Genomic DNA, 144,179 nt, shown 5'->3' on the forward strand with positions numbered 1-144,179 from the left:
CCTGGATAATTAATTAAAAAAAACATATGTTCCACTGAAAATAAAATTTTCTTGGAAGGTTAGGGCTTTGAAAATGAGTACACGTTCAAAGTTCCTGATAGAAATTAGGTGTCAATTTCATCGATTTAGCATTAATGGTGCCCTAATTTTTAAAAACACTTGTCAAAAGTCTTTCTTCTATGAAACTTAATTTAATGACAAAACTTTCCAGAAGAATTTAATGTAGAAACTGAGGAAAAGATTGAAAAAAACATCATGCAATATATGGAGCGACATTGAGACTAAATATATATTGACCAAATTTGATTCTTTGAGAGCGCTAAATTGCATAACAGTCCCAAAAAAGACCTAGTAATTGTTTCATTGCCTACTGTCTCTACTGAAATTACTTTGAAGGACTAAACAAGAGGTGAAGAGGGTCACCTTTTTGCTGTTGTTCAGCCCACAATTTTGCAGTTTTTTTATGTAAAGGTTTTCGTGAGATTTTAGTTCCACGAGTCTTAAATTTTTCGTCAGACACAGTTTTTTGTTCAAATACATTTTCTGCAAATGGGAATTTTACATCTTGCCTGTTTTTAGAGCATAGAATTATATGTGCTGGTGATGCCAACTTTATAGAAGTAGTAGCCGATTTTGTTTATTCCAAGTTTTAACGGCATTTTTTGTCAATTTTCGAGTTTTTTTACATTTAAGGGCAAATCAGAACTGATAGCATTGACGTGATTTATTTTCAGATTTTAACACAATATTGGTTTGGACGCCATTTAGCTTCAAAAAATTTTTCAACATGTAAGTAATTTGTTTTCATTTCTTCAAAATTTTAATCAATTTTATTTGGTCTTTGAAGGCGATACGGTCTCCTATATATCTTCAACCAGGTTTTTGATAGTGTGCGAATTAGTTGTTTTGAGGATTTTGGCACAAAAAAATTAAATTTGGAGACCTACAAACTTCATTGTCATATCAGTTAGGCAACACAGCTTTTTTCAAGTTTTTCGTTGAAAACTTTCATCAGTTTTGTATTTTCAACAACTTTCAGGAAGCCAAATAGTTTTCTTCGGACTTGGAGCTTGGTCCACCGTACAAATAAGTCGTAAAAACTTGATTCTGGCAACCTAATCGCTAGGAGAGTCTAATTTTTTAATACAAATATCAAGTTTCTTTAAGGATTTTTTGTTGAATTCGCCGTCTTCTTCTTCCCGGGTCGAAATCAAATGGTTATCTTGCAAGATTCTGCCAGATTTTGCCAGAATCTTGCAAGATAACCATTTTTTCTGCCAGAATCTTACAAGATAGCCATTTTTTCTGCCAGAATCTTACAAGATAGCCATTTTTTCTGCCAGAATCTTACAAGATAGCCATATTTTGCAAGATTCTGGCAGAATCTTGCAAGATAACCATTTGGTCTCGTCTAGGGTTGTCTCCTATATGTCCAGCCAGATTTCTCTTACATGACAAATCTTTAAATTCCCCTTTTGCCCTTTTGTGCAATTTTGACTGTTAAATTTTTTCTTTACCCTAATACGAAACGAGTCAACAATTTAAATGCCTACAATTGTTTTTTTCTCTTTTTGGCTTTTTTTTTACTTTTTTTTGTTTTTGGCTCGTAATGTTCAATTATTTACACTGTTCACCGTTCGAGGGGTTAAAAATTATATGCGACGGCACACTACCAATTCTCGTTGTCTACATAAGGAGCAAATCAGACTCAAACTCCGCAAAGCTTTGGACAGTTGAAAAACAGCGCTCAACGTATCAAAAGGAGCTGATTTTTAAAATAAATAGCAAACAAAATCTGTTTACATTCACATTTCGTGACCTGCTGTTCCATAAAGACAGATCTGATTATTAAGCTCATGAAAAATTAGTACCTTTAACCAGCGAGTGAATTATGGGCTCTTAAAAACTACTAGAAAATTCAGAGAACATTTTCCCAAAAAGTTATAATTCACTGTCTAGTTAGCAATGTAACTGACCAATTCCGACTCCAAGAATAATGAAAGGTGATAAAGAGACCAACGCGATGAACGGTATGCCCAACAGTATCCCCGTGATGAGCCCATTGCCGATAGCCATGAATGTGCTGAGAATGACAGCTATGGCAAGAGAACTTCGTGAATGGACCATACTATTGAATAATATGACTGCTCTTTTTTATATAGTTGAAGAGTAAATTTTCTCAAAATCGTTGACAAATAACGCATTCAATCATTGTTTATCACCCTCTTAACCTCGCCCAGCAAAGGGGAACCCAAATTTAACACAACACCATTTCCATCCAAACTGCTAACTTTTAAATACTCGGTATATTCAAAGCGCCAAAATGGTTCTTGGTCTTGGGTATCATGGGTACGACAAAAATTATATCACTAGAGTGATCCACCCCCCCCCCCCCCCCCGACGAAGGTGTCATTTTTCACAACGAAATGCCATGCAATGACACGTGCACTGTAACCAGGGATTGTTTAACGTATTGGGGGAATAAACGGAAAAATCCCATTTAAGAACATTTAAAGTTCGTATCTACGAGTTTTTAACATATTGCGTTGCAAAAAGTACATTCAATCAAGTAAATTTACTCTTATTTGTCACGGTTGTCAACGATTGCTCATAATAACGTGTCAAATAGAAATAAGTGACAGGCGGTCTACTTTGAGAACAATTACACAGAATCCCTCGCTTTACTAACTGCGAATAAAGAAGACAATGAGAAAGAGGATGTTGAGAAATATGGTGATTTCTAAATCGTTTCTAAAATATTTAATAAAATATCAGAAAAAAATATTAGTCGAAATGATGTTTCTGTAGCTGTTGTATGCAAAATGATCAATCCAGCCATTTTCTAAATACATAAGTTTGTTCAGCAAGGCCTTAATTGTGTATAAATTTAAACCGAATATTTTACTTTGTTTTGTCAGAGTGTGTCCATTAAAAGTCCCTAGTTTCTATTTAAGATGTCTAACAAAACCCGAATGAAATTTTAGCTTCAAAGTTTAATTGTCACTAGTATACAGGTAACATCTAAAAGAATGATAAAAAGGCTTAAAATATTTTAGCTGATAAATATCTATTTCGCAATAATGCAGTTAAACAGTCCCATTGGAAACTTGGAACTCTCTATTCAGCAGTTATTTTTTAACACTCAAAAAAATATTCTCTCAGTCTTCCACAGAAAATTTTACCATGTGTGCAAATCTGACTACATTATATTTTTTTAGTGTAGTTATACAAAAAATTATACTTACTGCACTCTCACTGATCAAAATTTTTCTAAGATAATTTTTCGTTGAATAAATTTTTTCGTTGTGCACCTCCAAGTTTCAGCGCTGATCTAACAATTTTTAACGCTTTCGTCAACTTCGTCACAAAATTACAGCATAAATTAAAGTAGGAGCTCTAACTGATCAACGCTAGTCGCCGCTTGTCTGACAAGTCTTTGCTTTCCGCCCCGGCTGTTGAAAAGCTACACCTGAATTTTCCGTTGAAATAATTTAAGACGAGTTCGTCTTGAAGCAAAAATTAGGTATCTCTTTTCGTTGTCTAAAAAAAGCTCATTGTGCACAGAAGCTAATTGAACCAAACTATTGATGCTGCACTTAAGCTCGACCCCAAAATTCTAGGTTGGACTCAAAGGTTTTACGTGCTCATTGAAATTCAGCCATTTATTAAGTATATTCAACTAATGCAAGCGAACAACATAATCAATGTTCATGAAATTTTGTAGAACAAAGAAACTTCCTGTCATACATATGAAAAATTTATACATTAATAGAATTTAAAAAACTAAATAACAAAACCTAAACAACTCTTTGCTGATGAAATGACACTGGTTACAAGCATCGTAACTGGTTCCATTCAGCAGAAAAATTCCGAAAATAGCTCACCTGCAACAACAAATTTATCTTATAAGTGTTTATGGCAAGTGTAGAGCTGTTCTCTAAGTTGGACTGTCTGTTGCACTTTTTTTGGGATAAGAGAAAAAATATAACTAAAGTTGATCCCAAAAAACCAATTCCTCGACCTATGAAAAGAACATGATCGGCTAAAATGTGTTTATGATAGGCTTGCACTTGACCCGTGAAACGACCTGCTCTACTTAAAATTGCTATGAAAAAACAATAGCTGTATCCAGGAAAAGACTTTACCTTAACTTTATCTTGGTCCTGGAGCATGTATATAAAGGCACTATTGGTCCCCAACCCCCTCCCACTACTAGATTTTTAAAGTCTTTTCTTAAGTCGAGGTCAAAACCTTGTCACACTCTAACTGATAGGGCAACTTATTAAAAGACAGTAGCCAACCGATTTTGGATATGAAAAGACTTTGTGTTGACCTGAATGATCGGGGTCGACCTTGGATTGACCAACATTGGTCAGGGTCGACAATAAGTGGACTAAATTTGGTCGTGGGTCGACAATGGGTCAAACAATTGGTCAAACCATGGGTCGACCATGGGTCAATCAAACCGGTTTGTGTCAGGGTTCCTCAAACCATTTTTTAGTGAATTTTGTTCAAGCTGCGTATAGGCGAATAAACACAAAAATGGTGAATTTCAATCGCACTAACGAAGTCTTCAAACCAAGCCAAATCTTAGCTTTAGAACACAATGTGTACCAGTTGTTTAAAAGACCAAGATTTTTATCTAGGGTGTTTCTCTCTCGTGTTTGTAAGCAGTGGTGTGTGAGGTTTGATGATGTTTTATTTGTATTTATAAGGCTGGGTTTTGTAATTTATAATTTAGTTAGATTTCTTCGTTTTCACAGCGGGTCTTGAATTTGGAGTGATCATTGATCGACGTAGGTCGACTTATGAAAAGTCTTTAAGTAAACCATAATTAACGTGTGAAAAGAACGTTGGTCGACCATAATAGCGGCATGAAAAGACTTTGTGTTGACTTTTGTAGAGTGCTCGACATGTAAATAAGGTTGGGAAATAACCCAAATCGACTTTATTCGTCTTTTAACAAGTCGAGATATAAACCTGGGGATCTAGGCCATTGCAGCCCCAGATGATAACAAACCTATATTATAGATGTAACAAGCAAACAGCACGTTAAAATCTATCCAAAAAAGAGCAGTCATATTAAAGAGGTCACTCCGTTCCTGTGTTTCCAATTGATGGCGATGCAAAAACCAAGCATGAACACAATAGTACATATGAACAAAGGCGTCTGAGCGGATACACTGTCGTCCACCTCTTTGAAAAAGTGTACGTGACTAAAGATGGGATTAAGCAAATCTGTTTCCTCATATCATCATCGCTTCCATTTTAATCAAATCGTGTCTATTAAATTACCGTCGTAGGTAAGGTTGTTTTTGTTTTTACCAATAGTTATTATTCTAATTTCGGACTGCGATGTTCAACTTATCAGTCAGATATATTCGTTTATGATCGAAAACGCCAAAAGAGCGTTGATTTTGTTTGTTTGCCTGATATGGTTTTTGGTGAGGGAGATGTTGCCCACATATTGGTAGCTGAAGATAATTGAATTATTGCAGTAGCAGATGTGTCAAAAAACACAATAACTGGATGCAACAAAGCAATACAAGTACAAAAGGAGATCTGTATCAACCAGGAAGAAGCCATTTTCATAAAGTGAAAAAACTTGCAATTTTCTCAAAATTGGGTTGAGATGTAGCAGCGCTAATTACCATTCAAAACTCAAACATTTTTTATCTCTATATGATTGAATTCTTTTGTGCTATTACCTTTGTACATGTAGACACAGTGAATCAATCAATCAAGCTATGCCAGCTGGCAAGCAGTATAAACCAGCACTACAAAAAGCAGTAGATTTACATTAGAAATACTTTTAAGAGCTCTGCGAACATACAATCCGCTTGCTGGCAATTCAAGAGGAATAGCTGCGAACATTAGCAAGCTCAGCTAAGCACTGCGGCTAAATGCTTAGCGGTTTGGCTCGAGCAGTAAGAGCTAATACTTAGCTTAGCTCCTCACATTAGCAATACATACAATTATGCGCTATATTAGATAGTGATGACTTAACTAAGTACATATTTCCAATTCAACATCTCTTCATCCATAGCAAATGTTACTCCCAGATCTGGTGCGCCGAGCAGCAAAAATTTCATACCTAAATATTGTGAGGATTTCTTCCCTTCGTTAACTGTTACTACTATTTATTTATTTTTTGTCCCAGGAGGCATCAATTCCTTGAATTGTTTTTTGTTTTTAACAACAGTTATTATTCTGGTTTCGGACTAAGATTTTCAACTTATCAATCAGATGTATTAGTTTATTATCGACAACGCAAAAAGAGCGTAGATTTTATTTGGTTGCCTGAAATGGTTTTTTGTTGAGGCAAATTTTGCCCACATTTTGGTAAGTGAAAATTATTGAAATGATGCCGGAGCAGAAGCGTCGAAAAACACAATAACTGGATGCAGCAAAACGGTACTAGGAGAGAAGGAGATCTGTATCAACCAGAGGAGGAACCATATTCACAAACTGAAAAAACATTCAATTTTCTCACAGTTGGGGTGAGATGTAGCAGTACTATATACAAAACAAAACTCAAATATATTTAATGCTATATGGCTGAATTCCTTTCTGCTATTACCTTAGTATATGTCGAGATAGTGAATCAGTCAATCAGGCTATTCCAACTGGCAAGCAGTATAAGCCAGCACCATTAAAATCAGTGAACTTTCATTAGATTAATTTTTTCCAACTCTGCAAGGATATAATCCGCTTGCTGGCGATTAAAGTCCCTAAGCAGAGGTATAGCCGCAAACAAAAACAAGCTCAGCTGAGCGCGGAGGCTAGATGCTTAGCGATGTATCTCGAGAAGTAAGAGCAAATGCTTAGCTTATTTCCTCACATTAGGAATACATACAAATATGAGCTATATAAGATAGTGGTGACTGTAACTAAGTACGTATTTCCAAATCAACATATCATTATCCACAGTATCTTTACTCTAAAATCGTCAGCGCTACAATTTTATAAAAAATAAACTTATATAGTCGCAAGATTGCCTATGGTTTTCAAGATCTTGCATAATAAAATTTTTTTTGCAAGATCTTACAAGATAAAGTTTTGGCTTTGACGAGGGAAGCCAAGATTTCATTTTCAATACGTCAAATGTGATTTATTTAATTTTACCTTGGGATTAATTTAAAATCTTGCAGAGGCGATCATCAACCCCGCGATAAGATCATAATTACTGTCCGATGCTAGGTAGTTATTGGCGCATTTGAGATACGAGAAAATTAACTCGACTCTGTGAGAGAACTCCGATTTTATAATCCTAATACAGGTGCAATATTGTTTCAAAACCCCCGAACCCTCGTGTCATAGCCTTTCAGAACTGATTCATTAAACTCCAATAGAATATCGCTTAGGCAGTGCTGAAACATAAAATCGTAAGTGTAAAATTATGGCTTATTTATGCCAAATGTTTAAGCAGTATGTACAAACAAAACCCACAGTCATTTTTTTTGAATTTGTACAGGACATACTCATTCCATTGATTTTTTTGGATTCGAGTAAAGTCATAGATAATACAAAAGAATGTTCTGGAAACAAATTTGGTTCTTCAACCGCAATTGTGGTCCTCAGGGAAACGCCTCAGCCGCAAGTAGAGGATAGTGACTAGGGTGAGGTACAGGGTGATATTCCGATTTGAAACATATTCTACATTACTTCGAAATAATATAAGCTTTAACTGTCATGGAACATCATTTCTGGGTTTGAGATTTGTAAGTGTCTCCCCCCCCCCCCCCCCCCCCACCTGTACCTCATTCTAGTCGCTATCATCTACTACTGCCGCAGCTAATCGTACATGAACTTTTTCTCAGCCGTATTCACTCGCTCATGGACTATTTCTCAGCCGTAGGTACTCGCATAAGGACTATTTCTCAACCATAGGTACCCGTAGATGGGTTATTTCTCAGTATGTAAATAGCTTCTTCAGCATGAGTTCCGGCTGACAATAGATCAAGCATAATGTAAAACTGAGCTGTGTAGATTACATTTAGACTAAAATTAGATTAAGTTCAGATTAATTTCAGAGTAAATTTTTTGCATGTAAGTTTTGCTATGACCAGCTTAAAAATCGAAACGAACTTAAGAATGCGCAGAGAAAAGTTGCATTCTTGAAATGTTGTGATTCAGCGCTGAAATTCGTTTCACGGAGCATCTTGGCGAATTTTGGTTACGCTTTTGCCTATGACGCCTTGGATTAAAAGGAAATTTGTAGAAAAGTTAGGACATTTTGTAGCCATTTTACCAGGAAAAGTAAAAAAAAATTTAGAAGGCGCGAGAAGAAAATTAACAACGCGTGTCATTGATTTTTTATATCTTGGGTTAAATTTGTAAATTCATAAGCTCTTGATTGTAATTTTCAATAGGATTTTTTAAAATTTTAAATTCAATTAGAGTTTTCTTATAGAGCTTCAGTTGGCTAACTAAAATGCGAAACTTTATTCGTTGTTCCCCACAGTAGACGCTATCTGGCCTATTTTTATGTCTGCGTGGTGATCTATCAAAACAACATAATCAGTACTTATTGCATATCTTCCTTCTAATATTTTGCCAATTTTGTGACGAAAATTATTTTATTGAATCTTGTTGTATTCCAAGTATTTTACATCTTTTGTAATAAATTAAATATTATTTGCATAACGCGGTATTATCTCTTACGCTAACTAAATTAGAGCTTAAGGGCCCAGATTATAACTAAAGTTTTTTTAAGTTTTTGTAGGGTTCTGTTTTGACCCCTTTCTGTTTCCTCTCTTTACATTTTTAAGGTATGAGTGATTTGTTTTGTGGCCACAGTCAGTTCTTATTTTCTCCTCGGAGAACTTCAGTTATGAATATTACATATTTGTTCTTAGAATTTCCTGTGTCAAATAAAACGCAAGTGCACGCCTCACAATTTTTGCGCAAGTTTATGAAAAGAAAATTTTGTTCACACAGGAGTTGTGGAAGGAGAAAAGAGTATATTGGGAAAAAAGCCGAACGGCGTTAGAGGAAACAGGTTCCTGAAGACGCTCATTTTGCAGCATTCTAGAACATTCTGGTGTTTTAGAAGATATTCGTATGTCTTGAAGTCCCAATAAAAACCCACGTCACTGAAACAGAGCAAATTTCACTTCACTGAAACAGTGAGCAAAAAATTAATTCTCTGCTATTGCCTCTTCTAATACTCTATGCCCCCCAGGACAAAATATATCCAATGACATACCAATTCAAAATGTATAAACTGCATTCGTTTGCGGGTTGCAAGCAGTATGCTCCCACTAACCCTCGGAGGTGCGGACAAAAACTGAAAAGATTCTACTATCCAGGAGCAGGGCCCAGACTCATGATAAGTATTGAACAGACCGACATGGATCCCGGATAGAAGGTATGGTGCGACCCAAGTTGATAGACTGGACAATATAATTACTGTATATAACTTCTCTGCGTACTCTGGATAATAGAGCCAGACTAGTAGCATCGATTTCACACTCACGACATTGACACGACCTTTCCTCAAAGCTCCCGAATCCGCAATCACATCTTGTGACGTCACATCCAACCCGGTTGTCTCGGTGACTGTGTCCGTTAGTTTTGTGTTCATTGCAAATTCCTACAGAAAACGGCTTTCTCCAGTAAAACGCTTAGTTGTGGGTGACGCCTCTATGAAACGAGTCTTAGATTATATCTTTGTTTTAGCAACGCAATTTTAAGTTTTGCATGATTCTTATACGAATCAAATCCACCCACCACTTTTTCGTTCTTTGATTTTCGCATTCCCTTCTCTCTTTACTAATTATTAGACGTGATGCAGTCCAATGAGGCGAATTTGATATAGATGTGATATGGTCCAACCCGGGTGCTTACCCCCCTTGCAATCCCAACTCTTGAATCATTTCATTCGCGTTGGCGGCTCTTTGCAAGATGTAAGACGTTGGAGCCGCGTTTTTCTTAAAAGTTATCCTATGGCAGCCCATTTAACACATAATTTTTTTGGGGGCAATTTGACCCGGGTATTGAAAAAAAACACATATATAAAAGGGTGACTTATAAAGAGACAAAGTTAATGAAATGGCACTTGCTTTCATTTCAAGGTCAAAGTTGCTGACAACTGAGTCGTTTCTGTCGCATATCCAGGGCTCAAAGCAACTCCCGTTCTTCTTCGCACAAGTGTAATGGCTCCAAACTATTTAGAAACTGCTTCCTTGCACAATTCCCAAAGCTCAAAAATTGTATCAAACTGCCGTTGCCAGTGATGAGATATTTTGTTCAGTTTTTCCAAGCACAAAATTTAGTGTCAATTTGTCTCTCTTTGTTTGAGGAAAAGTTGGCCTTTGTACTGGCATAAAAGGAACTAAAAACGATATTGCATGTTTATAACATAAACCGGCTAACGTCGGAAAAATTGCTCTTGAATGACAGGCCGCGCAATTTAATTTAGGGGCTCTAGCCCCAATAAATTTTTCTTTATGGGTGCGAAAACATCAGACGACGGTGGAGTTCGAACTCCGACCTTCTGATACTGACTATTTTACCTCGATGGAGGGTTTAAACATTCAGCTATCAGTGACTTGTCTTCAAGTCTCTGACAATTGGTTTTGTTTGAAGAACTAACTTTATTTTGGACTGAGAGCACTTGAAATCACTCAAACATCAAGAAGTGCGTGAAAAAGTCACTTGAGAAGTCAAAGATTGTTCTAGAAGAAACGGTCAAGCAAAAAAAATGCATAAAAAAGACCCACAGGTTTACAATAATTGCTTCTCATTCGAGAGCAATTAAAAAGAGTCGTTATATATGATAGAAGTTTAGACTTAAAACTTAGATATGAGGAAAGTCTCTTACCTGATGCTGGTCAAGTGATTTTGAGTAAAGGTTTCTTTTTTATCAAAAATTATTTGAATCAAATTGGGTAAAAACAGAAATGATCATTGCATTCAAGCCATAAAAGAGTACCACAATTTAGAAAGTCCAATCATTACTTGTGCATATGAACCAACTCACCAATCCTCACTTTAGATATCAATTTCAATTCTCTCAGGTTAAGAGAACCTTGTGTTAGGTGGAAACATTTTATAAAACTCTATGCATATCTGAATATGATCGGTACGTTTTCACAATGATACGGACAAAAAATAATAGTAGAATTTTGTACAAGTCATTTAAAGTAAACAATTTTTGCTATTTGTGCTCGAGAACTCAGCATATTCTATTAACGTTAATGTACAACTCAGAAAATCAAGCATCTAAAATTTTGGAAATTATGAAAAATTTAAGAATGGAAAAAGTGGTTACCTTTTGCTAATACTAAATTTTTTTTGGTTTCTGAACTTTTCTCAATTTATTAACTGAAATGCAATGGATAATTATCACAGCACAAAATAGCGAAAAACGACAGTTTTTATATTATTTTTATTTGCACATATTTTCAGTTGTCTTCAAAAATTGTTTTCCTGATCTTGTTCGAGGAGATGATGCAATTGTAGCATTTAATATTTCAGTCTTAACTTGCCCTTAATTTTTAGAAAATGACCGATTTTTGTAAAAGTTTTAACAGCTGAAAATTACACTCTCTGCACGTCAACGCCGATTTGCAAACGCTGTGCAAATGGTTCAGAAAAAGGTAGACACTTGAAACACATTTTTATTTCTAGAAGCTTTTTGTTTGCCGTTGTGATTAAATTTTGACAAAGAAAAGAAAAGCAAAGTTGACCTCAAAACAAAAGGTAGTACAAAGGTTCAGGCGTGCTAGAAATAAAACCTTTGATAGCAGACACAGATGTGCATTGGAAAGTTATATAATTAAATTCAAATTCAGAAACTTTTACTAATTTTCATAAATAGATTTTATGATAGGGCCATGTATTTACATTGAATGAAATACAATAATTTCCAGCGAATTCAAATTACAGCTTATGTTGTTTAAAATTTGCAAAATTGTATCAAAACTAATTCCCATTTTTTTAAATGTCAGCTGCAATATTCCAAATTTTTCCAAGAAATTCAATTCTATTCAGAAAAAAAAATTCCCTTAATTTTCTTTTTATTCCCTTTTAACTTTTTCCTCAATTTTTTTTCCATTCTCTTGAAAAAAAGCTCTGTGCAAAATTTTGAAAAGGTTTTGAAGTTACTTCAATTAATACATTCTTTCTTAGCTGTGTTCAAATTAGAAGTTTGAGACCTCAGCCTGGGAAGTTAAATCTGGTTTCGTAAGAAATGCGAAACTTTAGGCTCAAGAAGTCGAAGTCTCAACTGCTTTTATTGCTTGTTAAAAGGCCGGCTCTTGTGAAACATTACGCTTGACCTAAATAAATAGGCTATAAAAACCTCCAATGTGCGCTTTAAAATCACTCAGCTCATATATAACAAGGATGTTCGACGTGAAATTTTAATCAATATCGATCTCACTCCACCCACCATACTTTTACATAATTTAACATTCTTAGGTTCGAATTGGCATATTAAAGGATATCGGAACTCACATACCAAAATGGCTTTGAATAACCTCTTAATTACTCTAAATGCCAAAAGTAATGCCTCGATTTTCAGTTACATAATACATACGAGCAACATTGAAAGTTCCCTTATATGGTAAAAATTCTTCAAAAACTGTAAAAATAAAAACCAAGTCAAATCCGTGTTTAAAATGCTTTCTCCCACGTATTAAGATGGCAAAACCGAATACACTAATGATTCGAGTAAATTTATAAGGAACCCAGGATAATGTGCTTGAGCAAAAACAAATATATTCAGGCCGAAATTAACGCACCAGGGGGTGTCATGTATTATTCAGAATTACATAGTCTGGAATGATGGAGGAACGCACGAACGTCTGACCATTCAGACAACTTTGCACACTCGAAGAAGGCACGATAGTCTGAGCGTAAGCATCAATTTCCGTCTTTCGCGGTCTGGATATACCGATTTTTGGTCTTTGGCCTCGGAAGTCTCTTCATAATTTGAAGTCAATACTTGAATAGCATGGAAAGGAAACAGTTTCATCCCTGAAACGATGAAAGGGAATATTGCAATTTCCTGTTTGACTCCATGACGTACTAATTGACAAAGAGTTCTGGCGTCATTCCAGAAGAGCTCGTCTAGTTTTATGAACGACTGGCTGTCATTTTTCGGAGTAAGAAGTACTGACAAACCCTCGTCAACCTAAAAAGGACTGCTTGTTGAATTGATTGATCCCACATAGTAGAGGAACAACTTATACGCTTAGTATTTGTCGCAGGTTTTTAGCTTGCTTATTGCATCACTTTTAATTTAAGCTAGTTGACCTTTTAATGTCCTATGTATCAATTTCAGCCCAAACTAAGAGATAAAGGTAAATCATATAAAGTAACCGAAATCTTTGTAGCTGGTTTTTACCGTTTAATGATACTTGTTCACATGATTATTGTTGATTTTCTCGAAAAATTTTGTTATTTGTTCGCTCTGCGTAAAATTATGTACAACTGCCCATTGCACGAACCTCGTTTTTTTGCACCTCGCATTTTTGCGGCTTCATTTGAGTTCGCTGTAATATACAAAAATTCTTGATGGACCATATTTATTCAACGCACTCAGTTTTCTATCATTCATTAGTTTAACCACTTCCTGTTCCGAATTGTTATTGACATTACAAGGCAATTTAATAACGCATGAATTATGGAAAAAACTCTAATCGATAGAAATTCATTGTGATGGTAAAGAAATTAGCGCAAAATTAACAATTGTACTGTGCCGTAATTTCTATTAAAATCCATCCGGAGCCTAAAAATCAGTAGTCCGCTTAAGTCGCAGTCCATCTTGATAGAACTTTTCTAAGGCAAGTAAATTAATACCATTTTTGCCCAGTTGATCATCTTGCGGCTCGGGGAAGGTATGAAAAAAGTACTTTGCTTCACTTACCAATTGCTGACGCCAGTAATCCTGTTTCCGATCAATCGTAAAGTTATACATCTCACTGTATTTGTGGTTCATCATTGAATATCTCCCATTCTTAAGCGTGAATAAATCACGAGTTTCCTTGCTACTCCCTGACGCGTCATTTGAACTTTTCATAAACAGGTATGAAAGGTTGATGACAACAGACAATAACAAACAAATTATGATAAATTTCCAAGCATGTTTTCCCACGAATTTACTCTGTCTGTAAAAATATGAGTTCAAAATATCAAGTGGATAGCTGTGAATTTTATTACATGCAAAAATGGCTTTTCTTGATAACAAATCAAAGTTCATTTTAGATATGTACCAGAAGAGTTAAACACCGATACGCGTACAAAAAAACTTTAATAATATTGAGTAAAACGCAAGATAAAAAATGATTTACAGCAGACAGATATCTGGTATTTAAAAGTCGAATCACAAACATTCACAAGTTAAAACTGAACAATTCATGTTGCACAGCTAACATTTTTTTTGTGAAAAATCCTGACAAAGATTATTGATTTTGACTCGACAATTCAACTACAAAAAAGTCCACTCAATCAAATAAAAAATAATAAAAGTTGCTTAGTGATTTGACGAACACTTGACCACACAGAAGGAAATTTCAAGGGAGAAGAAAGTTAGTACTCTCCTATCAATAGTAGTTTAGCAATCTTGTATCTGCAGTTTACCTAGAAAAATAACAATTGTTCCGATCCTACTTAGCGGGTGGGATCCTACTTATGCTAAATCAGGTTTTCTTGTTCAGTCAATTTTAGCCGATCAATGTATTCATCGTATAAAGTCCCGACTGGTGTCACTGAAAAGTTCGTGAAGTTTAGAAAATTTTAATTCGAGAGTTTTTCAATTTTATTTCTGTTCGAGGTATTTTTGTCAACATTTCACACTTTTACGCTAATGGTGTTCTTTTTAACAGAAATTTTGTTTAATTTCACTGAAATTTGAAATCCAGTTACCGCTTATTATTGAAAAAAAGTGTCAACATTGCGCCAAAACACGAAATTCTGTTAATTTGTTACCAATCTACCAAAATATAGTAACCAATCTATACTATTTATAACCCTATTTTTGCCATTTGTGACCAATGTTTGTTAATTAGCCGAATAAGTATGTTCACCTATTTTTGTCCTAGTGTGTACAAAAATGCCTGTAAAAATCTCCGCCATAAAAACTTTGCAGAATTTTGAGTCTTTTTGCTTGTTAGTGTGCACAGAATCAGGGCTGGTTGGTTAAAAGACTGACATCATGTTTTAGTCTAGCTAACATAAGTTTAATTTACAATATTTGGCGATTCCATAATCTTTGCATCAAAAACAACCACAAATCTCAAGAAATAGAATTTCGTTACACATCATTTGTTTAATCGTTAAGAGTTGTTGACCTAGAGCTTAAGAAAAAGAAAAAACAATGTGGAAACTTTTTAAAAAAATTCATTTAACTCCAGTTTTTACAATTTTCTTCAACAACAATACGATTTCGTTTGTACAACTCACTCACAAACAGTACAATTTTTCCCCCGATTAATTAATTTTTTATTGTTATTTACGTTCAGCCACGTTACTAAAGTTCATAAAATAGGCATTTGCTTTCAAATAAAAACTGAATTCCAGAAATATTCCAAAGCAATTTGTCATCTCAATTGATATCTCTGATAGAACCTGTCTTTAACCAATTTCCTCCCTTTTCTTTTTGGTTATATCAATAAAACGGTCAACAGTAGTAATTGCTGTTTTCATAAGAACCTCTCAATTGGCGGTTTTTTTAACAAAATCCGCGAAGTTCTTTCTTCACAACTTGTTTGTCTTATTTTTTAATATGCTTAGTTTTCTTAAAATTCATTAGCAACACTTGGGGAAACCTCATTTTTGAAAATTATTGAGGCAGCGCAGAAAGCACCAGTTGCGGGCAAAAGTGATATCCACTGATAACTTTTGGAAAATTGCGTCCAAAAATAAATAAAATATAATAACATATTTAAAGACTTTATGACTTTTAGTTTGCGGCGCTAAATACCATGGCAACAAAAACAAACAACAAAAAATTGTAACTTTTAAGAGGCCATTGGTAATCTCGATAAAAAGTGAAATCAAAATTAAAACATCAAGAGCTAATAAAGTGAATTCAAATTAAAAACACTATTAGCTATTAACTGGAAATAAGAATTAAGATTTTTCGTAAGTCCACAGAACGTCTATCGGGCATTTCATTAACGGAACAAAGTGATTAGACCCCAGCAAGAACAACAAATAGTGACAAATTAATTAAAAATAATAATTAAAAAGTTAAAGAAAAATTTAGTTGTAGTTGTAACAAGGAAACAAACAAAAAATGCTTTTTGAAAAAATAAAAAGATTATGTTTTCAAAAAAACACCTCACAAATCACATCAATCCCTCTTTTTGATTAATCCCATTGAGTCATACAACCAGAAAAAGAAATAAAAATCAAGCAAAACTCACAGGAAAGTGTTTATTCTTCATTGGGTAAAATTGTGTCAAAATCATTGAGTCAGAAACATTTAGCTATAAATTAAAATAAATCATTTGATTTATTAGTGCTTCAACAGATGACATATGCGTCTGTCATTACTTAGACATATTGACCAGGCAACAAAAAAGACGGATTGATTTAGGAATCTTTAGAAACGCAGGCTATTTAAAGGGGCAATCGATTCAAAGTACTAGCCCTTTGATTGGAAGTAAAATTGAGCCATAAATTGTGGCTCGACAAAAAGTACAACAGAACTCATCAGTACACTAAAGCTGTATATCTCTCAAAACCAAAAAAAGACGAAACTTCTTGCACACAAGAATAAGAAAATTGCTCATTTGTTTCGTTTTTCTTAAAAATCTCAAAAAGGATTTATTTTTAAACAAAATAAAAAAATATGCCAACGAAATTCAATGAAAGATTCTTATCTTAGCCCTTTGATTGAGAAAAAAAGACATAACCAAGGACAATTTTTCCGAAGGTCAAATGGTTGCCTTACATTCTTGAATATCAACGGGTGATTTTTTAGACTAAAAACGAAGTGCATAATCGTATCAGAGTCTTGTCTGAAAAAAACTTCCTTCAAAAACTACAAAATTTTTACAATAGTATTTTTGTCACATGGAAAACATTTTTACAAAATTTGCGTAAATTTGCAAAATTTGCAAAATTATGTAAATGGGGCAATTGCGCATACCGTGATACTTATGAAAGGCCATCCCACATCTGAAACGAAAAAAATTGCACGGTGAATTGTAAGTGTAAAAATACGAAAAGTTCAGTGGACTTGAACTTTGATAGGAAACTAACCACACCAAACAATTTTAGTTGCAAAGAACTGAAATTTTCAAAATTTATTCTGCGTGTTCCGATTTTTCACTTCAGATTTTTTTCTCTAATTTTTGGTTCCGTGTATTGATCAGCTCACAAGGTTTAAAACTCTTAAAGCTGGCTAAAAAAACCTTTGCGGATCACTACTATTTCTGATTATTGAAAAGCCAAGAGGGTCGGGAAAACACAAAGAAGAAAAACCAATTTTGATCGTTTTCTAGCCCAATTCCTTTATTTTTTTTAATTTTAACAAAACGTTTATTTAGGATTGATACTCACAAAAATTTATTTAATTTTTTTCCCTCAAAAACTGCCTGCAGATTGCCGGAAAATAGCCACGATAGACAATTGTGGCCATCCATGATTTGAAACAACTAAAAATATAAGATAAACAGATTGACCACCAATAAGAACTTACATTTTTCCGAAAAGAACTTACATTTCCGAAAGCCCTCTTGATTACAAATTCATCCAGTGTGTTCCAGTGGGAAGCATTCCTCATTTCTCTGTAAAACATCTAATAAGCTGCAACGTAGCCTCAGAATGACATTGAACGGAACAAGAAAGATGGTTTTCATAGTGTAAATTTTGACAATTTTTGACGTCAAACTTATTTTGAAGTCAAATAGAAAAATCGTGTGCTCAAATCATTTGTTTTACGATTATTTTAAAAAAGGAGTAAAATGTAATCGAGCAAGGTAAGTCTTTTTCTTAGTTAAATTTTGTATAACTTTCAAATAATTTTGAAACACTCTGAAACTTTATTACAGCTGTCAGTTTTGATTGCTTATCACATTTTTACTAACCGAGAAGTCCACATTTTTACTAACCGAGAATTCAATGCCATGTTCTACTAAAGTCGAAGGAAAAGCAGCTACTGAGCAAATCTACTTTGTCAGTTTATTGCGATACTATGAATCAATTACAATAATTGTCCCTATTGTTTATGATGTACCCTTAATATTATTGATGCCCTCAAATTTTGGTCAATTCCATAATTGCACAAAAATTATATTCGAAAGATAATACTTGTGAATGGAGAAAAACTACTTCGTTCAGTCGCCTCGTCATAAAATTCTCTGCACCTGTGCTGAAAATTAGTCTGTATATGAACTTTGCATTGAACATTTGGAATTATGAAACAATGAAGTGATCACATTTCACTTGCGTGTTGAATAGCATTTTCAAAAGAATTTTTTTGCGGCTCCCAATCTGCTACTCTAATTTCTGGGTACAGCATTTTGATTTTTTTCTGCATTTCTAATATTTCGGATATCCACGACTTTTGATAATAGTAGATAAAGAGATACAGGAGAAACTTTGGGTATTATAGATTACTTTTAGCATCAAATTTATGAATTACGTTTTGTTTCAACACAAGCAATGATGTTTTCAATTCACTGTTTCAAAGCCAAATACGGACCTTTAAATTTCAGATCTGTCAAATTCAGTATTCGCAATTTTTCTGAAAATAGATGAGGTCATATCTAAACGAGTTGAGGCACAGGTCTGATTCTCGCTTGATCAATTGCCACAGCCCAATTTTTAAACCCAATTTTTTAAATCAAATTCTTCGATTTAATTGTTGAAAACAAACACATAAAAAATTATATTCTACTGACTCGATTCTAAGGAGGTTGTCAATAAATTAAATAGATGTGTAACAAAATTACATAGAAAATTAAGCATCTTGTTAGTAATACATATTTTACTTTTGAACTGATTATGTCGCACCAAATATATATTTTTGAAACTTTTCCAACAAGATTTAACAAATCATCGAAAACTGGAAATAAAGAAATGACTCACCAAGCTAACTGATAAGGTGATAACCTTGTCAATTAATTTGGGGAGCAAGTATGTTGAAAAATTACTGCTCGTCAAATAGATCAAATTTAAGACGATCAAATCTCATCATTGTTCGAGTTTCTTTTCGGATACTTTTTGAAGACTGTTTTCAGATTATTATTACGTTGATGTGTGCTTTGAGTCCATATCTAACCAATTAATGAAGAGTTTTTCAGGAAGCAAGATCGTTTCGAGAAGTGATTAATTTAAATATTAATCTCAATTACTTCAGGACATGATTCTTCGATGTTACAAATCTCCTGCTCAACGTGTTAAATAAACATCGAAATCAATTATTCACTCTTCTAATGAATTTCTTCAAACTCGATTTAAATCATATTAAATGAAGACAACAGGTCATCTGAAAATAAAGTTCTTCAATTCAAAAGAATTCTGATCTTCAAAATTCTTTCTCTTCGGCTATAAAAAAATATCAATCTTTGCTTCTCAATACCATTTTCTTCCGTAGTATGAAATCTTCTGACATCTTTAAAGAACTCGTATGAATCTAAAAATATTTAAGATGTTTTGCAGTGTACCTGGATTATTGGACGTCTATCCTGTATTGTATGAACTATTCGAGAATTGATACAAAATTTGAACTGCAACTGTTAACTGTTTATCGCAACGATTCAGAACCAATTAAGCCCTTACGAGAGCTGTTCCGACATCTTTAAAAATTTCAGAGAATTTCGAGTCTTCTTCCAGGATATATCTGAGATATCAGCTCTAGTTCTTTTGTTGTACTTTTCAAAGATGGTCAGTGATGCTATGGTTGAGTGGTCAGAATGAGGCAGTGGCTGCTTGTTGTTGTTGGTTCAGTTTGTTCTGTTCTCTCCACTGAAGAAGGGCGTACACCATGTCAACTTTCAGAGTGTCCTTTATGGCCATAATCCACTCGTCTCGTTCCTCGTCTGAACTGGCGCTCATAATGTACCTAAAATGATAATGAAGTTGTACACAATTTACCATTGAACTTAAGCATGGAGAACATTTTGAACTCAATGGTAATATCGTTTTTGATCTTTTTTAGATATTCACCCTAGGATATGGATGCTAACTACAAAGAAATTTTCCACACGAAAAAATTCCCGAACATGACTGAAGCTAGCTGCTCACAATCAAAGAATTTTTGCTGGATTATTTTTTCAGTAAAAATTAACATCAAGAGCATTGCATCTTGTTCAATAGTGAAAAAAAAATTATTTGCACTTTCAGGCAATGGACGAAATCCCACAACAGTTCAACGCCTATTAACAAACTCAAGACAGACGCAAGACAGTTTATTTCAGGCTATTTAAATCTGCCCCATCACTGATAAAATTGCATTCTTGAGAGAAAAACGTTGAATGTGGAAATAGTTGGAACAGGGTGCTTAAAAAGGTAAGTTCTGAAAAATTATAACCTGGAGTGTTTTCCCTTGACGTGTGTTCCACCATCAGTGGCTTTGGTGGCCTTGATGACCTGTGGCAGTTTGTCACGTGACTCCCTGGACACAAGTTCGAAACAGAACTTCCTACTGGAGTCACTGGTTGGACGCACTTCTAAGTTGGCAAGAACAATAATGCCTGAAATAGTGAGGGGTTTTACTTTCACATAATTCTGATGTACACCGTACACATAATACGCAACTTTTAAATTTTTTACCATAGAAATTTTTTGTACATCCGAAGTCATGATTAAGCTTTTCGTTTCGCATCATCATCTGGGTAGCCTTAAGTTCATAGCACCACGGTTTCGAACAACTATACAGATAAAGCTTTTTCTGACTCTGATCTTTTCAATTTTCTGAAATCGTATTTGCACTGCACAATTTTGCTCGAAATGATTACAGTTAAGTTGTTAAAAAACGTTTGCAGAACAAATTGAAGCTTTCGCGCAATGTAATTTTTTGAAGAGTCCTCTTGGCTTTTTAAGCTCAACACTCGTTTTTGTAGAATCCAACAGTTATTAATAGATTAATTTAATAGTAAAGCTACAAATTTCCACCATCAACCCCTCCTAGAACTTTTTCCAGTTTTCCTGATTTTGAGATTTTCAAGATCATCGTTCACAAACTGCAGTAAAATTTCAAATAAAAAGCAAAAGTAGCCTCTACATGGTACAAAATGATGTTTCTGTTTCTTCTATACAATGTGTTGACAAAGTAAAAATTTGAAGAAATATTGAGTTTGAGGCCGAGATAATTAAACACACAAATTGAAAACTCGAAAAATGGTTCGCGTACTACACCCAAGCTCACAACAAGATTCGTAAGACTAAGTTAAAAGTATAATTCTTTATCCCAAATATTGCCAACAATGTAACATAACTCCAACCTTTGGGCTTTTCGTCATCAGCATGCACATAATAGTACAGGAAATCGGAATGCAGCACAAAGAACCGTTTCTTCCACGTTCTGTACTGACCTCCCTCTTTGTACAAATTGCCTTGTTTAAGCACAGATTTGTTGATGTTGTAATTGGATGTCAGTTGAAGGGGATTACGTTTCAGCTCCCTATAGACACTAATTAGGTAGTCTCTTGGAATGCCGCGTTCATTTGGCGTCATCTCTTTTACTTCGCGGCCTGCAAACGAAACAGCGCTTAACCTGACACATTTTTTTTAATTGATAAAAAATCACGACATGATAAATTGATAAGAAAATCAGGATTACTTAAAATAGAAAATATATATTAAACGATAATCCACCAAATCTTAGCAAACAGGTGAGAACTCAAATAAGGTACAAAATTGGACCAATTCTCAAATTTCTTTGAGGCCAAGGAATTCTACACTCGACTTATGTTAAGTCAAATATCGATATTTGCTATATTAAGAAAAAATTCAAAACCTTACTAACAAAATTAGCCGTAAGAACTTTCAGGCACATTAACAGGAGGCTGTTTATAAATCGAAAATAATGCAATTTGGCAAACTGCAAAATTTACAACGCATTCAAGGCCACGCCTATATAACTGAAAAATCAAGGTGTGCAGGATAAGATGATCATTTTTGAAATATTCATATGTTATTCAAATAAAAAATGTTTTTGAAACGATTTATTATGTAGATAATGGTTTTTGAAACGATTTATTTTAAATTTAGAGGTCATAAATTACGGCAGAGAAAAAAATACATTAACAATTTCCAAACAAAGATGTGTTCAGATCGCCCATATAAGACCGATGCGATGAATTAAATTAGGTTACGGACTTTTTAAAACATAACCGAGTAACGTCGGGCGAATGCGAATTGCTCTCAAACGACTGGCGAGCTTCGGTTTGGGAAGGGGGGTTGACTGGGGGGGGGGGGGGTGGGCGGGAGGAGGGCGGGTGACAAGAGTGGGATCAAACTTTTAAGACTAAGAATCGCCTTCAAACCTTGAAATTGACTCCTCTTATAGACTAGTATGGTGTAAGGCTCTAAGAGAGCTGCCCGGTCACATACTTCCCTCTGACCGCTGCCTACTCATCCCACTTTTGAGGACCAACAGTCAAATGGGTCAGACTAAAAATTGATCGAGCGAAAAATTGCAAAAAGATCACAGGACTAATATATTAACCACAAAATTGGTTTCAGAGCAAATAAACAATATTGCTAACAAAACAAAAGAAAAGGTGAAGAAAAAACAACATAACCGACTCACGTCGGGCAGATTCCTCCTATCAAACAACTGGCGTGCGGCTGGACTCAGTAGTAACCAGCTGGGGCTTAGGGATGTTAGCATCAGAGGGGTGAGGTAGAGCGGAGGGAGGGGGGAGGCTCGAGCGATGGAGAAGAGCTAGGGTTGGGAGGGCTGGACGAGAGGGGGTCCAAATCGTCAGGTTGAGTAGGGTGCACGCAGGGAGTTTTGGAAATTATCTAGCAATTGATTAAGCGCTCAATCCTGAGTTCTTTACTGGTGGAAACCAACAATTGACCAAAATATTTCGAATTCCAAAAATCTCATTTCTCTTGAGTAAAATCTCACTTTTTTCCCAACAAATCTTGATCAAAGACAACCGTGGTTAGGATCTAATTGCTAACAGTTCTGCCTAAGACATAGAGGATCAACATTACTTCGATCAAAAAATGATACTGGATCAATTAAAGCATCGAAAAATTGAATGATCACAAAGTACTAAAACGTTAGGACTCACTCGGGAATCGGAAACTTTGAAGGTCTAAAAAAAGCTTTTAAAGCTTATTTCAGACTACTAATGTGACTTAAATTGAAAAAAGTAATGCATTTGGTCGCACATTATGTCGCGCATTAGGTCGTTATTTTAACTTTAGTAATGTACTACCATAAATTAAACATAGCTGGCAGATTGCCAGAAAATAGCAGCAATAGATTCGTAGATCGACAGTCTAAAAAAACAGTAAAAAAGACAGACCAAAAAAATTTCGTCTTTTCATTGAAGGCTGATCTGTTATATTTTGATTAAAAATTTGTATATGTTATTGCTGCCTCTATTAGCTGATCTCAAATAACCTTCATTTAGAGTGACACACACCCATTTGACCTTATCTCTGTCAATTAAAGTAAATAAAAGTCAATTTCAAATTGAGGAAGTCATTTTTGAGAGTAAGGTAAGTCAAGTGTGCCCAAAAATTTAATCACGCGCATGAACAAATAGCTCGCTCCACTAAGAGCGAAAAATGACGTCACACATGCAATTCAGTTGAAATTGCATGAACGAATGAACAAAAAGTGGCTGTGAAGTCATATGGCCGTAACAAAAATCATGACGACGAAATAAAAAAAAAACCAAGAGAAGGCCAATAATAGCCCCAGCTATCGCTGTGCGGCTATTAAAAAAATTAAATTACTCAAAGATGGTCTGCAACTCGGGCATTTAAAAACATAGCCGGTAGATTGCCAGAAAACAGCCCCAATAGCTTGGTAGACCTGCAGTCTCGAAAATATAGTAAAAGAAACAGAAAAAAGACGTAGATGTCATATTTTGAATAAGAATCTGTTGAGCTCATTGCGGCTTCAATTAGCTTTACTCAAATACCTTCAATTAGAGTGACACGCGCTCACTTGAAAAATAAAGAAAAGTCAAATTCATCGAGGAATGCATTTTTGAGAGTGTGGTAAGTAACGTGCGACCAAAAACAATCACGCGAATGAACAAAAACTCTCTCTACTAAAAAGAAAAAAGACGTCACGCAAACAATTCCATTGAAACTGCACAAACGAATAAATTAAAAACAGATTTGAACTGATTGTGACATCAGGTAGTCGCAACAAAATATTGAGATAAAAAACAAGAGAATGTCAATAAAACCTCAACTATCGCTTTGCGTCAATTAAAAAAAAGAGGATAAACAGTTCAACCTCAAATAAAAAAACTATTACTCATGCTCATTGTTTTTTTTTGAGTTCTCGGATTGCACCAATAGGATTGTCTTGAAATTTTGCATGCGGCCCTAAACTGGCAATCCATGAGCACATGTCAATTTGTGGAGCGATTAAAACATTTCTTCCATGGGTTTTGGGCGAATTTTGGGATAATTTTGCACAAAAAAGCAGTTTATTTTCGGTTTTGCCTGTTTTTCTCGGAAGGCACCCATAGGATTTTTTTTGAAATTTTGCATGCGGCCCCGAACCGGCAATCTATGAGCACATGCCAATTTGTGGAGCGATTTAAGCGTTTCTTCCATAGATTTTGGGTAAATTTTGTGCTAATTTTTTCCCAAAAAAGCACTTTTTCGGTTTTGTTTGTTTTTCTCCGATTGCACCCATAGGATTTTTTTGAAATTTGGCATGTGGGTTTAAACTGGCAATCCATGAGCACATGCCATATTGTGGACCGATTGAAACATTTCTTCCATGGGTTTTGGGCAATTTTTGGGTTAATTTTGCACGAAAATACACTTATTTTCGTTTTTGCTCGCTTTTCTTAGATTGCACTCGATGCATTATTTAGAAATTTTGCATGCGGCCCTCAACCGGCAATCCAAGACCACATGCCAATTTTTGGAGCGATTGAAACATTGTTTCCATGGGTTTTTGGGCTATTTTTGCCCAAAAAATCGGTTTTTTCCGTTCTTCTTGGATTGCACCCAATGGATTGTTTTCAAATTTTGCATGCGGCCCTAAACTGGCAATCCTTGAGCATATGTCAATTTGTGGAGTGATTGAAAAACTTCTTCCATGGGTCACAGTTTTTGCGTATATTTTGCCCAAAAAGACTTTTTTTCCCGTTTTTCTTGTATTACAGCCGAAGGATTGTCTTGAAATTTTGCATGGTGACCTAAACTGGCGATCCATGAGCACATGCAATTTTTTGCACCGATTACAAAATTTCTTTCAAGGGTTTTGGGCATCTTTTGGGTTAACTGCTTTTTTTGTTTCTCTTGGATGGCAGCCGTACGATTGTTTTAAAATTTTGCATGCGACCCTAAACTGCCGATCCACGAGAACATGGTAATTTGTGCAAGGATTGAAACATATCTTCCGTAAGTTTTGGGCTATTTTCGGTCAATCTTGCGCAAAAATACAGTTTTTCCTTTTCCTCTTTTTTCTTGGATTGCAATCAATGGATTGGTTTGAAATTTTGCATGCGGCCCTAAACTAGTCTTACATGAGTACAAGCTAATTTAAGTAACGATTGAAAAATTTCCATGGGTTTTGGGCTAATTCTTCGTTAATTTTGCCCAAAAAACGTTTTTGTTTTCTTTTTTCTTGTTTTGTTAAAACTTTGACGATTTCTGTCATAAGGGTTCGTATGTCTCACTTATTGTTGCAGTTCAGTTGTTGTGAAATTTTTTTATAGCCTTTTAGATCTCATTTTCGAGGAAAGTGAAATTATGTTGCCCATTTGGTCAATTTTGAATGTTTTCTCTAATATCTCAGAAGTGATACATTTATCGAGTTTAGACATCAGGAAACAAAATTGTTTTCAGAATGTTTCTATGGATTACATGTGAGGGCCTTCTGAAGCTCGAGAAACTGCTCTTTGGTCATAGTTTAAAAAAAAAACATAAAAGTTTACCTTTTCATTAAAAAATTGAAAAATTTTGCCGACAAAGCCCAAAATGAGGAGAACATTCAAATCTTTGCTCCACTGATACAGAAACCAAAGCCAGCCGTTCTCCACGAACATTATACGAGAACCAATTTGCACGAATCTGAAAAAACAAACATAAAAGTAAAGCCGGTCGAATTTGCACCCTTCTCAAAAACTTAGTTTTGTGCAACAGTCATCCTTTCAGATAATCATTCCATCTATGAGTGTCAAGGTTTAATGCATCGGTAATCAAAACATTTTCATTGTCGTTTCACAGTTTGGTCCGGGTCGCTTTTGGCTTGACACGTTTGATGTAAATGGGTTCCATGGATTTTTGGTTGTGTTTACTGAATTACCGGAAAAACTTTGTGAAATATACCGGCAAATTTCGTCTGAAATTGTACAATCCTTAATTTTTCATTAAAGGTCCCAAAGTTATCATTGGAGGAGTCGTCGCTCAGCGCGCAGGTTTGTTACAAAAGGTATTAAGCTGTGAATGGGCAAAGTAGATTTTTCGTTAATTAAGTAAACATATCGCGTTCAATACTTTGTATTTGCAGCTCCATTGTTTCAACCCAACAACAATTTGTACAGATATCTAAATGAATTTTTGTTGATAGAGCAATTAATCATCTTTCTTGACAATGGATCAGAAGTTTTGCACTTCGGTGTTCTATGATGAACCTGTGAGAACTGAAACTTTTGCGGACCGATGGCGAAACACACTGTTCATCTGAGTCTGCTCAGTTAGTTTCAATAGGTTAACGGTTCGGCTCTTTCAGATGAGAATGGATCTTATGTTTCGGACTGTGCTTATTCGGGGCGGGGAGTACTCTTCCAAGGTCGAGTTGATGGCGCTAGTTTCAACCATTCTGCGAAGATTATTTCCGCCGGAGTCACGAGAATATGTTGGTGTTCTGGGGCATGCAGTGAAATTGCGAATTTCACAGTACAAAACTCTGAGCCGCAGAGTAAAGGGAGCGCGCGGGACAATTGTCTGCTACCACCACGAGTCTGCAGCTAAAGTTCTCAATGCGCTTCAGAACGCTGATGGCTTTCATGCAGAAACGCGATTCCTGGCCACGGACTTTGTGCAATCTAGACCCAGCAATGTATGCGAGCCACGGTATAAATTGCATGTGAAAAAGAACTAAAGTTTGTGTATATTTGTTGAAGTGATAGTTCAAATAAATCTTCTTCAGTTCTTTTTTTATTCAAATGTGAAGTGAAACTGTTGCACGTTTGACATTCCAATATTAATTCCCATCAATTGTTATTGTTGTTGCCTCAATAATTTTTTGTTCAGATTTGCGGCGTGTTCTAACTTTATACGAGGCAAATTTGAATTGTTTCTTTACACGTGTTTGAGATGGAGATAGGGTTGAAAATTCTAAATATGGACCAAATCTCAATAACAATAAATTTCTGGACATGAACCAGGAAAATGAGGTTCAAGGTTAACAACTATAAAGTCTTTACAGATTAAAGCTTTTCCACATGGTGTTATACGTTTTGCTTAATGATTTTCAATTCTAAATTGCACTGTTTCTCTTTATTCGAACTATGCGTTACACAAGTAGAAATGCTCGATTGATTGTACTATGCAATGCTTGAAATCAGAGCTAAAATGGTCCAGTGGTTGAAGATGAGGCCTCCACGATGGAGGCGTGAGTTCGAATCCCGTCGGAGTTTTACTTGTCCGCTTTATGTCGTTCATTTGACTATAATTGTGATTATTTCAACGTTTACAAACGTTGCATGGCTCACTATCACCTCTTTTCTAGTTTATGTATTATACTACGCAGATAAGATCTCCTGCCGTTTTGGATTACCGTTTGCAGCTGTTTTACATGAATCAAGGTATGAGCAGGCAATTTTCATTTAAAAAATTTCAGACCCTTTCCTAATTTTTTTAATCCGACGGAGAACAGAAGCATGTTTCTAGAAGAGTGATACGGTACGAGCGGTTCCCAGTGCAAATATAATGTGATTGGGCATATTCCATTCAGTTTCCGGTTGTTCCTATTTAACTCCGATGATAGTTCATTAGATTTGCCTACTATGGGAGCAAATGCTCCGGTGTCAACTGGGTTGCACAGCTGATATAGCTCAAGATCTGGACTTAGGTTGTCAGACTTTAGTTCATGTAACAAGTCGCTTCAGATCTACCATTGTAACGCATGATTTCGTGTGAAAATAATGTTGATACAGTTTTTCCAAGTGTGTCTGGTAACTATGGTTAAGAAATTGCATTAGAAGTGTGTCACGTTTGTTACTGATCAAAGTTTATTTTAGTGCAAAAGTTAGTTGTGCTGTTGTTATAGTCATCCGGTTCAACATTTAGAACAAAAAAGGACGGTTTTGAATGGTTTTAAAGAAATGGAAGCATTGGTTGCAATTGGAAAGACTTTGTGCCGATGGTTGTCAGTATTAAGATTGTTAGTTGGAAAGTGTTTTATTGTAAGTTCGCTAAAATACGAAAACTCAAGGCGAGGTAGCGGAGTGGTTTCGGCATCATGGAATTGCATGCCACGCACAAGGTCAAGAGTTCGAATCCGCTAAGTGAAGAAATATTTTTTTTTGCAGTTTACGCCTCATGCTCGTTCTATGTGTTCAAGTAATCGTTTAAATTTATCGCAGTGTGAACAGGTTTACGAATGTAACAAGAAACTGCTTTTCTCACTTTTACTGATCAAAAAACCTTCTTGTTCATGAGGCTTGGAAAATAATATTTGCTGTCAGGTGTTGTGAATCGTTACCGCTAAGCTAAGGAACGTGATTAAAGGCATTTTTTTGAAGGCCGTTGGTCTTTTCAGTTATCCCAAAAAGACTTTTCAAGCATGCCAAATCTTAGACCAAGTTTCGTCTGTTGAAAACCATGCAATTTGTTCTTGCATATGGTTACAAGTTTACATTGAATCTCTCCTAGGGTAGCCGTCTAGAAGAAGTGTCATTATTTTAGTTCTCCATTCTAAAAGGAAGTTTTACCTCGCCACTGCAATCGGGAGCTTGCTAAGCTGCTCAAATTTACAGTAGTCGTCATCAAAAATAATGGCTGCAGAATTTCCACGAAATTAAAGTTTTGTAGGTGCTGTTTTTTTCGGAGAAAACATTTGAGATTTCGAAAGTTTTCTGTTACAATTTAATGTACTATTAAACTCCAGAATTAGCCAAACCATCAAATTTCTATGAATTCAGTACATCTTTAAAATGAAGTAATAAGTCGTAGGCAGACAGAAACCTCTAAATTACAACGGTTATGGATACTGTTTGCTCTTGTCTCAAGGACAGACACATTTTTGAAGACATAGCTCAAATGATTTGGTCTACGTAAACAAATCAAGATTACTTTTATTTCCTCAGTACGCAGATTTAACGGGATGGGCATTAGCACAACTTCGATTTTTCGAGGGCGTTAGAAAGACGAATGATTAAATATTGTCACGGAAAATCATGAGCAAACTGATCTGATAAATCAGTAAAAAGCAAAAAGGATATCATTTTTACGAGCTCATTAGTCTTTCAATAACTCATATTTTCTGTGCTTCTTAACAGAAGAAATGGACAACCTTTCAGTACAAGTTCCCAAATTACAGTTTGTGCAACAAATGCAAAGTTCTTAAACAGTCTTTTTGTTGTTTTTCCCGAGAAGGTGCTACTACTACAAAAGAAGATGAACGTGCCAATTGTCCCAAGCAACTGTTTAATATAATGAGCAATGTCTCTTTACGGTTATCCTGAGGAACCAATGGAGATAAGAAAAATGAGCAGTCACAGAATCAACAAAGAATATTGCATATTTTTATAAAATTAATTGACCGAAACTTCATTTTCGGTGACTGAAAGGAATTTTTCCAGTTCAAGCTTTAAAATTGATTTTTTTCTACCGTGGTTTCATTTATTTCGTATTTCACTTAGATAACAAATGAGAAACAAGCACTTTTGATCTGTACAGTGTCTTAAAATTACGCAGGAAGGGAACTATTCAATAAACTAGAGCATATGGAAAAGCCTAACTCATAGGCAAAACTTAAACGAAATTCTTTTGTCACAAAATATTATAAACTTCCCAATTTTCACAAAACTGAATCCGTGACAGCACTATTTGAAAGCTTTATCAGCTATATCAAAACGCTTCTTCCTTGATGAATTGCATTTTCAGAGAACTGGGACATTCCAGTTAGCGCACTTATCAAATAAAACAGTATAACTGATTTTGTTCAATATGAATCAAGATCTATGGCAATCCAATGCAATTAATTTCATTCTTCTATTTTGAGCGCGAGGAGCGGACAACTTGTTATTCATCGCTGCCATTGTGTTTCAGACTGACGAGCGGCATATCTTCTGTTGTCTCCAATCTGTGGTCTGGCTTCCCCTGAATTGGACGGCACTCTAGCGGGCTTGCTAGTTTTCACTAGCCGAAACGTTTTCGAGTGTTTAAACCATATGAGGTTAGTATCATTAGGTCTAAGCTATCAGATGGGTGCTCAAAAAGTTATACTAATGTTTTGAAAAGCAACCATTATTTGAACTTCTTGGTGCAGTGGTATGATGTCTGTCTATATTAATAGTAGCTTGAGTTCGAATCCCATCGAGTGCGAGTTTCTTTGTTTATTTTATTCAATTTTGATTTTACCTTTAGTTGTTACCAATAAGAATAAATTGTGGAAACAATAGTTGTTTTTAAACTTGAGTGTCGGTAAGCTACGAGAAATATTTAATTGTTGACCTAGTTTAACTGTTCTGAAGCGCTTTTTGGATTAAAGTTTTAAGTGCTTGCGTTCCGACGAACCATCAGTTCGTTTCATTTGTTAGAAGAGAAAGAGATTGTTTTATTGGTCGCTTTTGCCTGAATTGTAGATCGTTTTCTTTGGCTATTATAAGATTTTATATTTAACTGATTTCACGCTCGTTTTTTTGTACCTTTGTGTCCATTGTCCGCAGAAAATTAGTTATTATTTACTGAAGATATGTTGACTTTAAAGAGTTGCTCGTTTTCAGAAGAAATGAGTGGTTTCTTACGAGGGAAATTGGAAGACTGTCGGCGGGAAGTGGAACTTCGGATGGAATTGGTTGAATAGAATCAAGTTTCCAGCAACAATATTCCTAGGAAATCCAGAATGAGAGTTGTATATTTGTATTCTAGTGCGAAGAAGCGCACCATTACGAGATCTTTTGTGTTCTCCAAAGCCACTAGTCTTGCTCGCAGGAACAAGGAGACAAAGGAAAATGCGGCATTTCACGCTTTTGGAATTCCTGGAACGCCACATGTAGTACTAGCGTTCCAGTCCAGCCAAAGAAGCGCAACAGTTCCTGAGATTCTCCAATAGTTTTGCTCCTGGAGATGAACTCTGGTTTCTCTTGCCGAAGCCCGATGGGAATATTGGACAAAATATTGTCCGTAAAAGTAAGGAGGCGGTTGTCCCTGCAAGTCCTAGCCCCTTACCGCATGATGATGTCCAGCCACCAGGAAATGTCACAAATGATTCTTATGTCTTCTTCGACTTCGTTACGCATAGCTTTAAATTAGTAACAGTCAGTGCCCAAGATAATGTGTGTAAGGGGACCATGTGTGACGGTCAATTCGGCGCTGATGCTTGCGGTTGTACCAAGGCTCCAGCGCGGAAACACTGGGCACTCAATTTTGTATTCACTTGTGACGAGCTGGACGATATTGCGAATGACGAAGTGGCCATGCCATCTGTTCAAGTCGTCTGTCGCGAGTTCTTCTCGATGAAGGCGTCCATTCATGGCCAGCAACGGATTCAAGTGTGAACTCATTTGACATTGACGATGATGTAAGCAAACTAATAATTCATTTCCTGTCACTAATCGACATTTATGGCAACTCAACAACCAAAAACTTGCGCTCATTTTTGGCAATTCACTTTTATAACTCGAGAAACTTCTAAAGCTCTTGTTCAGTACAGTTCTGTTTATTTCAGCTGCAAGTGCCGTTTGATGACATTGAGGCCGCTCAGGGATTCCGCGTTAAGGGCTGGTTCAAGCCGGGTATTACGGAACCCGAGACCGTGAACGAGTCTTACGCCATCCATAATTGCTATTTGATGCCAGAACAAAATTTGCGTGACAGACAGCTGTTATTGCGGCACTTTGGGTCAACAGGCTAGTAACCCACTTTTATCTGAATGCTTTTGTCGTAACAAATGACCGATTCTCACTATGTATTCATCAAGCGTAAGCTTGAAAAGCGTTTGCAGTTCCAAATTCAAAGATTTGTTAGTAATAACTGAATGGTTCTTATTGTTTCTCTTTGATAAGGCACCTTAAATTAGTTCACTTGAATATCCCATCAATGGGTTCTTTTGTCTATTCGTAATTAACTTTTTTTTGTCAAATATCAAGCAAGTTGTCCTAACTTGTAGGTCCATCGTCAGCGAAGATCCCGAAGTTGGCAGAAAATCCCAAGGGCACCGAGGCTACAAAAACTTCTCAATCGGGTGCATGTGTAACAGGAAATGCACAAGGAAGTTCAGGTTGTGGCCCGTCGAATGTCATTGATAAAAGAGACGCTGGAGTCATCTCCTCTCCGAATGTCAACCATGAGACCATGAGCTGTGACGTGACTGGCGATCCCTCCAAATTTACCGAAAATGCAGCTTCAATGGCCTTTTTGAATGAACATGAAAGCCGTGAAAGAGCCCCATCCATTTTTTCTCATGCCGCTACCTGCGCTTCTATGTCTGACGCTGATGTGGCAGGGCGGAACTCTCGATGCGAAAAAAATATTGGCGCAACAACATTAATAGGGGACATTTTCGGAGAAACAGACAACAGCCAGGGAGAAGTTGCTGCGTCTGATTCTCAATCCGGGTCCGGACGCTCTTTTAGCATTGTTGGTGAACGTCTCGGTGTATACGATGAGGACTACGATTGGGAGAGCGCACAGCGTCATTGAGTTTCAATTTGAAACTTCTGCGTTGATCGGGTGCCAATTTGAGTGCTTTTCTTGTCTGATTTTATACTTCCGGGCCGATAGTTTCTTGTCTTTGTTCCTATCTGCATTGTTCCTTGTCTATGTTTCTATCTGCATTGTCTATGCTTCTATGATTTCTTGCCGCCATTTCTGTTAGGCGAATAAACTTTTTTGTTCTGTACCATTTGTCAATGACAATAGCCAAGGCAATTACTTAGTAGCAATTAAGGATTACCTTTTGTAGTAGCTATGGCGAACGTTTTTAATAAATTAGTCAGTACATTTTTTTCCAGATGTGTTACATGCTCTTTTTCAACGTTTAGCTGTTATGTGTTTGTATGTTATGAAAGTGTGAATGATGTGGAGCGGCTGTTTGGAAGTTATGTATCGTCAAGACAGTGGTCTCAAATCTGGTGCATCCAATTTTCTTCCTTCAAAATCTAAAATTTTAGCCTAAAAAATTTAAAATTGCAAGTCAAGTAAAACTAAGTAATTAGCCGACGGAAACAAATTTTCTGAATTCAGCAGAGTAAGTGATAATGCTGGCTTTTGCCGAAATAACTTTGTTTAGGTATCTTGATTGGGGTAATCTTTTTCTGTTCAAAACACAATCTATAAAGGATAGCCATTGGTTTATTTGTAATTTTTAGAGGCCGTCCTAAATACCCAGTAATAAAACTTCCCACGGAGAATCCTGAATTAATTTTATTTCTTAAATTGTTTAAAAGTAAAAACGATAAGTTTTTGAGAAAAAAACCTTTCAAAAATTCATTATTGCCGGTATTTCTCGAACCAAAATACTGAGGGGCTTCGAGTGCAAATTCGAAAAATGATATTTGTGGATTAATCGGAAACTTCTCTACAGGAAACATTTATCGCATGTAAAAGTGCAAATATTTATTTTTTTCACTTAATAATTTTAATATAAGAGGTATCTGTTAACGGAATTAGTGACAGCACAATCCAAACATTGATCCACCAAAAAATACGATTGTTTTTCTAATTGAAATGAACACTTTCTTGCTTATATGATGCATTTACAACTATCTGTGTACTTTAATAAAGAAAAATGAACAACAAGGAACTGTTTCATGATAATTTAAAAACTAACCTCCGAACCACAACGAAAATGCACGCACTAGGAAGCATGAACGCATTGGATTTTAAGAAAACTGGGATATCCCAATTAGCGCAGCTTTGAAAAAAACTAGTTTAACCTATTTTTCTGGCTACGATTTAGGATTTACGGTCTTCCAAATAAAGCAATCTCGAGGTTTTATTCTTAAAGTGAGAAGAGAACAGTGCTGGCCCTATGGTTCAGTCTGACGAGCGTTATCTGTGATCAGTGTTGTCTCTAATCAGTGTTCTGGCTTCCATTTCAATTGGACGGGATTGGTGCTGAGAAAGCTATACTGATGCTTCGAATAGAACGCATTGCATGAACTTCTTGGTGCAGTGGTATGGTGTCAGCCTATATTAATAGTAGCTTGAGTTCGAAGCTCATCGAGTGCGAGTCTTTTTCTTTCATTTATATTTCATTTTATCACTAATTGTGACCATTAACAATAAAATGTGGAAACAGTAGTTGTTTCTAAACTTGAGTTTCGGTAGGCCACGTGAAATAGATAACTTTTTTGTTTAGTTTAACCGTTATGAAGCGTTATTTTGTAGGAAGTTTTTAAGTCCTTGCATTCCAACGAACCATCAGTTTGCTTTATTTGTTAGGAGAGAATGAGATTTTCTTATTATTGTTCGGCGTTGCCTTAATTGTAGATCGGTATTTTTAGCTATTACAAGATTTCATATTATACTCATTTTACGCTCATTTTTTGTACCATTGTGTCCCTTGCCTGCAGCAAATCAATTATTATTTCCTGAAGATATATTGACTAAAAGGAGTTGTTTATTTTCAGCGGAAATGAGTGGTTTCTTTGTACCAAGGCTCCAGCGCGGAAACACTGGGCACTCAATTTTGTATTCACTTGTGACGAGCTGGACGATATTGCGAATGACGAAGTGGCCATCTGTTCAAGTCGTCTGTCGCGAGTTGTTCTCGATGAAGGCATCCATTCATGCCCGGCAACGGATTCACGTGTGAACGCATTTGACATTGACGATGATGTAAGCAAACTAATATTTCATTTCCTGTCACTAATCGACTTTTATGGTAACTCAACAACCAAAAACTTGCGCTCATTTTTGCTAAATCAGTTTTATAACTGGAGAAACCTGTAAAGCTCTTGTTCAGTACAGTTCTGTTTATTTCAGCTTCAAGTGCTGTTTGATGATATTGCGGCCGATCAGGGATTCCGCGTTAAGGGCTGGTTCAAGCCGGGTATTACGGAACCCGAGACCGTGAATGAGTCTTACGCCATCCATGTTTGCTATTTGATTCCAGAACAAAAATTGCGTGACGGACAGCTGTTATTGCGGCACTTCGGGTCAACAGGCTAGTAACCCGCTTTTATCTGAATGCTTTTGTCGTAACAAATGAGCGATTCAACAAGCTTTAGCTTGCAAAGCGGTTGCGGTTGCAAACTCGAAGAGTTGTTAGTAATAAGTGAAAGGTTCTTACTCTTTCCCTTTGATAAAGCACCGTGTATCAATTCATTTAAACATCTCATCAGTGGGTTTTTCTGTGTATGATGAACTAACTGTTTTTGTGTTAACTGTCAAGCAAGTTGTCCTAATTTTTAGGTCCATCGTCAGCCAAGGTTCCAAAGATGGCAGCAAATACCAAGGGCACAGAGGCTACTGGCACTTCTAATCGGGTGCATGTGTAACAGGAAATGTACAAGAGAGTTCAGCTTGTGATCCGTCGAAAGTCATTGATAAAGGAGACACTGGAGTCACTTCGTCTCCGGATATCAACCGTGAGGTCATGAGGTCTAACGTGACTGGCGACCACTCCAAATTTACCCACAATGCAGCTTCAATGGCCATTTTGGCTGAAAATGAAAACCGTGAAAGAGCCCTGTCCACTTCGTCTCTTGCAGGTACCTGCCGCTTGATGTCTGATGCTGATGTTGGAACGCGGGATTGTCACACAAACAGAGGAGCCACAACGTCAAATGTGGACATCTTTCGAGAAACAGACACGAGTGACGGAGAAGTTGCTGCGTCTTATTCTCCTGCCAGGTCAGCACGATCTTCTAGAATGCTTGGAGAACATCTCGGTGAATACGATGACGACTACGATTGGGAGAGCGCACAGCGTCATTGAGATCATTTATGAAACGTGTGCGATGGCCGTGTGGCAAATTGAGTTAGCATTGTCTATGCTTCTATGAATTGTTGCTGTCATATAATTGTTATGTAAATAAACTTTTTTGTTCATTAACGATGTCAATGGGCAATAGTCAAGGCAGCTATGTTGTAGCAATTAGGGATTGCTGCTCAGAAACGCCGTTTTTAAATGTGCCTGAGAAGTTTATTTTGTTTCAGATGTGTTATATGCTCCGTTACACCTGCTGGTTGTGCCGTAACTGGATGCTATGATATTGTGAATGCTGTTGAAGCAATTCGTTTCAAGTGGTTTCTCGTCCATACAGTGATTTCAAACCTATTATGGTTTAGTAAGTTCGTTTTTAGTATTGTTAGTCATTTGACCGTGGTTTTAACCCATGCATTAGCAATTTTACTGAGTAAATAAAAGTATTATGGCGTGATAGGTGGTTACTTTGGTCGTAGTTATTCCATCTTTCAAAGAAGATAGCAGTTGCGAGGCAGCAGTAGGCATTTAGGGACTCTAAACTTGAATGTACTGTTTGCAATACGCATACTTCCAAACTGTTTTCTATCGAGTGTTTTTCGGAAATTTGGAGATCGTGTTAACAGTATTTGTGTGATTATTGGAGTTACATCGGTTGTATTTTTCAATTTAGATTATGACGCCCAGCCAAGTGAAAAAAAGTCTGCTTGCATTGCTGATTATTGGAGCCGTGGAGTCTAACCCAGGTCCTGCTTCTCGGAAGAGGAAACATCCCAAAAAATTCCAACACTGTGCTCGTTTTATGACAGCGTCTCAGCAAATCTGTTCTACATACACTAGTTTAGGAACAACCAAAGCGTTTACGCAAGTTCCCGTAAGTCCTCAAATTCTGATCAATTAAAAAATGGTTTGAATGATGCTAAAAATAGTTCCCTCAACATAACTCAGTTTGTTTAGTAACTTTATCGATAGTTCCGCTTTGTTTGCAAATATGTTTAGATTATACGTGCCTCTGAGAAAAATCATGATCGATGTGTTGGCAGCTCAGGTTTGCAAACGCCACTCAAATCTAGAGAAGGAGGTTATCCTAATTGTGGACACACTAACAGAGGAACAGAGGACAGTGCCCCATCATTTGTGTCCTGTCTCCCATTGATAAAGATGAAAAAATCAAACATTTGAAACTTAATTGGGCAAAACGACTCAACTTATTTGAATAATTTCAGGGTTTGACAGCCGAAGTGATTCCCTTTTCTGAGAAACAACTGCATGAGGCGAATGACGGGAGCAAAGTTGGCCGAAACGCTATTGTAAGCTTCTGTTTTAAATGTTACACCATATTGAAATGCATAATATCTTGACTTCAAGTTTTCAAAGGGATAGCTGATCTCATGTTTTCTTTTTGTAAATTAGGCACCACGCGAAGAATCTACTCCAGTAATGTGTGGCGATCTGTATGCTGTGATAACAAGCTCTTTTACCGTCGTGTCTTCTAGTCAGGATCATTTAAGACACTGGTGCGATTTCTGGAGTATCCCATTCTACGGTGGTTTAGTGCAACCAGCTGTGGAGAATATTGTACCTGAATTCACAAGGCCAGTCGGCATTCATCGGGTAAGAGGTGATGGAGATTGCCTATTCACAAGCTTTTCGCGAATTGTTTCTGGTACATGTCCTCTGACAATGTCAGTAGATAAAGGCAAGAAAAAATGCGCGAAGTATTGGTGATGGAGATTGCCTATTCACAAGCTTTTCGCGAATTGTTTCTGGTACATGTCCTGTGACAATGTCAGTAGATAGAAGGCAAGAAAAAATGAGCGAAGTATTGTGTGGTTTTATTGCGGCAATTCCACTTACGGCACAACAATTTCTGTTCTACAGTGATCAGTTGGGTGACAATGGAGATTCTTACCTACAGGCGTCAAATATGCATACTCATGGTGTATGGGGTGGAGCTATTCAAATTCAGGCTTTCTGCTCAGCTTTTCAACTCAATGTGGCTGTATTCCTGGCGGAAGCAGAAGTATGGGTTGTTATGGAGCCCATTGTCAAGTACAGCACTGAGCTGCCCACTGTTTTTCTTATGCTCCGCTCTAATCACTTTGAACCTATCACTCGTCTCACATGTGTTCAGACTACTTCCTATAATCAGGTCCAGCTGGGCAAAAAAGGGAAACCTGCAAATGAAGTAATGACGCCTAACGCTGTGAATCATCTAAATCCTTTGCGTTTGTTGTATGATGGAGGGCAGCCGGATAATCCTCAAAAACAGGGAGTGGACAAAAATTTTGTACAATCTGGAGATTTGTGTTCGGGGTGTGGCCGAGTGTCTACGCTATGTTACCCGTTCAATTTGAAAACTGTGTCATGGGACAAAATTATTCAAAGGAAATTTGGACGGATGAAAAAATGTTTAAGTTCAATTGTGTCATCTTTGCGACCAGTACTTAACACATGAATCAAATTCAAATCGAAAATTATGGGCAGTAGCTTGGCCGTGTGTTATTAAAACGTTCATGGTTACGCATGATTTTTACTGGATGTTGCCTGTAAAGTTCCAGCTTAGCTGGAGTCTTTACTTTGCCGATTCAGACAATAAAATGACATCGTTATTTCTTAATATTACTCAGGAAAAAGCCGATTTTAAGAAACTTATCGGAAGATATGAGAGCAGGAGTTTTGTAGAAGCACTTCAAAAATATTCCGAACCAAAAGTTCGTTGCTTCTGTGGTGCGTCCGAGTTTATATATGACTGTGGACTGGTGGGATTCAATAATCTTCTGAACTATATTTTTACCTGAGTTCACTTCTTTTCAAAGCAGTTGGCAAAAGTGTTTAGCACCCATCAGGGAAGATTATCTTTCTGCTGTCGACAATTTATTAACCTTTTTATTCCGACCCTGCGTGGTGGTAACAGAGAGTGGTCTCATGCTAGCCACGTGCAAGAGACATAATGGTGGAAGTAAACTGAAAATGGTTCATGTTCCAAGACACCCAACTAGTGCCAGTTTGAGCTATCCGTTTGACAACAGGTTAGCCCCACTAATTCCATCTTTACGAGCTGCATCAACTGTTCGCGTAGGGGCTTTTTCCAACACGTGGAATATTTCTAAAGCAACGGGTGGTTTTAACGGTGTTAGGGCACTTTCGCTATCTAATCAATTTTGTCATTTGGCTGTGAAAAGTCAATTTCTTCTACCTGCCAAGGAATACATTTTCTTAAGGAAACGAAAGGATATGTTCGAGAACCTTGGTAAAGATGAAAAAATCAAACATTTAAAACTTAATTGGGCAAAACGACTCAACTTATTTCAATAATTTCAGGGTTTGACAGCCGAAGTGATTCTCTTTTCTGAGAAACAACTGCATGAGGCGAATGACGGGAGCAAAGTTGACCGCAACGCTATTGTAAGCTTCTGTTTTAAATGTTACACCATAATGAAATGCATAATATCTTGGCTTCAAGTTTTCAAAGGGATAGCTGATCTCGTGTTTTCTTTTTGTAAATTAGGCACCACGCGAAGAATCTACTCCAGTAATGTGTGGCGATCTGTATGCTGTGAATTTAACGCAATCGTCTGCAAGTAGAAGAATAGCAAAATTTTTGCTAAGTGGAACAATGGTCAATTGCAGGGCAATGTGTGAGTCTCTGTTTATACAGAGTACTTGTATTTTATCAACTTTGTTTCTTTCTGTATTCGGAAAATTTGCTGAATTTTGTTTTGTTTACAGCGTAGAAAACCTCGTTAAAGCCCTGAACAATTTCATGGGCTCTTTTATTTCTTGCGCTCTTAGTTCTAATCGTTCAGACTTTCTCGATCTTGACAATCTAGTTGACTTCACATGTATTCTAGTTCAGTGGCACCGCCAACATAAACGTGATGTCTCGCTGGCAATAAAAGATTCTGTACAATCGAATGACTTTGTTTCAATCGAAGCACTATGCAACCCAAGTTTCGTACCACTGTACAATGGAAACGCGTTTCTTGCGCTGTTTTTGTTAGACGAATTGAAGCACCAGTCTCTGCCTGTCGGTATGTGTCGCGACAGAACCAATACACGTGTCCCCATCATCATATCTATGTTTGTGTTGATTTTCGAGGCAGTGGATATATTTGCGTCGCTGAGAAATGTAGCCGAAAATCAAAATGGCGTTGTCCTTTTGCAATGTGTAATTATTCCTTGTGCGATATTCACTTATTTGAAAGTGATGAATAAAATTTCATATTCGATTGCGAAAAAAAAACGTATTTGTTTCCACATCAGAGGAGTTATTTTTGCCCCAAGAGTCGGACGATGCCTTATGTGAATATGATGGGTATGGTGAGAATGATAATGTAACTTTAGAACCGCCAATACACGCTTCTGATGTGTTAGGTGTAGAAGCTGATACAGATGCAGGAGTATTGTCATCTCCTGTTGAATTGAGCAACCCCTCAAAAGATTTGGGATCAATTCCAATACAGGCGCTGTTCAATAGCTTTTTGGCTGTGATCAATCGTCCGAAAAATCCAGTTGACACATCAACACGAGTAAAACGTTTCTTGCAGACGTTAACAGCAAAAATGCCTATGTGTTCTATTTCATTGGTGCAACCTGAGGCTCTTCTTTTCCCGGCTATATTTTACCACCAGATGGAAGATGGTTCCTTCCCTGGTGCAATGCCGCATTTTTTGTATTCGTTGTTGTCAGAATGTGCTCGATTGGGTTTCGAAGACACGCTTAGTCACTTTTTAACCAAAATCACTGATATTGCTCTTCTGACCTCGTCATCAATTCCTTATATTCAATACGCCGTCGATTGCCTCATTAACTGCTCCCTTGGAAAACACCACTCGCAAACCTTTTTTAAAAAATGCCTACAGTCTTTGGAAATCAATGGATAGAAGTCGCAATTATTTTTCCGGGAAGTGTCTTTTCAGACAAACGATTCAGAACGCTGTGTGAAAGAACTAGCGGCAGCTGTTGCTACTGAAGCCCCATCGTTGTTTTTAAGAAATACTTGTAAACAAAAGCAGTTTCCAGGTATTAAAAGCATTATGGCCCAACCAAATACCCATTTTCACAATAGCAGTGATGAAGTAAAAAAAGCAGCAGTTGATAGTGTGATGACAACAATTGTCCGCTCCTGGATCCATTGTGTTGGTTTTCTTGTTGAGCACTTGCTGAAGTGACAGGTTTAAATTTTGGGGCGACTGAGGAAAGTTTGGGGCAGAGCGGAAATGCAGACTACTGTTGGAAATTTGCCACACTACCATATTCTCATCTGGTCGGATATAAACTCGTTTCAGTTAGATGACACAGTTCGAAGCGCAAACAAACATATACGGCATAATTTAGAGGCTGTGATGAATTCTAACATTGGACTGATCAAAAATGAAAAGCACTTGAACGATTTGTTTGATTTGTGTATCCAGATCCACACACATAAGTGCGAGAAGTCCAATTATAGATGCCTTAAACGCATAGACGTTGAAGGAAACAAAGTTTGTCGCACGCCACCCTATCCTGTGAGCAACTGTCATTGGAAGCTTCCCCTCTTGGTCCAGTACCCTCAAGAAGCTTTGAATATCATGGCCCAAATAGGAATGGCAACTCCTGCCTGTGACTAATTGCCAGACTGGTTAGTTCCTGATGGTGTCATGAAATGCGAGAAGTGGATGTATGGAGCCTCAAAGGGCGAGCACATCATACCTACTGGTGCGCATTTGTTCGCAGTAACAAAGTCGAGTACAAATGTTCTTGGTCTTACGGGATCATTTGTTTCGTCTTATCTAACTTATTACGTGACCAAAGTTGAGGAGCACGCTAGCGGACAGATCACGCCCAGTCTTGATGGAAAAAGCTTCCGCCTGCGTAATGAAGGCATCGAGAACCGGGGAATTGCAAGTGTCAATCAAATTTTAAATGCAGACAAAGAGGGAACGACAAGTTGAGAAATTTGAGTGTACCTTGTTGTCTATTACTGAAGGAGTGCATTGGTTATGTCAATTACCACACGTTTTCAGTAACCTTTCTTTTATTCATGTGCCAAATGTACCTCCTGAGGACCGCTACATCGCCTCATCCGGAACATCGAGAAAACTTTCTAATGTACTTCAATTGCGAAGGCATTTGTTTCCTCCGGGCGATATGCCGTGCGACAACTGTGTCACAAGAATCGCCCATTGATGATTCGTTGCATTGTCAAGAGCATTATGACCGCATTACTGTGTTTGGGCTGCGCTCGCCAGAATTACTTTGTATTGACTCCGTGGAGGTCTATTTTCGATTCTTTGTTATTGAAGCGTACATACCAAGTATTTGCGACCTTGAGCAAAGAGCAACTTCTGGTCAAAATTGGCCGTGGATTAATTGTTTTGGGAAAAGGGAGCGACTTCGTAAAGCGGCTGCACAGCAGTTACTCCAATTCTTAGAAACACGTCCTCAAAATCTCAAAGTTATTCGTGTGCGAAACATAGTTTTGACATCCTTGAATTCAGTAGAGCTTGATAACGATTGGATAATAGATGAGGGGAAATTAATTCCAGAAATTGTTTTCAAAAATGTTCATCCTCGTAATGAAATTCAGTTTTTGGTGTCTTTTTTACTACGCTTCGGGCAATTTGAAACAGAACTGGATCTTTATCATCAAGGCTCTCTGAGATGCGCTTATGTGTTTGCTCATATTTTAGAAGCAAAACCAACATACACTGAAGAGGATGTGTTATCGTTGCTTCACTGCTACGCGTATAACGAACTGCATTTTTTGCCCGGAGGTGCTTTGACTTTTAGTGCTAAGCTTGTTTCCGCAAAAACGACGTTTTACGGCTTATTGGGTGTTCAGGATGGCATTCTTCCAAATTATCCGGCTGTTCTTACAACGAAAATTGCAGATGATTTGTCCAGCGAAGTGGAAGCGTTCAAATTGTTGGTAAAGCAATCTCTTCTCAGCCATGTCGAGGAACTGAATTTGGTCAACATAGGAGATTTGAACCGTGAAAATAATGAGTTGCTTTGGATTCCACAAATATCTTTTGCAGATCATCAATCGGAAGCATCAAAATTGGAACAAGCGGCGTTACTTCAACATCTTGTCAGTTCATTTCAGTCCCCTTTGGCTTCCAGTAATGAAACCTTCAAAAATGATCTCGACCTAGGACCACCTGGTTCTGGAGAAAGTTTTCTTTGTCGAGTTGCTTTAGCTTTTGCCTTGCACAACGGTTTCAATTGTATGATTACAAGTTTAGCTGCCCGGCGGTCGAATCAACTCGGAGGTGAGCATGCACACCGGTTGTTTCATATCCCATGTAGAAATACTTCTAGCCAAGAATTAGCCCAGGAGGCAGTTATTGCCTTGTCGAGGGATGTAAAGCGTCAGAATTACTTTCGAACACTACAATTTCTGGTTGAAGAGACCAGTGTCATTAATGGCGAATTGTGGGCGGCTATGGACAAGGTGCTACAACGATTGAAGCATAACTTTTTACCTTTTGGCGGCGTGTACGTTCTGGCAAATGGAGACTGTTGTCAACTTCCTACAGTGTCTGGGTGCGAGATTTTTACCACATCTTCCTTACTGTTCGGATGAGCAGGGACGGCTTCTTCTTCGACTGATGGAGCAAAGGCCTATTCCAGAACAAGACGTTGAGCGAATCGTGCAACTGCTTATGGAGAATAGCCATTTTGTGGCCTCATGGGATGAGATTGACGATCCATCCGTGATGCGAGTTTTTGGCAAAAAAAAAAAGCCGAACGTGAAAGTATTGCTCGTCATTTTGATTATGTTCGTCGAAGTTGCGTGCAATATTTTGTGGCAAAATCAGTTGATGAGAAAAGAATGCTGGGATCAACTATGTGGAGATTGGGTGATGTTTGGATAACCAGATTTCTTAACAATAAAGTTACTCCAATTCTTAGAAACACGTCCTCAAAATCTCAAAGTTATTCGTGTGCGAAACATAGTTTTGACATCCTTGAATTCAGTAGAGCTTGATAACGATTGGATAATAGATGAGGGGAAATTGATTCCAGAAATTGTTTTCAAAAAAGTTCATCCTCGTAATGAAATTCAGTTTTTGGTGTCTTTTCTACTACGCTTCGGGCAATTTGAAACAGAACTGGATCTTTATCATCAAGGCTCTCTGAGATGCGCTTATGTGTTTGCTCATATTTTAGAAGCAAAACCAACATACACTGAAGAGGATGTGTTATCGTTGCTTCACTGCTACGCGTATAACGAACTGCATTTTTTGCCCGGAGGTGCTTTGACTTTTAGTGCTAAGCTTGTTTCTGCAAAAACGACGTTTTACGGCTTATTGGGTGTTCAGGATGGCATTCTTCCAAATTATCCGGCTGTTCTTACAACGAAAATTGCAGATGATTTGTCCAGCGAAGTGGAAGCGTTCAAATTGTTGGTAAAGCAATCTCTTCTCAGCCATGTCGAGGAACTGAATTTGGTCAACATAGGAGATTTGAACCGTGAAAATAATGAGTTGCTTTGGATTCCACAAATATCTTTTGCAGATCATCAATCGGAAGCATCAAAATTGGAACAAGCGGCGTTACTTCAACATCTTGTCAGTTCATTTCAGTCCCCTTTGGCTTCCACTAATGAAACCTGCAAAAATGATCTCGACCTAGGACCACCTGGTTCTGGAGAAAGTTTTCTTTGTCGAGTTGCTTTAGCTTTTGCCTTGCACAACGGTTTCAATTGTATGATTACAAGTTTAGCTGCCCGGCGGTCGAATCAACTCGGAGGTGAGCATGCACACCGGTTGTTTCATATCCCATGTAGAAATACTTCTAGCCAAGAATTAGCCCAGGAGGCAGTTATTGCCTTGTCGAGGGATGTAAAGCGTCAGAATTACTTTCGAACACTACAATTTCTGGTTGAAGAGACCAGTGTCATTAATGGCGAATTGTGGGCGGCTATGGACAAGGTGCTACAACGATTGAAGCATAACTTTTTACCTTTTGGCGGCGTGTACGTTCTGGCAAATGGAGACTGTTGTCAACTTCCTACAGTGTCTGGGTGCGAGATTTTTACCACATCTTCCTTACTGTTCGGATGAGCAGGGACGGCTTCTTCTTCGACTGATGGAGCAAAGGCCTATTCCAGAACAAGACGTTGAGCGAATCGTGCAACTGCTTATGGAGAATAGCCATTTTGTGGCCTCATGGGATGAGATTGACGATCCATCCGTGATGCGAGTTTTTGGCAAAAAAAAAGCCGAACGTGAAAGTATTGCTCGTCATTTTGATTATGTTAGTCGAAGTTGCGTGCAATATTTTGTGGCAAAATCAGTTGATGAGAAAAGAATGCTGGGATCAACTATGTGGAGATTGGGTGATGTTTGGATAACCAGATTTCTTAACAATAAAGTTAGAGAGCCAGACGAATTACTGATTTATGACAAAGGGCTTGTGAGAATTACAGTTAACTCTTCGGGGCTTTCAAGGATCAATTGGAGTTTTAAAAATTGCAGCATGCACACAAGCGTCCGTTGCCTTTTATGCTGCTCCGGCGCCAGATCTAGTTACCAGACCAGCAATTGAAACTGAGATGTACAGACAGTGACCATTGAAGAGAGTCAGCGTGAAGGCAGGTTTCATTGTGAACTATCGCGGTAGTAGTGTTCGCAGACGACAGTTTCCGCTTTGCAACTAGGTGGCATCGAATTGCCATAGGTTGATGGGCGACGGATTCCCACGAATGGCCACATCAATATCCTCCTCCAAATCAAAATATTCGTTGTGGCTGCCATCTTAGGTCTTTGTTATCGGAAGTCGGGTTCGCCGATTGAGCACTCTTACATTTGTTGGAAGCAGAGACAGCTAATTCATTGAGAGAAATCTTGCAAAAACGTAACCTGAAAGAGGAGCGAATCTACAAGTTTTTTGCGAGTGTTCGTCGAGCCGTATCTATGCAGCAAGCCACCGAAATACCAATGCATCCGTATATGAGAGCAACTTTTCATGTACCGAGAACCGCTATGGATTTGTATGGATTTGTGTTTGGGCTCCTATCCCTCCGTGCTCCAGCAATGAAAGTCGTTCATATCATGGAGACAGAAAATGGGTTGTCTGAAACACAGAGAGTTAAACAGCTTTTCAGACAAAGTATGTTCCTCCTTCTATTCAAAACAACCTTGGGCTCCATTTTTCTATGCGTGGAATTTCCAAAACGAGGCTGAACGCTTGCGTGTGTGTTCTGATATTGAAGAACAAAAGATATTGTTGCAGCAATTTATTATTGTAGACTTCCACCAACTCATACGACTATATTTTCAAGAGTGGCTTGGTTGTCTCTTATTCTCTTTCTATGCTAAAATTAACACCAACAATCTGTTGTAGGTGATTCATTTCAAACTTTTAGGTGCATTTCAAAATAAAATTTTTGCGCAATTCGTTACGTTATTGTCAAACAAGGTAGCATTTTCTGTCTATTCAGAAAATGCTACCTATTTTATGTTTTTCTCGCCTCCTTCTCATGATATGGGGGATTCAGATGTTCATTTACCGCTAACTTCTGCCAGGTTCATTTACTGCTAACTTCTATACTTTTAGAGGCAGTGACTCTTTTAGAAAAATCTGTTATCTGAAGACTGTTCTCCTCTGTAATTTTTTTGTTCTGTTCCTGCTAATCCGAATTGATATATTGTCAACCAATAAAAATTATTTCTGTTTTGCTTTCTGTTAATAAAAAAAATGCGTTTCTTTTTTCCGCTTTTCATAAAAACTGACCGTGAAACATTCCCGACGTGTAGGTGCTGGCTTCCAAACTAATTTACAGCTCATGAAATTTTTTACTTGCGATTCGTTTCTTATTTCTGACCTCTTATACATTAATTAGCGGACCGTTTCTTCGAAAATGTCTACGAATGGTTAAGAAGTTGAAAATCAGACTTTTATTTAGTTCAACGAGGCTTGGTAATTATTGTAAGAGAAAACCGCATTTACAATAGTTGTCAATATTAAGAACCACTGAGTTTGTTCCACCCCAAAGTTTTTTTAATCAGCTGTAACAAAGCAGAAAATCGGCACATTTTGTTCCAAATGTGATTGCACAAGTGATCTTAACTTTAGGTTTCTGTCGTGAAATCCAAAACTATTGTTCCCACATATTTTTGCTTCGAGGTAATTGAAATTTAATTTTCATTGGCATTGATCAATTTCCGGGGAACTAAGTGGATAATTTTGTTAGAAAAGGAACTTCACCTTGAATGAAAACAATTTTCAGTTTAGTGTAGAAGAATGGCGCTGTATGATAAAAGCTTTAGGATGAGTATTTGAATACTTAGCCGCGAACTAAACACTCAAACTTACTTAAACTTGTGAGCTACAATGTTGCAAGAGTTGTTTACGAATTGCGGTTTTTTCCTCGGGATAGGGTTATCTTAAAAAAAAAGTGTCTGCTACAAACTAACGGAAGGTTTGGCTTCATGAATCTATGAAAGGGAAAAAAGCAAAAGTAGGCTGACTTAATGTGTCTTGCAACAGTTTTTTAACCTAATTTTATCTCTACTTTAATTATCATCTTTTTCGGTCACTAAATTATAATTCAAATACCTTTGAAAAGTCAATGAAAAACGTCAAAAAACGTCAAAAAGTCTATATTTGGGCGTGGTTAGTGAGTTGAATGGTTCTAAACCATTGAAGAATTGCGCCGTCTTTGATTATTCAGTTCAGTTCTGAATTAAATGTGACAGATTATGTCTTATTTTACTTGCAAATGTTTAAGTTGCGAATAAAACCGATAACTTGAAACAGATGTGAAATGTATTTCAATCTTGTCAGAAAAATGTGGGAAGGCATTTTTGATGCATTGGAGGTGCGAACCAGTTCAGGTTTATTAGGTCTATGGCCCATTGATTTCATGCAACCTTGAGTTTTGTATGTGTGATCGGTTATGTAGTTTAAGAATATTTGAGAAATTTTTAAAAACATCCAAAGAAACCTTATGTTGTTAACCTCCGATGCTGGTAATTTGTGCGTTATTAGGGCTTAGGCTGACATGAACGGTGGATTCCTACTGTTGGGCTGTTCATTTCTGGAAGATTTTTGAGAAACTAAATCAATGCTATCTTAATTTTCTGACTCGAGGCCAGTAGTTTAATGCTTCCGTGGTTTTTGCCCTTGTTCCCATGGAATTTGGAATATAAATTGGAGAAGTCAACAGGTGATTGTGGTTCTTCAACTTTTCCTTCATTATTGTTTTACAAAAATGAAGGATCTTAGTTTTCATGACGCTGCGATGGTGAAATTGCTGGAATACATAATCATAGTTAAAAATTAGTCTGATACCTAAAGTGCGGAGGTTTATAAGAAAGATATAGTTCGGTAAAATGTTAAAAAACTGCTATGAATCGGACCATGAATCTTGTTGCATCAAGGAACGGCAAAAAGACGGGAAATTTTGTTTCAAAAGTGGGAAACAGTGTAGTTTTTGACCCTGTAGTCATCCTTTTAATTTTATGAAGATAAAAAATTGGTTTCAGGTCCATTTCACGTACACTAACTTCGCCACAGCGGAACACGGATTTTAATAGCCACAAATCTTTACAATTAGAGCTGATTGAACTATGTTTTAACATTCCAGTGTTAGCATTCCAGTTGTTTCTGACCTTTTGAATGCAGCTTGAATTGTACTCGAGATTGCAAACAGCAAAGAGATTAAAATTTGGAATTTTGAAAATTGTTTGAATGGAAGTCGAATGAGATGTGCTTGCCTAATATCCAAGAAGCTCAAAGTAAAGACATTTTTCATTAAAACGGTATAGAGGATTGTCCTGGAAATTTTGTTTGTATCCCTGAAGCACAAATTCGTAGTTACCCAACCTTAGTGTTAATAATGTCTGAAAATTATTTCTCAAAATGACACATTTTTACTATAAGGCCTCAATTATGATATTTTTGGAGTGCAAATTGGTTTCTATAAACACAAATGTTTTGGGCTATATTTCAAGTTTAGTTACATATTGATTTCATGTTACGAGGTCAACTCCTTACAATCTCTAGTCTGAGAGGTTAATATCAAACAGTCTAACGTCACGAACTCTTGCAGAACTCACATTCTGGACTTGGCTTCTATCCGAAAACACTAATTCATTTACACCAGGCTCAGTTTGATACCATAAAGATATTATTAGGATTTCTTTCTAATTAATAGGTACTTTTTTGGATCTCAAAAATGTCAAATGAGTTATGAATAAATGTGTTCCTTTAAGTAAATGTGGACTGAAATATGTTATTGAATGTAAAATCAAAATATTGTAAAAAGATTTCCTCCAAGGCTGATTGTTTTCACTATCAAAAAAAATTGAGAGTAATTGCGGTTTTGTCAAAACGGTGTGCACGGTATTACTGCTATTTTAGTCGTGGCTTGGACGTTGGTTTTAAGTCCAACGGTTAGTGGCATGCCAACTTTATGACACAAGACGGTTGAATAATTTCTCTTTAAAAAATATGTAACTATTCAAGAAAAATTGACGTTTGATTTAGGTTCAGCTTCGCGTTGAATCCTTTTCATTGCAGAAAAACTTCATAATTGTCATCGTCTGTTTAGAACAAATCTTAAAAACGATTTGCTTCGAGCGTGAGTTCGCAGTAGGCAGACAGTGATGGCAGACATCTCGAAAACCCGATACCTGAAGTCATCGTTCTCATCAGCCATTCTCACAAATAATTTAGGTGCAGTATCTGCTCTGTTGTCTTTGTTTTTGCCTAGTCCATTAACAATTTTTTTAAACAAATTTTTAACTCAAAAGTTGTTCTCGTTGATCCGGCGGGTTTGTTGGCAACGAGACCGTAATCAGTATGAAAATCCTAAATGAGAAAAACGTTGTTCTTTAGTCGAAAGAGTTTTTGAAACATTTCAGGTGTTTGATAGTCATTAGAGGTTCTCTAGGATATTAGATGGACAAGATTTGAGCCAACTGCAAAGGTAATCGGGCGAGAGAAAACTTTTCTGCCAATTAAAAACAATTTTACGGAAAATATTTTTTATGAACGTATGCGCCCCCCGGTTGCTATCAGACATCCAATGAAATTTGAATTTGTCATAAAATTGTTGTATGACAAAAACAATTTTCTAATAATAATTTTAACGTCCTAAGTACCAGCATAAGGTAATGGAATTAAGTTTTTGAAGTCTAAACTAGCAGCATACACAAAAGGTATGTGGAGACACTTAATGAACATAAAAGGAAACTGATTTAGAGGAAAATTTTATCAGAAGGATTTAGAGTGATTTACAGTGATTAGCTAGCAAGGGAACCAATATTGAAGTTTAACCAAGAAACGTGCAAACTTCCTCCAGTTTCAATTGTGATCTGTAATATAAAAATTATTTCAATCATATTGCTGGTATACACCACATCCCATGGTTGCAACTTAAAATCAACCTGTATAGAGCACTTTTTATCATTTCAGTTTGAAATTGGCTTGTAAGGTTGAAATCGATTAGGGGGACAATTTAATATTAAATTGATTGACTTTCGAAAGCCTAAATTTTTAAATTTCTGTCCTTTTTTTCTTAGACTTTTGGCCCCTTCAAATTCAAAAAAATTAATCTCAAGGGTCACAATTGAATGAGGTTTCTATTTTATTTGGAACACTTCTCTGTCCTTCAACTACAAACAAACTGAACAATGACTAATATTGAAGTTTAAACAATTACACTATTGCATTCGTCATCTTATCTAAAAGCGAGGTTTTTGTCTTCAATATGAAAACTGTTTATTCTCCCTGTTTCCAGTTTGTTTTCGAAAATTTGTTGGATAAGAAGAATAATTACTGAAACACTGGAGTACCGATCCCGTAGAATTCCTCTAATGCTTTTCATCAGTGCATTTTGTTTATTGCATTAAAAATAGCATTGTTTGGCATCAAGTTTGCCTACCAGCTAATTAGGTCCTCCAGTTACATCTCACAAAATCTGATCTTATTTCCACTGTATGATAAGGGAACAATTTTTACTTCCAACTGAAATGACGTAACACTGAATCAAAATTTGAATGTCGTTTTTCAAGCAAGTTGCTTTGATTTTTTGCCTACAAAATCTGAGGAATTGCAGCGTTCGTCACTGAATAGTCTCCTTTAAAAGCCAAGTTTTTTATTATCAAAACGAAAAAAGCTTTATATTTCACGAAAGCATGGAACGGCAGCGGTGAAATGTTTACACTGCGCAATGATTTAAACTTTGGTTCTGATTTCTACAAATGATTAATAAAAACAACGAAATTTTGTAAAATTTGGAGAAAAAACAATGGCATATCGAATTGAGATGCTAAAAATCCGGTCTGTCCTAATTAGTGAGCCTATTGTATAGCAGAAATTGTATTCATCAAAATGCAATACAGTTTGAAACAGGTATCATATTTGGAAGTTGATGTGAGTTTTTTCGTCGGTTTGTATTTGATACTTGCGTTGAAATGATTGGGAAAATTAGGCAAACTATAAAGGTCAGTAGAATAGAAGGAGGTTTCGTAGACGATTACATCTACAGGAATCGACACTACAGGAAGAACGGCCACACTTGAATAAGCCATCAAATACTCACCCAGTGGGGAACTCCTGATCTTGGGCCACGCTTTTTTGCAGTTACAACGCCTGATATGGAAGCAACTCCTTATTTGGGCCACGCCTGCCCCCCTAGGTAGTATTTACAGCAAACAAGGAAACAACGAGGTTGACAAAAATCAAGATAATTTTATGGGTGTAGAACTAACAAGTTCGATCTGACGGTGGCAGTTTGAAACCTTAACCTGCACTTCATCGCTTAAAATCGCCTTTATAATAGTCAAAACTTCACATAGGGATGAAAGCAATTGAGATCACAAAAAAATTCTATTTCTCAAGCCACAGAGTCACTTGAGACCGAAGAATGTTCAAAACATAGCCGGCAGATTTCCGGAATAGCAGCGAAAGAATAGACTCGCGAGCCGTATAATAGAGATAGAAACAGATACATAATTTAGAGATACCATATATATAGAGAGAAACAGATCTAAATTAAAAAAAAAATCGACGCCGCTCAAAAAGCTACTTAAAAAACATAGTGATAAATTAATAAAGTTTGCTAAAATTCATTCCGCAGAAGCCTTTTAATAGGGACCTTTACTGCACATGAGTTCCTTTGACCTGAAACTTTTAAAGTGCAAAAGTCATTTTATTGATTGAGGTAAGTCACGTATGATCAAAAATAATCACGCAAATGAACTAAATTGACGTCACGCGAGCAAACGCTGTTAGTGAGAGGACGAAGTCAATCAGAAAATTTGACTTCAGCTTTGCTGGGTGAACAAATCTAAAACAAAAAGCGTCAGACGACGAATTAAAAAATATAGCAGGACAGGTCCTGACGTACAGTTCAAAGAATTGTCATAGACTATACAAAAAAACGAGACCTAGAACGAACTAAGAATTAATTAGGAACATAAACCGACTTATGTCGGAAGAATTGCTCTCGAAAGACAGGCGGGTGGAATAACATTTTGGATCCCACCGGGATTCGAACCATTTACCTCCCGCTTCATAACCATATGTATGCACTGTCGACCGTGCTATTTGCCCCAAATTTTTGCTAAGCTCCGACCAACTTTATATTAGTAACAAGCTTTACTTCGGAGTGATAACAATAGAAATCACTCAAAAATGAAGAACGAAAGCGTGAAAAAGTCACTTGAGAAGTCAAAGAATGTTCTAGAACAAAAAAGCGCAAAAAATTCAAGCAAAAAATAAGATCAAAAAATTTAAAAAAAAAACAGAAAATTAATGTCAAATAGCCACATGTGAACAAGAAATAACTAGCGAGAAATGGCAATTAGGTTCAAACAAGAAAAAATTAGGCCTAGAATGGACTATGAACGAATTGGGAAAACCATTTAGAAAAAAATTTGATGCAAAAAATCGAAAAAACAGTAAAATTAAAGTGAAATTGCCGCATTTGAACAAAAAAAATTTCAGGCCACAGAACCACTCGCTTTTCTCTCAATTTCCTGTTTCGGCGTGACCAAAATCACTACTCCAATTTGATTTCAAAAATCATGAAAATGTGTGAACAGATCTTAAAAAAGACAGCGCCCCAATAATTCGCAACTATAAACACAAAAAATATCAAGAAAAATTTTGCAAAATAAAGACACGCTTACAAAAGTTGTTTAAGAGTTCGTTCGGGGGCAGTTAAAAACAAACTTCCAGTTACAAAAAATACGAGTTTTGGGAGGCCAAGCAGCAAATTTAAAACATAACCGACTAACGTCGGGCGAATTGCTCTCAAACGACCGGCGGGCGGTTGTCAGCACCTAGCCACTGTTTAGTGAGGTTAGCTTTCGCTTGATTGAAGAGGCGTGAGGCTAGGGTAATAGACGATATTATCACGCCACATAAGAGCCGCTGAAGTCAACAAAAGAGTTAAGGAGAGAGAGAGAGAGAGTGCAAGGTAAAACGTGAGCGAGAAAGAGAAGGAAAGAAACGCCAACCAACACACACACAGAGAGAAAGAGAGAGAGCTAGAAATTTTTTCCATGAGATTCTAGCCTTGTTAGTATTTAAATCATATAAAAAACTGAAAGTGCAAAATTCAGAAGAAAACTTTCCACATTTCGCAGTGACGAAAATGTTCAAAGAACATTTTTTGCCTCTTGATTTTTGTCATGTAACCCATCTGCAAGACTTAAAAAGCTTCGTTGGCCAGTATTAATCGTTAAACTCAAAAAAGGACTCAAAAACTGCAAATAAAACGACAAAAATTTCAAAAAAAAAATTGAAAAAATCATAAGTTTTATTAAAAAATTGATTAAATTTGTGATATTAAAAAGTTCAAAACTATTCTATCGCAATAAAAATTGTTCAGTAACCTATTATCAAAGCCTATACGAGGTTTCTTGGGGCTGGAAGAACTTAGATAATGACAAATTTTGAAAAATTTGAAAAAAAAATTCAAGTTTTATCCAACAATTGCTAAAATCGTGATGTTCAAATGTTAAAAACATTCTATTACCACTAGAAACTATATGCAGCAACGTATTATCAAACCCTTCAGGAGGTTGTCTGAACCCTGAGGCTGAAAAATCTTGAATAATGAAAAAATATGTCAAAAAATTTTAAAAATATAGGAATTTTTGTCAAAAAAATGCTAAAATTCGTGATGTTTAAATCTTGAAAATGATTCCATTACTTCTAGAAACTACATAGTAACCTATTATTAAACCCTCGAGGAAGTTCCTTGGCTCTTGAGGCTGAATAAACCTAAAAAACGACAAAAACTTTCAAAAACATTGAAAAAATTTGCAAAATTTATCAAAAAAATGCAAAAAATTTGCAGTGTTGAAATGTTGAAACCATTCTATTACCACTAGAAACTATTCAATAACCTATTATCAAATCCTAGAGTGGATTCCTTGACACCTAGGGCTGAAAAAATTTAAAAAACTGACAAAAATTTTCAAAAAACTTGAAAAAAATTGTGAAAATTAGTATAAATTTGCGTTTTTAGCTAGCGGTTGTTCGTCAGTAGCTAGCCACGAGTGGGGAGAGGGTGCACGGGGGTGCCGATGGGGGTGGCGACAGTCGGGTGGGGGGTGGGGGGCAACAGGGCGGTGGGGGGGGGCAATAGTGGGGGGTCAGCAGTGGGGGGGTCTTCAACCTCTAAGAACCGCTGTTCACACCATAAGTATAAGACTCCAAAACTGTTTGAGCTGAAACAGAGCTAAAAGGCTCTAAGAGCACTTAATGCCCGCTGGGCGCTACCTGTTTATCCGGTTTTTGAGGACGAAAAGTCAAAAGCGTCAGACGAAAAATTGGTCAAGCGAAAAATCGCATAAAAAAAAGACCGACAGGACTAATATAATTGCTACAAACTTCGTTTGAGAGCAATTAACAAATGATTGATTGCCCTTGCTGGATCAGTTTTGCCGGCGCACTGAGCGATTTCTGAAATTATAAAAATTAAAAAGATATGTATTAAAATTTCCGACAAGATTCAGACGTAATTTGTTATTAACGTTGAGAAATTTAAGCTTTTATCAAATCATACAACTTGTAGAAAAAAGCTTAAAAAAGCTCCAAGCGAGGTTTTCCTTCTCTGTTAGAAATAGCAGGTTCATCAAAAATACAGAGAAAATTTCAATGACAAAAAAATGTTGAAATTGCCAGTAAATTGGAGGAAAAAGTGGCTGATCTTTGATGCCACAATTTTTTTTCCAAAATGAAGAAATCTCGAAATACCTTTTTGACCTTTTTGTAGTGATCATGTAGGGAAAGCCAATTTTAAAATGCTACCACATAAGTTAGCTTGAGATGTCAAAACATGTTTATACGAACAAATTGGAGCTAGCAGAAAGTTAAGTTCTCACATTGTTTTTCATTGAAATCCAATCAGAATGGAAACTATTTAAATATTATTAACTAAAAAAAATTTCACGAGGTACATCAGAAAAGTTATTCGCTTTTTTGACAAAAAATTTTGTTTCAACGAAGATGTACCCTTGGCCACTTCTTACAGGAAAATTTCAAAGAGCGGATATTTTCCTGTAAATAACGTAGTTTTCGAGTAATTAATCGCTTACACTGTCCATAATTAGCGAAGTCCTCTTCAGTCATTTTCTCCTTTACTTTTGAGTTGTTGATAGATGTGTTGATGAACACAATAGCCCCGGCTGCAAACTCACACGCGTCTTCTGTCCCGAACACCTTTTCAGCTTCTTCAGGGTTCTGCCTGAAACCATATTGAATTAAATAACTCCATTCAGATTAATATTATTCTATTTTTATAATTATTCTAATGTCTAATTATTACTCGAACAGTTAATCAGAAATCGCAAAATCATATGGTGCAAAGCGCCATTTCTACTTTACTACTCAGTCTGATTTTCTGAGGTTGGAGAAGCGTACGCTGGATAGTTTTTGTCTAAATAAAACGATACACAACCAATTAACTTCGGACGAAATTCTCTCAAACGACTGGTAACTCCAATAATTGACCTCTACACCATGAATTTTAGACTGCTTAGTAGTTTCGGTGAAACGCATAAGTAGTATAGGTACAAGGCTAATACAAATTATGGGAGGGGGCAGTTGGAAATTTCAACTTTTTAGAAATTCTTTCTCAGCTTGAACTTAATTCATTTGTTTACATCACTCGCTTTCCGCTCCAGTCTGGCTGTTGTTCTGTGTTTGTTTTAGCCGTTGTTATAGTCAGCGATGTTAATTAATGTTTACAACGCTCGCTTTCCGCTCCAATCTGGCTGCTGTTCTATGTATTTGCTTTAGCCAGTGTTGTAGTCAGCCATGTTAATTAATTTGTTTACATCGCTCGCTTTCCGCTCCAGTCTGGCTGTTGTTCCAAGTCTTTTTAGTCATTGTTATAGTCAGTGATGTTAATTAATTTGTTTACATCGCCCGCTTTCCGCTCCAGTCTGGCTGTTGTTTCATGTTTCTGTTTTAGCCATTGTTATAGTCATCGAGGTTAATTAATGTTTACATCGCTCGCTTTCCGCTCCAGTCTGGTTTCTATTCCATGCGTTTGTTTTAGCCATTGTTATAGTCAGCGATGTTAATTAATTTGTTTACATCGCTCGTTTTCCGCTCCAGTCTGGCTGTTGTTACATGTTTGTGTTTTAGCCATTGTTACAGTCAGCGACGTAAAATAACTTGTTTAAATCGCCCGCTTTCCGCTCCAGTCTGGCTGTTGTTCCATGTTCTTGTTATAGCCATTGTTATAGGCAAAGATGTTAATTAATGTTTACATCGCTCGCTTTCCGCTTCAGTCTGGCTGTTGTTCCATGTTTTTGTTTCAGACATTGTTATAGTCAGCGATGTTAATAAATTTGTTTACATCGCTCGCTTTCCGCTCCAGTCTGGCTGTTGTTCCATGTTTTTATTTTAGCCATTGTTATAGTCAGCGATGTTAATTAATGTTTACATCGCTTGCTTTCCGCTCCAGTCTGGCTGTTGTTCCATGTTTTTGTTTCAGACATTGTTATAGTCAGCGACGTTAATTAATTTGTTTACATCGTCCGCTTTCCGCTCCAGTCTGGCTGTTGCTCCATGTTCTTGTTTTAGCCATTGTTATAGTCAGCGATGTTAATTAATGTTTCATCGCTCGCTTTCCGCTCCAGTCTGGCTTTTGTTCCATGTTTTTGTTTTAGCCCTTGTTATAGTCAGCGATGTTAATTAATGTTTACATCGCCCGCTTTCCGCTCCAGTCTGGCGGTTGTTCCACGTTTTTGTTTTAGCCATTGTTATAGTCAGCGATGTTAATTAATGTTTACATCGCTTGCTTTCCGCTCAAGTCTGGCTGTTGTTCCATGTTTTTGTTTCAGACATTGATATAGTCAGCGATGTTAATTAATGTTTACATCGCTCGCTTTCCGCTCCAGTCTGGCTTTTGTTCCATGTTTTTGTTTCAGACATTGTTATAGTCAGCGACGTTAATTAATTTGTTTACATCGCCCGCTTTCCGCTCCAGTCTGGCTGTTGCTCCATGTTCTTGTTTTAGCCATTGTTATAGTCAGCGATGTTAATTAATGTTTACATCGCTCGCTTTCCGCTCCAGTCTGGCTTTTGTTCCATGTTTTTGTTTTAGCCATTGTTATAGTCAGCGATGTTAATTAATGTTTACATCGCCCGCTTTCCGCTCCAGTCTGGCGGTTGTTCCACGTTTTTGTTTTAGCCATTGTTATAGTCAGCGACGTTAATTAATTTGTTTACATCGCCCGTTTTCCGCTCCAGTCTGGCTGTTGCTCCATGTTCTTGTTTTAGCCATTGTTATAGTCAGCGATGTTAATTAATGTTTACATCGCTCGCTTTCCGCTCCAGTCTGGCTTTTGTTCCATGTTTTTGTTTTAGCCATTGTTATAGTCAGCGATGTTAATTAATGTTTACATCGCCCGCTTTCCGCTCCAGTCTGGCGGTTGTTCCACGTTTTTGTTTTAGCCATTGTTATAGTCAGCGACGTTAATTAATTTGTTTACATCGCCCGTTTTCCGCTCCAGTCTGGCTGTTGCTCCATGTTCTTGTTTTAGCCATTGATATAGTCAGCGATGTTAATTAATGTTTACATCGCTCGCTTTCCGCTCCAGTCTGGCTTTTGTTCCATGTTTTTGTTTCAGACATTGTTATAGTCAGCGACGTTAATTAATTTGTTTACATCGCCCGCTTTCCGCTCCAGTCTGGCTGTTGCTCCATGTTCTTGTTTTAGCCATTGTTATAGTCAGCGATGTTAATTAATGTTTACATCGCTCGCTTTCCGCTCCAGTCTGGCTTTTGTTCCATGTTTTTGTTTTAGCCATTGTTATAGTCAGCGATGTTAATTAATGTTTACATCGCCCACTTTCCACTCCAGTCTGGCGGTTGTTCCACGTTTTTGTTTTAGCCATTGTTATAGTCAGCGACGTAAAATAACTTGTTTAAATCGCCCGCTTTCCGCTCCAGTCTGGCTGTTGTTCCATGTTCTTGTTATAGCCATTGTTATAGGCAAAGATGTTAATTAATGTTTACATCGCTCGCTTTCCGCTTCAGTCTGGCTGTTGTTCCATGTTTTTGTTTCAGACATTGTTATAGTCAGCGATGTTAATAAATTTGTTTACATCGCTCGCTTTCCGCTCCAGTCTGGCTGTTGTTCCATGTTTTTATTTTAGCCATTGTTATAGTCAGCGATGTTAATTAATGTTTACATCGCTTGCTTTCCGCTCCAGTCTGGCTGTTGTTCCATGTTTTTGTTTCAGACATTGTCATAGTCAGCGACGTTAATTAATTTGTTTACATCGTCCGCTTTCCGCTCCAGTCTGGCTGTTGCTCCATGTTCTTGTTTTAGCCATTGTTATAGTCAGCGATGTTAATTAATGTTTCATCGCTCGCTTTCCGCTCCAGTCTGGCTTTTGTTCCATGTTTTTGTTTTAGCCATTGTTATAGTCAGCGATGTTAATTAATGTTTACATCGCCCGCTTTCCGCTCCAGTCTGGCGGTTGTTCCACGTTTTTGTTTTAGCCATTGTTATAGTCAGCGATGTTAATTAATGTTTACATCGCTCGCTTTCCGCTCCAGTCTGGCTTTTGTTCCATGTTTTTGTTTCAGACATTGTCATAGTCAGCGACGTTAATTAATTTGTTTACATCGCCCGCTTTCCGCTCCAGTCTGGCTGTTGCTCCATGTTCTTGTTTTAGCCATTGTTATAGTCAGCGATGTTAATTAATGTTTACATCGCTCGCTTCCCGCTCCAGTCTGGCTTTTGTTCCATGTTTTTGTTTTAGCCATTGTTATAGTCAGCGATGTTAATTAATGTTTACATCGCCCGCTTTCCGCTCCAGTCTGGCGGTTGTTCCAAGTTTTTGTTTTAGCCATTGTTATAGTCGGCGATGTTAATTAATTTGTTTACATCGCCCGTTTTCCGCTCCAGTCTGGCTGTTGCTCCATGTTCTTGTTTTAGCCATTGATATAGTCAGCGATGTTAATTAATGTTTACATCGCTCGCTTTCCGCTCCAGTCTGGCTTTTGTTCCATGTTTTTGTTTCAGACATTGTTATAGTCAGCGACGTTAATTAATTTGTTTACATCGCCCGCTTTCCGCTCCAGTCTGGCTGTTGCTCCATGTTCTTGTTTTAGCCATTGTTATAGTCAGCGATGTTAATTAATGTTTACATCGCTCGCTTTCCGCTCCAGTCTGGCTTTTGTTCCATGTTTTTGTTTTAGCCATTGTTATAGTCAGCGATGTTAATTAATGTTTACATCGCCCGCTTTCCGCTCCAGTCTGGCGGTTGTTCCACGTTTTTGTTTTAGCCATTGTTATAGTCAGCGATGTTAATTAATGTTTACATCGCTTGCTTTCCGCTCCAGTCTGGCTGTTGTTCCATGTTTTTGTTTCAGACATTGTTATAGTCAGCGACGTTAATTAATTTGTTTACAACGCCCGTTTTCCGCTCCAGTCTGACTGTTGCTCCATGTTCTTGTTTTAGCCATTGTTATAGTCAGCGATGTTGATTAATGTTTACATCGCTCGCTTTCCGCTCCAGTCTGGCTTTTGTTCCATGTTTTTGTTTTAGCCATTGTTATAGTCAGCGATGTTAATTAATGTTTACATCGCCCGCTTTCCGCTCCAGTCTGGCTGTTGTTCCAAGTTTTTTAGCCATTGTTATAGTCAGCGACGTTAATCAATTTGTTTACATCGCCTGCTTTCCGCTCAAGTCTGGCTTTTTTCCATGTTTTTGTTTTAGCCATTGTTATAGTCAGCGATGTTAATTAATGTTTGCATCGCTCGCTTTCCGCTCCAGTTTGGCTGTTGTTCCATGTTTTTGTTTAACCATTGTAATAGTCAGCGATGTTAATTATTTGATTTGTTTACATCGCCCGCTTTCCGCTCCAGTCTGGCTGTTGTTCCATGTTTTGTCTTAGCCATTGTTTTAGTCAGCGATGTTAATTAATGTTTACATCGCTCGCTTTCGGCTCCATTTTGGCTGTTGTTCCATGTTTCTTTAGCCATTGTTATAGTCAGCGATGTTAATTATTTGATTTGTTTACATCGCCCGCTTTCCGCTCCAGTCTGGCTGTTGTTCCATGCTTTTGTTTAAGCCATTGTTATAGTCAGCGATGTTAATCAATTTGTTTACATCGCTCGCTTTCCGCTCCAGTCTGGCTTTTGTTCCATGTTTTTGTTTTAGCCATTGTTATAGTCAGCGATGTTAATTAATGTTTACATCGCCCGCTTTCCGCTCCAGTCTGGCGGTTGTTCTACGTTTTTGTTTTAGCCATTGTCATAGTCAGCGATGTTAATTAATTTGTTTACAACGCCCGTTTTCCGCTCCAGTCTGACTGTTGCTCCATGTTCTTGTTTTAGCCATTGTTATAGTCAGCGATGTTAATTAATGTTTAATTCGCTCGCTTTCCGCTCCAGTCTGGCTTTTGTTCCATGTTTTTGTTTTAGCCATTGTTATAGTCAGCGATGTTAATTAATGTTTACATCGCCCGCTTTCCGCTCCAGTCTGGCTGTTGTTCCAAGTTTTTTTAGCCATTGTTATAGTCAGCGACGTTAATCAATTTGTTTACATCGCCTGCTTTCCGCTCAAGTCTGGCTTTTTTCCATGTTTTTGTTTTAGCCATTGTTATAGTCAGCGATGTTAATTAATGTTTGCATCGCTCGCTTTCCGCTCCAGTTTGGCTGTTGTTCCATGTTTTGTTTAACCATTGTAATAGTCAGCGATGTTAATTATTTGATTTGTTTACATCGCCCGCTTTCCGCTCCAGTCTGGCTGTTGTTCCATGCTTTTGTTTTAGCCATTGTTTTAGTCAGCGATGTTAATTAATGTTTACATCGCTCGCTTTCGACTCCATTTTGGCTGTTGTTCCATGTTTCTTTAGCCATTGTTATAGTCAGCGATGTTAATTATTTGATTTGTTTACATCGCCCGCTTTCCGCTCCAGTCTGGCTGTTGTTCCATGCTTTTGTTTAAGCCATTGTTATAGTCAGCGATGTTAATCAATTTGTTTACATCGCCTGCTTTCCGCTCAAGTCTGGCTTTTTTCCATGTTTTTGTTTCAGCCATTGTTATAGTCAGCGATGTTAATTAATGTTTACATCGCTCGCTTTCCGCTCCAGTCTGGCTGTTGTTCCATGTTTTCGTTTTAGCCATTGTTATAGTCAGCGACATTAATTATTGTTTACATCGCTCGCTTTCGGCTCCAGTTTGGCTGTTGTTCCATGTTTTTTTAGCCATTGTTATAGTCAGCGATGTTAATTAATGTTTACATCGCTTGCTTTCCGCTCCAGTCAGGCTGTTTTTCCATGTTTTTGTTTTAGCCATTGTTATAGTCAGCAATGTTAATTAATGATTACATAGCTCGCTTTCGGCTCCAGATTGGCTGTTGTTCCATGTTTTTTAGCCATTGTTATAGTCAGCGATGTTAATGAATGTTTACATCGCTCGCTTTCCACTCCAGTCTGGCTGTTGTTCCATGTTTTTGTTTTAGCCATTGTAATAGTCAGCGATGTTATTTATTTGATTTGTTTACATCGCCCACTTTCCGCTCCAGTCTGGCTGTTGTTCCACCCTTTTGTTTTAGCCATTGTTTTAGTCAGCGATGTTAATTAATGTTTACATCGCTCGCTTTCGGCTCCAGTTTGGCTGTTGTTCCATGTTTTTTAGCCATTGTTATAGTCAGCGATGTTAATTAATGTTTACATCACCCGCTTTCCGCTCCAGTCTGGCTGTTGTTCCATGCTTTTGTTTTAACCATTGTTTTAGTCAGCGAAGTTAATTAATATTTACATCGCTCGCTTTCCGCTCCAGTCTGGCTGTTGTTTCATGTTTTTGCTCTAGCCATTGTTATAGTCAGCGATGTCAATTAATGTTTACATCGCCCGCTTTCCGCTCCAGTCTGGCTGTTGTTCCATGTTTTTGTTTTAGCCATTGTTATAGTCAGCGATCTTAATCAATTTGTTTACATCGCTCGCTTTCCGTTCCAGTCTGGCTGTTGTTCCATGTTTTTGTTTTAGCCATTGTTATAGTCAGCGATGGTATTTAATTTGTTTACATCGCTCGCTTTCCGCTCGAGTCTGGCTGTCGTTCCATGTTTTTGTTTTAGCCATTGTTATAGTCAACGATGTCAATTAATTTGTTTAAATCGCCCGCTTTCCGCTCCAGTCTGGCTGTTGTTCCATGTTTTTGTTTTAGCCAATGTTATAGTCAGCGATGTTAATTTATTTTTTTACATCGCTCGCTTTGTGCTCCAGTTTGACTGTTGTCCCATGTTTTTGTTTTTGCCATTGTAATAGTCAGCGATGTTAATTATTTGATTTGATTACATCGCCCGCTTTCCGCTCCAGTCTGGCTGTTGTTCCATGCTTTTGTTTTAGCCATTGTTTTACTCAGCGATGTTAATTAATGTTTACATCGCTCGCTTTCGTCTCCAGTTTGGCATTTAATCCATGTTTTTTCAGGCATTGTTATATTCAGCGATGTTAATTAATGTCTACATCGCTTGCTTTCCGCTCCAGTCAGGCTGTTTTTCCATGTTTTTGTTTTAGCCATTGTTATAGTAAGCGATGTTAATTAATGTTTACATCGCTCGCTTTCGGCTTCAGTTTGGCTGTTGTTCCATGTTTTTTAGCCATTGTTATAGTCAGCGATGTTAATTAATGTTTACATCGCTTGCTTTCCGCTCCAGTCAGGCTGTTTTTCCATGTTTTTGTTTTAGCCATTGTAATAGTCAGCGATGTTAATTATTTGATTTGTTTACATCGCCCGCTTTCCGCTCCAGTCTGGTTGTTCTTCCATGCTTTTGTTTTAGCCATTGTTTTAGTCAGCGAAGATAATTAATGTTTACATCGCTCGCTTTACGCTCCAGTCTGGCTGTTGTTTCATGTTTTTGTTCTAGCCATTGTTATAGTCAGCGATGTCAATTAATGTTTACATCGCCCGCTTTCCGCTCCAGTCTGGCTGTTATTCCATGTTTGTGTTTTAGCCATTGTTATAGTCAGCGATGTCAATTAATGTTTACATCGCTCGCTTTCGGCTCCAGTTTGGCTGTTGTTCCATGTTTTTTTTAGCCATTGTTATAGACAGCGATGTTAATTAATGTTTACATCGCTCGCTTTCCACTCCAGTCTGGCTGTTGTTCCATGTTTTTGTTTTAGCCATTGTAATAGTCAGCGATGTTAATTATTTGATTTGTTTACATCGCCCGCTTTCCGCTCCAGTCTGGTTGTTCTTCCATGCTTTTGTTTTAGCCATTGTTTTAGTCAGCGAAGTTAATTAATGTTTACATCGCTCGCTTTCGGCTCCATTTTGGCTGTTGTTCCATGTTTCTTTAGCCATTGTTATAGTCAGCGATGTTAATTATTTGATTTGTTTACATCGCCCGCTTTCCGCTCCAGTCTGGCTGTTATTCCATGTTTGTGTTTTAGCCATTGTTATAGTCAGCGATGTTAATTAATTTGTTTACAACGCTCGCTTTCCACTCCAGACTGGCTGTTGTTCCATGATTTTGTTTTAGCCATTGTTATAGTCAGCGATTTCAATTAATTTGTTTACATCGCCCGCTTTCCGCACCAGTCTGGCTGTTGTTCCATGTTTTTGTTTTAGCCATTGTTATAGTCAGCGATGTTAATTAATTTGTTTACATCGCTCGCTTTCCGCTCCTGTCTGGCTGTTGTTCCATGTTTTCGTTTTAGCCATTGTTATAGTCACCGATGCTATTTAATTTGTTTACATCGCTCGCTTTCCGCTCCAGTCTGGCCTGGCTGTTGTTCCATGTTTTTGTTTTAGCCATTGTTATAGTCAGCGATGTCAATTAATTTGTTTACATCACCCGCTTTCCGCTCCAGTCTGGCTGTTGTTCGATGTTTTTGTTTCAGCCATTGTTATAGTCAGCGATGTTAATTTGTTTACAACGCTCGCTTTCCACTCCAGACTGGCTGTTGTTCCATGATTTTGTTTTAGCCATTGTTATAGTCAGCGATTTCAATTAATTTGTTTACATCGCCCGCTTTCCGCACCAGTCTGGCTGTTGTTCCATGTTTTTGTTTTAGCCATTGTTATAGTCAGCGATGTTAATTAATTTGTTTACATCGCTCGCTTTCCGCTCCTGTCTGGCTGTTGTTCCATGTTTTCGTTTTAGCCATTGTTATAGTCACCGATGCTATTTAATTTGTTTACATCGCTCGCTTTCCGCTCCAGTCTGGCCTGGCTGTTGTTCCATGTTTTTGTTTTAGCCATTGTTATAGTCAGCGATGTCAATTAATTTGTTTACATCACCCGCTTTCCGCTCCAGTCTGGCTGTTGTTCGATGTTTTTGTTTCAGCCATTGTTATAGTCAGCGATGTTAATTAATTTGTTTACATCGCTCGCTTTCCGCTCCAGTTTGGCTGTTGTTCCATGTTTTTTTAGCCATTATTATAGTCAGCGATGTTAATTAATGTTTACGTCGCTCGCTTTCCGCTCAATTCTGGCTGTTTTTCCATATTTTGGTTTTAGCCATTGTTATAGTCAGCGATGTTAATTAATTTGTTTACATCGCTCGCTTTCCGCTCCTGTCTGGCTGTTGTTCCATGTTTTCGTTTTAGCCATTGTTATAGTCACCGATGCTATTTAATTTGTTTACATCGCTCGCTTTCCGCTCCAGTCTGGCCTGGCTGTTGTTCCATGTTTTTGTTTTAGCCATTGTTATAGTCAGCGATGTCAATTAATTTGTTTACATCACCCGCTTTCCGCTCCAGTCTGGCTGTTGTTCGATGTTTTTGTTTTAGCCATTGTTATAGTCAGCGATGTTAATTAATTTGTTTACATCACCCGCTTTCCGCTCCAGTTTGGCTGTTGTTCCATGTTTTTTTAGCCATTATTATAGTCAGCGATGTTAATTAATGTTTACGTCGCTCGCTTTCCGCTCAATTCTGGCTGTTTTTCCATATTTTGGTTTTAGCCATTGTTATAGTCAGCGATGTTAATTAATGATTACATAGCTAGCTCTCCGCTCCAGTCTGGCTGTTGTTCCATGTTTTTGTTTTAGCCATTGTTATAGTCAGCGATATTAATTAAATTGTTTACATCGCTCGCTTTCCGCTCTAGTCTGGCTGTTGTTCCATGTTTTTGTTTTAGCCATTGTTATAGTCAGCGATGTTAATTATTTGTTTACATCGCCCGCTTTCCGCTCCAGTCTGGCTGTTGTTCGATGTTTTTGTTTTAGCTATTGTTTTAGTCAGCAAAGCTATTTAATGTTTACATCGCTCGCTTTCCACTCCAGTCTGGCTGTCGTTTCATGTTTTTGTTCTAGCCATTGTTATAGTCAGCGATGTCAATTAATGTTTACATCGCCCGCTTTCCGCTCCAGTCTGGCTGTTGTTCCATGTTTTTGTTTTAGCCATTGTTATAGTCAGCGATGTTAATTAATTTGTTTACAACGCTCGCTTTCCGCTCCAGTCTGGCTGTTGTTTCATGTTTTTGTTCTAGCCATTGTTATAGTCAGCGATGTCAATTAATGTTTACATCGCCCGCTTTCCGCTCCAGTCTGGCTGTTATTCCATGTTTGTGTTTTAGCCATTGTTATAGTCAGCGATGTTAATTAATGTTTACATCACTCGCTTTCCGCTCCAGTCTGGCTGTTATTCCATGTTTGTGTTTTAGCCATTGTTTTAGTCAGCGAAGTTAATTAGTGTTTACATCGCTCGCTTTACGCTCCAGTCTGGCTGTTGTTTCATGTTTTTGTTCTAGCCATTGTTATAGTCAGCGATGTCAATTAATGTTTACATCGCCCGCTTTCCGCTCCAGTCTGGCTGTTGTTCCATGTTTTTGTTTTAGCCATTGTTATAGTCAGCGATGTTAATTAAATTGTTTACATCGCTCGCTTTCCGCTCTAGTCTGGCTGTTGTTCCATGTTTTTGTTTTAGCCATTGTTATAGTCAGCCATGTTAATTATTTGTTTACATCGCCCGCTTTCCGCTCCAGTCTGGCTGTTGTTCCATGTTTTTGTTTTAGCTATTGTTTTAGTCAGCGAAGTTATTTAATGTTTACATCGCTCGCTTTCCACTCCAGTCTGGCTGTCGTTTCATGTTTTTGTTCTAGCCATTGTTATAGTCAGCGATGTTAATTAATGTTTACGTCGCTCGCTTTCCGCTCAATTCTGGCTGTTTTTCCATATTTTGGTTTTAGCCATTGTTATAGTCAGCGATGTTAATTAATGATTACATAGCTAGCTCTCCGCTCCAGTCTGGCTGTCGTTTCATGTTTTTGTTCTAGCCATTGTTATAGTCAGCGATGTCAATTAATGTTTACATCGCCCGCTTTCCGCTCCAGTCTGGCTGTTGTTCCATGTTTTTGTTTTAGCCATTGTTATAGTCAGCGATGTTAATTAATTTGTTTACAACGCTCGCTTTCCGCTCCAGTCTGGCTGTTGTTTCATGTTTTTGTTCTAGCCATTGTTATAGTCAGCGATGTCAATTAATGTTTACATCGCCCGCTTTCCGCTCCAGTCTGGCTGTTATTCCATGTTTGTGTTTTAGCCATTGTTATAGTCAGCGATGTTAATTAATGTTTACATCGCTCGCTTTCCGCTCCAGTCTGGCTGTTATTCCATGTTTGTGTTTTAGCCATTGTTTTAGTCAGCGAAGTTAATTAATGTTTACATCGCTCGCTTTACGCTCCAGTCTGGCTGTTGTTTCATGTTTTTGTTCTAGCCATTGTTATAGTCAGCGATGTCAATTAATGTTTACATCGCCCGCTTTCCGCTCCAGTCTGGCTGTTGTTCCATGTTTTTGTTTTAGCCATTGTTATAGTCAGCGATGTTAATTAAATTGTTTACATCGCTCGCTTTCCGCTCTAGTCTGGCTGTTGTTCCATGTTTTTGTTTTAGCCATTGTTATAGTCAGCCATGTTAATTATTTGTTTACATCGCCCGCTTTCCGCTCCAGTCTGGCTGTTGTTCCATGTTTTTGTTTTAGCTATTGTTTTAGTCAGCGAAGTTATTTAATGTTTACATCGCTCGCTTTCCACTCCAGTCTGGCTGTCGTTTCATGTTTTTGTTCTAGCCATTGTTATAGTCAGCGAAGTTAATTAATGTTTACGTCGCTCGCTTTCCGCTCAATTCTGGCTGTTTTTCCATATTTTGGTTTTAGCCATTGTTATAGTCAGCGATGTTAATTAATGATTACATAGCTAGCTCTCCGCTCCAGTCTGGCTGTCGTTTCATGTTTTTGTTCTAGCCATTGTTATAGTCAGCGATGTCAATTAATGTTTACATCGCCCGCTTTCCCCTCCAGTCTGGCTGTTGTTCCATGTTTTTGTTTTAGCCATTGTTATAGTCAGCGATGTTAATTAATTTGTTTACAACGCTCGCTTTCCGCTCCAGTCTGGCTGTTGTTTCATGTTTTTGTTCTAGCCATTGTTATAGTCAGCGATGTCAATTAATGTTTACATCGCCCGCTTTCCGCTCCAGTCTGGCTGTTATTCCATGTTTGTGTTTTAGCCATTGTTATAGTCAGCGATGTTAATTAATGTTTACATCGCTCGCTTTCTGCTCCAGTCTGGCTGTTATTCCATGTTTGTGTTTTAGCCATTGTTTTAGTCAGCGAAGTTAATTAATGTTTACATCGCTCGCTTTACGCTCCAGTCTGGCTGTTGTTTCATGTTTTTGTTCCAGCCATTGTTATAGTCAGCGATGTCAATTAATGTTTACATCGCTCGCTTTCCACTCCAGTCTGGCTGTCGTTTCATGTTTTTGTTCTAGCCATTGTTATAGTCAGCGATGTCAATTAATGTTTACATCGCCCGCTTTCCGCTCCAGTCTGGCTGTTGTTCCATGTTTTTGTTTTAGCCATTGTTATAGTCAGCGATGTTAATTAATTTGTTTACAACGCTCGCTTTCCGCTCCAGTCTGGCTGTTGTTTCATATTTTTGTTCTAGCCATTGTTATAGTCAGCGATGTCAATTAATGTTTACATCGCCCGCTTTCCGCTCCAGTCTGGCTGTTATTCCATGTTTGTGTTTTAGCCATTGTTATAGTCAGCGATGTTAATTAATGTTTACATCGCTCGCTTTCCGCTCCAGTCTGGCTGTTATTCCTTGTTTGTGTTTTAGCCATTGTTTTAGTCAGCGAAGTTAATTAATGTTTACATCGCTCGCTTTACGCTCCAGTCTGGCTGTTGTTTCATGTTTTTGTTCTAGCCATTGTTATAGTCAGCGATGTCAATTAATGTTTACATCGCCCGCTTTCCGCTCCAGTCTGGCTGTTATTCCATGTTTGTGTTTTAGCCATTGTTATAGTCAGCGATGTTAATTAATTTGTTTACAACGCTCGCTTTCCACTCCAGACTGGCTGTTGTTCCATGATTTTGTTTTAGCCATTGTTATAGTCAGCGATGTCAATTAATTTGTTTACATCGCCCGCTTTCCGCACCAGTCTGGCTGTTGTTCCATGTTTTTGTTTTAGCCATTGTTATAGTCAGCGATGTTAATTAATTTGTTTACATCGCTCGCTTTCCGCTCCAGTCTGGCTGTTGTTCCATGTTTTCGTTTTAGCCAGTGTTAAAGTCACCGATGCTATTTAATTTGTTTACATCGCTCGCTTTCCGCTCCAGTCTGGCCTGGCTGTTGTTCCATGTTTTTGTTTTAGCCATTGTTATAGTCAGCGATGTCAATTAATTTGTTTACATCACCCGCTTTCCGCTCCAGTCTGGCTATTGTTCGATGTTTTGTTTTAGCCATTGTTATAGTCAGCAATGTTAATTAATTTGTTTACATCGCTCGCTTTCCGCTCCAGTTTGGCTGTTGTTCCATGTTTTTTTAGCCATTATTATAGTCAGCGATGTTAATTAATGTTTACGTCGCTCGCTTTCCGCTCAATTCTGGCTGTTTTTCCATATTTTGGTTTTAGCCATTGTTATAGTCAGCGATGTTAATTAATGATTACATAGCTAGCTCTCCGCTCCAGTCTGGCTGTTGTTCCATGTTTTTGTTTTAGCCATTGTTATAGTCAGCGATGTTAATTAAATTGTTTACATCGCTCGCTTTCCGCTCTAGTCTGGCTGTTGTTCCATGTTTTTGTTTTAGCCATTGTTATAGTCAGCGATGTTAATTATTTGTTTACATCGCCCGCTTTCCGCTCCAGTCTGGGTGTTGTTCCATGTTTTTGTTTTAGTTATTGTTTTAGTCAGCGAAGTTATTTAATGTTTACATCGCTCGCTTTCCACTCCAGTCTGGCTGTCGTTTCATGTTTTTGTTCTAGCCATTGTTATAGTCAGCGATGTCAATTAGTGTTTACATCGCCCGCTTTCCGCTCCAGTCTGGCTGTTGTTCCATGTTTTTGTTTTAGCCATTGTTATAGTCAGCGATGTTAATTAATTTGTTTACAACGCTCGCTTTCCGCTCCAGTCTGGCTGTTCTTCCATGTTTTTGTTTTAGCCATTGTTATAGTCAGCGATGTTAATTAATTTGTTTACAACGCTCGCTTTCCGCTCCAGTCTGGCTGTTCTTCCATGTTTTTGTTTTAGCCATTGTTATAGTCAGCGATGTCAATTAATGTTTACATCGCCCGCTTTCCGCTCCAGTCTGGCTGTTATTCCATGTTTGTGTTTTAGCCATTGTTATAGTCAGCGATGTTAATTAATTTGTTTACAACGCTCGCTTTCCACTCCAGACTGGCTGTTGTTCCATGATTTTGTTTTAGCCATTGTTATAGTCAGCGATGTCAATTAATTTGTTTACATCGCCCGCTTTCCGCACCAGTCTGGCTGTTGTTCCATGTTTTTGTTTTAGCCATTGTTATAGTCAGCGATGTTAATTAATTTGTTTACATCGCTCGCTTTCCGCTCCAGTCTGGCTGTTGTTCCATGTTTTCGTTTTAGCCATTGTTAAAGTCACCGATGCTATTTAATTTGTTTACATCGCTCGCTTTCCGCTCCAGTCTGGCCTGGCTGTTGTTCCATGTTTTTGTTTTAGCCATTGTTATAGTCAGCGATGTCAATTAATTTGTTTACATCACCCGCTTTCCGCTCCAGTCTGGCTGTTGTTCGATGTTTTGTTTTAGCCATTGTTATAGTCAGCAATGTTAATTAATTTGTTTACATCGCTCGCTTTCCGCTCCAGTTTGGCTGTTGTTCCATGTTTTTTTAGCCATTATTATAGTCAGCGATGTTAATTAATGTTTACGTCGCTCGCTTTCCGCTCAATTCTGGCTGTTTTTCCATATTTTGGTTTTAGCCATTGTTATAGTCAGCGATGTTAATTAATGATTACATAGCTAGCTCTCCGCTCCAGTCTGGCTGTTGTTCCATGTTTTTGTTTTAGCCATTGTTATAGTCAGCGATGTTAATTAAATTGTTTACATCGCTCGCTTTCCGCTCTAGTCTGGCTGTTGTTCCATGTTTTTGTTTTAGCCATTGTTATAGTCAGCGATGTTAATTATTTGTTTACATCGCCCGCTTTCCGCTCCAGTCTGGGTGTTGTTCCATGTTTTTGTTTTAGTTATTGTTTTAGTCAGCGAAGTTATTTAATGTTTGCATCGCTCGCTTTCCACTCCAGTCTGGCTGTCGTTTCATGTTTTTGTTCTAGCCATTGTTATAGTCAGCGATGTCAATTAATGTTTACATCGCCCGCTTTCCGCTCCAGTCTGGCTGTTGTTCCATGTTTTTGTTTTAGCCATTGTTATAGTCAGCGATGTCAATTAATTTGTTTACATCACCCGCTTTCCGCTCCAGTCTGGCTGTTGTTCGATGTTTTGTTTTAGCCATTGTTATAGTCAGCAATGTTAATTAATTTGTTTACATCGCTCGCTTTCCGCTCCAGTTTGGCTGTTGTTCCATGTTTTTTTAGCCATTATTATAGTCAGCGATGTTAATTAATGTTTACGTCGCTCGCTTTCCGCTCAATTCTGGCTGTTTTTCCATATTTTGGTTTTAGCCATTGTTATAGTCAGCGATGTTAATTAATGATTACATAGCTAGCTCTCCGCTCCAGTCTGGCTGTTGTTCCATGTTTTTGTTTTAGCCATTGTTATAGTCAGCGATGTTAATTAAATTGTTTACATCGCTCGCTTTCCGCTCTAGTCTGGCTGTTGTTCCATGTTTTTGTTTTAGCCATTGTTATAGTCAGCGATGTTAATTATTTGTTTACATCGCCCGCTTTCCGCTCCAGTCTGGGTGTTGTTCCATGTTTTTGTTTTAGTTATTGTTTTAGTCAGCGAAGTTATTTAATGTTTGCATCGCTCGCTTTCCACTCCAGTCTGGCTGTCGTTTCATGTTTTTGTTCTAGCCATTGTTATAGTCAGCGATGTCAATTAATGTTTACATCGCCCGCTTTCCGCTCCAGTCTGGCTGTTGTTCCATGTTTTTGTTTTAGCCATTGTTATAGTCAGCGATGTTAATTAATTTGTTTACAACGCTCGCTTTCCGCTCCAGTCTGGCTGTTCTTCCATGTTTTTGTTTTAGCCATTGTTATAGTCAGCGATGTCAATTAATTTGTTTACATCGCCCGCTTTCCTCTCAAGTTTGTCTGTTGTACCATGTTTTTGTTTTAGCCTAGTCATTGTTATAGTCAGCGATGTTAATTAATTTGTTTACATCGCTCGCTTTCCCCTCCAGTCTGGCTGTTGTTCCATGTTTTTGTTTTAGCCATTGTTATAGTCAGCGATGTTATTTAATTTGTTTACATCGCTCGCTTTCCCCTCCAGTCTGGCTGTTGTTCCATGTTTTTGTTATAGCCATTGTTATAGTCAGCGATGTTTACTAATTTGTTTACATCGCTCCGTTTCCGCTCCAGTCCGGCTATTGTTCTATGTGTTTGTTTTAGCCGTTGTTATAGTCAAACATAAGCGTATGTTTGTTTTAGCTATCGTTGTAGTCATAAGCGTAAACAGTAGACATGAACAAACCTTCACACGAGAAATTCTAATCCCGCATAATTGTGAAGAAATTAGACATTAGCATGAATCACATTATCCTTTTGACCCCAAATAAAGCCGAAGCGATAGCTCTTTTCTTATGATGAGAAATCCCTGCACAATACTTCTGACTTTGTCTACATTCTCCGACTAGGGTGGCTTATCTTAGCAATAATTGTCTAACTTTCCCGAGTGCTTTGTCTATTCGACGTATTAAATAAGTTATATCGCTTTCGACAACACTATTTTATCATTCCATCCTGACAGCATTCAGTTTAACTAATAAATTAATCACAGAAATTGGCTGAAATTTCAACAATCGACATGCTAAATCAAGCATAAATTGGTGGATTTTTAAGTTGATCAGATTTTTGTTTGTATGGTTCAACAGACAGCATATTTCATTAATGTATTATAGAGCTAAACTGGTTTTCCATCTGTTTAAATGAGTTTGAATTGTTCATCAAAATGCCCACCAATTCACTTAGCTTCAAGTAATGGATAACTTCAGCATTAATGACTTGGACACCTGCTTTTTCCTGCAATGTTCTCCACGAAATTCAGGTCTCAAGGCATCTGCAGCTAGTTCTCCATGGAATTCTGGAGACGATCCGACACTTGATTCACAGGCAATTGAAATTCTGGAATCCAAGTTTGCAGCATTGGAGGATGAAATATCCCAATTTCTTTCAACAGGAAGAAATCGAAAACCATGTAGTAGAGCTCATTATTCTCTCCGATGCCGAAACTACCAACGGAAGTACTACCAATAGCCAACACATGAATTAAATACGAAATATAACGCCGCATTTAAAATTTTTGGCAACATTTTGAGGGAATGACTTCTGTTGCAATAATGAGCCAATCCGATAAACCAGTTCTGACGCAATCCGAACAGGAACTAAAGAAAGCAGGACAAAACGAACACTGCAGCTTATGTTTCGTTAGAATCCATCGATGGGCCTGATCAGTGGCTTTATATCTTCTACCTCGATTGTTACGACACTTATATCCGCATTGCAGCAAAATCGCCTGGGTTGCCTGATATAACAAAAAGCTTGATTTGTCTGAGCGGAAAAGAGAACACGCAGAGTTCAAATGGCAAGGCCAGAAGAAAGAGTATAGTAAGCGATTACTTAATGAAATGTGTCAGAGCAGGGCACCAGGCATCTATGTAAGCAAGATTAAATCAAAAGATTTCAAGATCAATACGGAAGAAACGGTTGTGCAAAACTCAAGTGGATCAGAAACGGAACCTGAGTGCAATAACAAGAAGAGGTTTCTCAAGTATTTGAAGCAGAGAAAAATTGTAAAGATCACAATCTTGAGGTTAAATTTCAGATTAATACGTTTTTTATCTAATTTTGGATCATATTATTAATTACTCTTCTAAATGTGTCTTCTTAGAGTTTAATTTCTGCTAAGATTTGTGAGTGACATATCTTGGTGTTGTCTTCCAGCAAAACTTCGTACGTGTCTTCAAGTAAAGTTTCAAATTTCTCCAAACTCTCAATCTTTGCACTTTCACACTCTGACTTTTCCATTGTTCCTTTAGTGGTATTCTTTTTGTATCCTATATTAAAAGTGCGATCTTAAAGCCAACAATTCCTATGAATTCGAAAAAGTGCGACTTGTTAGAGACGCGCCAATTTTTTGAAATATAAATTGTTTAACGCCGCTACTAATTACATTTTTGGCAAGCATTTCGAGCGAATGACTTCTCTTGCTGTAATGAGCCAATCCAATAAACAAATTCTGAAGCGATCCTCCAGAGTGCAGGAGAAATCAAACGCTGCAGCTAATGATAGAACTGTCAAACGCTCCATATATCTGTCTGAGCAGTGGGATTATCCTCTACTTCGATTGTGATGACACTTATATCCGCATAGCAGCAAATTCCCCAAAATTAAAAAATGAAAAAGCTTGGTTTGACTGGGGCGAACAGAAAATAGAGAGTTCAACGGGCAAGGCCACGAAAAGAGTACAGTATGCAAGTGCTTAAGGAAATGTGTTAGATGAGGGAATCAGGCATTAATGTAAGCCAGATTAAATCAGAAGATTTAAGATCAATACGGAAGAAACGGTTGTGCAATACTCGAGCGGATCAGAATCGGAACCTGGTTGAGATAACTGGAGTCCTGTATATAATGGGAAGGTTCGGAAAGCTGCAGCGGATGTAGAAGCTCAAGCCACAGCTGCTGATGAACCCGACGCAAAGTATTTCTAAAGTAATTCGAGTACCTCAAGTACTTCTCAAGGGTACTTCAAGTATTCCTCAAGTTGTTAAAGCAAAGAAATGTTAAAGAAAAGATGACAATCTTGAGGTTAATACGTTATTATTTCGGTAATCTTAATGTAGGAAGATGATCTGTCAGGGATGTTACGCCTTAAACTTCTTCCCATTCAAATTTCAGCTAGAACAGTAATGCATCGTTAGGCTGAAAATGGTTAGATCAATTTCTGAATAATAGAATTTCATAAAAAATAAAGATTTCAGACCTGAAAGATTTCGTCACCTCATGAAGCCAAATGAGGCAAGGATTGAGGCACGCACAAAAATTACCAGGCAGTTCACTAACGCGAAAAAAGCGAAGGAATCCATGTTTTGGGGCCACAAACTACTGTACAACATCATTCAGGAACAAAAGGTTAATCTAAATTATGATAACTCAAGCACACAAAGTAAAAATAGCGTTCGGCAACCTCCGATTTCTGCAAAATATCCTTTCTCTCTAACTTCTAGTACCAGAAGGCCCAAACAACCTGAGTGGTCTACAATTGTAAGTTACAAGCCACCCCGGCCAAGAAATAAATAATCAGGAATTTTAGATAAATTAGTAACGAAAAATCATTTCATAGCGGAACGCTGACTCAAAAAAATACATCTTTCTTGTGAGAAAAGTCAGACTATTAAAACCATAAAGGCTCATATTGGGCCAAAAGTGACAGTCGGTTAGTAATTCTCTATCATTTCCCTATACACAATTAAAATAATTCTTCATTGCAGATTTTTTACCCGAAAAATGTACTGCGAAATTGCGATCTGTCACCGACGTGCAAAAAATTTCAATTACATAAGATCGAGTATTGTTTAGCTTCTCTTGATGAAGTGAAGTTATGTCTGCTCTTTCTTTATATATCGATGTTTTTTGTCCTGAGACTGCCCTCTTTTTACTAAAACGTATTTCACGAGAGCTTTGTTTTGTAGAAATGAGTCAAGTACAACGTAGTCCTTTGATGCAAACTGCAAGTCAGCAAGAAGCGGAGGCGTCTAATGTTCAAATTATTGTGTGTTCATCTTCTTCGAAACTGATGAATCTTTTGCTATCATAGATGGACAATCAATACGATCTTTTGGTATGAACAACGTCGCGAAGCATGCTTTAGCTGAATGGGATATAGTTTATTAGGTGTGGGGATCAGGCGACAACTATGAAAACGGAAATAGTAAGTAGCAGGTTCCCAGATCCATGAGTGTGCTCAACCTTAGCGATATGGGAAGTTGCAAATCAGAGACTTAGAAAGCGATTCCGAGGACAATACTACTACTCTGAATGAAAACATAAACGACCTTGTGGTCTGACAGCGAAATAAGTATTATCTGCCCTAAATTGTTCCAAGGAATGCCAGTAGTTCCTTAAGTAATAATTGCTCTACTGTGAATACAACACTTGAGCTTTCTGGTTAAAAAAACAATCAAATATCTAAATAGGCTCTTTTTGAGCGAATTCGGGATCATATTACTAACTTCTCTTCTCAATGTGTCGGTGTGTCGGTTTAGAAGTTAAATTTCTGCTAAGATTTGTGAGTAATACATTTTGTTGCTGTTTTTAAGTAAAAACTCGCAAGGCTTTTCTTAACCAAGAAATACAATCCGGACGTCCAGACCAGAACACAGTATACGAGCGCTTAAAGTCAATTAGCTAATGGCACCTTTTATGAATCGTCAGTGATCAACTAAGAACATTTTCCAGCAACAGCTATAATTAACACTTAAGATGCTCAGATCTTGTTTCCATGTTTGATATTTGACTTGAAAATGTATGCTCGTTTCAAGTCACATGAAGTTAATTGAGAAAAATCTTCCATGCTCATTTACTCAATTTTCTTTGATTTCAAATAATTTTTTCTTTCAGTCTCTCAATCTTTGCACTAGCACAATCTCAGTCTTTTTCTTTGTATCCTAATTTAAAAATGGTATCTCAACAAAAGCGAATACATATTAATTAATTTTATAAAAAAGTGCGAACTGTCAGGGACGCGAAAAACTTTTTAAAATAAATTGTTTTATGACACTGCTATTAAAATGTTTTGAGCGAATAAAACCTGTTGCTGTCAAGAGTCAAACCAAAAAAAGAAGTTCTGAAGCGATCCGCCAGAGTGCAGGAGAAATCGAACGCTGCAGTAATTGTTTTGATAGAATCCATCGATGTGCCTAATCAGTGGGTTTATCTTCTACTTTGATTGTGATGACACTTATATCCGCATCGCAGCAAAATCGCCATGGTGGCCTGATAAAAAGAAAAATTCAAAAAGCTTGGTTTGTCTGAGGGGAAACAAGAACATGGAGAGTTCAAATGGCAAAGCCTAAGGAAAGAGTATAGTATACGAAGATGTGTAAAATGATGGCATCAGGAATTAATATGCGCAAGAGTGACGCAAAAGATTTTGAGATGAATTCGCAAGAAAAGAAACTGCAATACTCAGGTGAATCAGAAACGGAACCTCAGTGCGCTAATTAGAGTCCTGTATTTAATGGCAATGTTCGGAAATTTGTACCGGATGTAGAAGCTCAAGCCACAGCTCCTGATGAACCCGCACCTCCAGACCAGAACACAGTATACGAGCCAATTTAAAATCAATTAGCTAATAGCACCTTTTATGAATTTAAAAATGGTATCTTAACTAATTTAAAAATGGTATCTCAACAAAAGCGAATACATATTAATTATTTTTATAAAAAAGTGCGAACTGTCAGGGACGCGAAAAACTTTTTAAAATAAATTGTTTTATGACACTGCTATTAAAATGTTTTGAGCGAATAAAACCTGTTGCTGTCAAGAGTCAAACCAAAAAAAGAAGTTCTGAAGCGATCCGCCAGAGTGCAGGAGAAATCGAACGCTGCAGTAATTGTTTTGATAGAATCCATCGATGTGCCTAATCAGTAGGTTTATCTTCTACTTTGATTGTGATGACACTTATATCCGCATCGCAGCAAAATCGCCATGGTGGCCTGATAAAAAGAAAAATTCAAAAAGCTTGGTTTGTCTGAGGGGAAAAGAGAACATGGAGAGTTAAAATGGCAAAGCCTAAGGAAAGAGTACAGTATACGAAGATGTGTAAGATGATGGCATCAGGAATTAATATGCGCAAGAATGACGCAAAAGATTTTGAGATGAATTCGCAAGAAAAGAAACTGCAATACTCAGGTGGATCAGAAACGGAACCTCAGTGCGCTAATTAGAGTCCTGTATTTAATGGCAATGTTCGGAAATTTGAACCGGATGTAGAAGCTCAAGCCACAGCTCCTGATGAACCCGCACCTCCAGACCAGAACACAGTATACGAGCCAATTTAAAATCAATTAGCTAATAGCACCTTTTATGAACTTAAAAATGGTATCTTAACTAATTTAAAAATGGTATCTTAACAAAAGCGAATACTTATTTACAAAAAGGTGCGAACAGTCAGGGACGCTCTAGACTTTTTAAAAAATAAATTGTTTTATGACACTGCTATTAAAATGTTTTCAGCGAATGACACCTGTTGCAGTTAAGAGTCAAAATAAAAAAGACGTTCTGAAGCGATCCGCCAGAGTGCAGGAGAAATCGAACGCTGCAGTAATTATTTTGATAGAATCCATCGATGTGCCTAATCAGTGGGTTTATCTTCTACTTTGATTGTGATGGCACTTATATCCGCATCGCAGCAAAATCGCCATGGTGGCCTGATAAAAAGAAAAATTCAAAAAGCTTGGTTTGTCTGGGGGGAAAAGAGAACATGGAGAGTTAAAATGGCAAAGCCTAAGGAAAGAGTATAGTATACGAAGATGTGTAAGATGATGGCATCAGGAATTAATATGCGCAAGAATGACGCAAAAGATTTTGAGATGAATTCGCAAGAAAAGAAACTGCAATACTCAGGTGGATCAGAAACGGAACCTCAGTGCGCTAATTAGAGTCCTGTATTTAATGGCAATGTTCGGAAATTTGTACCGGATGTAGAAGCTCAAGCCACAGCTCCTGATGAACCCGCACCTCCAGACCAGAACACAGTATACGAGCCAATTTAAAATCAATTAGCTAATAGCACCTTTTATGAATTTAAAAATGGTATCTTAACTAATTTAAAAATGGTATCTCAACAAAAGCGAATACATATTAATTATTTTTATAAAAAAGTGCGAACTGTCAGGGACGCGAAAAACTTTTTAAAATAAATTGTTTTATGACACTGCTATTAAAATGTTTTGAGCGAATAAAACCTGTTGCTGTCAAGAGTCAAACCAAAAAAAGAAGTTCTGAAGCGATCCGCCAGAGTGCAGGAGAAATCGAACGCTGCAGTAATTGTTTTGATAGAATCCATCGATGTGCCTAATCAGTGGGTTTATCTTCTACTTTGATTGTGATGACACTTATATCCGCATCGCAGCAAAATCGCCATGGTGGCCTGATAAAAAGAAAAATTCAAAAAGCTTGGTTTGTCTGAGGGGAAAAGAGAACATGGAGAGTTAAAATGGCAAAGCCTAAGGATATAGTATAGTATACGAAGATGTGTAAGATGATGGCATCAGGAATTAATATGCGCAAGAATGACGCAAAAGATTTTGAGATGAATTCGCAAGAAAAGAAACTGCAATACTCAGGTGGATCAGAAACGGAACCTCAGTGCGCTAATTAGAGTCGTGTATTTAATGGCAATGTTCGGAATTTTGTACCGGATGTAGAAGCTCAAGCCACAGCTCCTGATGAACCCGCACCTCCAGACCAGAACACAGTATACGAGCCAATTTAAAATCAATTAGCTAATAGCACCTTTTATGAATTTAAAAATGGTATCTTAACTAATTTAAAAATGGTATCTTAACAAAAGCGAATACTTATTTACAAAAAGGTGCGAACAGTCAGGGACGCTCTAGACTTTTTAAAAAATAAATTGTTTTATGACACTGCTATTAAAATGTTTTCAGCGAATGACACCTGTTGCAGTTAAGAGTCAAAATAAAAAAGACGTTCTGAAGCGATCCGCCAGAGTGCGGGAGAAATCGAACGCTGCAGTAAATCTTTTGCTAGAATCCAACGATGTGCCTTATCAGTGGGTTTATCTTCTACTTCGATTGTGATGACACTTATATTCGCATCGCAGCAAGATCACCAAGGTGGCCCGATAAAAAGAAAAATTCAAAAAGCTTGGTTTGTCTGAGGGGAAAAAAGAACATGGAGAGTTCAAATGGCAAAGCCTAAGGAAAGAGTATAGTATGCGAAAATGTTTAAGACGAGAGCATCAGGCAATAATGTGCGCAAGAATGAAGCAAACGATTTTGAGATGAATACGCAAGAAACGGAACTGCAATACTCAAGTGGATCAGAAACGGAATATCAGTGCGATAACTATAGTCCTTTATATAATGGCAATGTTCGGAAATTTGTACCGGATGTAGAAGCTCAAGCCACAGCTCCTGATGAACCCGCACCTCCAGACCAGAACACAGTATACGAGCCAATTTAAAATCAATTAGCTAATAGCACCTTTTATGAATTTAAAAATGGTATCTTAACTAATTTAAAAATGGTATCTTAACAAAAGCGAATACTTATCTACGAAAAGGTGCGAACAGTCAGGGACGCTCTAGACTTTTTAAAAAATAAATTGTTTTATGACACTGCTATTAAAATGTTTTCAGCGAATGACACCTGTTGCAGTTAAGAGTCAAAATAAAAAAGAAGTTCTGAAGCGATCCGCCAGCGTGCGGGAGAAATCGAACGCTGCAGTAAATCTTTTGCTAGAATCCATCGATGTGCCTTATCAGTGGGTTTATCTTCTACTTCGATTGTGATGACACTTATATTCGCATCGCAGCAAGATCACCAAGGTGGCCCGATAAAAAGAAAAATTCAAAAAGCTTGGTTTGTCTGAGGGGAAAAAAGAACATGGAGAGCCTCAACTGCAAAGCCTAAGGAAAGAGTATAGTATGCGAAAATGTTTAAGACGAGAGCATCAGGCATTAATGTGCGCAAGAATGAAGCAAAAGATTTTGAGATGAATACGCAAGAAACGGAACTGCAATACTCAAGTGGATCAGAAACGGAATATCAGTGCGATAACTATAGTCCTTTATAAAATGGCAATGTTCGGAAATTTGTACCGGATGTAGAAGCTCAAGCCACAGCTCCTGATGAACCCGCACCTCCAGACCAGAACACAGTATACGAGCCAATTTAAAATCAATTAGCTAATAGCACCTTTTATGAATTTAAAAATGGTATCTTAACTAATTTAAAAATGGTATCTTAACAAAAGCGAATACTTATTTACGAAAAGGTGCGAACAGTCAGGGACGCTCTAGACTTTTTAAAAAATAAATTGTTTTATGACACTGCTATTAAAATGTTTTCAGCGAATGACACCTGTTGCAGTTAAGAGTCAAAATAAAAAAGAAGTTCTGAAGCGATCCGCCAGCGTGCGGGAGAAATCGAACGCTGCAGTAAATCTTTTGCTAGAATCCATCGATGTGCCTTATCAGTGGGTTTATCTTCTACTTCGATTGTGATGACACTTATATTCGCATCGCAGCAAGATCACCAAGGTGGCCCGATAAAAAGAAAAATTCAAAAAGCTTGGTTTGTCTGAGGGGAAAAAAGAACATGGAGAGCCTCAACTGGCAAAGCCTAAGGAAAGAGTATAGTATGCGAAAATGTTTAAGACGAGAGCATCAGGCATTAATGTGCGCAAGAATGAAGCAAAAGATTTTGAGATGAATACGCAAGAAACGGAACTGCAATACTCAAGTGGATCAGAAACGGAATATCAGTGCGATAACTATAGTCCTTTATATAATGGCAATGTTCGGAAATTTGTACCGGATGTAGAAGCTCAAGCCACAGCTCCTGATGAACCCGACTTGGTGCTTAATGAGTTCAACGAGTACCTCAATTGTGAGAGCAGAGGAAAGAAGAACGGGACAGGTTACTTCAAGTGAAGAGGTACTTCAGCATGAAGCGAATTGAGGCAAGGAATCAGGCGAACACAGAAATCACCATTTTCCTATATACAACCTCTTTATTTTAGATTCTGGAGTCGTAAATCGTACTGAAAACTTGCGGCTTTGTCTTCGCTCTTTAAAAGTCTTTCAATGAGTTACAGCTTGTTTTAAAAGTTAATTGCCATTATTAAGTCAAAAACTTTAAACAATTTTCCCATTTTAACTTTAAAATAACCGACGTGCAAAAATTTTTTCAATTACATAAGATTGGATTTAGAGTAGTTTCTGGTGATGAGTTCAAGTTATTTCTGCTTTTTCGTTGTATATCGATGTTTTTTTCTCGTCATGACACTGCCCTTTTTTTACTTAAATGTATTCCACGAGGGCTTTGTTCTGTAGAAATGAGTCAAGTAGAAATTAGTCCTCTGAAGCAAACCGACAGTCAGCACGAAGTGGAGGTGTCTGTTTCGCTAGTTCGCTAGATACTGTTGAAATTCCTCATGCTTGGGTGTTCATCTTCTTCGAATCTGATGAAGCCTTCGCGATCTTAGGTGCCATCAACACGATGGCCTTTAGGTAAAAAATGGCGCGATTATGCTTTAGCTGAATGGGAGACAGTTTATATCAGGTTTGGGGGATCAGGCGAGAACTATGAAATCCGAAATCTGATATGGCAGGGTCCCAGATCAATGAGTGTGCTCAACCTTAGCAATATGGGAATTTGCAAGGCAGAGAGGGCTAAAAACCGTTCCGAGGTCAGAATACCATTACTCTGAATGATAAAAATAAAGGGACTTGTGGTCTGACAGAGACATAAAATTTTCCTTAGCCCTAAATTGTTCCAAGGAATACCAGTAGTTCCTTATGTAATAATTGCTCTACTGTGAATCGTCGCAACAACACTTCAGCTTTCTGGTAAAAAAACGATCAAATAGCTAAATAGGTTCTTTTTGAGCGAATTTTGGATCATATTACTAACTTCTCTTCTCAGTGTCTCTGTTGAAAAGTTAAGTTTCTGCTCTGATTTGTGAGTAATACATTTTATTTCTGTTTTCAACTTAAAACTCGCAAGGCTTTTCTTAACCAAGAAATACAATCCGCACCTCCAGACCAGAACAAAGTATACGAGCCAATTTAAAATCAATTAGCTAATAGCACCTTTTATGAATTTAAAAATGGTATCTTAACTAATTTAAAAATGGTATCTTAACTAATTTAAAAATGGTATCTTAACAAAAGCTAAAACTTATTTACAAAAAGGTGCGAACAGTCAGGGACGCTCTAGACTTTTTAAAAAACAAATTGTATTATGACACTGCTATTAAAATGTTTTGAGCGAATGACACCTGTTGCAGTTAAGAGTCAAAACAAAAAAGAAGTTCTGAAGCGATCCGCCAGAGTGCTGGAGAAATCGAACGCTGCAGTAAATCTTTTGCTAGAATCCATCGATGTGCCTTATCAGTGGGTTTATCTTCTACTTCGATTGTGATGACACTTATATTCGCATCGCAGCAAGATCGCCAAGGTGGCCCGATAAAAAGAAAAATTCAAAAAGCTTGGTTTGTCTGAGGGGAAAAAAGAACATGGAGAGTTCAAATGGCAAAGCCTAAGGAAAGAGTATAGTATGCAAAAATGTTTAATACGAGAGCATCAGGCATTAATGTCCGCAAGAATGAAGCAAAAGATTTTGAGATGAATACGCAAGAAACGGAACTGCAATACTCAAGTGGAGCAGAAACGTAATATCAGTGCGATAACTATAGTCCTTTATATAATGGCAATGTTCGGAAATTTGTACCGGATGTAGAAGCTCAAGCCACAGCTCCTGATGAACCCAACTTGGTGCTTAATGAGTTCAACGAGCATCTCCATTGTGAGAGCAAAGGAGAGAGGAATGGGACAGGTTACTTCAAGTAAAGAGGTTTCTCAAGTAGTTGAAGCAGAGAAGAATTGTCGTAAAGATGATAATCTTCAGGTCAATACGATAATAATTAATCTTAATGTAGAAAGACGGGCTGTTAGAGACCTTCTGCCTTAAACTGCTTCGAACTCAGTATTTTTATGGTAGAGAAAGCATCGTTAGGCTGAAAATGGTGAGATTATTTTTCAAATAATGTGATTTTATTTAAAACAAAGGATTTCTCACCTGAAAGATTCCGTCACCTCATGAAGCAAATTGAGACAGTGATTCAGGCAAGCACAAAAATTACCAGGCAGTTCACGAGTTTAGCGAAAAAGTGATGGAGGAAACCAACAAACTGAATGCAAAACAGACGACGTGGACAGCGAAAATGTCGAGCAACAAACTGAGGAAACTAAGTTCTTTTTTAATGGAAAAAATTTCGCTATGGGTGGCACCACGTTTCGAGAAACTGCAGTCATAATTGCTAACGAAATCTTGAACGGAGAGGAGAAAAAGCTTTTGTGGATCGAACTAAGAAAAATTATCTCTGGTGACCGAAAGCCTGCTGACGGCGATCGTGCCAACATTTTGCAAAAGGCGATACACATGATCACGAAAAAGGATTTCTCGGAGTCAGGTTATCGTAAATTGTAACACTCTGTCTTTCACTCCACTTGTTTCTCTGGGCAAATTTTCAGTTTGGTTTTTTTAGATCAAATCTATACCTTTGGTAGGAAACCTTCAGAAAATCATATTACGAGTGTATTTTCAGAGTCAGACTTGGTCGGATGCAAGTTAGTAAATTATCAACAAAAGGTAATTGATTCAATTTTTGGGAGACATTTTGCAGATAACAGATTGGGGCACGTATAAAGTGAAGAGTAAATATTGCAAAAATCTGACATGCTGAAAATCTAACGCATTTATCAAAAAATGTATATACGTGCCCCAATCTGTTAAATGCGTTTGATTTTCAGCATGTCAGATTTTTGCAATATTTACCTGTTCTTTGAAATAGAAATGGAGAGGACGAGAGTAGAAAAAGTTGGTTTGCTTGGCTTTGGCGCTTAGATGCTGGATGTTCCCCTGTCCCCTTAGTTGTTCAGCAGGGGCATAAAGATTTGGTTTTTGGGCTTTGCTTTTTATTTGGTGTGCTTCGGGTCGGCGTGGGGGGGGGGGGGGGGTAACCATTCATTTTTGTGCATGCTTTTTTACTGCTGTTCTGTTATCTTCAGTTTTTTTCTCTTTTGAAGCTGACGACAGCCGAGGACGAGGAGACAACACCGGACCTGTAGCAGCTGTTGCGAATCTGGCGGGAGGGCCTCCTGCCTTCAATCTTGGGAGGTTGGTCTTTTTTGGCGCTTTTTAAGGCGTTTTGCTTGAGCTTTGTTTTGCCTGTTTGCCAGCGCCTTCTTAGGACTAGGCCTTTGAGCGCCTTTTGCGCTATCCCCCTCCACTAGGCTTCTGACGCAGGCTCTACGCGTTGCTTTGCGTTGATCTTGGCTTTGGGTGCCTAGATTTGGGGTGGGAGGGCACGGCAGAGGTATATGGTTTTCACTTTTTGGGCTTTGCCTTAGCTCTGGTGTGCTCTGGCTTGGTGTGGGGGTAACCTAGCACTTTCGAGTATGGTTTTTTATTTGCTGTTCTGTTGCAGTGTTCAGTTTTTTCTTCTCTTAAGAAGCTGACGACAGCCGAGGACGAGGGGACGACACCGGACCTAGATCTGTAGCAGCTCAGTGCGGGGCTGAGAGGCCCTTAACTTTTTCGTACATTCAAAATTCTCAAGCATTTCTTAAAATTCCTTATTTGTTTTTTAGACGTTGTTTTTGGCATCTTTCGGATGGTGTTTGGATGTTGATTTTGCAAGTTTTGGTTGTTAATCTTGCAAGATTCTTGCAAGACGGATGTTAATTATTGCAAGACAATTTTAATCTTGCAGGAAAATCTCCCAAGATTATGCATAACTTACAAGACTCTTGCAAGATTAACATCCGAGCATAACATAGGTTGCTACCTATTTTCATTTCTGACCTTGCTCGAGAAAAGAAAATAACGAGAGGCAAAAAAGTTGTGGACACGAAGTCAGTTCCTTGGCCCCCTACAGGCCTGCAGCTTCTCAGGACTAGGTTCTTGGGCGCTTTTACGCTACCCCCTCCACTAGGCTTTTGCCGCGAGCCCTAGTTGTTTTGCTTGGCATTGCTCTTGGCTTCGGGTTCCTACGTTTTGGGTGGGAGGGTTCTTTTTGCCTGTGCCCGATTTTCTTGCCGTTTTTTGTTCCCCTGCGCGCTTAGGTGTACGGCACAGGAATCATGTTTCCATTTTTTGAGCTTTGTCTTTGCTTTGGTGTGGTTTGCTTCGGTGTGGGGGTAACCGTGCACTTTAATGTATGATTTTGCTGCTGTTCTGTTGTTTTAAGTTTCCCTTTTCAGGATTTGACAACAGCCGAGGGGAGGACACCCGTAAACAACACCGGGAACAATCTGAAAAAGAAACGTTTCTATAGCGTTTTTAATGCTTAATTTTTCAGACGTTGCTTCTAATTTCTTTCGGATGGTGTTTGGATGTTAATCTTGCAACTTTTAGTTGTTAAGCTTGCTAGATTCTTGAAGACACATGTTAATCTTGCAAGACTCTTAAAAGACAAAATTAACCTTGCAGGAAAATCTCGCAAGATAATGCGTAACTCCACAAGATTCTTGCGTGATTAACATCCGAGCCTGACAAGTTTAACGAGAGCCTGACAAGTTTAACGAGAAAGGAAAAAAACGAGTCAAAAAAATTTGCGAGCTCGAAGTCATTTCCTTGGCACCCTACAGGCCTGCGGCTTCTCAGGACTAGGTTCTTGGCCGCTTTTGCTCTGTTGTCCTCCACTAGACTTTTGACGAAGGCTCTAGACGTTGCTTTGCTTGGCTTGGGGTGCTTAGGTTTTGGGTGGCAGGGATCATTTTGCCTGTGTCGTTTCTCTTGCCCCTTTTTGTCACACTACCCCCCTTAGTTGTACGGCACAGGCATTAAGTTTATATTTTTGGGCTTTGCTTTTGCCCTGGTGTGCTTTGGCTCGATATGGGGAGTAACCATGCACTTTGGAGCATGGTTTATTGCTGCTCTGTTGTTGTGTTCAGTTTTTCCTTTTAAGAATCTGACGACAGCCGAGGGGGAGACGACACCGTACCTGAAGAGCTCAGTGGAGGGGCTGAGATACTCTGTTAACTTCTTTGTACATTCAAAATTTTCGAGCCTTTTGCTTTTGCGTAAAATAGGTATCTAGGCTTCGGTTTATAGGCCAAAATGCGCTTTTCTGGAGTCTCAAGGCTTAATCTTTATCGTTCTTTAATGTTTTTTTAAATTTTTTAGACGTTGATAGTGGCTTGTCGGATGGTGTTTGGATGTTAATCTTGCAAGTTTTGGTGGTTAATCTTGCCAGATTCTTGCAAGACGGATGCTAATCTTGCAAGATTCTTGCAAGACGATGTTACCTTTGCAGGAAAATCTCGCAAGATTACGCATAATTTCACAAGATTCTTGCACGATTAACATCCAAGCCTGACAAGTGTTGCAACCTATTTTCCTTTCTGACCTTGCTCATTAATCCCCTTTCCTAGGAGAAAAGTCAAATTAGTCGGGTAACAGACAACATCCACGAGAAAAAAAACGAATAGGGCAAACAGAGCTTTAATAGTAATTAAAACTCTGAGAGCAATTAATCTCTCACATGAGAGCAATTAATTGCTACAATCTTTCTTTCAGAACAATTGAAAAATTTATATTTCTTATTAAATTTAACTTTCTAAGGGTAATGTTTGATAATTCTGCGCCAGCCGCAGACTCAACTGATGAGCATTTTTAAGATATCTCCATACCACGTTTCAAAATCAGTTGAAGTTTTTCCTAAATGCATATTTTAGCTGTGATTATATAAAGACGCCATTGAACACTGTAGAATTGAGTTTCCACGGTCTCGTTTGATAAGTTAAACACATCTTTCTTTGCTACCTATGGTGGGATTCTTCAGACCTTCATTTCGTTACCAGGTGAAGTTACTTTTAAGAGCTTCCAAGTCAAATTAATTGCAACCAATTTTACGAGCGCGTCATACCATTGATTGAATCCAGTAACTGCAGTACCTCGCTCATAAACCAATTACAATCAGAAATATTTAATGATAATTACTGACCTGAAGTAGCTCTGAGAAATGAATTTGTATATTCTGGTTATGACATCCGATTCGGCCTCATTGAACATCAAGGACGTGAAACACTTTCGAACCGAGTCCAACAACGTAAGCCCTTCAATTGGCACAGAACATAAAAATTCACGCATCACGTCCTGATTGCCTGGCTTGTAGAGATATTTGTGAAATTTTTCAAGGTTGATGAGGGTAACGTTAGATGCGAGGAAATTGGCTTTTTCAACTGGGCTGTCAGCGTCCGTTAATATTTGCACGTTTACTAGTCGCTCAAAACAGTCGGTGAATAATCCCTGGTTGAACAGTTCAATGGCGTCTAGAACTTTTGGCTCTGTGTGTCTGTCAACTTCTGACTGAAGCTCGTTAATTCTTGAGGTGACTTCTGTTATTTCTTTTTTGATCTGCTGAATTTCGATCAAAAGCTTCTCTTTGTTTGTCCGAAGAAGCATCAAAGTTTGATTCTCATCTTCTGTGAACTGCCCAGTACTATTACTTGACGTGTTGTTCACGGTTAAAGAAGCGCTCTGTTCTACAAGAGTCATGACAACTGAAATAAATTTTCTTCATCGATTACTCATAACATAGCTGTGAGATGGCCGGAAAAACCAGTGATAGTTTCCCAGATCCTCTGATCGCCTAGATAATGAAAATTAAAACAGTACGAAAAAATTTCTTTTTATTGAGATGTTATATTTTCATTAAGAATCCGTATAACTTATTGCCGCTTCTATTAGTTGCTCAAAAAAACCTACAAGTAGAGTACCACTGACTCAGTTGACCTAGTCTCCTCAGAACAGAGCAAAAGTCGTTTTAAGACAAACTAAGTTAAAACACGTGTGGCCAAAAACTTGATTACAAAAACTCGCTCCGCTAAGAATTAAGTAAAGGCACGCACGCAATACAGTTGAAATTGCACGAATGAACCAAAAAACAGATTTTGAAGTGAGCGCGACATCATGTAGTCGTCCCATAGGCGTAGGAAATCACAATCCAAAGAATAAAAAGCGAGACCCGAGATTCAACCTCATCAGAAAAACTGACTTTGAAAGACAACAGCGACTACACTAAATCAAACACAAAAAAGAAGAGCCTTCGATAGGAACAGCGTATACTAAAAGCAAACAAATGAAAAAATTAAAAATCTAACTTTCCATATTTTAGAGTGTCATTGAAGTCATTATGAAGTAAACGTATACACTATTGCACCCAGTATACACCACCTCTGCAGAAAGGAATTAAAGTAATGAAACAAAGTAAAAAAAGGAGACTCGAAATAAAAAGAAATTTACCGAAACTCGATTTCACTAAGGTTTTGAAAAGTTCAAACACGGTCATTCAACATTAATTTTAAATGATTGTACTGTTAAAACTCAACATCATCACTAATTATAAAGCTTAAAAAATACAACAAAGAGATCGCGTTGCAACTAAATTTAAAAACTCATACCAGAGCCAATGCGACATGCCATTAATGGCATAACACAAAAAGCAAAACACAAAAAGTTTGAAAATCTTAGCGACCTTGACACTACTTAACAAGCAAATAAGAGTGTTCCATATGAAATAAGTACGTCATACAGCTTCAATTATGCTTCACGAGAGAGCCAAAGAGACGTTTCATTACCTATATTAAATAAAAACAAAAATAACTTCACAAGGGGGCAAAAACTTGAAAAAAAACAAAACCGACTAACGTTGGGCGAAATGCTCTCAAACGACCGGTTGGCTTCGTCATTAGCTAGTTACTGTTTAGTGAGGCTAGCCTTCGCTTAATTGCAGGGGGTGAGTTTAGCGCAGTGGGGAGGGGGGGTCACATGCCCTCTGAGAGCTACCTGTTATCCATTTTTGAGTCAAATGGCTCAGACGAAAGATAGGTCATGCGAAAAATCGCATAAGAAAAGACTACAGGACTAATATAATTGCTACAAACTAAAAATCAAGACGATCAAAAAAACATATCCTAGAAACCGGAAAACTTCAAAAAGTGACCAAATTTGTCTTAGATTAGTAAATTTTGTTTTTACAAAAACACTCAAAAAGCTCGCACAGTACAAATTTTTTCTACCTACTTTTTTCGCTATCTTTCGAAATTGTTATTGGCAAAATCACCATTCTCTCTTTGCTCAGCTCTCAAATTTTGTCCGACAAAACAAAATAAAAGTTTTGTCACGCGCGTCACTGATTTTTACCTCCTGTTATAGAACAACCCGAAAGATTAAAAGAGATCACCATAATTCCTCGTCGATTCGTAAAAAAAACATAGCATTTATATAATTCGCATCTTTGAATTTTTAAAACCAAGAAGGCTAATTACAGCTCACCATCGCAGCAATTAACCAGGTCAAGTTATCTTTGCTTTGCTAAATTAATTTCAACTAGGTACATTATTTTCGTATGAAGACTAACGCTCAGAGCAACGTAAACTTCTAGAACCTACCGAGAATGAAGATAATGTGAGATATCAATGTAGAAATAATCAACTTATAAACACCAACAAAGAAAACAATCGTAAAGAAAAATGAAATAAGATAAAAGCCAAAATGGTCTGATCAATAGTCACCACTGCGCCTCAATTCTTTCATTTACTTCGAATTGCTGTCGGCCGCTGCACTGGTTGGAATTTTTGCCATTAAACTTCTGATTTCAGCTTGCGGTAAGCACATTGTTTGCAGAACAACTCGAAATTGTTGAATAGCAGCTTGGCATCCTGCTTTGTAACCTGTGTGGTAGCACGTGACCTCAGCATCAGTCATCGTGACATCTTGGGTGCTTGGAGTTATTGTTTTAATTGCTGATGCTGTACCAGGTTCTTGTGCTGCAGCCCTGGCAGCTGCAGCTCCAACGGGTAATCCCGGCGTCATTGGCGGGACAACAGCTGTGGGTTGACCGTAAGCACTCCCATAAGCACCAGCAGCTGAATATGGATGTGCATAACTTGAGCCATATAGTGACGCGGCCGATGCATGATGGGTGTATGCAGCAGCAGAATAAGGAGATGGAGCGCCGTAAGCAGAGGCATTGCGGTAAACACCATACGGGTCATAAGCCATTTCTGAAAAATTGAAGAACAATTTGTACGAAAACACCTCAGCAGGTGCAGATCAACACTTGAATTAGTGAAACTAAGGATGCAAAAACTTGAATTAGTGAAACTACATAGGGGTATGCGTTATCTGACCACTAAGGGGAATGGGTAAGAGGGCTATAACAGGAAAGACTCTAATTACTAGGTGTCATTATGCCCGATGAAAAAAATTGGGTCCGACTATTTTTTGTATATTGAATTTGCTAGCAGACAACTTCGCAAATCAGATAATAACTGATAACGATGCACAAAGAGTAGACAGACGTTTTTTGGGAAAAAAATTCTTAAAAACGATCGAAGCAAAGATCTTCAACCCACATGCAAACAATTGCCTAAAGTCTATTTGAGATGCCAACAAGACAGCGAGAGAGAGGCATTTTTAAATCGCAAAACAAAAAACCAAAGATAAAAATAAGGAAAAAAAGTATAACAGCAAGTTAACTCAAGAACAAATTTTGAAATAAAAAATCCTTCCACGGTCAAGGTTTTTAAAGCTCGAGGAATATTGTCTGGTTTCCTCCGATCTTTCAATTTTTGCTGAACTCATTTTTTTAAAACAGGCGGTAAAGACTCCAGCTTTATTCAAGATAGATGGAACACATTCCAAGAAAAATGGAGATCTGAGGTCTTCAATTTTCATTTCGTTCTTTTATAAATGTGGCACATATCGCTACGAAAATGTAAGCTTTCGTGATCCCTTCGACGTATTCGGATAGATTTATTACAGACTTTTGTTTTAAACGTCGTAGACCAAATGACGACCTAGACTGACCACACTGAAGTTGCTGCCATTGTCATATTACTTTGAATTGCATGATCTATTAATGCTCATCTCACTGCTTAAAGGATCTTACAATATAAAAATACCCATTAAAACAAACAATAATGAAGGGTTGTTAAGCACACGTCAAAATGAGCTAATAACAATTAATAAAACAAGAACAAGGAAGGCTGATGAAAACTTCTGGAAAAGAACCAGTTATTTACTAAATATAATACGAAAAGTAGGGAACGTCGATCTCGATCAAATTGATAAGAAATATTTAACAAAAATGTACTGGAACTACTTCTTCAAAAGTTATTCGGAAGTCAACTTATGTTCCTGGGCTTTCAACTGCAGCTGTGGACATTGTCACCCGGTGCAGAAGCTCAGCTCAGTCGTTATATGAAGGGTGCAAACCCATGTGGAAAGACCCACAGAAGCCTAAACTCTCTCTCTCACTCTCTCTCTCTGCTCGGAGCTAAACAATTCAACAGTTTAACTGACGGTCTCGTGACTGTTATAGGTTTCCGTTTATAGAAGTAGTAGATTAGGAATTGAAGATCGTTCTTCTGGTTTTAGCCCCCATTCAGTTGTCCCGGTTTGCAAGTTTCTGATCGCTCTTGCAGTTTCCACATTTCGATATAATGCGCCAAGTACATATGTTTTCCTCGGTGTAGCTATTGCAATAATGCCAAAATATTATAGACACTGTTCTTTTGCATACGGATTTCCCATATTTCGAATACAATTTAAGCCCTAAAACATTAATCAGAGGGCCTCTAATAGAGAAAAACACTTGCATTCAATTTGAAGTACAAATGTAATTTTGAAGTAAAGTTTTATCCCTCTGATCTTCTCGATCACAGGAGGAAGCGGCCCCGGCTCCACAATAGTTATAAAACGACTTGCATCAAGAATTGCTGAAAAGACGAAAGACACGTATCCTAACGTCATAAATTTCATCAGAACATCCCTGAGCTTCGCCCTACTTAGAAGCACAATCCTTTGTATAAGAGGCCACAGAGGACAACGCTCTTACAAGGAGGAGTCTTCACCCTGTGCATTTAATGCCGAAGTCAACCATAAATCTGTACATATAAACCTAATTTGAAACCTAACGTGAACTTAAATGTATACTGCTTCATACCAAATTTTGACCTCCAGAAACTGACTGGTAAATTATTCATTTCATTAGCAGACGTGGTGCTCATTTTTCATTCTAACAGCACACAGTGCTTTTTGAATTTTCGTCTTTACGATCAGTTGCTTTGATTTTGCTCTTTTTGTTTGACCTCGAATGATGTTAGCAGCGTTCTGTTATTATTGAATTCAAGTTATTTCAGCATTTGAAGTACAAAACAATGCGTTATTCAATGTGTAAAAAAAATAAAGGGAATTTTTTTGAACTGATAATAATGAAAAAATACAGTGGATGAAGTTAGTAATGATACATTACGCCAACAAAATATTTAAACAGTCAAAACAAAAACTTTTAGAATTATACGAAAAAAATAAAAAAAGTACAATTTAAAAAAGTACAAACATCGGAAACTGTTACTCCCGTCCATGACGGCCATTCCGGGTCTTCCGTTTAACCCAAATTTGTAGAAACGCCGAAAATGACATAAGAAACGTCTGGGACAAGGGCAACCTGAAAGACCGCAGTAATTTCGTGATTTGGCACGACATTTTGAACAATTCCATCAACCCCCACAACAAACGAACGACAACAGGCCGTGTGATGTAGAGGAGTTGGCTGCCTTTTTACAACGTCATTCGGACAGAATCCAGGCGATAGTTTACTGTCAAAGGTATGGCGCAGAGAACATTTGAAACAGCTGTTAAAAGCGGGAATTTTAATGATCCAGTCTACGAAGCATTTTGTGTTATGACGGAAGCTAAAGAACACCAACATCATCAGCAGATACTTCCAACTACATCACGACCCCGAAATTTAGCTTAAATCACTGGGATTAGTGTTAAAACATCAATCAACTCTACAGAAACTGCTGACAAAGACCAGGGGAAAAGTAGCCTGTACATAAATCAACGGTAGGCAAGCAAAAAGCGAAAGCTCAGTGGTAAGTGATAGCATCTATTGGTGTTTGCTCACCGGATGTCTTTCTCAAACCATCAGCTATGCTTAAAATGCCAAGATGTTGGTTGAGAAAAATTCTAAAAAAGAGAGACTGTTAGAAACCATACTTGGACTATGAAAACAATGTTTGTAAGTATGAAAGTAGCAGTTGCAGTATAAACTTTCCTAAAATTTGCCTTAGCACAGATATAATACCGGATTTTTTGAAAATTCGTGTTCCAAAAACAGATGTTTTTTCGGATCAAGCAGTGCAGAATTTTCAACTAAAGTTGCTTAGGTTTGAAATTTTTGAAAAAGTTCGTAAGAAGGTTTTAAACTGACAATCTGTTTTTAAAATCTTAATGATTTTGTAAAGGAAAATGGAAAAGGCAGAAAATAATATGCAAATCACCAAAATCCAATCGTTCAAGGAAATTAAAAACGAATATTTACAAATCTACAGTTTTATCTACAACAATTTACATCTGAGTATACAGTAATTTTTCATTTGATGAAACAGCTGCATATTGAATTGTTTTTAAATAAAAATAATACATAATTTAACTAAACTTACTTTGTTTTATTCAAAAGTCAAGTTAAAATTTTTGTTTTTTAATGTGTAATTCTTTCAAGTTGGAATTTCATCTCCAAAGTTGGGATCAAGCAGTGCAGAATTTTCAACTAAAATTGCTTAGGTTGGAAATTTTCACAGCAGCTAAGACGCATCATATATGTTACCAAAAGCCAGCTGCTAGTCGAAAAGTTTTCCTTAAGAGTTTAGATAACCACATATTGCCCTCCGTAATTCTTTCTCTGCGCAACAGAGTTCGCAACCATATAGTTAGTTCTGAACACACACTGCAGGAAAAATTTAACAAACTTATGGAAAGGCAATACAAGCCTCCAAGATCATCTAATGAGAAGACTGTAGTGGTTCTAGAACAAATACTACCAATAGATGTAAAAATTCTATACATCAACGTTCCCTTAAAGGAAGCGATTAACATTGCCCCGCGATTGATTTACGCTAGAGACGTAAACCAGAAATACCTAGAACAACAATGAAACCTCTGTTCAAAATGGCAGCCACAAACGTCCATTTCAAATGCAATGAAAGTTGGTACTGTCAGAAAGACGGGTTGGCAATGGGTGCGTCCCTGGCAGTGATTTTGGCTAACCTTTGGATGAAATCGCGGGAGCCACAATTAAATTTACAGACACCTAAGTGTAAAACCTACAAACAATTTAGCACTTGTCGCAATTGCAAACACCGTGTGACAGCACGTTCCAGGGTGTTGAGTGTGAAATTTGCAATAGATGGTTCCACGCAAAATGTCAGCAAATCAGTAACACGGAATATGATAGCATGGAAAACCAGTTTTGGATGTGCTCATTCTACCGTAAAATTGATAAGACTGACATTAACCATTCGACCAAAACAAAAGTTTATCTACGATATGTCGACGAATTTGTGAGAACAGTTAGAGGTGACACAAAAGAGCTGTTAGATGCGGTCAATAACCGCCATCCAAATCTTTAATTCACATTAGAAACAACGGATGACAAAAATATTTTGCCATTTCTGGATATGTCAATGAAAGTACAACCGGAGGGGACAATTTTTGACACATGGTATCAAAACCATCAGATGCTGGAAAAATTCTGAACTGTGCACCCCTTCAACATAAGAAAAAAAAAATACAGGGAACAAAACACCGTTTATTCCGAGCCACCAGCAATTGCAAATCGTTCCATGGAACATTGACAAAATTGAAGAACATTGGGAACTTAATCAATATCCTAGGCATTTTGTAGGGAATATTGTCAAGGATACAATTAACCAGCTGCGATTGAAAGAACAACGAAAAGGATATAACGCGGGTGTAGCTGTAAAACAACAGAAAAATACTGTGAAACATCAATTTGTATTACACTACAGAGGCAACATCTCTAACGAATTTGTAAAGAAGCTGAACAAAATTCATCCTGTACAGACAGATTTCACCACTCGGAAACTTAAGAGCTGTTTACCTAGCCTTAAGTCTAGCTTTGATAAAGACCTCAAATTCCATTGGTCTATGATCTCACTTGTAATGAATGCAAATCCATCTATGTAGGGCAGACATGCCGACATATTACCACATGTGTTGCAGAGCGTGCCAAGGGGGACTCACCGATGGGAATACATGCAATTGAGTGTAACGGTGATAAAACAGATTTCCAGTGGAAGATTTTAGACCAGTGAAGCTGCCAATCTAAGTTAATGACACTAGAAGCGCTCTATATAAGAACACTGAAACCCGCCATCAACACACGCGACGAATACCAAACAGGAGAATTGACACTGAAAGCTTAATTTGGAGATAAAATTCCAACTTGAAAGAAGGACATGTTATGAACGAAAGTTTCAATTTTACAATGTAAAAAAACCAAAGTAAGTTTAAAAGAATTTTTGTATTTTTTTTAACAACAAACATGTCGATATGCATCTACTACCTCAAATCGAAAATGTATATTTATAAGGATGTAAAATTTTGTAGATACGAATGCAGATATGTAAAAATTCGCTTTAAATATACTCAAAAGAGTGAATTTAGTGACTTGATTTTTTCCTGGCTTTTCATTTTCGCATTTCGTATTATTTATAACCTGACGTTTAACTCAGAGTTCGAGAACGTTCGTAAGAAGGTTTTAAATTGAGAATCTTTTTTAAATTCTTAATGCTTTTGTAAGGAGCCGATTTCAATTGCAAGTATCTTTTTTCTATCGCCAGTTTTTGCAGCATGATATGTTTCTGGTTTGCCAATCTAATACGACAGTCAAATGTGATTCCTAGATTCCTTCCTGGCACCTTCGTAAAGTTTTTAAAAACCTAACAAAATTCGTGTCTCAGAAGTTTTATTGATCGTTTGCCTTGCAGAGGAAATTACTTTTAAAATTTAGAATAGGGTTGTCAATTACGAACGTTTTTGAACTATGAGTTCATCGTCAGGTTATAAGGAATACAAAATACTAAATGGAAAAGGCAGAGAAAAATATGCAAATCACCAAAGTCAAACCATTCAAGGAAATTAAAAACGAATATTTACAAATCTACAGTTTTATCTACAACAATTTACATCTGAGTATAAATACATTTTTGATTTGATGAAACAGCTGCATATTGAATTGTTTTTAAATAAAAATAATACATAAATTAACTAAACTTACTTTGTTTTCTTCAAATGTAAAGTTAAAATTTTTGTTTTTTAATGTGTATTTCTTCCAAGTTGGAATTTCATCTCCAAACTAAGCTTTTAGTGACAATTTTCTTATGTTCAGTATTTGTCGCGCGTGATGATGGCTGGTTTCAGTGCTCTTATATAAAGCGCCTCGAGTGTTTTAATTTTAGATTGGTTGCCGCACTGGTCAAATATCTTCCACTGGAAAGCAATTTTGCCACCGCTGCACTCAAATTCAAGTTTTCCCATCGGTGAGTCCACGTTGGCATGATCTGCAACACTCGTGGTAGTTTTTCAGCATGTCTGCTCTACATAAATGGATTTACATCCATTACCAGTGAGGTCATAAACCACGTAGTATTTGAGGTCTTTAAAAAAGCTAGACTTAAAGCTAGATAAACAGCTCCTAAAATTGTCTGTACAGGATAAATTTTGTTCAGCTTTTTTTACAATTTCATTAGAAATGTTACCTCTGTACTGTAACACAAATTGTTTTTTCTCAGTATTTTTCTGTAGTTTTACGGCTACGCCAGCGCTATATCCCTTTCTTTGTTTATTCATTCGCAGCTGAATAATTATGTCCTGGACAGTTTTCCCTACCCAAATCTAGGATATTGATTATGATTTAATAGAAATTTTTTGTCAGGGAGTTATGAAAAATTGCTTTTGAGCTCGATCTAAATAAAATAAAACTGTTGGCTTTGAAGCAATTGCTGACCACTACTCGTTTGCTTTCTTTGTTTTTTTCGTCAGTTCATTTCATTTCAAACAGTAATCGGCATCTTGTACAATAAAAGTACAATGTCGACAAATGATGGTAATTTATTCGCATAACCAATATACAAGCGTGAATTTAGTTTTCTACCATGAGGAAAACTTCTTTTGTAACCGCTGGAACGTCGCTTCTTTCGAAAAGATGTCACTTAGCAAAATTGTTTCAAGCGCGCAGATGTTTTTCAAGAAAAACAATTAGCTCATCAACCCTGAATTTAAATTGGATTTTTTCTGTTTTGCCCCCCCCCCCCAGCTTACTGAGCATAAATCTCTCACGTGCTAATTTTTAACATAGTAACGTGCCATGTAACAACATAAGAATTGTAACTGGGGGTCAAAGAAACACTGGAGGGGGGAAACAGAATAGATCCTTCATTTTTTTGCCATCAGGAAAACCTTGCCACCATGAAAATATAAAAAGCTGAAACCGCAACTTAATTCGCGTGACGAGTATCGGGGCGGGAACTGATATTGAAGTATCAGTTCAAATACAAAAAACGTGATTTTTGAAGTTCAATAATTACTTTGGTCCATGTTAATTCGATATTTTGTCAACCTCAACAATGAAAAATAACAACAGATAGGAATAAAAGTAAAAACTTTTTTTGAGGGAATAGAAAACAATACGCCCGGTTTTTTCAAAAACTCTGGAACAAAGATTGTAATAATTTTATTGTAGTTAGTCTAAAAATATTGCTGTAAATGTAATTTTTAATTGTAAAAAATTTCAAAAAATCGTTGTTATTTTGATTTATTTCTTATAATAAAGGTCAAAGACAAGTTTATATACTTTGTATTGGACCTTTTCGATTTTTAAACCTGACGATGAACATAGCTCCATACTCTGCCTTTGTGGGCACGCTACATGGCCTTTCTAATCTTGATTCAAAATCAGTGCACAAAATACTTTGATTGCTATTTATTATATCTATTTTTTCTTATTTCTGATGCTCCATTTCCTCTTTATTTGCATCTGGTCTTTTAACTTTTGACTACTATCTGGATTTATAAACACACAGAGGAGTTGACGTGCTGCCCCCGAGTTGACCGACTATCCTTAGGGAAGACGGGCTTTCTCACAATTGACCTTTTTTCAAAAAATGATTTGAATAAGATAAAAAATTATAATAATAAATCATAACCCAATAACTTCGGTCGAATTGCTCTCAAACGACCGGCGGGGAGTTGGTTTTGTCAGTAGCAAGCCACTTTTTTATGATGCTAGTTTTACTTTAATTGATTGGCGTATGGCGAGCGAGGCGTGTATGCAACGCAGCGGGTTGCAAAATAGGATTGGGGGGATGATAAGGAGGCGGTGGTTGGTTGGTGGTGTGGGATCAACTCTTAAAAACCGCCCTCCCCACCATAAAAATAAGTTTCCAAAACAGTTTCTGTTAATCGCCTACTTGAAAACTAAAGGAAGGAATGAATGGCTCTAAGAGAACTTTCTGCAAACTGGCCGCTACTGAGCTGAAAATCCAATGGTTCAGACGAAAAATCGGCCACGCGAAAAATTGCATTCAAGAGACAAACAGAAAAAATACATTTGCTACAAATTGCTTTTTAAAGAAATTAGCAGTGATTTCCTAAAGAGTGCTTATTAAGTCATTTATGATAAAAACATTTCCACTATAACTCATTGTTAATGAGGATCAGAAGGGATGACATTACGCCAAATAACATCAGCTGAAGTGCGGCATCATCAAAGAGAGAGAGAGAGAGAGAGATAAACTGTGAAAGAGAAAGAGAAAGAAAGAAACCCTAACCGTCAGAGAGAGAAAGAGAGATACGTATATTTTCGATGATGGGATTCAACACTTCAAATTCACGTTTTCTAGACTTGTTAGTAATTAAATCATAAAGAACAAAACTGAAAAAGCCAAATTTAAAAACTAACGTTTTTGATTTTCAGTAAAACAGTTCAAAACCAATTTTTGTTGGCATGTAATGGTTGATAAAAGGATAAAAATTATGGAAAAATTTTGGAAACAATTGCAATTTTTATCAAATTTTGTTGAAATTCAAGATAATAAAGTCTTTAGAACCCTTTTCTTGTCTTAGGAGACTATCCAGTATCCCAGTTTTGAGCTTGATATAGTGTCACTGTCTCATAAAGGTCCATACACTCGGAACATGTTAAAAATTTTCCAAAAATTTGTAAAACAATGTTTAAATTTTATCCAAAATTTTTTAAAGTTGAAGTAATAAAAAATAATGACCTGCACTCCATTCCTTCTAGAAACTACGCAGCAGTTTATTATCAAATATTTGAGGAGGTCCCAGGGCCCTGGTGCCAGAAAAAGTTTCAAAAACATAAAAAATTTTCAAAATTTTAAAAAAATAGCTGGAATTCGTGAAAATAAAATCTTGAAAAACTGTCCATAAACATCTGTAAACTTTGCAGTAACATAACAGAAACTAGAGAAAATTCCGTAGCTGCTCAGGCTGGAGAAACTTTAATTAGACAGAAAAATTTTTGAAAAAACTTTCAAAAAATTGAAAGTTTGTTTAAAAAAAATGCCAAAGACTGTGATGTTGAAAAGTTGAAAAATAATCCATGACCAACAGAAATTTCCCAGTAAGTTATTATCGAACCCTAACGGAGGTCTTCTGACCCTTGTGGCTCAGAAAACCTGAATAATGACTAAAGGTGTTCAAAAATTGAAAAAAATGCAAAAATTGTCAAAAAATGCTAAAAAGCGAGAAATTAAAATCTTGCAAAACTTTTTTATTACATCTAGGAATTATACAGTAACCTATGTTCAATCCCTAGAGGACTTTCCTTGGCTCCTGAGGCTGACAAGGTCCAAAAAATCAAAAATTTTCAAAAAACTTGAAAAATGCAGGCTTTATAAATAAAATTGGTAAAGTTTGTGACCTTAAAAAGCTGACAAACTATTCCATGGCCAATAAAAAAAATTGTCCGTATTTTGTTATCAAACCCCTTTGGAGGTTTTTTTGCCCTTTTGGTCTAGAGAGATCTGAAAAAGAAAAAAAAATGTCGAAAAATTAAAAAAAAAGGCAGTCTTTCAAAAAAAATTTTAAATTTTGTAAGATTAAAATGTCGAAACCGTTTTATTACCACAAGAAATTATGCAGTAACCTATTGAAAAAATTTAGAGATAATTGCAAATTTAACAAAAATTTGCTGAAATTCAAGATATTATTATCTTAAAAACCATTTCATTGTCTCAAGAGACTATCCAGTATCCCTGTTTCGAACAAGAAATAATTTCACTGGCTCATAAGGATTCATACACTTGGAACATGATGATATTTTTCCAAAACTTTGAAATATTAATTTCAAATTTTATCCAAAAATTCCTAACACTGGAGTATTAAAAATATTGATCACCCTTCCGTTCACTCTAGATCTACGCAGCAATTTATTATCAAATCTTAGAGGAGGTCCCAGGGCCCCTGGTGCCGGAAAAAACTTGAAATCATTGCAATTACATTAAAAAACTTGTTGAATTCGTGAAATTAAAATCTTGAAGAACGTTCCGAAAACATCTGTAAACTATGCAGTTACATATTATCAAGCCCCAGAGGAAGTGCCGTGGTTCTTGAGGCTGGAGAAACCTAAAAATGACAGAAAATTGCTGGGCTGAAAAAACCAAAAGTTTTCAAAATACTTGAAAAAAACACGCGTTATAAAAAATATTTGTAGAATTTTTGACCTTAAATAGTTGAAAAACTTTTGCAAGACCAATCAAAAAGTGTCAGTAACTTAATATCAAACCCCTTTGGAGATTTTTTGACCCCTGGGTCTGGATAGACCTGAATAATAAAAATAAATGTCAAAAAGTTTGAAAAAAAAATTGAAGGTTTTCAAAAAACTGCTAAAATTTGGAAATTTAAAAAGTCGAAACCATTCCATTACTACAAAAAACTCTGCAGTAACTTATTAATAAGACCTAGAGGAGATTTGTTGACACTCAGGGCTATTAAAAAACTTGAAAAAATATGCAACATAATATAAAATTTCGTGTTTTTGGCGAGCGGTTGTTCGTCAGTAGCAGAAATTGGGGTGCTTCGAGGGCTGATGGGGGGATGTGGCAACAGTGGGGTGGGGAGTATCAGCGCCGGGGAGGGGGTCGGGGCATTAGCAGGGTGATGTCAACAGTGGAGGGATCTTTAACCTCTGTTAACTGTTCTGAAGACTTACAAATACGGTGTAAATATTTGTAAGTCTTCAGAACAGTTTGAGCTGAAACAGAGCTAAAAAGTTCTAAGAGAACTTAACGCCCGCTGGGTGCTACCTGTTTTCCCGTTTTTGAGAACAACAACTCAAAATTGTTAGACAAAAATGGATATAGCAAAAAATTGCATAAAAAACCGCAGCACTAATATAATTACCACAATCTTCTTAAACAGTAAGGAAGTAAAATAAGATTACTTTAGAAGTAAGTGTAACTGGTACTGTGAAAAAGACGTTTCATCAGTGCAGTCTTTCCTGGCAGTTATCTTGGACAAAATTTCGATGAAAGTTTTGAAGAAAATTTTAGTGTCGGTGATTAGATGAGCTCCGGCCAAACAAAATAACTAAGCAAAATTGCAACCTCTGTCATAAAAAATAGTTTAGAAGAGCAGGGCTTTCGAGTGCAAAATTTGCGAGACCTGGTACCACATGAAACGTCAACAGATAAGAAAGGGTCAGTACGAAAAAAAAATGTGGGGTTGTTCTTTGAAAAGGTTATGAAGGTGATAATTCACCAACTAATAACCAAACTAGAAAAAGAAATCTATATAATAAGATACGCAGATCTTACAGTTTGCGCAGTCAAGGACAGCCTAAATAATTTATTTTGTCCAAGAACCAATCTGCGAAAAAAGATTGGAGTACACATTGAAAAAATGGATGGAAAAACTCGAACTACCGTTCCTGGATATGACAGCTACGATGACGAACAAAGACATATCTCTTTCTTATAAATGGCACCAAAACCCAGCAGGCACAGAAACAATGCTATAACTCTCTGGCTGCCCTCCAATCCAGCATGAGAAATAAAATTTACAGAAACTATCCACAGGCTTATTCGATCTACAAGCAACTGGCAAAAATTTGACGAAACCCTAAGAGTCAACGAATATTCGAAGTCCGGAAAATTGGTTGCCATTCATTGTAAACCAGACTATTGTAAACCAGACAAGTTTAGGTGACTCTAAAAAGAGCGCAAAAACAACAGCAGAATGCAAGTAAAATAAGAACTAAAGCAGAAAGACATTTTTCTTACAATGCAGAAGCCAATTCAGCATTAGATTTCAAGAAAAGCTATTAAAGTTAACCCTTCTTACAGCACGGAAGATAACAACTTGCTAACCATCCTTAAACTCTTTCTTTGACCAGCATCTTAAATCGCACGTGCCATACGAAATAACTTGAAAGGGATGCAATTCCAACTTTGTCAGGCAACCTTGCACCCATATATTAACACGGATGACAAAGGATTAGGAAAATTTTACCAGTGGTTCAGCATATAAGCAAATAATGTGTCACATCACGAGCGTTTATTTGGCGCACAGTAGATCAGTACAACGTAACACAAAAAGTCGTGACTCTCGAAAAATACATATAACAAAAGGCAAGCCATTGATGAAAACGCGCGATGAGTATCAAAACGTTGAGTACCACTTTGGCAACAAAAACCACTGAAAAGTAGAAAAACAACAACAACTTAAAAAATCTCTAAATTCAAAGATCTTGAATTAAAAATAAAAAAAACGGATTGGCTAACAAAAATTCTAAAATTTTCGTTTTAACGACAAACAAATTCCTGAAATCTGCTATTTTCTTGTTTTGTTTTTTATTGAATTAAAATCATTTTAAAGGTAATGAAAAAACTTTAAACTGCAATATACTTGACGATGCTAGATATAGGTACAGTGTTTGTACAATAAATTTTCATAAAAATTGGATGTTTTTCAATCACATGTTATTAATAGTGAGGAACAGCTTGCATCGAAACAAACTGCAATGAAAACGCTAGCAAAGTTATTTCATACCTCTAATTTTAGGTAGTCAGTATCAAAGTGGCCGAAAAATCGGGACACAGGTGCAAAACAATTTCCGTACAAACAGACTACGTAAAAAAGCAAATTTTTGAAAACAACAAAACAAAAACAAGGTTCGAAATGTTAGCAAAAAGTTTGCAAAATTTGTTTCTAGGGAATCATAAAAAAAATTGCACAATTAATTGACAAACTTTCTGATGATTAATTATTATAGCCATATCTATATTTCTCTCAAAAACATTCAAATATTATACATAAATAGAGAGCGATGAAATCTTTTGATTTTTGCGAAAAGTAACCAGAAATCAATTTTTTAGTGCGAAAAAGTTTTGCTTGATAAATGTTGTTGTAACCAGTTTGCTATGTGCAGCTCAGTTATTCTCTTCTATGCTAAATTATTTTGGAACGCTATGGTAACATTGAGCAAATTCCGGACCCTGAAATTAAATACCAACTCTTTTCAACGTTTCGGAGAAACAAATGTAATTTTAATGCATTGATCATATTAACTTTCAAAACGTATATAAGACGCCTATGCACCTGAATTATTTTTTTAATGAAATGTGAAAAACGCTATTTTGGTTTTACCAGAAAGTTGGTTGACAGCAGATAATGGCCGAAAAAATTGAAATGGCCAAAAAGAAGTGGCACACTTGCGCAAAAAAATTTCTTTACAATTAGACTACGTGGCAAAAGTAAAATTGTTACCTGGAACCACTGTTGTGACCTTGAGCGAATTATGAGCCCCGAAATTGAATACCAAAAATTTTTAACGTTCCGGAGAAACATGAAAACTTTATGCATTGCTCATATTAACTTTCAAAACGTATCTGAAAAGAATATGCAATTGAAGTCTGGTTTTAGGAGAAAACACTATTGTGGGTATATCAGAAAATTGGCTCACATCGATGATAAAACATCCTTATGTAATGTAGCTCTCAATACTTTTGAACTAATTAGATTTGATAAAAGTGCAATAATATCAGCCACAAAAAGGGGTGTTGTAACTCTTTTTTTAGTCTTAAAACTTGCTAATATATTAAACCATTAGTCTTAAGAATCGTAATAAATTAAACCAGTTTTTTTCAATCTAATTTCAACTCATTGTCAGTTGAATGCGGGTTCAACTTTCAAACAACTGCAATTCTAAATTCCGTTTGAGTATAACAGACCAACCCCTCAAGTTATATCACAATGAGTGATATAACTTTTCATCTGATAAAGACAACTAATCTTGGAGACCCTATCGAATGATACAGACAACTAATCTTGGAGTTCTTCTGTTCAATGATTGAAACATAGATGGTAAAAAGTTTCGGAAAAAACTGGACACAGTAGATTCACTCTACGGTGTCACAATAGCTAGTTCATGTCTACCTAGGCCTGATTATAGGAAAACGAAAACTAGCTTTGATTACTTTTCAACTAAAAACGTTGTCGAATATGCAATTTTTGGTATTTGACAGTCCTTAAAAAACCGACATTTTGGGTTCTGATTTGTATATCGGAGTAAGCGTTGAAAAAAAGCATCAAATTAATAGGCTTAGATAGGGAAAAGTATGATAAAATTTTATTTTGCAAATCATTTCCGTATATGCCATGGCTTAGGGTACATGAAAGTGTAAATGCCAATTAAATGTTTAATATGTTTGGTTATCCTCTAAAAAGTGCAGTGGAAAAACATGCAACCGTTATGAAAGTCTTTTGAAAAAAAGAATTCCAAAACTGTTGAAGAAAAAATGGTTTGACAACAATTGAAAAAGATAACAGCGTGAACGTCAAACATCGTATTAAGTGTTTTTTTTGAATTCATCATCAGACAATTGCTCAGTCTGAAATAAGCTTCAAGAGAAACTGTCCAATAATATGAATTCTCAAAAGAACAGAAGAATCTTCCTGAAACTGTTTTTTCCCCACTTAGTATTGCTGAAGAACGCTGGTTTTTTATCAATATGAATGGAGAAATAAATAGGCCAGCTGTAAAAATTACAGCAGTAGAAAATTCATTCGGTGACTTTTGACATTTAAAAAATGCGAATCATTTATTTTTGTATTATAAAAACTAGGGCAGTAGTTCCGTAAGGAAAAAGATGAAAAACAATGTTTTGAGGTTGGCTATTCATTATTCAATGTTCGGCCGGTAACAGAAAAAGAGTGCTTTGATATCACCAGAGAGTTAAATATCAAAATTCCCGCTTGTCCTTGTAAATATTTCGCTTTCTTCATCAATGCTGGTAAGCAAACTTTATCCCCCACCAGACTTTCTTTATAATTCCGTGCCTTAGTGATCTGTTTTTCCTCGTTTGATCTCGAAAAGTTTTTTAATCTCTAAGATGTTAGAATAAAGCTTGCAGAAAAAACATTAAGTTTTATTAAGAGGACAAAAGACCAAAGAAACAGTTCAAAGATATCAGAAACTAATTTGTTCGTGCAAAAATTAACTGCTGGAAACAATTTAATGTAACCAGTTGATTATGCGCTGCTCAGCTCAGTTCTTGTATGCTGAACTATTTTGGAACCACTGTGGTAAAATTGAGCAAATTATGAGTCCCGAAACTGAATACCAAAATTTTTCAAAGTTCTGGACAAAAATAAATAAAATTTGTGCAGTGCTCACGTTAACTTGCTAAACGTATCTGAAAGGCTTATGCAAATAAAATCTTCTGCCAGGTGAAAGCGCTATTGTGGGTACATCAGAAAATTCGCTCACATCGATGATAAAACATCCCTATGTAATGCAGCTCTAAGTATTTGTGAAGTAATTAGATGTGATAGAAATGCAATAATATCAACCAAGAAAAGGGATAGTGTGATGCTTTTTGTCCTAGAAACTCGTTCTAAAATGTAAAAAATTCAACATCTTTGTCCAATCAATTTACAGCTCATTGTGATTTGAATGCCGGTACAATTTTTCAAACAACTGCAAGTCTAAATATCTTGGAGCAATTATTGACTGATACAGACAACTAATCTTGGAATTCTTTTGTTGAATGATTAAAACATGAATTTTCATCGATTCCTCAAAAAAACTTTACACAATAGTTTGTCCTTGTAAATTCACAATAGCTAATCCATATTTACCTAGGCGTGATTATAGGAAAACGAAAACTAGCTTTGATTATCTTTCAGCTAAAAACGTTGCAGAATATGCAATTTTTGTATTTGACAGTCCTTACAAAACCAAAAATTTGGGTTCTGAATTGTATACCGGAGTAAGCGTAGAAATAAAAGCATCAAATTAAATAGCATCGATAGGAAAAACTATGATAAAGTCTTGTTCTGCAAATCAATGCCATATATGCCATGTTTTAGGGTACATGAAAGTGTAAATGCTAACTATATGTTTAATAATTTTGGTTATTTTCTATAAAATTTAGTGGTGAAACATGCAATCATTATGAAAGTATCTTGAATTGAAAAACTCCAAAACTGTTTAAAAAAAAGTGGTTTGTCAACAAATGAAAAAGATTACTGCGTGGACGTCAACATCCTATGAGGTTTTTTTAGTTTATCACCAGAAAACTGGTCATTCTAATGTAAGCTTCACGACAAACTGACCAATATTTTGAATGATGAACAGAAGAATTCTCCTGGAACAGTTTTTTCTCACTTAGTACTGCTAAAGAACGCCTGTTTTTTATCAATATTGATAGAGGATTAAATAAGTAAGCTGTAAAAATTTCTGGAGTAGAAAGGTCCTTCGATGATTTTTGAGTTTTAAAAATGCGGAATAAATTAATTTTGCATTTTCAAAACTGAAGCAGTATCTCGGTAAAAACGGATGAAAGACAACCTTTTTGAGATTGGCTATTCATCATTCAATATTCGGTCAGTACCAGAAAAAGAATTTTGATATCATCAGAGAACTAAATCTCCATATGCCCCTGACCCTTGTAGGTTTCTCGTGCATTTTTGCTGGTAAGCAAACTTTATCCCCCACCAGACTTTTTTTTTATAAATCAGTGCCATAGTGACATGGTTTTTTCCTATGATGATCATAAGAGCTGTAAGAACACAAATCTATAAAAAAATTATATCATCTTTTTACTCACAATCAGACCAAATCCTATTGAGAAAGAAATCTCTAAACTTTTCAACTTCTGTATTACGGGTCATCAATTGTTTTCTGCTGCATAGCAAACAGCAGGTTTGTGATGATGGAATTGTGTCAAATTGGAATTAACTAAAGCAGGAATATCAACAGGTGACAGTTTTAAGACCACTTCTTTCTAACTTAAATTTTAAAATAACCCCCCCGAGCAAATGAGTGAAACTTGTAAGCTTTTGCAGTATGCGGATGATTGTTTTTTGCTTTTTAGTCACAAAAACTCCAGTTTTGCTTCGCATTCTTTGCTGAAGAACATTAATAGTGTGGAAACTTACTTTTGTTTCAAATGTCAAAGTTGTTCCAATATGTGTCCAAAATATTTGAGTTCATTACGTTCTCGTGCAGAATTGACAACTTGCTCAACGATTTTGAGTTGAAGTTGTAGAAACAGCAATAGTAAAATCTGAAACCAGTGTAAACATTTAGGTTTTAGCTTAGACAGTCACCTTTTTGATTCAAACATAAGTGGAAAAAAATATCAAAATTTTGGTTGTTGGTATCTACATTTTTCAAGGTGTACAAGATAGTTATCCCCTCTCAGTAACACTCATGCTTTTTCACGTACTTCTTTTTAGTCAATTAGGGTACTCTGCTTTAATTTTCCTTCAAATAAAATCAATTTTGGTGCTTTCTATAAAGAAACACATGAAATGGGCTCTGAAGTGTGTATTTTTTTTGTTCTAATGTATGTTTAGTGACAGCTATCCCTATACAATAATATAGTGTTCTCTCTCTCTCTATATATATATATATATATATATATATATATATATATATATATATATATCTATATATATATATATATATATATAATTTCAGCAATGTGTTCTCTCTAATTTTGCGTATCGATATTCATATGTATGAAGTCTGAAAAAATAAGAAAAATCAAGTCAAGCATAGAGTTAAATATTGACTGAAAAATTGGCTCACATTGGTATCAACAGTTTAAGGATAACAGAATCTTAAATTTCGTAGCTGTACAACGCTACAACATCAAATATTGATTGAAGGGACTACGCATAGGATTTCCAATTCCAGCAGTGGTTGCAATTCTTTTGATATAGCTCATAAAAAAATCATGATTTTAAGAAGAAAAACAGTATGCAACTGATCGGTCATTCAGTATTGTTAAGGAGAAGCTAGTTGAAAATTAATCACAAAACAATTGAGAGCAAAACCTCCCCAGAAAGAACAACTTCTCAACCCAAAAAGTCAACAAAGTAGTTGAACAAGCTGATATGTTTTTTGTGCAAAAAAAAGAGAAAATAACACCCATACATTGTCAATTATGCTGAAAACATTTTGAAATTGAGGTCATTTTTCTTTAAGGAATTGCTTGTCCACCTGAAATCACATTTTGAATGAAATTTGAAATTGCAAGTAACACTTTATGGCTCCAATTTCCTTTGTGTTTGAGAAATTTTCAGCACTAACTAAAATTTCAGGGCATCAAAAGCAAGATTCACCTGTAGAAAAGCATTTCATTGAATGCTATGATACAGCGCAAGCGCATAAGTTTGAAGAAGACTGGGTTGAAAAACTATTGACAGTTGATGCGACCGATATCAACAAGTTAAAACCGTAAATAAGTACGCGCGATGAACAGCCGGGGCGGGAACTGACACCAAAAGTTTAGTACAAATGCAAAGTGTGACTTCCAAAGTTTTAAAAAGAAATGATACATCTTAATTCGAAATTTTACCAAACCCACCACAAATATATAGAACAAATGGAAATGAGGGCAAAAAATCCTAAACTGGAATTTTGGGAAACTCCGTTATAAAGAGTGTATTTTGTTGGGTGAGTTAAACGGAATTAATTGCTTTAATAGTAATTTGATGTTTAAATAATTCCAAGAAAGGCGTTGTTATTTAATCCCATCTCAAAGAATGTAAAGAAAAGCAGGTGTTAATTTTTTGTATTTCAGTTGCCTCGATTGTGCATCAATTTCAAGTCAACATTTAGATGAACGCAGAAAACGCCATCAACATAGTGAGTCTCGGGGATCTGTAGACCGCTATTTGAAATACATACCTGGTATATGAAATTGTTTTAATCGTAGCCAAATCTAATCCAGATAACAGTTTACGGATTCAGTATAAGGATTCAATAAATTGAATTTGTCGAGGGTGTTTGTGTTCCGGATGAAATTTGAGTCTGCATTAAGTTATTTGTTGATACACAATTTTCCCCTAGTGTACTCTCAATCAACATACTGAGGACCACAATAAAGTGTTGGGACTGATTTTGCTCATTGTGTCTTTTCTGTTGATACAGATTTTTGGTCATCTACATAAACAAACTATAATTGTTCATTACAGTTCCAGAGAGATAGATTGAGCACATGATGAAAAACAGAGGGCCCAATAAAGAGCGCTGGGAGATATCAATTAAAACAAACTTTTTCAAAATCTCCTTTAATGATTGTCACCTGGTTTTTGTTTTGAATCAATTTGGTCTCTTTCAGGCTCTGTATCTTTTCTTCAGAAATTTGATTCTGCGCTGTTTGCTTCGAAGCAGTGAGTGGAAGACACAGTAAAAAATTGTTCAGAGTATGGATACGGCAGCAATAGGCTAAAAAAATCTTGTTGGTAAGATATTGTTTTTGGTGGAGGTGGTTCAGAAACGGATGAAACAACAAAAAGCACATTTCTTTGTACAAAAACCGAATTGTGATTGGTGTATGTGATGTTTACTTTTTTGTATATATAAACAAATATAATCTTGACATGGTAAAACGACTTAATGGGGGACAATATCTGCTTACTTTGCTTTTGTCAGAATAACTCATATGTAGCAACAAGTACGCTTTTTTCCAATTGATACGGTAAACAATTTTGAAAGCGTCATTTCAATAAAAAAATTCGAAAATATAGATTTAGAGTGATAGATATTTCGGAGGCGACATTCCGTTGCTATCTGTGCTAAATGTTTTGTTTACATCAAGTTCTTTCAAAAGTTTACTGATTTGAAATTCTAATACGTTTTTTAACCAAAGATTTTTTGAAGAGTGAGGGCAGTCTAATAGATGAAGCTTGAGGAAACGATTAAAAAACGGTTGAATGCTTCGTTTTTTTTTCTGTCTAATCTTTTAGAAGAATATTTTAATACCAAACAAGAAAGTGGCGGAGAATGTTTTTCACAGCTTTGTTTGTAAGATGTTTGGCAAACAAACTACAAATTACGTTGGAAAGGCCGAAGAATGAGTTATAAACACCGGAGAGATTTATTTTATTCCAGACTGCATTTTTGAAAACAGTATTTGACCGTCTTTTTGTTTTCTTTTGGTTATACAGTTGACTTGTTTGGTTTATTTTAGATGAAAAATAGTTAACATCCCTCAATATCTTTCAATTTTGTGTGCATGAGATCAAAATTACCTGAAAACAGTGTATTTGAATTAGTTTATTGCATAATTTATCAGCCATGCAAAAAGTGAACATGCCTGTAGATGGGAACATTGAGTACTAATTTGTGATATCTATGTTTAAGTCTTAAGTTTTTTTCTATTCTTCAGCTAACTTCAGGTTATTGGTTCATGGTTTTTTAATGTATTTAAGTTCTGGTGTTTTCAGCATCATGTATGTACTCAGCATCAGAGTCAGTGTATTAAATGAATAAGGGAAAACATCTGAGTTGCTGTCAAATTTCAACGTTTTCATAGAAATTTGTTCAATCAGTGTTGCGCCATGTTATGAGATGTCTTAGCAAACTTCATCGTTCATTAATACAAGCCAAAACTTCTAACGGAAAGTTTTTCACTGAAGACATCAAAAAAGAGCCATGAGCAGTCGGACAAAGAAAGTAATAGAAATTTACCAATTTAACTGCGTTGACGAGACATCTTTGCTTATTTTTTTCTAGGCCTTTGAGGACTTTTCAATTATCGATTTAATTTTTTCAATTTTCATGATGACATTTAGTCAACTCAACATATTTTTGTCATCCCTTTATACAGTTAGAGGTCACAAATTTGCTATTCAAAAATTTGGTTTAGCTTTCAATCTAAAACCCTTTAACTTGAAGCACATTGCTAGAGAGTGACAGATATTGTAATAATGCAGAAGTAGAATGCTGAAGCCATCTTTGCCTATTTTTTAACATCAAGTTCATTTAACTGTTGACTTGTTTGAACATCTGTTGAATTTTTTGTCAACATAAAAATTACTTAAGAAATGCAGCATTTAAATTGATGAAACAATTAGAAAACAGTAGAGAAAGAAACTATTGAGGGCTTTGCTTTTTTCTGTGTAATCTTTTAAAAGAATGGCTTGAATTCACATTATAGAAGGAGTATCTTTTTTTTTCAAATCTCTTGTTCGTTTAAACTCTAGTTCAAAACTAATGCCAAATTTGCAAACATTTGCAAATTTTTGCTCGATAATGCCAATATTGTAAAAATTTGCAAATTATCTCTTAGTAAGGTCAAATTTGCAAAAATTTGCAAAAAGTAATGTTACGTTTGCAAAAATTTTCAAACGAACGACCGAGTTCGTACCGGTCGAGCTCTTCTTAATTTAGCAATGTGGATTATTTTCCTAACAATTTCTCTGAGAATGCATAATTCAATTGAAAAATGTTTAAGATACACCTTGTAAACGATATGTGTGGTTAAATAACCCTACGGGGCCAACTGCTAACAAATTAAGGACAAAAATATTCAGACCTATTTGCAAATATTTGTAAAATTACAGTATTACTTTGCAAAATTTACAAAATTTTTTATAAATAATTGCAAATTTGACATTAAGCTTAAACTGTACTGCTCGCTCAAAAAACCTATTTGTAAGAGCACTTAAATTTTAGCATTTGCTGTATCAATTCCTGACGACAGGAATTGTTGATTGCGGCCAGATGTGTTCTGGTTTTGTTCAAGTCAAGTTTTTCTTACCGTCTCAGGTCCCTGATTTGAACACTCAAGATTACAGAAGATTTGACGGAACGCAATTAAATCAGCTCCAGCTCCATCTTCAATGTCTCCTGATTTTGGTTCTGGTACATATAAATTCAGGTTTTGGCGTAGTAAGACATGCGTCACTTTTTGCTTCCTTTTTTACTTCGAAATATGATTTTTTTCTTAGAGAAAGATTTTTACTGAGAGCAGTTTGTTCCTATGTTTTCAATTTTTTATTTTTGATAAATTTGAGATGTTAATAGCCCAACAGAAAATCGCGTTTGTCGTTAAATACACAGTCATCACAAATGAGCACAAGTTTTTGATTTAAACGCCTAAGAAGCCTAATGTTTTCCTCAAAACACCTCTTGCACTATTTTCACTGTATATTGTGTATATTGTGTCACAACAAGTACAGCGTGTTACGCATTTTTTATTGCTTCGTGTCAATTGTTGCCGGGTCACAGTTGGTTGGTTTTATAACCGGAGTTCAATATTTACATAAGGAGATCAGTTTGTAAGGCGATAAAAAACAATTAACATGAACGGTTTTTCAAAATAATTTTTTGAAGAGACAAAGCGGATTGAAAAAGGATATGAATTTTAACAAGACTTTTAGCGAGACTTCAATCAAACACGTCTAGAAGATTGATAGCCTGCAGTAAAAAAATATCAAAGAGATCTCTCTCAAACTGTATTTCTAGGCGTGGGAAGGACCGTCTATAACTTTTGGAATCATTTGCAATTTGAAATTGATTCACATTTACGCCTTGACAGGAGTCGGTGCTCTCATTGTCACTTATAATCTGCTGTGGAAATGGCTTTCGAACATCGTTAGTACAAAAAAAACTGACTTCAGGTCTGAGAGAGATTTTTCAGCTAGATCCACTTGATCATTGTAGCTCACCTGCTTTTCAGCAGACATACACTGGGAAGTTCCCTTATATACCGAACGAGCAGAAAGCGATACTTTCTAAAGCGATAAGTTGTAACAAATCAGAAACGTTGTCGTTGGCTCTACAAATTTGCTTTTCACAACAAGGCGTTCGGTCTGCAATTTTGGGGTTTTCTCTGGATATAGAATCAACCCTATATATCTTGGGTTTCCTCAAGAAGTTCTGGGATCACATCAGATTCGATTTTGAAAATAAAATTTTCCGCGTGGTGAATTTGTGATCAAGATATTGATAGAAAGTTATTTTTTTCGGAAATTCCGGATGCAATGCGTTCATCCTATTATTTGGTTCGCGTCAAGGCTTCAAGTTTAAAACTGCAATCTGTTCATCAATTATTTTAAAACATCTTTTTTCCACGATCCTGCAAAATTTAGTTAAGTTAAATAATGACAGAATCTACATTTTAATGAGCGACTCCTTTAGTGACGTAAAATCGGATTCAAATGCATGAGAGCCCGTATCTGACTCTTTATTCATCCAATGCAAATCCGAGCTGTAGCCAATGGAAATCAAACTTTACAATTTCCAGCCTGCTGTTTTTGAATGAATTGAATTTCTTCCATTCAAATGATAAAGCGACACAGATTAATCATAATCATTTAATATGGATTAACAGGAGTGGACGCTTGGCGATACTCTCGTATCTTTGTGAAACGCCCCAAACATGTTACTTGAACTCAAGCTCTTTGATTACACTGTTCTGCAATATCAAACTTTTGCTGCAACTGAGTGAATAGGCTTGTATTTAGCTGTACACTTAATTGCAGCTTCCCTTAAACTAGCCAGAATTAGTTGCCCTACTGACGCTGAACTGGCCAGAAAAGATTGCTGACTGCCCTAACACATGTCAATTTAATATGCCAGCGTTTGGTGCCGATTGGCCAGCGTTTGGTACCGCTGTACTTGCCGGATGCATTGGTAGAATAAACAAATTTAGTTACGATGCAGGAAAACTCAATTGAAAGCCTTCAAACTTCTCGAAATCATGCTTCAATGTTGCCATGTTGGCACCACCCTAGACAAGACCTGGAGTTATTAAAAGACCGTCTTCGACAGATTTAAAGTATGAAAAGACTGTCCTCGACAGATATTGGGTATGAGAAGAATTTGTCTGGACCCAATGTGATGGCCTGGACTTTGGCTGGAAATGAAACAACCGTCCTGGAATTTGGCTGGACAAAAAACGTTTTCTGAAATTCAGCTGGATTAATATCAGTTGTTCTGGAATTTGCTAGCGCATTTTTTGGAAACATAGGGAAATCAAGTTGTCGATGAAAAACAGAATTGTCGATGGAGCATTGAACTTAACAAAGTGAAGACATTCTACAACAAATGTCATTTTGTCAATCGAAAAAAAGTCCACCCGGGTCAAGGTTTCACCGCCGAAAATTGCTAAAAGATGTAAGATTAGCGGTGAAATTGAATAAAAAGTGTAAAATTTGCGCTAAATGTGATGAATGCGGTGAAAAAAAAACTTTTAAGCGGCGAATATTTTTTTCACCCCTTATGCGGTGAAAAAAATGTTTTCACCGCTAAAAATTGCAAAAACTACTCAAGTCCACTCTAAGGCGACAAAAGGAATAACGTTGAATAGATGACTCCACAAGTAAAAATTCAAAAACCTTTTTTATAACTAAAAGCAAAATGCAATCGCACAGTTCATAACTTGCGATTACACTTATAACTGGTATATTGTTTTCGACTACAGCCATTAAGTATTAAAAAAGAAAGTTCAATTTGGTTTCTAAGTCAATTTATATCGAACAAAAGTCTTTACAGTTCTCTCGAAAACATTGGACCGTGCCCCCAACAAAATTTTTTGAAAAACCTTAGCAAATTTGAAAAAGATGACGTCTCTCCGTCTTTTTGAACAGCTTTTAAGATATCAAAAGTCAGTTTATTTGTGTGAAGAAACCATTGCACTGAAAAATTAAACGAACATGAGTTTTTTTTTAATCTAGCGGTTTTTATCTCAACTGTTAATGGTAGTGAGTAAACGCTTGCACCTAATCCATGAGCAAACAAAACGCTGGTAATTCTGTTACTTTCTTTTGAGTTTAGGTAGTTGGTATCGAAGTTAATTTTAAAAACAGTGGTTTGACGCTTGAGCAAAAATAATATCTGTACAAACACACTACGTGAAAAAAATAAAACTCTTTCTAAACCATAGAAGGGTGACATGGTTCGGCAATTTTACCAAAAATGTTTCGAAAGTTGTCTTTAGGGAGTTATTAGAACATTACACAACAATTAGTCTTCATTTCCGCTTGGACAAAAAACACTTGGTCCTCTGAAAGGTTAAAGACAAAATTTTTGCTTGAGATTGGTACCCGGGTCGAGGTTTTTTGGTGAATTTTCGTAAGAAATGCGGTGAATGCGGTGAATTTTCGTAAGCAATGCGGTGATTGCGGTGAATGCGGTGAAAAAAAATAATTCACCGCTTTTCACCGCCTTTCTTACAAAAATTCACCACCAAAATCACCGCATTTCTTACAAAAATTCACCGCATAGACTATTATGGCAAATTAATGTAAGAAATGCGGTGATTGCGGTGAATGCGGTGAAAAAAAATAATTCACCACATTTCACCGCATTTCTTACAAAAATTCAACGCGAAAATCACCGCATTTCTTACAAAAATTCACCGCATATGGTTTCCAAAAGTTACTCAATCTGATTTAAATTCACAAGAAATTGCTAAGATGTAAGTGACAGTTGGCGCAATGGACTGAGCAGTGGAAGGCATGCAGGAGGTCATAGGTTCGAACCCATCTGGGGAAGCTTCTTTTTTGTAAGAATACTGAGAACGCGGGGAAAATAAATAATTCACCGCGATTCACCGCATTCACCGCAAAAAGATGTAAGAAATGCGCGGTGAAAATTATTTTTTTTTCACCGCATTTCACCGCATTTCTTACGAAAATTCACCGCTAAACCTCGACCCGGGTATAAGTTTTAGGGGCTGACTTCCGAGGTCATCTTTTCCAAAAGTTTTATCAACTTCGGGTGTTCTAAACAGTTCATTCGGTTGATTTTCTGATGAAAGTATTTTTTTAAACATTAAGTTTATTTATGAATTACAGCATTCTTATTGATGAAGCATTTAGGAATCAGAAGAGGAGAATATGTTGAGGCTTCGCTTTCTCTTGTTTAATCTTTTACTAGAATGGTTTTTTAATCATATTTTAGAAGGGTAATCTTTTCTCCAGTTTCATTTCGCCGCTGTGGCCTAATGCTGTTCCGCTGCGATTACGCAGGAACAACTTAAAAAAAAATATCAATTAATACAAACTTTTTCAAATTCTCCTTTAATGATTTTCACCTGGTTTTGTTTTGAATCAATTTCGTCTCTTTCACGCTCTGTATCTTTTCTTCGAAAATTTGATTCTGCTGTTTGCTTCGAAGCAGTGAGTAGAAGGCACAGTAAAAAATTCATCAGTGAATGAATACGGCAGCAATATGCTAAATATATCATGTTGGTAAGATTTTGTTTTTGGTGGAGGTGGTTCAGAAACGGAAGAAACAACAAAAAGCACATTTCTTTGTACCAAAACCGAATTGCGATTGGTGTATCTGATGTTTACTTTGTTAGTATATATAACGAAATATAATCTTGATAAGGTAAAACGACTTATTGGGGGACAATATCTGCTTACTTTGTTTTTGTCAGAATAGCTCATATATAGCAAAAAGTACGCTTTTTTCCACTTGATACGGTAAACAATTTCGAATGCGTCATTTCAATGTATAAATTTGAAAATTTTATTTTAGAGTGACAGATATATCGGAGGCGACATTCCGTTGCTATCTGTGCTAAATGTTTTTTTTACATCAAGTTCTTTAAAAAGTTTAGTGATTTGAAATTCTAATACGTTTTTTAACCACAGATTTTTTAAACAGTGAAAGCAGTCTAATAGACGAGGCCTTGAGGAAATGATTAAAAAAACGTTTGAATGCTTGTTTTTTTTCTGTCTAATCTTTTAGAGGAATATTTTAATACCAAACAAAAAAGTGGCGGATAATGTTTTTCACAAATTTGTTTGTAAGGTGTTTGGCAAGCAAACTACAAATTACGTTGGAAAGCCAAAAGAATGAGTTATATACAGCGGAGATATTTATTTTATTCCAGACTGCATTTTTGAAAACAGTATTTGACCGTCTTTTTGTTTTCTTTTAGTTATAGAGTTGACTTGTTTGGTTTATTTTAGATGAAAAAGATTTAACATCCCTCAATATCTTTCAATTTTGTGTGCATGAGATCAAAATTACCTGAAAACAGTGTATTTGAATTAATTTATTGCATAATTTGTAAGCCATGCAAAAAGTGAACATGCCTGTAGATGGGAACATTGGGTACTAATTTGTGATATTTATGTTTAAGTCTTAAGTTTTTTTTTCTACACTTCAGCTAACTTCAGGTAACTGGTTCAAGATTTTTTAATGTATTTAAGTTCTGGTGTTTTCAGCATTATATATGTACTCAGCATCAGAGTTAGTGTTTCAAATGAACAACCGAAAACAACTGAGTTGCTGTCAAATTTCAACGTTTTCATAGAATTTTGTTCAAAGTTTTTTATGCAAATAAATTGGTGTTTGATTGATTTTTGAATCCAATCAGTGTTGCGCCATGTTTTGAGATGTCATAGCAAACTTCATTGTTTTTTAATACAAGTCAAAACTTCTATCAAAAAGTTTTTTCACTGAAAACATCAAAAAAGAGCCACGAGCAGTCGGACAAAGAAAGTCATAGAAATTTGCCGTTCTAACTGCGCTGACAAGACATCTTTGCTTAGAACTTTCAAGGCGTTTGAGGACTTTTCAATTATCGATTTAATTTATTCAATTTTCATGATGACATTTAGTCAACTCAACATATTCTTTGTCATCCCTTTATACAGATAGAGGTCACAAGTTTGCTTTTCAAAAATTTGATTTAGCTTTTAGTCTACAACCCTTTAACTTGAAGCATATTGCTAGAGAGTGTCAGATATTTTAATATTGCAAAAGTAGAATGCTGAAGCCAACTTTTCCTATTTTTTTACATCAAGTTCATTTAACTGTTTACTTGTTTGAACATCTGTTGAATTTTTTGTCAACAAAAAAATTACTTAAGAAATGCAGCATTTAAATTGATGAAAAAATTAAAAAACAGCAGAGAAAGAAACTATTGAGGGCTTTGCGTTTTTCTGTGTAATCTTTTAAAAGAATGGCTTGAATTCACATTATAGAAGGAGTATCTTTTTTTCAAATGTCTTGTTCGTCTAAACTGTACTGCTAGGTCAAAAAAAACTTGTTTTTAAGAGCATTTAAATTTGAGCATTTGCTTGATCAATTTTTGATGTCAGGAATTGTTGATTGCGGCCAGAAGTGTTCTGGTTTTTTGTTCAAGTCAAGTTTTTCTTACCGTCTCAGGCACTGATTTGAAGAAGATTAAAGAAGATTTGACGGAACGCAATTAAATCAGCTCCATCTCCATCTCCAATGTCTCCTGATTTTGTTCCTAATTTAATGTCTTTTGCAATTTGAAAGTGATCCAAATTTATACCTTGACAGGATTCGGTGCTCTCATTGTAACTTATAATCTGCTGTGGAGATGGTTTTCGAATATCTTTAGTACAAAAAAAATGACTTCAGGCCTGAGAGAGATTTTTCAGTTAGATCCACTTAGTCATTGTAGCTCACCTGCTTTTCAGCAGACATACACTGGGAAGTTCCCTCATATACCGAACGAGCAGAAAGCGATACTTTCTAAAGCGATAAGTTGTAACAAATCAGAAACTTTGTCGTTGGCTCTACAAATTTGCTTTTCAAAACAAGGCGTTTGGTGTTGACTGCCGGTAAACTTGCCGGGTTAATGATGGAATAAGCAAAATTAGTTACGATGCAGGGAAAACCCAATCTAAAAAATTCAAAATTCTTGAAACCATGCTTTGATGTTGTTATGTTGTTGACTTCAGCAAAACGACTCAAGTCTACTCTCCGGCGATAAAAGAAATAAAGCTGAATAATTAATTCCGCATGTCGTCTTCTGAATTTCTGCTAGGCTCAACAGTGAGGGGACTCTGTCGCCCAGAAGATCGATCAAATAAAATAACCAAAGGTTTTGAATTGGCGAAGCAAGCGTTACTTTGTTTCTCTGCGATTTCCCCTCTTCCACCCTTGTATGCTGATGCAAATTAGATTGCCCTGAAATATGTCAATTCACAATGGGGCTCGTAATATCAATTCCAGTTATATGGATAACAAATGTAAGACAATTACTTGCACATCAATGAAAAGGAAAAACTCAAAGACAATTTATAATAGTAATTAAAATAATATTAACGATATCCGTGGTTCACTTCCCAATTGAACTAAATCAAAAAACCACTCATAGTATCCCAACTGGTCTTGCAATTACAAACTTCCAGAGTTCAATCTCACTTTCAATCTCTTTTCTGCTTTTCACACTATCCTCTATAGTTTAGTCCCACTAAACCAACAACTTTTTCTCACTTGTGCAAATCCAAACTTCTGAAGTTATCCCAGAATCTCCAACGTAAGCCTCTGCCAAAATGTCTCTGTGTTACTTCAATTTATAAGCAACCAATACGCTCTGATCTTAATCAAACAAAACTTAATCTATTAAGCAAACATTGTAACTTACACTTGAAATTGTCACATTCTGTAGGAAGGCTTTGTTTGCTATGCAAACAACCAATATCAAATTATGCTCTGTCATTCAACTGCTACCAACCATTGTTCAACTTTCTCCTTATCTTAAGTAAACGACCTTTGGACTCTTATGAAAACAAATCCACTTCACTTTATCTTAAATATGCACTTTACATGTCAATCAGTGTGTGCTTAGTAAAAATTGAACGTTGCTCTGAAAAGTTCTTATTTATCTATTTTCGCTATCAAATTAACTAGCTCCAATCAGTCCCTGTCAAAAATCATGCCATGAATAAATAACTAAACTCAACCCCAAAAACTAAGAGCAATTGTTATTCTGAGCTTTCTCAACAAATCATGCAATTCCCCAGTCGAAAACCGCCGAAAAGTCTAATATTCCTAAAGCCCACAATTTGACCTCTAGGGGTCATTCAAAGGTCACCCCCTACAAATTGAAAAGTCAAGTTGACTTCAACTTTTCGAAAAAATACTATTTCATTTTAGCTGCTAACTACATTCCTGTGATAATTACCAATATACTTAAAAATCGCCATTTTACATCCTAAATCTTTCCCAGATCTTGCAAAAACCTTAATTTATACGTGCATTACATTACGACTGATTAATCGCCTTATTTCCTACTCAAACATTTTTATTTCACATTAAAATACCTAAAAGTATTCAAATCACACTACTTCCGGTGTTAATAGCTGGGGATTGGGTGGTCGAGTTCGCCTGAAAATTTTGCTCGCAATAGAGGATCTTTAGAGGTTCCTCCCCATCATTGATTGGTTATCAACCAATAACTGCTTCCCATCCCGGGGGGGTATGACAACTTTTTACCCTAGGATATTAAGAAAACTGATAAATTGCCTTTTTATTATTTCCAAATGCAAACAAATTTCTCAAAAAATTTTTTAATCCATTCCCATGATCACCCAATACAATACTGCACAAGTACATGCTGGTACGACTGGTCTCTACCGTTATTTTATCCAAAAACTATCAAATTTTTATTTAAAGTATCAAAAGAAATTTCGAATAACACCTTTTCCCATGCTAATAGCCCAAATCGAAAAGATATATACGACCGCGTATCCCTATTATATATCAACAATCATTCGGGGAACATCCCCACAAAATTTCAGATTCCAATGACGGATATAACTTTACGATTTGAGGAGTACCAGGTTTGGGGGTGCCCATTGTTTTGTAAATTCAATATCTAACTTCAGTTACTTGAAATTCCAACTCTGTTCAAAATATCTAGTTCAGTTTTAATCTACGCTCTCTATATCTCTTCTAATTTTAAATCACTCATTTGGATTTTTGCCTGATGCACAAATACAACTTTGCTAAGTAAACGAAATATATCGACAGCTCAATATCCTTTTGTTCATCAAATTGTTTGTTTAAGATATATCACTCAACTCCCCTCTGGCGCCTTCGAAACAATAACCCCTTAAGAAGGAACTCTTAGTTTAAACACCTAATTAACTTGTCTAACTTGACCTAAATTATCTAATTTACATTATCTGGCTATAACAATTCCATGCATCCTACACTCCTTCCTCCTTGATTATTATTCTCCTGAATAATTGCAAAACCTTATCATGTGACCCGATTAACTTACTCCTACGTACTTTAACCATAGTCAATCTAGTGAAGTGAACCACTTAGTTTTAGCTCCGGGTTAATATAAACTAACTGCACCAAAATTTGAATGGTGGTTGATTAAATCACATTTGAAAACACTTTCTAATTTTCACATTTTCTAACTAATTCATCAACATTGATATTTGATCAACTATTTTTCACACTATCCTCTATTTTTCACACTATCCTCTATAGTTTAGTCCCACTAAACCAACAACTTTTTCTCACTTGTGCGAATCCAAACTTCTGAAGTTCTCCCAGAATCTCCAACGTATGCCTCTGCCAAAATGTCTCTGTGTTACTTCAATTTATACGCAACCAATACGCTCTGATCTTAATCAAACAAAACTTAATCTCTTAAGCAAACATTGTAACTTACACTTGAAGTTGTCACATTCTGTAGGAAGGCTTTGTTTGCTATGCAAACAACCAATATCAAATTATGCTCTGTCATTCAACTGCTACCAACCATTGTTCAACTTTCTCCTTATCTTAAGTAAACGACCTTTGGACTCTTATGTAAACAAATCCACTTCACTTTATCTTAAATGTGCACTTGACATGTCAATCAGTGTGTGCTTAGTAAACATTGAACGTTGCTCTGAAAAGTTCTTATTTATCTATTTTCGCTATCAAATTAACTAGCTGCAATCAGTCCCTGTCAAAAATCATGCCATGAATAAATAACTAAACTCAACCCCAAAAACTAAGAGCAATTGTTATTCTGAGCTTTCTCAACAAATCATGCAATTCCCCAGTCGAAAACCGCCGAAAAGTCTAATATTCCTAAAGCCCACAATTTGACCTCTAGGGGTCATTCAAAGGTCACCCCCTACAAATTGAAAAGTCAAGTTGACTTCAACTTTTCGAAAAAATACTATTTCATTTTAGCTGATAACTACATTCCTGTGATAATTACCAATATACTTAAAAATCGCCATTTTACATCCTAAATCTTTCCCAGATCTTGCAAAAACCTTAATTTATACGTGCATTACATTACGACTGATTAATCGCCTTATTTCCTACTCAAACATTTTTATTTCACAGTAAAATACCTAAAAGTATTCAAATCACACTACTTCCGGTGTTAATAGCTGGGGATTGGGTGGTCGAGTTCGCCTGAAAATTTTGCTCGCAATAGAGGATCTTTAGAGGTTCCTCCCCATCATTGACTGGTTATCAACCAATAACTGCTTCCCATCCCGGGGGGGTATGACAACTTTTTACCCTAGGATACTAAGAAAACTGATAAATTGCCTTTTTATTATTTCCAAATGCAAACAAATTTCTCAAAAAAATTTTTAATCCATTCCCATGATCACCCAATACAATACTGCACAAGTACATGCTGGTACGACTGGTCTCTACCGTTATTTTATCCAAAAACTATCAAATTTTTATTTAAAGTATCAAAAGAAATTTCGAATAACACCTTTTCCCATGCTAATAGCCCAAATTGAAAAGATATATACGACCGCGTATCCCTATTATATATCAACAATCATTCGAGGAACATCCCCACAAAATTTCAGATTCCAATGACGGATATAACTTTACGATTTGAGGAGTACCAGGTTTGGGGGTGCCCATTGTTTTGTAAATTCAATATCTAACTTCAGTTACTTGAAATTCCAACTCTGTTCAAAATATCTAGTTCAGTTTTAATCTCCGCTCTCTATATCTCTTCTAATTTTAAATCACTCATTTGGATTTTTGCCTGATGCACAAATACAACTTTGCTAAGTAAACGAAATATATCGACAGCTCAATATCCTTTTGTTCATCAAATTGTTTGTTTAAGATATATCACTCAACTCCCCTCTGGCGCCTTCGAAACAATAACCCCTTAAGAAGGAACTCTTAGTTTAAACACCTAATTAACTTGTCTAACTTGACCTAAATTATCTAATTTACAATATCTGGCTATAACAATTCCATGCATCCTACACTCCTTCCTCCTTGATTATTATTCTCCTGAATAATTGCAAAACCTTATCGTGTGACCCGATTAACTTACTCCTACGTACTTTAACCATAGTCAATCTAGTGAAGTGAACCACTTAGTTTTAGCTCCGGGTTAATATAAACTAACTGCACTAATATTTGAATGGTGGTTGATTAAATCACATTTGAAAACACTTTCTAATTTTCACATTTTCTAACTAATTCATCAACATTGATATTTGATCAAACTCTACCGCCTCTGACATACATCCTTCACGGGAAACCTCAAAATTACTAAAGTAAAAAAAGACAAATCCTAAAAAAAGATCTACCAAAACTACAATTTTCCCTAAATCATCTTTTTAAGAAAGATTTTTTTCTACGGCAATAGTGCTTGATCAACGTGTCTCGATAAAATAGATTAATACAATGTAGGCAAAAATTGGTTAACAAAAACTTAGCTGTCAACGTCCCTCTCATCATACACTAGTGCACCTGTACATGAAAAACTTCTTCCTCTGATGTTTGAACGGATGTTCACCTCTTCTTCCACTGTAGCTGCCATTTCTTCTGTAATCCTGCCATTACTGCTGTCCTGATGCTTCCAAACGGCTCCACTTCTCTTTCCGGCTTAACGGTCGGTTCTCCAGCAACAGCTTTGCAATCTCTGAAAATCGTGATGCAATCCTTCTCTCCACTTTCTGCTCAACTTCCATCGAAAACCCGCTAGAGTCCTCCCTCCTAGGCTGTTGATCATCATGATGATCATCACCAACTGTGCAACACTGAAGCCATTGACTTCTGATCAGATTTCCCTATTCTGTAAATTCCAGCACTGTCCCCTTGACGCTCATCCGTTCTTCCGACCGAAACACTACCATTAATCTGAGTTCCATTCAATTGCCATTACACCCATTCCTCCAGCTCTTTTCCCAACTCTGCGAAATTACTCCTGTCTTCTGCTGCCTTATCGTTTTGACCTTTCTGTGTTTCGGACACCAACTGCCGATCAATTCCTCCTGAACTTGTCCTATTCTCCAAATTGTCCACAGTGCACCCAGTTGTACCAATATATGTTTCATCAGCGACGTTTTTTGCATTGCAGAACTTCTGGTCCACACCTCCTGTTTTTAACTCCATCAAGCTCCAAGCTCCCAACAATTCGTTTCTGCTAGCTTTGACATTATCGCCAAAACAGCTTGCTATTGCAGTTAAACTGTCGCATGCTACTGAGTTCAAACTCGCGGCAATACTTCTCTCTCTTCTCGCAACGTTGTTATCAAGTTCCTCTACATCCGAAAAATCTGTATCCAAAATATCTGAAAACAAATATTCATCATCTGACTGTTCTTCGCTTAGCTCCTCGGACTCTGGTGACAGTACATAATCATTTTCCATAGCATGCTGCTCATCTGGTCCACAAGACTCAACACTGCGCTCGATGACTTTTTCTTCTGCCGGAATTTCTCTGAATCCCCAGTTTTCATATTTACTTATTGGTACTCTATAAATTTCCTGATTTGTTTAACCACAAACTTCATTCGTAAAATTGACCTCAGTTCCGGTTAGCATTTCCTCGCCGTAACCTGGAATTCTTGTTCTACTACAACTCTCAGCAACTCTCGTTTCTTCTACTTCTCCAAACAGATCTTCACTGAAACCTCCTTTTTTTGATACACCACAGCGGGACCCAATGCCAAAACTTTCAGAACTTTTGCCGGGTTGCCGAAATTCATCCATTAAATAAGTGTCAGCGCTTCTATTTGTATCAATCACCTGCCTTTGAGAAGTTTGCTGTCGCATTCTCTGATCCATTGTATCACTGGTTTCAATAATTTTCTCCCTACTTGCCGCTTTCCCTCTAACAAACAAATTGTAGCTTCGCTCATAAAAAATTGGATTGTCAGATAATCGTATGTCAAACTGATACAGCGTCTCTGTCAATGTCCTTGCTTCCTTTCCTGGAGTCGAACGCCAATAACCTCTTGGTAAATCACTTACTGCACTCAAGGCCCACCCACACAATTTTGTAGGCAACCACTTCATCATCTCTTCTTCCGTCCATCTTAGTTTCAAGCCAGTGCTCAAATAATGTTCACGCCAAACTTCCCAAACTTCGTAGCCTGGTGAAGGAAAACGTTTCATCAATTGATAACCAAACATAATCAAACTATTGGTAACCCAAATTGCAAATGTAAGTCAAGTTTCGGTGTGCTCTCAGCAGTTTCTCCAACGAAAAATATCGCACGCTCTCCAAATAATCAGAAAATTAACCACAGCAAAAAGTAACAAAGAATTGAAGCCCAGCCAGGAGCGCCACTGTCGTCTTCTGAGTTTCTGCTAGGCTCAACAGTGAGGTGACTCTATCGCCCAGAAGATCGATCAAATAAAAAAAACCAAAGGTTTTGAATTGGTGAAGCAAGCGTTACTTTGTTACACTGCAATTTCCCCTCTTCCACTCTTGCATGCTGTTGCAAATTAGATTGCCCTGAAATAAGTCAATTCACAATGGGGCTCGTAATATCAATTCTAGTTATATGGATAACAAATGTAAGACAATTACTTGCACATCAATGGAAAGGAAAAACTCAAAGACAATTTATAATAGTAATTAAAATAATATTAACGATATCCGTGGTTCACTTCCCAAGTGAACTAAATCAAAAAACCACTCATAGTATCCCAACTGGTCTTGCAATTACAAACTTCCGGAGTTCAATCTCACTCTCAATCTCTTCCCTGCTTTTCACAATATCTTCTATAGTTTAGTCCCACTAAACCAACAACTTTTTCTCACTTGTGCGAATTCAAACTTCTGAAGTTCTCCTAGAATCTCCAAAGTATGCCTCTGCCAAAATGTCTCTGTGTTACTTCAGTTTATACGCAACCAATACGCTCTGATCTTAATCAAACAAAACTTAATGTCTTAAGCAAACATTGCAACTTACACTTGAAATTGTCACATTCTGTGGGAAAGCTTTGTTTGCTATGCAAAAAACCAATATCAATTTATGCTCTGTCATTCAACTGCTACCAACCATTGTTTAACTTTCTACTTATGTTAAGTAAACGACCTTTGGACTCTTATGTAAACAAATCCACTTCATTCTGTCTTAAATATGCACTTGTCATGTCAATCAGTGTTTGCTTAGTAAACATTGAACGTTGCTCTGAAAAGTTCTTATTCATCTACTTTCGCCATCAAATTAACTAGCTGCAATCAATCCCTGTCAAAAATCGTGTATTGAATAAATAACTAAACTCCACCCCAAAAACTAAGAGAAATTGTTATTCTGAGCTTTCTCAACAACTCATGCAATTCCCCAGTTGAAAACCGCCGAAAAGTCTAATTTTCCGGAAAGCCCACAATTTGACCTCTAGGGGTCATTCAAAGGTCACCCCTCCAAAATGAAGGGTCAAGTTGACCTCACCTTTTCGAAAAAATACTATTTCAATTTAGGTGCTAACTACATTCCTGTGATAATTACCAATATACTTAAAAATTGCCATTTTACATCCTAAAACATTCCCAAAATCTTTCAAAAACCTTAATTCATACGTGCATTACATTACGACTGACTAATCGCCTTATTTCTGACTCAAATATTCATATTTCACAGTAAAATACCTATAAACCTTCAAATCACACTGCTTCCGGTGTTAATAGCTGGGGATTGGGTGGTCGAATTCGCCTGAAAATTATACTCGCATTAGAGGACCATTAGAGGTTCCTCCCCATCATTGACTGGTTATCAACCAATAACTGCTTCCCATCCGGGGGGGTGTAGGACAACTTTTTACCCTAGGGTATTTGGAAAACTGATAAATTGCCTTTTTAATATTTCCAATTGCAAACAAATTTCTCACAAAATTTTCTAATTCATTCCCATGATCACCCAATACAATACTGCACAAGTACATGCTGGTACGACTGGTCTATACTGTTATTTTATCCATAAACTATCAAATTTTTTTTAAAGTATCAAAAGAAACTTCGAATAACACCTTTTCCCATGCTAATAACCCGAATCGAAAAGATATATACGACCGCGTATCCCTATTATATATCAACAATCATTCGGGGAACATCCCCACAAAATTTCAGATTCCAATGACGGATATAACTTCACGATTTGAGGAGTACCAGGTTTGGGGGTGCCCATTGTTTTGTAAATTCAAAATCTAACTTCATTACTTGAAATTCCAACTCTGATCAAAATATCTAGTTCACTTTAAATCTCCGCTCTCTAGTTCTCTTCTAAATTTAACTCACTCATTTGGACTTTGGCCTGATGCACAAATACAACTTTGCTAAGTAAACAAAATATATCGACAGCTCAATATGCTTTTGTTCATCAAATTGTTTGTTTAAGATATATCACTCAACTCCCCTCTCTGGCGCCTTCGAAACAATAACCCCTTAAGAAAGAACGCTTACTTCAAACACCTAATTAACTTGTCTAACTTGACCTAAATTATCTAATTTACAATATCTGGTTATAACAATTCCATGCATCCTACACCGCAAGTAAAAGTTTAAAAACATTTTTTATCTTTTATTAAAAACATGACTTATAGCACCATTTATAACTTGCAATTACTTTTATAACTTTTTATTTTTATTTTTATAGAATACAGCCATGAGTTTTTATATAAAAAAGGTCAATTTGGTTTCTACGTCAGTTTTAATTTTTTACAGTTCTCTCGAAAACATTGGACCTCCCCCGCCCACAACATAAGTGTTTGAAAAACCTTAGCAAATTTTAAAATGATGACGTTTCTTCGTCCGTTCGCACAGCTTTTAAGATATCAGAAATGAGTTTATTTGTGTGAAAAAACCATTGCTCTGAAAATTTAAACGAACATGAACTTTTTTCCTTTAAAAATAGCGGTTTTCATCTCAACTGTTGTTGGTAGTGATTAAGATCTTGCACCTAAACCATGTGCAATCAAAATGCTCGCAAATCTATTGCTTTCTTTTGAGTTTGGTAGTTGGCATCGAAGTGAATTTGAAAACGGGACACTTGAGCAAAATAATATCTGTACAAACAAACTACGTAAAAAATAAAAGTTTTTTAAACCATAGAAGAGTGACATGGTTAGGCAATTTCATCAAAAATATTGAAAAAGTTGTCTCTGGGAAGTTATTAGAACAATACACAACGGTTTTTTGACGGTGTTTGCGCTCCAGGTAAGGCTTGAGTGTGTCATTAAACCAAGAGCTTTTTGAGGACTTTTCTGGACTTTCGTTTGAGTGCAAAGTAAGTTGTTTCTTGACACAGAATTTTTCCCTTAGTGTACTCTCGAGCCACTTAGGGAGCGCAACAGTAAAATCTGGTGACTGATGCTGCTCGTTGTGGACTTTTCTGAAGACACCATTTTTTAGTCGTATTCTTAAGCAAGGTATAATTATTCATTACAGTCCCAGAGAGATTGTTTATATATATGATGAAATGATGCAAAACCAATTTAGAGACAGGGGAGACACCAATTGCCACAAAAACTTTTCTACAAAACGTTCTTTTAATTATGTTAACAAGGTTTTCGCAGAATAAGTTTTCTCTCTATTAACATAAGTATCCTATCTCCCAAAATTTTATTCTGCATTTTTTTATTGCAGTTTGTGGAAGACACAATAAAAGAACTTACCAGAGTATAAATAGCAAGCCAAAGTTTATGTCAACAATTTTGGATTTTTGATGGAGGCGGTCCAGAAACATTATGAACAATATAAACAACGTTTTTTGTATAAAAACCTAATTGTATTTTGTGTATGTGATTTTCAACTTATTATAGAAATCTTCAAATTATTCTCGGCACAGAAAAAAGACTTTGTGAACTGTAACTACTGATTTTTTGGCAACTATTTAGAATTTAGCAACAATTAGGCGTAATTTCCGCTTGGATAAAAAACTTGATATAAATTTTAAGGGCTGACATCCGAGGCCGCCATCTTTTCCGAAAGTTTTATCGACATCGGGTTTTCTAAAGAGTTTATTCATTTGATTTTCTGTTGAAATGTTTTTTTAAACATTGAGTTAATTTATGAAATACAGCATTCTAATTGATGTAGCCTTTAAGAATCAGAAGAAGAGAGTATGTTGAGGCGTCGCTTTCTCTTGTTTAATCTTTTTAAGAGAATGATTTTTATCACATTATAGAAAGGTTATCATTTCTCCGGTTTCCTTTTTGTCTGGATTGAGTACCCCGCTTAAAAACAACTTTTCGTCAGAGTCCTCAAGTTTGAGCAATAGTAAAGTTAGTTTCTGATTGCAGGAATTGCTGATTGTAACAAGAAACTGCCGTGTTGTTCTCTTGATATTTTATTGACAGCATCTCAATCAGCTACCGCTCTATCTCCTGCGTCTCTTGTTTTCGGTTTTTATGCTAAGATCATTGAACTTTTGACGATTTACTTTCCGATTCGCACTCAGTTAGATTTGGAACAACAACATTTACTCTTTAGTTTGCATATTTTCAGATGTTATTTCTCTCAACAAATTGTCTAGTTCTTCCTTCATTACACAATCATCACAAATGAGCCAGATTTTGTTATTTAGCTCCTCAGAAGGAAAACTTGTTCTTCAAAGAATCTTGTACGTTTTTCTTTCATGTGCATTGAGTCGCCAACGATACAGAGTAGTAGACACTAGTTTCTGCTTCTTGGCAACTTTTACTGGTTTGCAATTCGATAGTTTTTAACGAGTGTTCATTTTTTAAATTGATGAGATCAATTTGTAAAGCGATAAAGACAATTGACGTGATCTGCTAATCAGAGTGTTTTAAGTAGACAAAAAATTGATTTAAAAAACCAATTTTCAAATATGATTTTATTGCTATCAAAAGGCTTATAGCCATAAGTCAGACACATCAAGAAGACTAATAGCCTGTAAGGAAATCTGTAAAAGAAATCTATAGCAGAAAAAAATTCCAGGAGTGAGAAGCACCTAATATATTTAGGTCAAAAAATTTTTTCTACAAAATGTTTTTTTATTTATTTTGACATTGTTTTTCTCAGATTAAGTTTTCTCTCTATTAACCTAGTTATCTTATCTCCCAGGATTTTATTCTGTAGTTTTTTAATTGCAGTTTGTGGAAAACACAAAAAAAGAATTTACCAGAGTATAAATGGAACACCAAAGTATAGGTCAATAAATTTGGATTTTTGATGGAAGCGGTCCAGAAATATTATGATCATTATAAGCTATGTTTTTTTTGTACAAAAACCTAATTGTACTTTTTTGTATGTGATTTTCAACTTATATAGAGATCTTAAAAATAATTTTCGGCAGAGTTAATAGACTTCTTGGACTGTAACTACCGATTTTGCTTTTGGCAACAAATTAGAATTTAGCAACAATAAGGCTTCCTTTCCGCTTGGATAAGAGAACACTTCTAAAAACGGTCCTGTGAAAGGTTAAACACAAAAATTTTTCTTGAGATTGATATAACTTTTGGAGGCTGACTTCCGAGGCCATGTTTTCCGAAAGTCTTATCGACATCGGGTTTTCTAAAGAGTTTATTCAGTTGATTTTCTGTTGAAAGTGTTTTTTTAAACATTGAGTTAATTTATGAATTACAGCATTCTAATTGATGTAGCATTTAGGAATCAGAAGAAGAGAATTTGTTGAGGCTTCGCTTTCTCTTGTTTAATCTTTTTAAGAGAATGGTTTTTTATCACATTACAGAAGGTTATCTTTTCTCCGGTTTCCTTTTTGTCTGGATTGAGTTCCCAGTATAAAAACACTTTTTCGTTAGTGTCATTAAAATTGAACAATAGTAAAATAGTTTCTGATTGCAGGAATTGCTGATTGTAACGAGAAGCATTGCCGTGTTGTTCTCTTGAGATTTAATGAACAGCATCTTAATCAGATCCCACTCTATCTCGTGCGTCTCTTATTTTTGGTTTTCATGCTAATATCATTGAAAATTTGACGATGCGTAATTTTCTATTTAAATTCAGATTCGCGCTCAGTTAGGTTTGAACCAACAACATTTATTCTTTAGTTTGCATGTTTTCAGATGTTATTTCTCCCAAAAATAGTCTAGTTCTTCCTTCATTACACAATCTTCACAAATGAGCCAGATTTTGTTATTTAACTCCTCAGAAGGAAAATTTTTTCTTCAAAGAATTATGTACGTTTTTCTTTCATGTGCATTGATTCCCAAAGATGCAGAGTAGTAGACACTATTTTTTGCTTCTTCACAACTTTTACTGGTAGATCACAAATGAGCCGGATTTTGTTATTTAAATTAATCAGAAGGCAAATTTTTTCTTCAAAGAGTCTTGTGCACTTTTCTTTCATGTACCTTGAGTCGCCAAAGATGCAGAGTAGTACACACAATTTTCTGCTTCTAGGCAATTTTTAGTGGTTTGCAGTTCAGTGGTTGAATTACTAGTGTTCATTTATTAGATTGACGAGATCAATTTGTAAGGCGATAAAGACAATTGACGTGAGCTGCTGATCAAGAGTGTTTTTTTAGGAGACAAAACATTGATTAAAAAAATCAATTTTGAAATTGATATTATTCCTATTAAACGACTTATAGCCAGAAGTCAGACACATCAAGAAGACTAATAGCCTGTAGGGAAATCTGTAAAAGAGATCTATTGCAGACAATAATTCAAGGGATGAGAAGCACCTAATACAACTATCATAGTCATTCTGATTTCAAAACTGATCCACACTCGCACCTCGATTAACTATGGCACTATTTTTCTCAAAGATATTCTACGTTAGAAAAGGCATTCGAATATCGTTTCTACAGAACTTTATCGCGAACAATTGCCTTTGCTGTTATATGCACTTGATCATTGTCGCTCAATTGATTCATAGAAGATAATTTTTGGGAAGTTTCTCTTTATCCCTAACGAGCGGAAAGCGCTGTATTGCCAAATTAGTTCATCGTCTGAAAATGATCATTTCTCTTTCTGGTTCTCGGTGAAAAACGTGGATGAGAGGCCAAAACAGAAAACTGGTCGTTGACTCTCCAAATGTTGCTCGCAAAACATGCAGTACGTTCCGAAAATTCTTCTGGTGTAGTTTTTTTGGTAAAGAATTCTTCTATTTAAATTGTGTTACTTCCAGAGAATTCTGCAATCAGATTAGATTTGCCTCTCAATGTAAAATATTTTTCTCTTGATGAAATTGTGCTCTCGGCGACGAGAGCATTTTATTTTAGGGGACTACAGATGCCTCGCCTGGGAGCAAGCAAAAATAAGCTAATGCTCTTAGAGGATGCAGTGAATGGTTTTCCATGATATTGGGACATAACAGGGTGCACCACGACTGCCCAACTAATCAATTTCATATTAATTTTTATTAAAAACAGTTTCAGTTAAAAAAATCAATTCTCAATTCTTTTTGTTTATCACTTTATTGCTGTTTTATGTAACCAACTTTTGGTGTCCAGTATTAGTGCAAGGTGTTGATGTCATTTAATTTTTTTCTCGCTGAAACGATTGAAGTTTAAAAACTGCAATTTAATGATCAATTTTTTTAAGACAGCTATTTTTCAGGATACTGCAAGTTTCTTGCACGATAAGCATTGGTAAGCAATGAACAAATTATTTGCAAGAGTCTTAAAAGATCTTGTAAGATAAACGATAATTCTAAAAATCTCGAAACATCTTACAAGATAATTGCAGAAATTCGTCCTTAGAATTGCAACATAATTTTTGTTAGCAACTTTTTTCATCTGTAAAATACTTTTTATTAAACTTCAAACAACAAACAATTTTTGAAGCATTTGACAATAACTTAATTTATAGTTTCACCTTTTATTTCTCGGATTTTTGAGTCTCCTGATCAATTTTTCCTGCAGATTTAGTTCACCAAATCTGCAGTAAAAATTGACCAGGAAACACGAAAATAAAAAGTGGAGCTATAAATTAATTTATTGACAGATGCTTCAAAAGCTTTTTGCTTGTTAAATTTACAAAAATAATTTTTACAGATAAAAAATTTGCTGAAAAAATGTGTTGCAATTCTCATTGCGAGTTTCTGCTTTTGTGAAGACGCTAGTTGATGACGATGGCGGAAATTATTCGATGATGAGGAACTCCTTCAAACAATGCTAATCAAACAGCTCTGACGACCATTAAATGAATAACCATATATACCAAGCCAGTTTTCTAGATTTTTATCGGTCTGAAGGTTATTTATGCTACTTTTTTATCACAAGAAAAATTAAGTTTCAAGGCATGAAAAAATATAAACTATACAAGTTAACAATTTATTTGGACTTTTTCTCCTGTATTGAATTATTTTTTTTTGTAATTTCCTTGTTAATTTTGTTCAAGTGGTTAGTAAAAGATTATTAGAGCTGTCTTTGGAGATCTTGCTGGGAGTTCTGCGGACAATTTTGGGCTTTAAAATCTTTTCGTCGGGAATTGGTTTTTGTAAGATGTTTGCACACGTTTTCATTTCTCGATAGGCTTCAAAGCTAATATTTTGATGACTAATAGTTTTGATAACTTATAATCGGGTAAATTAGTGGCCTAGGTTGCATTAACGGCTCTCAATTTTTTTTAAAAGGAGGATTAGTTGACTATTGTCCCATTGTTATTGAAAATGCTTTTGCTCAAAGTGAACAGCTCACTTTTGAGTTTTTAGTATCAAAAACTGCAATCTTCCGCCTTTCAGATGAAATTGTATCAAATTGAAGTTGGAAACATATCATTTAGCAATTTTTGGTTTCATTTTATTATCTGTTTATTTAGTGATGAATAATATTAGCTAAAACACAATATTTGCATTGAATTCTGCAACATTTCAAAGTTCATACAATTTTTCGAGTACACGAATAAAGTATACTGTTTAAATTGAGCAGCTTTTTAGTGATTTCCTGACTATTTCATTTTTTTTTTCAATATATTTTTTGTTGTTTTTGACTCTCGTATGTCCCACAAGGTATCCACTAGCCTCTGAGCAAAATTTTTTTTAGATTTCAACGGGAAATACTTTGTGTTTTTTTGGGAACTAATTATCAAAAAATTCTCAAAAAATGAAGAACTTTGAAGTTTTGCCCTTTTAAAGATTTTTTAAAAAAAACTTGGAAAATTTTGAGATAAAGGGCCTCCAAAAATTTTGTTGAGCTTGCAGTAGGTTTCTTGCTTTCATTTTACAATATAACACTAGAAAATTGGCCTGTACACAAAACCAGCAAAAATCGTCATCAAAACTATTGCATTTTTTGCGATTTTAAATTGATGTTATTTGTTGTAAACGACTGCCTCTGATTGCCTGTTGCATGTTAAGCAAGTTTTTTTTCTTGGACGCCAAGTTTTTTTTGTTATTGCTCTCTGTTTTTTTCGGCTAAAAATTGTGATATTTAACAGGATTTTACCAAAAGTGTTTGGTAAAATCCTGGTAAACTATTGAAATGCTATTGTCTTAATTTTTGTGAAACTATTGTTGTCTGTTTGGCTTTTAATATCCAACTTGTGTGCCGGTCAGTTCAAAAATTAATTAGTTTTTGTTTAATTGTTTAGATTGTTTATGAAATTTGTCTTGTTCTGAATTTTCTTGCCTCGAACATTGCCTGCAGTTTTGGATTCGTACGTCTTACTTCAAGTTTGCAGTTTTTACACATAAAAACTTAACAGTAAATTTAAATCAGTGAGCAGTTTTTAAAAACAACACCTTATAAACTGCCAAAAATTGTTTTTTGAGGAAGGTTTAAGACCAATTAGTTCTTCATTTATTTTTTATATAAAATCTGTGCTGAGCAAACAGCTCTTGGTTTTTCATTGGTGACAATTGTTAGAGCCAAGTAAAAAAAAAATGAATGTTTTTTAGATATTATGATCCTTTATTGCAGAAAGAAACTGTGAACTTATTTGTCACTTGCTGTGATCATATAAGTCCTTATATGAGTTCTGGTAATCACACAAATTTATATTTGAGTCCGGTAATATTTCAGGGTCCTGTTATACTAAGTCATGCATGATTCCCGGGAATTATTCAAGGCGATGTATGAATCCTTTCAATCATTCAAAATCAATTTTATTTTCCTAATCATAGGAGATCGTATGTGATTTTCGGTATTCATGCATGGTGATATATGATTCCGGTACAAGGAAATGTACGATTTAAATAATTTCCTCGCCAAATTTTAAGGGATGGTTACTCACACAAACAACCACAAATCTGACAAACATTTGACTTGAAGTAAATTATGCAAGGGCCTAAGTTCTCATCGTACAAGGTCTCTAATAAATATATGATTTTTAGTATGTATATTACATCATATAAGACCTTCGTATGAATAATTGTCGTTTGTAAAGTGGCAACCGTGTCTGCAAAAGTTTCTCGTTTGGTATAAATTTAAAATTGTGTACTTTTTCAAAGTTATCGAGTATTGTATCGTTTCATTCATGTTAATTCATGCTCATGTGTGTTTTTCTTCGTTTACAAAAAGTTCTTGACCTGGTAATACTAAACGTAGAACTTTATATTTAAGTTCAACTTTTTTGATCAACATTATATAGTTTACACAAAAGCCATTTTATCTCGTAAATTTTTGGCACAATCGTTAGAAGTGAAAAGTTAGAAGATTGAGCTCATTTTATCGGCTTAATGGCTTTTTGGTCTTGTTGCTGGTCTGCTTAAATTCAACAGCACGCAATTTTTGTTAATTGATTTTAAACAGGTAACTGCGTTTAACTCAGGTGTGGTTTCTGTTTTCAACTTCAGATGAAATTACTTAGATTTGCGACGGCAGTGATGTGATTTTATGTTCATGGTATGACAATTGTCCGAGACAGGCACGGAGAAAGATTTCAAGTACCCAACTTTATCGGAAAAGAATTTCCCCGATTTTTCAGTTCTTCTATTAGTAATTGAGTTCTGTTACTTATAACTCAAATTGACGTCAGCAGATTATCAACTTGGTTTCGATTATAACCACTTCTTTTTTAACGAAATATACCTTGTTCAAATTAAGAAACAGTGTTAGAACCCGGGTCGAGAAATTTTCTAAAAATTACGTAAGAAATGCTTTGAAATATTGGGGAAGCATATAGTCGAATCAAAATATTTGCTAGATTTTTTTTTATAGAGCCTGATAATATTATTCGAATAACCAGTAATTAGCATTTCTACGAAATTTAGATGGATTCTGCATTAACATATTATCTCAATTTTGTTTTCTACATAATCAACTTTAAATTTTTTTTATGAAATTGGGGCTATAGTCCATGCAATATCTTCTGCTCCATGCTTTCCAGTCGATAGTGAGCAAATAAGATTTGCGGAGTAATTTTGAATCATTTTTCTGAAATCTTTTGCCAGCTTTTTCTATCACTGGCAAGAAAAATGTTCGATTGATGAATTCTGTTTTTTAAACTCATACACAATACCTACCACTCTAAACGTAACTAAATGAATTTACATAAGTGAGCGATCCCATATGGAATCACGGAAGCAAATCTTATGAAGACAATTTAAGTTACCTCGCAATTTTGCAGCGGGATGCAATCTCGTAAATGAGTTCTGAAGTAACACTTAACGTGAACAGCTATAAATTTTCTAATTACATTATACTTCTTAAGACCTAATTTTAAAAGATATCTTTGTTTGAAAGATCCGTTATGTTTTGTCTATCATAATATAGATTCTCCGACTTAACATTATTCTCTTTTGGATGACCACCAGGCATCAAAATCGATTACTTTGTTGTTTACTTCTAGTGTTTTGTTGAAAACCATTGCAATGCAAATCAAAGTACTATGGATAAAAATATTTTGTCATAATCTGGTCGAAAAGTTAAAACATTTGGTCTTCCCATTAAAACACCACCTAAAAATTATGCCCCCAATTTTGATACATTTAGGGTATTGCGTAGGGGCTGGAATGGGGAGCAACCCAAAAAGCTCAAAAGTTCTGATAGCGATAGTCAATGTAATTTGAGCAATGTTTGATAAAGCAACCAAGGCTGAGGTGTCCTGAATCGTCTTGATCAGACCGTCCCAGACCCAAACTGCCTATGATCAGACCATCCCAGACCGAAAGTGTCTCTGATCAGACTCAACCGGCTTGACAGCTTCCGTGACTCCAAGTGCATTCGAAGCAGTCCTTGATCAGACCCAATTGCGCTCGACAGTTTCTGTGCACTCGAATTGCGTTGGAAATTTTATCTGATCAGAATCAAATGCGCTCAACAGTTTCACTGCGCTCAAAAAGACCTGCGTTCTCGATCAAAACCGCCTTCACCCAAATGTGTTTCTGATCAGACTCCCGGGTTGAGGTATTACCGCTAAAATTTGCTAAACAATGTAAAAGTTAAGGTGAACTCTGTGAATTTTTGTAACCATTAGGTGGCTAATTGAACTAACAGCTATGCTAAACCCGTAGTGTACATTTTTGACTCAATCGATAAACTCATACAGCTCTCCATAAGAAACTTCTTTGTCTACAGTTAATTAGTTTCCTCTAAACGAGACCGGCATTTGATATCTTCCACACCCCTTGGTTCTGATTACAGCCGTCGGACTTTAGGTCAGTCTCTAATCTGAACGCTGTTTTATTGTTGCCTCATGGCAGATCAATCATCTCTCAGTAACAAATACAAAAAAAAATGCAAAAATCAGTGCGCTCGAATTGGTCTCTGATTAGACGCACTTGTGTTCTAAATAGTGTCTGATCAGACTCAGTTGCGCTCGAAATGCTCTGTGATCTAAAGGTCTGGAGCACAGGATTATCGACTATCTTGATCTCGAAAATTTTATGATCAGACCCCGTTGCATTGAAGCTGTTTATGATCAGAATGTGTTGCGCTCGAGGCCGTTTTTGATGAAACTAAAGCACGCTGGGATCCACCTCTCATCGGACTCAACGGCTCTCGTACACTAGAAGTTGTTATGTAATTCCGAGCACAAGGTGATCAAGTGCGCGCTCGAAATAGTCTGATAAGTGTGAGCGTCAGGACAATTGCGAGCACACACCTCAGCCTGGGATTGCTTAGATTGAATAAATAATCTTTTTAGGGCATTTGATAGCTGCTTTTATTCCATTTTATAAACGATTACTTCGAACCTGAGCCCACTTTATGATGTTATCGAGTTTTGTCGATGACGATGAAAAAGCAATGCTTATGCCAAATCTTGATGGGCAAACAGAAAACTACCAACAAACACTGCGTGGGAAAATATTTTCGACTCGATTCAAAATTGCGTTTTTTGGTTTTCTCGGTTTTTCATCTTTGATGACGATGAGAGTTACGATGAGTATCGCGATTGTTAAGATGGTTATTGACTCCGGTTCAAGTGACGGCTCGTATAACGAAAACTGTCCAGCTTCAATTGATCGCAAAATAGCCAATCATTATGACGGAACTTTTGATTGGACGATCAGAGAGCAATCATTTATTTTAGCTGCCCCTTTTTATGGTTTTGTTTTCACACAGCTATTTGGTGCAGTTTTAGCATCAAAATACGGGGGTTCGAGGACATTCGGATATACTGTCTTCTTCAAAGCGATTCTGTTGACGTTAAACCCGCTCTTTGCCAACTTGGGTGTTCCGTGGCTTGTTTTGTTGCGATTAGCCGAAGGAATGGTAGAAGGTCTGGTAATTTCAGCATTTGGACATTTGACAACCAGATGGTCGCCAAAACTAGAACGAACCATGTTTTATGGTCTTTCGCTCTCTGGTTGCTCTTTTGGTTTAGTTCTATGCTACCCGATTGCCGGATACCTGACCAACCTGGGGTTTCTCGACGGCTGGCCCCTGCCATTCTTCCTATTCGGAGTTTTGGGAGTCATTTGGTTCTTTTCCTGGATGTATGTTGCATCCGATTCACCCGATAGTCATCCAAGAATATCCGAATGTGAACGAAATTACATTAACGAGCTGACAGAAGTCAACGATGCAAGAAAACATTCTATTCCATGGAAAGAAATGCTGAAAAGTCGACCATTTTACGGGTTTTTGTCAGCAGTTATGTGCACATGTGGCGTTGATTATGCGCTGCTTACAGGTTTGCCCTTATATTTTTCAGACGTGCTCAATTTTGACCTGAACACAAACGCTTTATTCTGTGCCTTGTTGTGGCTCTGTTGCATGATAGGCTCAATTATTGCGTCATTCTACACAGATTTTCTACGTGAACAACATTTGGTCACAACCACTTTTATTAGGAAAGCAAACCAAATGATATCTGCCGTTTTTCCTGCTATTTTCCTGGTCGCCGCTGGCTACGCGGAGTGTTGGTCCGAATTGGCGGTTTTCTTTCTGTGTGTGGCAGGATTCTTTTTCGGCTTTTTCTACGCTGGCGGGTACTGCAATAACGTTGACATTGCACCCTACTTCTCGGGTGCTTGCGTTGCCCTGGCCACAGCAATCGGATCCCTCCCCTCAAGTTTCATGCCCATTGCTGTGGGTTTACTTATTGATGACAACGTACATAGCGCGAAACTATGGCTGAAATGTTTTTACTTGATGGGTTTCATTTCAATACTCGGAGGTTTTCTATTTCTGATTCTTGGATCAGGAGAAGCTCAACCGTGGGATAATCCTAATAACGACACTGTGGAAAAAGAAGAAAGCGAGGAGGCAGAAATGAGAGTACACAAACGTAAAAGATAAAAACATTCAGTGTTTTGAAATTTGAGAAGAGTGGTGATATTGTTGTTTCATTTGATAAAAAATTTATTCTTGGTATTCTGACACAAATATAGATAGATTTTATGGGCAGAACACAAAGTAAGTTGACATAATATTAAGCCAACATAAATGCAAGCTGAAAATTAAGTAATAATTGTGTAATCTAATTGTGTAATAGTGTTTCGAATTTAGACTGTATTTCGGTGTACCAAGAAACAAAAGTATGTTACTTTTTGGTCATCTAGTAGTTGCGGGCTCCAGCGGACCGCTTTCTGTGGCCGTGCCTTGGATAATTAATTATCCAAGGCACGGTAACAGTGGCGCATTTAGAGACACTCGATTCTACTCATCAAATTGGTTTTAATTAATCTCTTAATTCTCTTATTAGCCTAAAGCTCTTAATTAAACTTGTAAACTTTCTCCAAGTACATGATCTTAGCAGAAAAGCTTTTATTTTCATCGTTCTCTTTTTTTTTCGTTTTAAGCTATATTTATATATTTATCTATTAAAATTTAAACACATAGTCTTTCTACCGTTTTATCTTTTTTTTTTCGAAAAAACAATCTTTTATTCTGGTAACTAAAGTTGTTTTAACTCTAATGTTATATCCGCTAACCCTTTTACGTTTGCTGCTATAATCTATGGAAGACAATGGTCGTCCCGCTTTTCTTCCTTTGTACACATCATTTTAGTACAACAAAGTGCGAAAGCTCTTCATGCTTCAAAATATAAAATCTATTTACAAAAATTTAGCTTCAAATTCTAGTAAACAGTTTAGATAGTTTACCCTGCTAAACGAGAAATCTGGATAAACGAAGAGTATGACACTGCTTGTTTGCAACTAGACGGTTACCAAAAAATCGTCACTATCAGTAGGGGTGTAAAAAGAATTAGAGGAAGAGTTGGTTTTTTTTGAAAAAAAAAATTTGAAACAGTAAACAAATACACCATCAATGAGTGCCAAATTTGGTCAGCGAAATTTTGCTCAATTTTAATAGTTTTTTTAACTACAATATACGTCAAACCAAACAAGACCAACAAAAAACTAAGCACAAGCTTAGGAAACCATTTTGAGAAAATTGTTATTCTGGAAGACTATGTCGGTTATTTGTGGGGCTTTTAATGTAAATCATCACACCGTTTCGTCAAAGTTAAAAACATTGCAAGATGCCTTGCTGTCTTTTGATCTGCATTATGTAGAAAATGCGCACTGCACTAGAGCAACAAAGTCTATTAACTCTTGTATTGATGCCGTGTATTCCACGTTAAAATTGATTTGAAAGCGTCAACAACTACAATAACAGATCATTATACGCTCTTTTTTTTGGATACTCTGAACCCAAATTGAATCATTTAGAACAATAAATTGATGATGATCGTCTGATTAAAATGTGGACAAAACTTAATGACGCAAACTCAAATATTAATCTTCAATTTGATATGCAAAATGAATTTCAGAAGTTTGAACTAACCCTTGATCAATTAAGTTGTGAAGAAACCATGAAAAATTTTCAGTTTCTGTTGAGTAAATGTGTTGAAAAATTTGTTCCTGCGAAAATTTGTAAAGGTACAAAAAATTTAAAAAAATGTGGGTTAACAACGAAATAAAACATCTAGCTACCAAGAAACGACAGCAATCCCAAAATTTTATGAGAACTAAAGACAAAAACAATCAACTCAAATTCAAGGCACTACATAACAAGCTGCAAAAACTGATCAGAAGAAAAAAGGAGACGTATTATCAGCGAATAATAAAAGCAGATGGTCAGAAAAACTCGAAAATTTTTTTTTGACTACATTAGGAGATTAAAAGGTAAATTTGCAACGCAAGGTGGGCTCTATAAAGAAACAGCTGATAATTTCGTAGACTATTTTTTTCAGTTGGTAAAATCTTAGCGTCAAATTTAATAGTTTTTTTAACTACAATATACGTCAAACCAAACACGTTCAACGAAAAACTAAGCACAAGCGTAGGAAACCATTTTGAGAAAGTTGTTATTCCGGAAGACTCTACGTCGGTTATTTGAGGGGATTTTAATATAAATCATCACACCGTTTCGTCAAAGTTAAAAACCTTGCAAGATACCTTGCTGTCTTTTGATCTGCATTATGTAGAAATTGCGCACTGCACTAGAGAAACAAAGACTATTATTTCATATATTGATGCCGTGTATACCAACGTTGAAATTGATTTGAAAATGTCAACAACTACAATAACAGATCATTATACGCTCTTTTTTGGATACTCTGAACCCAAATTGAATCATTTAGAAAAAGAAATTGATGATGATCGTATGATTAAAATGTGGACAAAACTCAATGACGCAAATTCAATTATTAATTTTCAATTTAATTGCAACATGAATTTCAGAAGCTTGAACTAACCCTTGACCAATCAAGTTGTGAAGAAATCAAGAAAAATTTTCAATTTCTGTTGAATAAATGTGTTGAAAAATTTGTTCCTGCGAAAATTTGTAAAGGTACAAAAAATAAAAAAAAATAAGGGTTGACAACGAAATAAAACATCTAGCTACCAAGAAACGACACCAATACCAAAATTTTATGAGAACTAAAGAAAAAAACAATCTACTCAAATTCAAGGCACTACGTAACAAGCTGCAAAAACTGATCAGAAGAAAAAAGGGAGACGTATTATCAGCGAATAATAAATGGAGATCGTCAAAAAAAACTCGAAATTTTTTTTGACTGCATTAGCAGATTGAAAGGTAAATTTGCAACGCAAGGTAGGCTCAATAAAGAAACAGCTGATAAATTCGTAGACTATTTTTTTTCAGTTGGTAAAATCTTAGCGTCAGATTTTGAGTCTAAAAAAGAGAATCTTTCTAAAAGCAGTAGTATCAGTGTACAATCAAAGCGACTAACCAGTGCCACTTTGCTGGAAGTACGGGAATCAATAAACAAAATGCAAACCAAATATAGCACATATTGTTTTGAATTGAACAATTTTTCTTTGAAGAAAGCCGAATGTGTAATTGTGCCGATACTAACAAATTTATTCAATAATTGTATCGATGAAAGAAGTTTTCCACCTTGCTTGAAAGAAGCTATCATACTAGCAGTACATAAAAATGGTGATGTCCAGGAGCCATCTAACTTCAGACCAATTTCTCTACTCCCGACTGTTGCAAAAGTGTTTGAAACATAATAACTGTACAGAAAATATCTAATTTTTTGGAAGTCCTTGATCTCCTGGAGGCATATCAGCATGGTTTCAGACGACAAAGAGGAATTGACGACAATTGATGCATTAGCGCATTTTGTTGAAAACGCTGGCGACACTTTAGAAAACCAGCCAAAGTGTTCCATAGGATTATTTCTAGATTTGAAAAAAGCATTTGACACTGTTGATCATAACTTACTTCTTCGAAAAATTGCTATTATAGGTTTGAGAAGCCCAATGCTTGAATTTATGAAATCTTAATTATCTGATAGAAAACAAATTCTTAGATATGGTGCTGCAAGAACGAGTCCGAGAACTGTTACTTTTGCCGTGCCTCGAGGTTCAGTTTTAGGACCACTACTTCTCATCATATACGTCAATGACATCAGACA

General features: G+C 36.5%; 4 protein-coding genes across 9 annotated transcripts; 1 reads left to right on the forward strand and 3 right to left on the reverse strand.

Annotated features, from left to right (window-relative positions):
• Positions 1-8,932: 8,932 nt before the first annotated feature.
• Positions 8,933-14,234, reverse strand: LOC142350442 (uncharacterized). Its single transcript, XM_075402288.1, has 5 exons — positions 13,877-14,234; positions 12,985-13,141; positions 10,065-10,168; positions 9,435-9,595; positions 8,933-9,095 (listed from the first exon to the last, which is right to left on the reverse strand). The coding sequence occupies exons 1-5, from the start codon at positions 14,207-14,209 to the stop codon at positions 8,933-8,935; spliced, it is 918 nt and encodes a 305-aa protein (XP_075258403.1). The 5' UTR covers positions 14,210-14,234.
• A 4,600-nt stretch (positions 14,235-18,834) lies between these two features.
• On the reverse strand, positions 18,835-88,398 carry LOC142350589 (cytohesin-3-like). Its single transcript, XM_075402475.1, has 5 exons — positions 87,839-88,398; positions 55,768-55,916; positions 21,405-21,653; positions 20,492-20,654; positions 18,835-20,023 (listed from the first exon to the last, which is right to left on the reverse strand). Exons 1-5 carry the CDS (start codon positions 88,390-88,392, stop codon positions 19,870-19,872), a joined length of 1,269 nt encoding a protein of 422 aa, XP_075258590.1. The 5' UTR covers positions 88,393-88,398; the 3' UTR covers positions 18,835-19,869.
• A 1,913-nt stretch (positions 88,399-90,311) lies between these two features.
• Positions 90,312-90,900, reverse strand: LOC142350651 (uncharacterized). Its single transcript, XM_075402561.1, has one exon. It carries the CDS (start codon positions 90,898-90,900, stop codon positions 90,433-90,435), a length of 468 nt encoding a protein of 155 aa, XP_075258676.1. The 3' UTR covers positions 90,312-90,432.
• A 45,649-nt stretch (positions 90,901-136,549) lies between these two features.
• Positions 136,550-140,661, forward strand: LOC142350298 (sialin-like). 6 transcript variants are annotated; one of them, XM_075402102.1, is made up of 2 exons: positions 136,550-136,895; positions 138,990-140,661. In XM_075402102.1, exon 2 carries the CDS (start codon positions 139,052-139,054, stop codon positions 140,585-140,587), a length of 1,536 nt encoding a protein of 511 aa, XP_075258217.1. In that variant the 5' UTR covers positions 136,550-136,895; positions 138,990-139,051; the 3' UTR covers positions 140,588-140,661. The 6 variants fall into 6 exon arrangements, with proteins under 6 accessions (XP_075258217.1, XP_075258218.1, XP_075258220.1 ...); XM_075402103.1 differs by having other exon boundaries at positions 136,550-136,840; XM_075402105.1 differs by having other exon boundaries at positions 136,550-136,788.
• The last annotated feature ends 3,518 nt before the right edge of the window (positions 140,662-144,179 follow it).

The sequence above is a fragment of the Convolutriloba macropyga genome, chromosome 12 (assembly GCF_964194025.1).
Source record: "Convolutriloba macropyga chromosome 12, txConMacr16.3, whole genome shotgun sequence".
Classification (NCBI taxonomy): Eukaryota; Metazoa; Xenacoelomorpha; order Acoela; family Convolutidae; genus Convolutriloba; species Convolutriloba macropyga.

Coding starts and splice junctions, on each gene's coding strand:
- LOC142350442 (XM_075402288.1), bottom strand. CDS start 14,209: ATGAACTTTGATTTGTTATCAAGAAAAGCCATTTTTGCATGTAATAAA. Junction 13,142..13,876: donor ATTACTGGCGTCAGCAATTG/GTAAGTGAAGCA, acceptor AGTCCTTTTTAG/GTTGACGAGGGTTTGTCAGT. Junction 10,169..12,984: donor ATTCCCTTTCATCGTTTCAG/GGATGAAACTGT, acceptor GTTTCTAAATAG/TTTGGAGCCATTACACTTGT.
- LOC142350651 (XM_075402561.1), bottom strand. CDS start 90,900: ATGGCTTATGACCCGTATGGTGTTTACCGCAATGCCTCTGCTTACGGC.
- LOC142350589 (XM_075402475.1), bottom strand. CDS start 88,392: ATGACTCTTGTAGAACAGAGCGCTTCTTTAACCGTGAACAACACGTCA. Junction 55,917..87,838: donor ATTTCTCAGAGCTACTTCAG/GTCAGTAATTAT, acceptor ATATGGTTTCAG/GCAGAACCCTGAAGAAGCTG. Junction 20,024..20,491: donor GTCAAGGGAAAACACTCCAG/GTTATAATTTTT, acceptor TTATCATTTTAG/GTACATTATGAGCGCCAGTT.
- LOC142350298 (XM_075402102.1), top strand. CDS start 139,052: ATGATGTTATCGAGTTTTGTCGATGACGATGAAAAAGCAATGCTTATG.